Here is a 144,179-nt window from a genome sequence, read left to right as displayed (position 1 = left end):
GTGCGTGATGCTTACGTACATTTTCTTATTTAATCCTCAGAAAATCCCTCCAAGATAGGTGTTGCGATCCCTACTTCACAGATGAAAGAAGAGGAACTAGGAAGTTCAGCCACGTGGTCACAAGGTCACATGCTTGGTAAGTGACGTGGGGGTCCAGAATTCAAATTTACATCTTTCTTTAGTTCCTATTGCATCAGATTTTTATATTTGGAAGATCCAAAAATATTTTTAAATAAAAGATGTATCTAAGACCAATCACCAATAAATAAATGTCTCAAATTAACACTGAGATCAATAAGCACACAAATGGTTGAAATTTATTTCGGGCTGTGGTCTGATTCAAGCAGTATATGGCCTTCAATTCATAGCAAGCTGACTTTGCAGGTGTTTAATAATCAGACAGTAGTGCAGATGTTGTCTTAGAAATGATTATTTACTTACTTATAAATAAACTGTGATTTGCATAAATACAGACAGAATAGGCAACTAAAAATCATACCCATATAAAAAGTTTAGTACATAAACTAAGGAACTTCCAGCTGTGCCAGCTCAAAACCAACAGATGTGGTTCGCTTTGTGTATTTTCCAAGTAATCATGACAGCATCTTATAAATACAAGAACATGAGCGAAAAGCAAGTCAAAAATCATTCTTATTCTCTCTTCAGATTGAGTAACATAAATAATCTGGACAATTACTAATGTCCTGTAAAGATAATATATGCTTTAATGGAGAGATAGAGAGAAGGCATCAGTAGATGTTATAGAAACTCACTAAAATCAGAATGTGCAGGAAGACTGTTTTGGAAAAGTAACAGAGTAAGTAAGAAAACAGAAGGTTTTTTTCTTTTGTTTTTTTGTTTTTTCTTAAGGAAATTCAATATTCTTACTTCCTGTTTCTTCTTTGTTTATCCACACTTATCGTACACTTATTAAAAGGATGTCCTGAAAATACTTGAAGGTAATATAACAGAGTCATCATCATTTGAAAAATTTTCTCATCCTTCTTTCTGGTCTGCTGAAGGAATGAGTAAACAACATGACAAAAGTCCTCTCATCTCCTAACAAAGGGCCTTTCAAATATGATATATTATTTTACCTCTAACATCTTAGCAATTAAGATCCAATTCAGGGGATATGCCTAACTCAGATTTTAGATAATAATGCAAAAAAAAAAAAAAAAAAGATCATAGTCTGTCACTGACCATGATATAGCTAATAAGGGAGTCTGGAGCATTTTTCTACAATGGGCCACATGGAAATAATTTTAGGTTTTGCAGGCTATATTGTTTCTGTGGTAGGCAATACATAAACTAATAAGTACAGTCATGTTCCAATAAAACTTTATTTACAAAAACAGACAATAGCTGGACATTAACTAGACTTACTGTGGTGATAAATCACTTACTGTGGTGATTATTCTGCAATATATACAAAAGTCAAATCACTACGTTGTACACTTAGACCAAATATAATGTTATATGTTAATTACACATGGAAAAAAATGCACTAGGTGGGTTTTGCCAACACGCCATAGTTTGCTGATTTCTGTAATGGAATAAACTTCATAAGGACTTTCCTTTTATAATTAACAGAGTCTCAGCAATGTTAGAATTCAACTTGAAAGCCCTTTTGCCAGCAGGAAAACATAAAATTTGATCTTGATGAATTAGCTGTAAGGATTATTTCCCTGATCAAGTCAATTGTAAGTAAGACCTGAAACAAGCTATGTGCCAAGCCTTCAGTGAGAGATAAGCACTATAGGCATCTGTTCCAAAACTGAATTTCTTGGAAAAATGTGCTAATATCTCATAATTAAATAGAACATTTTTATATTTTTTCTTCAAGCGGGTGTTAACATTACTGGCACCATCGCTAGAAGCTAAAATGGCGATGAATGGTCAAGAAAAATTATCATCAGAATTAGCTTGAGCAAAATCAAGCTATGTGTTGAAAACTCCTTTTTCCCAATAATGAGCATAATTACCAGGCCATTGATTCTCTCTCCTAGCATGGAAAGGAAAGGAAACATACTGTCCTCAATGGCAGGCAACAGAACACCTCTTACCGCTCTCCTGATTCACATTAGTATTTTCTATTCAACTACACTGTGACCTTCTTTGGGGTGGGAACACAGATACCCAAGCCAGGTTGATCATCAATATATATTTGTCTTATGAATAAATAAAATCCTTAATAATAATTTTTGATGCTTTAAAAGGAAAGCATGGCTGATTCATAGAACTATTATCTGGAAGCCCTATAGCCAAGTTGTTCTACCATGGTATTGTTTCAACCCTAGTGTTAAGCACAGAGTAGAATAATGTCAAGGCACTGCAGTTAAATTTAATCGAATGTTTATAAATCACCTACAGTGTATTCATCACAGTGCAAAAGCCATGAATACAAGGAAAGGTGCATTTTCTGGCCCCCACCCCCACCCCCCACCCCACAGCATGTAGCCTACATACCATGAGTGCCCAAATTAGCCTCATAAGCATGCTGGTGAAACCAAGCAAAAAAACTAATTTCTTAAAAAGTTGTGATACTTTTGAGTAAATTATTTAGCTCCATTTGGAAGTATCAGAAGCATAAATAGACAAATAGTTTAGCTCAGACTTCCAAAAGGAAGAAATACCAACTGTAAACTCTCTGACATTTTTCAAAGTACTCCATTTTGTGTTTATTAGTGCTGTTTTATGACATCAAGTTTTGAATTCTATTCATAGCGAATATAGATAATAAACTTGCTAAATGTTAAACCAACTTTTGAGTATTACAGTTTTAACTGTTTTACTTATTCGCATGGACATTTGCTGCGCTTGTCTGCTTTAGGGTGATAATCCATAACAAACACTCCCCAAACTATTTCCATGCCTGCCAACATAAACTAATGTCTCATTTCCAGAACTGTGGTGGCTCCACCATAGACTACAGAACATGTCTAGGTTGGCTTCCATTGTCTCCCGTTCTGGAACTCAGGTCAAAGAGACAGCAACCCCTGGGGCACTACCTTCTCACCTTCTCAGGACAAAGACAGTCGTGAAAGAGGCTGAGCGAGCCAAACAGTGGAGCCTGTGCAAAGCCTTTGATTCAGTATGGATGGGTCACATTCTCTGATACCCCAATGCAAGGCACCTAGTTAAGTCCAATATTAATGGAGCAAAAATGTTTACTCTTTGTGCTGGGCAAGGGGAACAGTGAGTACTTCCTGAACAACAGATGCGAAGTCTAGAGTAGAGTTAGGAATACAGCAGAGAAATTTTATTGGGAACTTTCAAGAATACTTAAATGTGTGATCATAAGCTTCTGGAATCATCAAAGAATAGGGCACCAGAGAAAGAGAAGGTGAGTGTTGATCCACAGAGGGAATCATACAGGCTAATCTCTTCTGGCACAGATTTAGTTTTAATACCTATAGAATGCAATTTGAGTTTATCACCAAAAAAGAAAAAAAAATAGGATATTTTAAAAATATTTCTGCTCCAATGGACAATTGAGGATAGCATTTTCTTAGATTTTTTTATTTTAGATTTTTTTTTTTTTTTTGAGACGCTATGTTGATGTTGGCAATGACTGTAATTGTGCTTAGTGACTGGTAATATGTGAACAGAATAAAGTCTAAAATTGCTACCATAAAAAAAGAAAATATTTTTTCTCTATGAAGTTTTTTTCTGGATTTATTTAGATTACAATAACCAAAATTAAAATAAAGAGCAGAGGCATGATTTCCCAGAATTAAAAGGAAATGCAGAATTCACAATCCCGAAGCAATGGCTGTGCCATGAGGGATAGCAAATGGACTTTCTGACATTAATCTCAGCATATTTGTTCATTGCTGAAGAGCAGCCCAGGACACTGAGAGCTGCTAAATTATATGTTATAAATAATCTATACAACGGAATGAACAAAATCAGAGTTGGGAAAAAATTATTCTACAAATCTCTACTAACAGAATTATGTTGCAGAAACTGCTAGAAACTGCAAAGCATCCTCAAAACCAAGCCATGTGAGAAGTATCAGTCTCCTTCTTTCCTAGATTAAGAAATCCTATTTTCTAGTTCAGCTCAGCAGGTATATATTAAGCACTGTTCACTGATTTGGTGAACATTTACTGCATACTTACTAGGTGCATACGTTCTACTAAATGCAGAGAATATAGCTACAAAATACAATCCCAGCTCTCAAAAGCACTCTAGCAAGATCCAAAGCAACCACATAGTTGTAATACCCTGTGGTGAGTGCTATGAGATACTCTCCTAGCCTTGTTTCCCCAAGAAACAAACCTCATACAAGGATTTGAGTAAAAATGATTTATTTGAGGGGTGAAGGAAACACCAATAGGGGAGTGGGGAAGTGAGAAAGGAAGGACGCGATATAAAGCAAGGTGCCACTGTGAGGTACCACCTCCCAGGGAACTCAGGGAAACAGTGTGGAACACACACCTTGGAGGAATGGGGCTGGATCATTAATTTCCCAGCATTGTCCACCTGCTGTGAGAGCAAGCAGAGGAAGAGAAGGCTTCTGGCTAAGGGGGGTAGATGCTGGCAATTGGAACTTGGGCTGGTATGCACTGGAATGATAAGGTTTGAAGGCACATGGAAATCAGTTACAAACGTGTCAGCTTCACAACTAACCTTGAGAGGGAAAAGGGAAGAAGTGAGGAAAGGCTTCCTGGAGATTACACTTTAGACGAGATTGCAAAATGTACAAAAGCTATCGAGGTTAAAAAAAGAGGAAAATAGTATTTCTGGCAGGACAGTGTGAGGGCATCCCAACCAGAAAGTGCATGGCACTTTAGAGGAAGCACAAGTTCTGTGTGAGTATAGCTAACATATAGAAGCAAGAGAGAGACAAGGGAGAATAGTTGAAAAATGAAGCCAGATGGGTCAGCAGGAGCAAGGTCAGAGTTAGCCTTGAATCTTAGCCTAAAAGAATTTGGATTCAACATCATATAACATTTGTGAAACATATAAAATAGGGATCTGCTATAAAGAACTAAAGAATGATTTCAATAGCAAAGACATGGCAGTCCTTATTTTCATGGCAGTCAAATATTTTCTTTTTTATGGTAGCAATTGTAGAGTTTGTTCTGTTCAGATATTACCAGTCACTAAGCACAAAAATTACAGTTATTGCCAACATCAACGTAGCGTCTCAAAAAAAACCTCTAAAATAAAAAAATCCAAGAAAATGCTATCCTCAATTGTCCATTGGAACAGAAATATTTTTAAAATATCCTATGTGTTCTCTTTTGGTGATAAACTCAACGGATGGTTGACATCCGTTTCTCTTGTTTTCTCAATGAATAGTCTCAGTTGAGTGGCTTGGGCTCCACTCTGATACGGGGGGTATATATATCAGTGAACAAGAGACACAGGGAATCCCTGTATTCATTGAATTCTTAGCAGGGGAGAAAATAAGTAATTAAACAAATAATAAAAATTTCAGACAGAAATGTATTAATGAAAGGGCAGTGAAGTAAAAAGTGACTAGGCTCTTTGGCTAGGAATGTTATGTAAGGCTTGCTTGAAGAGGACATTTAAACTGAGGACTCAATCACGAGGAGGCAAAAAGGCTGATGAAAAAGCATTCTCTGTAGAGGACAGGGCAAATGAGAGTATTCTGAGGTAGAGATCTGAAATGTGATTGCAGACATGGCCAGAGGCAGATCATATCAGAGTGAGGAATTGCAATTTTAGTCTAAGGGTGATGGAAGCCATTAGAGGATTTTAAACAGTTGAGTAATAAGATCTAATATGCATTTTTGAAAAAAAGAATTATTCATCCTCCCCCTTGGAGAATAGGTCATAGAAAGACAAGTGTGGAAATAGGGAGACGAGAGGGGATACTTGCAATAGCCTAGGGGAGAGATGAAGGTGGCTTGGATAGTGATAATGGTTGTAAGAAATGGGAAAAAGTGGTTGGAATCCACTACTTTAAAAATTATCAGGACTTATTAATATATGATGAGAAGGCCGAGAGGATTCAAAGCTACTAAGTGAACAGTGGTCCTATTAATGCTCTAAGTCTTATGTTATCTGAATTGCTTATTATTGTGAAAATAGTGTAAATCCCGGGTTTGGACGATAGAAAGTCTCTAGTAATTATTGGATGTTAGCATGATGATGATGATGATGATGATGATGATGATGATATTGTGGTACAGGAGTAATGCTAAAAATAATTCTAGGTCAAACCCACCCCATTTTCCAGAATTAAGCAGGCTTCCCTGTACCCTGCCTGTTGTAACATTGCGCATTTTACCTGCAACGTCTTATAACTCTTCTTCCACTTTCCCAGGCTATTACCTCTCAACTAGTTTGTCACTTTAACTTCCTTTACTTCTCGCGGCATCTCCTTTTCAGATGTCCTAGGCTCCACCCTATCCTCATGTCTCTTGACCCATTAACTGAATCTGAGCCTCCTTTTGTCATTTCTCAATTGACTGGGTATCATGGCAGTGGCACAGCAACAAATATGTGGAGATGAGAAGGAACACTTGTTTTTTTTTTTTTTTTTTTCAACGTTTATTTATTTTTGGGACAGAGAGAGACAGAGCATGAACGGGGGAGGGGCAGAGAGACAGGGAGACACAGAATTGGAAACAGGCTCCAGGCTCTGAGCCATCAGCCCAGAACCTGACGCGGGGCTCGAACTCCCCGACCGCGAGATCGTGACCTGGCTGAAGTCGGACGCTTAACCGATTGCGCCACCCAGGCGCCCCAGGAACACTTGTTTTATTGGCATATATACTGAAAAAATACAGGCACGAGGTTTCTAGAATTGCTGGCTCCAGGAGATCAAATGATCTATCCACGGTTGTTCTAAAGTATCTCACCCTAGTGGCAAGAGCACTTCAGTGATACACATCCATTCCAGACTTCCGGTGTAGCAATCCCAACAGCAGGAAATAAGAGTTTCACATTTCTTCTTCTTTTTTTTTTTTTTTTTTTTTTGGATCTAGTCAGTTTATTTTTTTGTTGTTGTTTTTAATTATTTTTTAATATGAAATTTATTGTCAAATTGGTTTCCATACAACACCCAGTGCTCACCCCAAAAGGTGCCCTCCTCGATACCCATCACCCACCCTCCCCTCCCTAATTTTTTTTAATTTTATTTTTTATTTTTTTAAATTTACTTCCAAATTAGCATCTAGTGCAACAATGATTTCAGGAGTAGATTCCTTAGTGCCCCTTACCCATTTAGCCCATCCCCCCTCCCACAACCCCTCCAGTAACCCTCAGTTTGTTCTCCATATTTATGAGTCTCTTCTGTTTTGTCCCCCTCCCTGTTTTTATATTATTTTTGTTTCCCTTCCCTTATGTTCATCTGTTTTGTCGCTTAATGGCCTCATATGAGTGAAGTCACATGATTTTTGTCTTTCTCTGACTAATTTCACTTAGCATAATACCCTCCAGTTCCATCCACATAGTTGCAAATGGCAAGATTACATTCTTTTTGATTGCTGAGTAATATTTCATTGCATATGTATACCACATCTTCTTTCTCCATTCATCTATCGATGGACATTTGGGCTCTTTCCATCCTTTGGCTATTGTTGATAGTGCTGCTATAAACATGGGGGTGCATACGTCCTTTCGAAACAGCACACCTGTATCCCTTGGATAAATGCCAGGTAGTGCAATTGCTGGGTCCTAGGGTAGTTCTATTTTAGTTTTTTGAAGAACCTCCATACCGTTTTCCAGAGTGGCTGCACCAGTTTGCATTCCCATGTTTTATGTGTCTTAACCATGAGCTCCCGTTCTGCTGGACTGGTAGGAAATTTAATCACAGCCATAGGTTCACCAATCTGTTTTGGAGTTTTGTTTTCGTTTTCGTTTTTGTTTAGAGGGGGGAAGGGGCAGAGGGAGAGAGAGAGAGGAGAGAGAGACAGAGAGAGAGAATCTTAACCCGTGCCAACACGGGGCTCAATCTCACAACTCTGGGATAACGACCTGAGCTGAGGTCAAGAGTCAGATGCTCAACTGACTGACTGAATCACCCAGGTGCCCTCCGCAGTGTGTATTTTATGTGATGTCAAAGAGTTAAGAAGAGAGTCTCTCTGGTAATTGGTCATCTCTCCACACAGATTACTGCTGAGGTGTTCATGTTGATGCCTACACTGTCCTTTCTCTCCATTCTTTTCCTCCAGCCTTGGGATATTCCCAAAGTAACATTACCAGAAGAAGTTAAACAAGCAAGGACTACTTCATTCACAACTATTGCAATTGGGAAGAGAGACCAAATTCAACTTAGTTGAAACCAAAAAGCCAGAGAGTTTTAAAGTGTGGGGTGAGGTAGTGGAAAAGTACTCCAGCCTGCTTTTATCCTTGGAGTTTGTCAAGGTGCTTAGGATTTCTATGTTTGCTAATTGGTGCTTATCTAAGGCTCCTACACTCTCACAAAGATTAGGAGATAGGTGCCTTATCTTTCTTGATGATTACATTTCAAATGGGTAGCTGGCAGACCTTCAAGAAACCAATTCCTGGAGTGCAAAATTGGGAGGAGGCTGGGAGATGATTTACATCTCAAAGGAGCAGAGAGGATTTTACTTGGTAAGTTTTCTAAAGTAACTGCTCCAAGAAAAGGGAAGTTGGAGGCTTATAGTACAGAAGAAACCTATCTAAAGTTAAGACAAGCTGAGGGGAGTGTTAAGCCCTTCTTCATCAATGTGGAGACGTTTTTTGAGGAGGTATGATTCTTGGCCCTAGCCATGTTCACAAGCCACACTTCTCTGGGATCATTCAACTTTCCAGCTCGAGGCCCTCAGAACTCTCTCCATCCTATGCCAGCTGGGGAAAACCCTCTTTCTTGATGGGTTGGGAAGTGAAGGTTTTGTGGTTTCTATCTACTCTCTTTTTCCAGGTCACTCTGCTTCTTAAGAAAATCTCTCTACTCTTTTCTTGTTGTTTATTTCCTAATTGGTCCTAATTAGAAGGAAAATCATTATAAAAAAAAATGTGCTTTTTCATCTAGGACTGGAAGGACTTAGTCCGTAAACCCTCCCAAGAAGTAGAAGGTGGGTCCTGGATGCGGAGGGAATAGTTGCATTCCATTTTTCAATGTAAAAAAGAAATGAAGGAAAAGCAAAACGGAGCTAAGTTTTCATGCTTAAGCAATTATGTTCACATTCTGCTATAAAGACAATGTGCTTCATAGAATGATTATGGATTTAATGAGAAAATGCATATTCTTGGAACACATCCAGACTTTCAGGTACGCAATAAATAAACTCCTTTCTACCTCCTACACTTCATTAAGAAATGAGACATTATTACCTGTGCATTGAGAAAACATAGAATGTCTCTGCCATTCCAAGACCTTTTGAAATTTTTCTCTTCTGAATTTTCAAACTCCACCTTATATGCTTAATATATTTGTCTGATTCAGCTCAACCGCCATAACAAAATACTGTAGACTGAGTGGCTGAAGCAGAAATTTATTTTCTTACAGTTTTGGGAGACTGGAACCCAAGATCAGAAAGCCAGAATGATCAGGTTCTGGTGGGGGCGCTCTTCCTGGCTTTCAGACATCCTCCTTCTGATTGTGTGCTCACATGGCTTTTCCGGGAGAAGGGGTGTGTGTGCATGTGCATGTGTGCGTGTGAGTGTGTGTGTGCGCGCGCGCGCACGCGCGCTGTCTGGTGTCCCTTCTTATAAGTGCACTAATCCCCATGACCTCATCTAGACCTAATTATCTCCCAAAGACTCCATCTCCAACTACCATCATATTGGGGGTTAGGGCTTCCACTTATGAATTTGGGGATACACAATTCAGTCCATAGCAATATTTTTACTAAATTCAATAAAAATGAAAACAGTTTATCAAATTTCAGGGCAAAAAAAAAACCCACAACAAAGTACTTTTCAGTGGAAAAGTATTTTCAGTGGAAAGTGTTTCTCAGTGGACAGGCCTTGTGGGTCAGTGTTAACGTTAGCAAGTTCATTTGGTTCCTGCCAAGTAAGGCAGTGGAGTTGTAATGCCAACCCTACGAGCGGGCGTGTGTCACTGTTGCCCTGAAAAAAGAACAGTGCCGGGTATTGTCACCTGCTCGTGCTCCACCTGGGCTGATCTTTTCTAGTACATTGAAATCACTCTTTTCCTATTAGGATTAAACTACATAGCAGTTAATGTGAAATAGAAATAGTACATCCGTGTGTGTGTGTGTGTGTGTACACATATGTATATACACACATGAAACTTTACCGTGGAATTAATTTCTTACTTCTAGATAAAACTAAGAGCATCTTGGTACAGAGTATGTAGGCTTTGGGGTTCTACTTAGTGATAGTAAGCTTCCCGTAAAGTGCTTTCCCTATCCTTCCATTGATACAAAGGCGGCATTCCAAAATTGTTCATTTACATCTATCTTTCCTCGTTTGGTTTTCCTGTTTCTCCCTCGCTTGCTGTGTATATGCATAGTTTATGAGGACTGTGACTCCACTGCTCAGGGGCTGCTGTTGCCCAGTAGGATTAAAGGCGGTGGCAGTGACCGCTGGAACTGCATATTCATTCTGTCAACCCCTTTTGTCTCTGCTGCATTGTACACAGCTCTATACCACCGAGTCCTGATCCAGACTGCTTGTTTCCATTGTTTTGGTTCTGGCATCCACTCCCCATGCCCTGGGGATGATGAATAATTGAAAACTGAACAGGAGCTTAATTTGGTATGCCTTGTAAGAAGCTTTTTATGCTGATTTGGTGTAGTATGCTCTGTAACATCAAGGGCCAGGCTCCAATATCAGGAATAATTACAATACCCCATATGTAACACATACCTCAAAAATGAACTGGGATACAGAGGACTTCCCACATCAAGTTGGGAGTAATTTAGATTTCTTACTATTTTCTTAATAAGTCATAATTTTGAAATATATATTTTAACATATAAATATTATAATGAGAGTTTTATCACCCTCTGTTTGGGTAAAAAATCTTTTCTCACTATTCTGAAAATAAGTACTTTCATTTTAAAAGGAAGTATAATTTTTTCCAATAGGACATAGTAGTATTGTGTGTGATACTCCCTACTATTTGTTATCTGAGCATTCATCTGGAGTTACTATCCCTGGATAACCAATCAGAGTAAAGTTTCAATAGCAGGAATATAAGAAATGCTCATACTTTCTTGCTACCATTTAAAAGAATTTACCTGCCGTGGGGTGAATTGTGTCTCTCCCACCAAAAGAATTCAAAGGTTGAAGCTTTATCCTCCAGTATCTCAGAATATGATCGTATTTAGAAACAGAATCTTTACAGAGGTAAATAAAGTCAAATGAGATCATTAGAATGGACTCTAATGTGACTGGTGTCCTTGTAAGAAGAGGAAATTTAGATACAGGCATGCACACACAAAAGGCAGACAATGTGAATCATAGAGAGAAGAGATCCATCCATAAACCAGCGAGAGACACCTGGTATAGCTCCTTCCCTCATGATCCTCGGGAGGAACCAATCCTGATGACACCTTGATCTTAGACTTCTAGGCTTCAGAAATGTGAAAAAATAAATTTCTGTTGTTTAAGCCACCCAATCTGTGGTGCCTTGTGCAGCAGCCCCAGAAAACTAAGAAAACACTCTTCCATCGGCCCAAAGTGGGAAGACCTAGACTGACTTGATTCTACTCTTTCTGCCCACAACCAATTGGCCCAGGGAAGTGCACAAGTCCAAGTACACTAATCCAAGGAAGAAAAACCATTGACTGTGCATTAGCCAATAAAAGTCTCTCATGACTCTGAACTAAAAAGCTAGACTGGGGGCACCTGGGTGGCTCAGTCGGTTAAGCGGCCCACTTCGGCTCAGGTCATGATCTCATGGTCTGTGAGTTCGAGCCCTGCGTCAGGCTCTGTGCTGACCGCTCAGAGCCCGGAGCCTGTTTCACATTCTGTGTCTCCCTCTCTCTCTGCCCCTCCCATGTTCATGCTCTGTCTCTCTCTGTCTCAAAAATAAATAAGTGTTAAAAAGCTAGACTGGAAAAGTAGATAGCTATCTTTAATGGCACACCTTTTGGGTGGACCCTGTGTCTTGAAGGCCCATTTCTGGGTTCTTGGTTGGTTCACCTTTTCTTTTTGGATTCCATGTAGTCTGTGTCCTTGACAGATGCTGGCTTGAAAACTTTTAAATAATTCTTACCTCAGATATCAGAGCTAAGTCAAAAAGGGCCCAGAGGCAGGCTGAGAGAAAGACGAAAAAGGGAAGAAAAGAGTAAAACAAAGAAGAGAGAATATATGTGTGTCCCTGACTTGATCCTAACCCCAAATTCATCCATCCCTTCATTCCATATAATCTAAGTGGTTGTCTGTGGATTGGGTTATGGGGATCCAGTGGTGAGTAAGGCTCAGCCCCTCTGCTCAAGAAACTTAAGGTCTAGGGACACCTGGGTGGCTAAGTCGGTTGAGCTTTGGACTCTTGATTGTGGTTCATATCCTGATCTCATTGTTCATGGGATCAAGCCCACATCAGGCTCTGCGCTGAGAACATGGAGCCTGCTTGGATTCTCTCTCTCTCTCTCTCCCTCTCCCTGCCCCTCCCCCATGTGCACACACGCTCTCTCTTTCTCAAAGTAAATAAACATAAAAAAATTTTTTAAGTTTATTTATTTTAAGAGAGACAGAGATAGTGTGAGTGAGGGAGGGGCAGAGAAAGAGGGAGAGAGAGAGAGAATCCCAAGCAGGCCATTTGCTGCCAGGGCTGAGCCCAATGTGGGGCTTGAACTCACAAAATCAGATCATGACCTGAGCTGAAACCAAGAGCCAGACGCTTAACCTACTGAGCCACCCAGGCACCCTGAAAAAAAATTTTTTTTAATTAAAAAAAGAAGCTTCAGTTCTAGTAATATCCGGTTTATTGGTTATCTTAATTTTGACATCCTTCTGTCTCCTTTGATTAATATAAATAAGTTGACCATAATCATTTAGATTATATGTCTCTTTTTTATTCTATCAAGATGCTTTTAAAAAATTTTTTTTGTAATATTTATTCTTGAGGGAGAGACAGAGTACGAGTGGGGGAGGAACAGAGAGAGAGGGAGACACAGAATCCAAAGCAGGCTGCAGGCTCTGAGCTATCAGCACGAAGCCGGGTGTGGGGCTTGAACTCACAAACGGTGAGATCATGACCTAAGCTGAAGTTGGATGCTTAACCAACTGAGCCATCCAGGCACCCCGATCAAGATGCTTTTTGAAATACATGACCCATTCTTGCCTTTATATCCATATCTATAAATAGTTTCTATGCTATTCCCAACATCTACCATAAACTCTGTAATGTAGTGTCCATGTAGTTATGAGAAAAAAAAAAAAAAAACAAGACAGAAAAAGGAAGTTTTCTTCTTTTTCTTGTGTTTAGCTGTGGCTCTGGGTTAAAAAAAAATTCCAGAGACCAGGAAAACACTATCTTAATATTTCTCTCCTTTTGTATCTCTTTCTCATCTCATGCTATCCTGCTCCCCAGGCTCTAAACTTTTCTGAAACACACTTCTAGGCCTAATCCTTTCCATTAAGGACTCCATGATCCCACGTAATTTATTATTCCTTTCATCTTCTGCAGTCAAAATCTCCATTAAATTCAGTGGAAGTTATCTTACCTGGTATCAGTAAAAATGAAATTGAAATGAGCTATGATGTATGAATCTTTCTTTATTAATAACACTATACCCTCCCTATAGGTATTTCCATTCTTTCAAAGCAGATATTTATGAATCTAAGTTATTGTCCAACTGATAGAATTACAGGCAATGTAAGAAAATTAAATTTTAAAACTCCAGAGATAGTCCACAATAGACCACCACAAAAACAGGGAAATTGCATCTCGCATTGTATCCTGATTGTCAGTAATTCTAACTCCTGCTTTATTCAGAGTCTTTCCCGCTCCATTTCCGAATCAGGAACTCGCTAAAAGATCCAAGGTTTTGTGGGATTTATTTTAGGGTACTCCCTTCAATAGACAAAGTCATAAAAGGAGGTTGGAGCAGAGACATCTGTCTTACAAATAGCTCAATTATTTTATTCATCCTTTCATTCATTTATTCAAGAAGCATGTATTAAGATCCAATCTTACTGCCATTTCCACAGTAAGTAGCTGGGATACAGTAGTCAGTAAGCCGTAGCTTTTGCCTTTGCCATGCTCACATTTTTAGGGACATGCAGCTTCATGAAGCCACAGGAATCTGGGCCAGGGTTTAGTGCTGCTGGACTGTGATGTGCCAGTGAGAGAAGAGTGGTTAGTAGCAAGTGAGATGATCATAAAAACAATAATCATAGCTCACACATGCATGGTGCTTTCTACATGCCAGGCAGTAAGTCGTTTATATAATATACACGTGATTCATTATTTAGTCTCTAAAAGTCCCTCAGAGTTAGGTGCTATTGTTATTGTCATTATCTGTCTTTTACACATGAGCAAACTAAGACGTGGAGAGATTAAAGCCAGAGCGGGCTCTTGATGAATCTAGAACACATGGCAGGCATCTGGTTGCAGGTCTATGTGCTTAGCTACCACTTTATTGCTGGCGTGAAATCCCCTTATGTAAGTTGGATTTTCAAATCAGAAACTTAGATAGATGATAGATAGAAAAATAGGTAGGTAGGTAGGTACGTAGATAGATAGATAGATAATATTGAAATGGAGTAAAATAAAATATAATCAGAAGCTTTAGACTCCATGTGTTATGCTGGACTAATCCTAGTGGGATCCTCTAGGACTTCAAATTGGATATGGTGATATTCATATTTTTGTCAAATTATTGCAGTGATAATTATAATAAAACTTGGAACTAAAAACCATCATATCCTGAGCTGTTGGAAAATCAGATTAATGTAGAAAGAGGTGAAAATATTTTTTTCCATGTGTCCAGTTCTGTCACTAACCTACTGCATGTTGGAGGCTTAGATTAAAGCAATTCTCAAATCCCTCATGTATTGGGTAACCATATAATTAATTCTCTAAATGGAGACACTCTTAACAATGAAGGGGGGCATGAGTAATAATTACTCAGGGACAACATATCCTGTCAAATCATGGTGTATGGTTGCTCTCCTTATGTGTGAAAACAAGGCTGCACTGGCTAATCCACCTCTAGCTATAGTGGGTGTGTTTGTGTTTACTTGGCTTGACTGAGTGTTTATCCAGATGTGGTGGGGTCATTCAGTAAGAGGCAGGAGCAAAACCTAGAGGTCTGACTTTCAACCCTGTGCCTAGATCTCAGGACAAGTTTATTCTAGTAAATGGAGTAATAATAATAATAAGTAAATTGACCATTTCTCCATTAAATTAGAAGCATTGTCCAAGAAAAAAAACATTAATTCCAACTGGGCTTAATGCCCAGAAGAGTCAGCACTAGGCAAAAGACAAGACAAAACCAGTGCCCCCAAAAGATTGCCGATTAGAACAAAGACTTAATTTAGTTTGGAGCAGGAATTAATTTTGAGTCTTCTGAAACTGAAGAGCTAACCTGGGTAGCTCCAAATGCTATTATCAGTGTGATCTGAGCTAAAGGAGTCTGGTTTAGTACAAAGAGTATAGGCAAGACATTTTGGATTCTTCATTCATTTATTCATTCAAAAACCTGGCAAGAGCTTATTATGTGCCAAATAGGATGTTATGGACTGATTATATAAATACAGATTGCTGGGTCTCACCCCTTGAATTGAAGTGTAGTAGGTCTGATATGGGGGACTATCAAATTTTAACACTAAAAATCTTTTATTGGTAAACCCTTCAGTCTCAGGTAAACAGGAGTAATTGATTACCCTAGGTAGGGCATGGGAATCTACATTTCTAACAACTTCCCAGGTGAAACTGATACCTCTCATCCAGGGACTATATTCTGAGACCATGGCTCTAAACGAGTGGTTCTTATCCTTGGCTGCACATTCGAATAACCTGGGGAGTTTATGAATATGCTGATTCTGACCTACTTGATCTCAAATGTGGCATGGATATTAGCCTTGTTAAAAGCTCCTCAGGGGCGCCTGGGTGGCTCAGTCGGTTGGGCGTCCGACTTCAGCTCGGGTCACAATCTCGCGGTCTGTGAGTTCGAGCCCCGTGTCAGGCTCTGGGCTGATGGCTCAGAGCCTGGATCCTGCTTCCGATTCTGTGTCTCCCTCTCTCTCTCTGCCTCTCCCCCATTCATGCTCTGTCTCTCTCTGTCCCCAAAATAAATAAACATTAAAAAAAAAATTAAAAAAAAAAAAAGCTCCTCAGGTGATTCTAGGCTGCAGGCAAGGCTAAGAACCACTTCTCTAGATTCCGATACTAATCCCTGAGTACTGCGATTCTGGCATGTTAATAATATCCTGTAACTGTATCTTCTTGCCATCTTTACTGCCATTGCTGTAAATCAAGACATCTTCATTTCCTGCTTGGGTTATTGCACTAATCATATGACTCGTCTCTCTGCTTCCAAGTTTTCCATGCCATCTCTAGCTTATCCTCTATATACTGCTACGGTAATCTTACTAAAACATAAACTTAATTATTTCACTCCCTTGCTGAGGATCCAATGGACTCTCTTGTATTAGTCGGTGTAATTCATGTTATCTACTCTAAAAAACAGTCACCAAATCCCAGGAGCTTACCTCAACAAAGTTTCCTCCCTGCTCGTGCCATAGTCCAATGGCTGCTCTCCTAGAGTTGTACAAGTGATGACAAAAGGATAGCTCCACTATCTCCTAGGGCTTCCATGGAGTTCTCTACTGGATCACCTACATTAATTACCTGACAGGTGAATTGAGAGAATATGGAACATGATGCAGGACATTTGAAGCTTTACCCTTTAGAGTGATGGTGTATGTTACTTTTTGTACACATTCCATTGATCAGAATAAGTCCTATGGCCCCAGTTAGATGATGGGAGTCTGGAAAATATGCCTAGAAAGAAAATTAAATGGCACAGTGAATAACATTGCCTCTATCACATCTCTTGTCAGAAAAAGACAAATGTATTATGTATTCTCTCTTGGGTTTCATCCTGATTGGATGATGAAATAAAGTCCACTGGATAATGTATAAAGTCCAAAATCTTGTGCTTAACCTATAATGGCCTTAAGAACGTGTTTCTGTCTCATTTCCCAGTATCATCTCTTGCTTATTTTTACAGACACTCTTTCCATTTGACTGTTTCTCAAATGTCTCATGCTGTCATGCCATTTTGGGGCCCTAGAAAATTTTCCATTCCTCATTTAACTCTTTCCTACTAGTTTCTCAGGGCTCAGCTCAAGAAAGCCTTTCAGAAAGAATTTCCTGTCCTTTCATCACCTTCTGCTTCCCAATTTTTAATAGTTTCTTCTACTCTCTGCTCCGGTAGCCCCTGAAATTGTGCACTTGTAGAACTCATCTCACTGTATCTCTTTGACATGGTTCAGAGCATCTTAACTGTGAGCATTTCTCAGGTGACCAGAGTACTTTTATCTCAGCACTCCCAGCACTAACTTGATGCCTGGCACATAGCAGATCTTGAGTAAATGCATGTTTGAATAAATGAATGACAGCTTAAAGACATTAGACAACCTTAACTTTATGCCATGTGTAGTCAAGATGGTTCCCATTGTGATTTGACATGTAAGCAAAGAATCTCCTACTTCAGAAACTTCTGTGTGATGAGCCATTGAAGATCCCTTTCCTATTACAAATGAGGCACTGTATTAAAAATTTATTCACCATTAAGCATATTTCTTCTTGAATTGGTTTCTCAGTTTGTGTATCCAGTTGCTATGCAGGCTTCATCAGAAAGGGATCTAGGAGAAGTAAGTTTTAGTAAGGACCAAGATTTAAAAATACAAAAAATATATCTAGATCATGGACTATTTTATGAGTGTAGACCTAGACGGTGTACACTGTGGGTATCTTAGACAGCCAGGGATAGAATGAGGACATTTGGCAGAGGCCCAAGGGATACACAAGTAAATAGGTAAGGACAGTCACAGAAGATAAATCCCAGCTTTCATTGTCTTTGCCTTTGGACAGCCCTTGGGATCATATATTTGTGAATACAGAGGTCTGAAGGCCTTCATTAGCACTCACCTAGTGCAACAAACTTATCAACTACCTGGCAGCCACACAAGGCAGAGTTATCCTCTTATAGTGAGAATCTCCTTGATTATCTTTAACATGAATTAAAGTGCACCATTGTGTAAATATTAATACATGATTATCTGTCCCTTGGTTGACTTATTAGCATGAGAAATGGTCAGGGACTCAGGGAGAGGATGCCAAAATCTTTTCTCATTTTCCTCCAGTCTTATGGGCTACGATTGGCATAGAAAGATGAAACAAACTTGTGACTACATAAAATATTCATTTCTACAACATTTCCATTTACCCCTACAGATCTATTCTCTACCCCCTCTATCCTGTTCTGTTGCCTGGCAGCTGACCTTCCTTGACTCTACTAAGAAGTTTGCTTGTCCCCTTATGTCCTTGTGGCATAAGCAGTAAATCAGAAGGTGGCAGGGAGGGAGTTCAGTATATTTACCCACTGTCTCCCTCCCTACAGGTTACCATAAGTAAACTGCCTCTCTTTCCACAAGGCCACAGGTCCTGTAAGTTGACCTCAAGAGGTATGGTTACGTTTGCAGGGTTCCATTAATTGCCCCTCCTAGGATTGATGTTGGTTTCCTGCAATTATTAGCCCTATATTTTTTCACCACCTTCTCACCCTTCACCCTTCACCCAGTAAGTAGCGCTTTAACCACTGAAAAATCTTTACTAAAGTTTTTGAAAAGTCTTTACCAAAGCTTCTTTTTGGGGAGTGCCATATCTTTTCTCCAGGACTCTGGTACAGTCACTTTCTAATTAACTAACAACAGATAATTAATATTTAGCAGTCACCGTAAGCCTGAAAATAGAGTTATATACCTAATCCTTTTTCATAAGCTACAAATAGTTGCAAAATTACTCATGATTCATACAAAAAATATCTTCAGTACTTTTTGAAGATCTAAGTGCATATAGCCAATCCATGATTCAATCTCTTCTTGTAAAGAGTGTTTTAGGGGTGCCTGAGTGGCGCAGTTGGTTAAGTGTCCGACTTCAGCCAGGTCACGATCTCGCGCTCCGTGAGTTCAAGCCCCGCGTCAGGCTCTGGGCTGATGGCTCAGAACCTGGAGCCTGTTTCCGATTCTGTGTCTCCCTCTCTCTCTGCCCCTCCTCCGTTCATGCTCTGTCTCTCTCTGTCCCAAAAATAAATAAAAACGTTGAAAAAAAAATTAAAAAAAAAATAAAATAAATAAAGAGTGTTTTAAATAGGCGGGGGGGGGGAGAGAGAGAGAGAGAGAGAGAAAGAGGAAAGAAAGAAACAAACAAACTAACTAACTAACTAACTCTCTAGATTTAGGGCTTAGGGATACTACCACATTGAATTAAAATCTCCAGTCCTACAACCAGTGCCCAATGACCTTTTAATGTAACCAATGGAATTTTGAGGTCTGGAATTTGAACACTTAAATGGCTATCCTAACATGTCCTGTCTGATTGAACTATCACTGCATCTCTGTTTAATTGTCCCTAAGAGTGGATGTACTTATAGCCATACGATATAAGACACCGGATATAGGAGTTATTAAAAATCATTTTGCTTAATACTTGCTAATATGTAATGATTCAGTGCTCATGTTACAAAATAAATAAACTATAGGTAAAATGCCTGATCCCCCACTTACTAGCTGCCTTTATTTTTAGATTTTTTTATATTTATTTATTTTTGAGAGAAAGAAGGAGACAGAGCGGGAGCAGGGGAGGGTCAGAGAGAGAGGGAGACACAGAATCCAACGCAGGCCCCAGGCTCCAAGCTGTCAGCACAGAATCCGATATGGGGCTCAAACCCACCGACCGGGAGATCATGACCTGAGCCTAAGTCAGTTGCCCAACCAACCGAGCCACCCAGGCCCCCTCTACCTGCCTTTAAAAGTTAATCTCTCTAAGCCTTGAGTTTCTGAGAATAAAGAAGGTAGTAATAGTGCCTACCTCACAGGTTGTTGTGACACACAAATGAGTTAATACATCTAAGTATTTAACACAATAACTGATAGAAAACACTAAATGAATGTTAGCTCTTACAATGATCTATCCTACTATCCATTTCTCCCTTCCTCTGTAATAAATTGTTACAAAACTGGAAATCAGCCTCCAGGCTGCAATGTCTCTTCTCACATAACCTTGATATTTATGTATTTATGCTAACAGCATTCCATCTTGGAGAGTCCGAGAAGTTTATAAGAGGAAGGGACTTTGGACTTGTTGTAGGTCAACCTACTCATCTTAATGTTGAGAAACCAAGGACTGAGAAGTGAAGTGACCTACCAGCTTACTAATGTGCACTGGCTGAGCAGGGGCTAGAAGCAATGCTTCCGTATACCCTGCAGTTGTCTTGTCCACCACACTAAATACCTACTGAAGTGGTTTTAAATGGCATAACTTCTGCCCTGAGTCCCTGATCTTTCTGGATCACTGACAGGTTCCTCCATGACCTGGGAAAAACTGCAGCTCTGTTCTCGCCACCACCAGTAATTCAACTGGATTTCATGACATTCTAAGAAAGGTGCTGAGAGCTCTGCTGCCAGCTCTCTAAGGCATGAAGTCAAGTCAGAATCCCTAATTTGGGCTTAAACTCACTGCGTAACATTTAAAAATAAATTATTTTCTGCTGCCCTCGGGGCTAAGGAATATGGGGAAGGTGAAGACCCTGGTCAAAATCATCAGACATAAAGATCATGTATTGATTGTTTCCCTTATATGAAATATCCAGAATAAGTGAATACATAGAAGCAGGAAGCAGATTAGTGGTTGCCAAGGGCTTGAGGGAGGGCAAATGGAGAGTGAGTACATAAAGGATATGGGGTTTCCCTTTGAGATGATGAAAATGTTGAACTAAGAGAGGTGATTGCTGCACATTACGTGAATGCTCTGTTATTGAATTGCACACCTTAAAATTAATTGTATGTTATGTGAATTTTATTACAATAAAAAAACACATGTATTGTAACAGCAATAACCTAAAATGTGAGAGGAAGAAGTAAAACTGTAAAGTATATGAATTCTATTAAAGTTAGGTTTTCAGTTTCAAATAGGGTGTTTGAGATATTTTATGTAAGCCTCATGATAACCACAAGGAAAAATCCTGTAGTGATGAGATAAAAGAACAAGATAAAGAAGTGAAAGCATACGGGTATCAATAGATACCAAAACACATACACAAAAAGAGCAGGATGAAAAATAAAGAAAAATGAATCTACAAAAGAACCAGAAAGCAATTAACAAAATAGCAACAATAGTCCTTACATTTCAATAATTACTTTAAATGTAAACAGATTAAATTCTCTAATTAAAAGATACAAAATTACTGAGTGCATTAAGATTTGAGACACCTGAGTGGCTCAGTCGGTTGAGCATCCAACTCTTGATTTTGGCTCAGATCATGATCCCAGGGCTGTGGGATTGAGTCCTACATTAGGCTTTGCACTGAGTGTGGAGCCTTTTTAATATTTTCTCTCTCTCTCTCTCTCTCTCTCTCTCTCTCTCTCCCTCTCCCTCTCCCCCCCCCTCCCCCCGCCTTCTCCTTTCCCTGGCTTGCACTCTCTTTCTCTGAAAGAAAGAAAGAAAGAAAGAAAGAAAGAAAGAAAGAAAGATCCAATAATATGCTGCCTACAAGAGAACCACATTAGCCTTAAAGACAGCATAGACTGAGAGAGAAGGAATGGTAAAGAACATTTCAAGAAAATAATAAGAACAACAACAAAAAAAAACAGGGGGGGGGGCTATACTTTTATCAGACAAATTAGGCTTTAAACCAAAAATAGTAAAAACAAAACAAAACAAAGGAGATCATTATGTAGTAATAAAAGGGTTAAGTACATCAGGAATATATTACAGTTGTAAATATTTATGCACCCACTGGAGTACCTAAATATATAAAGCAAAAACTATCAGAGCTAAAAGGTGTTAAACAGTAATATAATTATAGTTGGAGCCTTTAATGCCCCATTCTCAGCAATGAATAGATCATCCAGACAGAGAATCACCAAGCAAACATCAGATTTAAACACTATAGACCAAACACAGACATATGTAGCACATTCTATCCAACACCAACAGAACATACATTCTTATCAAGCATACATAAGATGTTTTCTAGGATATACCATATATTAGGCCACAAAACAAGTGTTAGCAAATTCAAGAAAATTGAAATCATGCCAAGTATCTTCTCTGACAACAATGACATGAAACTAGAAATCAGTAACAAGAGGAAAACTGGAAAATTCACATATGGAATATAACATTCTCCTAAACAACCAATAGATCAAAGAAGAAATTAAGGGGAAAATTAAAAGTTTCTTGAGACAAATAAAAATGGAAACAGAACATACCAAAACTTGTAAGATGAAGCAAAGGAAGTTCTAAGGGGGAGGTTTATAGCAATAAATGCCTGCATTAAGAAGCAAGAAAGCTCACAAATATGCAGCTTACCTCTAAACCTTAAGGAACTAGAAAGGGCAAACTAAGCCCAAAGTTAGCAGAATAAAGAAAATAATAAATATTAGACCAGAAATAAATGAAATGGAGATCAGAAAAATAATAGAAAAAATTAACCAAACTAAGAGTTTGCTTTTGAAAAGATAAGCAAAATTGGCAAACCCTTACCTAGACTAACCAAGTAAAAAGAGAAAAGACCTAAATCAACAAAATTATAATTGAAAAAGAGGACGTTACAACATATACCACGAAAGTTCAAAAGATCATAAGAGACTATTTGAAAAACTGTATACTAATAACAATTCTTTAAAAACATATAACTTACTAAGACTGAATCAGGAATAAATAGAAAATCTGAATAGAATAATTACTAATAAGGAGACTGAATCAGTAATCAAAAATCTCCTATCAAAGAAAAGCCCAGGAACAGGTGGCCTCACAGCTGAATTTTCCGAAACACTTAAAGAATAATTAACACCAATTATTCTCAAACTCTTCCCCAAAATCAGAAAGGTGGGAACACACTCCCCAAATTATTTTATAAGGCCAGCATTGTCTTTATACCAAAATCAGAAAAGGATAATACTAGAAAAGAAAACTGCAGGCCAGTATCTCTAATAAATATATGTGCAAAAATTCTCAATAAAATACTAGCAAAACAATTTTGGCAGCACATTAAAATGATCATTCAGCATGATCAAGTGGGATTCATCCTTGAGAAGCAAGGATGGTTCAACATATGCAAATCAATTTGATGTGATAGGTCACATTTATACAGTGAAAGCAAATAATTATATTATCATCTCAATAGATGCAGAAAAAGCAGTTGGTAAAATTTAACATCCATTTATGATAAAAACTCTGAACAACTTAGGCATGGAGAAAACATATCTCAACATAATAAAGGCTATATGTGACAAAGCCACAGCTAACATTATATTCAATGGTGAAATGATGAAAGCTTTTCCTCTAAGATCAGGAAAAAGACAAGGGTGTTCACTCTCACCACTTTTTTTTTCAATATATGAAATTTATTGTCAAATTGGTTTCCATACAACACCCAGTGCTCATCCCAAAAGGTGCCCTCCTCAATACCCATCACTCACCCTCCCCTCCCTCCCACCCCCCATCAACCCTCAGTTTGTTCTCAGTTTTTAAGAGTCTCTTATGCTTTGGCTCTCTCCCACTCTAACCTCTTTTTTTTTTTTTTTTTCCTTCCCCTCCCCCATGGATTTCTGTTAAGTTTCTCAGGATCCACATAAGAGTGAAAACATATGGTATCTGTCTTTCTCTGTATGGCTTATTTCACTTAGCATCACACTCTCCAGTTCCATCCACGTTGCTACAAAGGGCCATATTTCATTCTTTCTCATTGCCACATAGTACTACATTGTGTATATAAACCACAATTCCTTTATCCATTCATCAGGTGATGGACATTTAGGCTCTTTCCATGATTTGGCTATTGTTGAGAGTGCTGCTATAAACATTGGGGTACAAGTGCCCCTATGTATCAGTACGCCTGTATCCCTTGGGTAAATTCCTAGCAGTGCTATTGCTGGGTCCTAGGGTAGGTCTATTTTTAATTTTCTGAAGACCCTCCACACTGTTTTCCAGAGTAGCTGCACCAATTTGCATTCCCACCAACAGTGCAAGAGGGTTCCCGTTTCTCCACATCCTCTCCAGCATCTATAGTCTCCTGATTTGTTCATTTTGGCCACTCTGACTGGCATGAGGTGATATCTGAGTGTGGATTTGATTTGTATTTCCCTGATGAGGAGCAACGTTGAGCATCTTTTCATGTGCCTGTTGGCCATCTGGATGTCTTCTTTAGAGAAGTGTCTATTCATGTTTTCTGCCCATTTCTTCACTGGGTTATTTGTTTTTCAGGTGTGAAGTTTGGTGAGCACTTTTTAGATTTTGAATACTAGCCTTTTGTCCGATATGTCATTTGCAAATATCTTTTCCCATTCCGTTGGTTGCCTTTTATGTTGTTGGTTGTTTCCTTTGCTGTGCAGAAGCTTTTTATCTTCATAAGGTCCCAGTAGTTCAATTTTGCTTTTAATTCCCTTGCCTTTGGGGATGTGTCAAGTAAGAAATTGCTGCGGCTGAGGTCAGAGAGGTCTTTTCCTGCTTTCTCCTCTAGGGTTTTGATGGTTTCCTGTCTCACATTCAGGTCCTTTATCCATTTTGGGTTTATTTTTATGAATGGTGTGAAAAAGTGGTCTAGTTTCAATCTTCTGCATGTTGCTGTCCAGTTCTCCCAGCACCATTTGTTAAAGAGACTGTCTTTTTTCCATTGGATATTCTTTCCTGCTTTGTCAAAGATGAGTTGGCCATATGTTTGTGGGTCTAGTTCTGGGGTTTCTATTCTATTCCATTGGTCTATGTGTCTGTTTTTGTGCCAATACCATGCTGTCTTGATGATGACAGCTTTGTAGTAGAGGCTAAAGTCTGGGATTGTGATGCCTCCTGCTTTGGTCTTCAAAATTCCTTTGGCTATTTGGGGCCTTTTGTGGTTCCATATGAATTTTAGGATTGCTTGTTCTAGCTTCGAGAAGAATGCTGGTGCAATTTTGATTGGGATTGTATTGAATGTGTAGATAGCTTTGGGTAGTATTGACATTTTCACAATATTTATTCTTCCAACCCATGAGCACAGAATGTGTTTCCATTTTTTTATATCTTCTTCAATTTCCTTCATAAGCTTTCTATAATTTTCAGCATACAGATCTTTTACATCTTTGGTTAGATTTATCCCTAGGTATTTTATGCTTCTTGGTGCAATTGTGAATGGGATCAGTTTCTTTATTTGTCTTTCTGTTGCTTCATTGTTAGTGTATAAGAATGCAACTGATTTCTGTACATTGATTTTGTATCCTGCAATTTTGCTGAATTCATGTGTCAGTTCTCGCAGACTTTGGGTGCAGTCTATCGGATTTTCCATGTATAATATCATGTCATCTGCAAAAAGTGAAAGCTTGACTTCATCTTTGCCAATTTTGATGCCTTTGATTTCCTTTTGTTGTCTGATTGCTGATGCTAGAACTTCCAACACTATGTTAAACAACAGTGCACTCTCACCACTTTTATCAACATAATACTAGATGTCCTAACTAAAGCAATCAGTCAAGAAAAAGAAGTAAAAGGTATCAGAACTGAAATGGAAGAAGTAAAATTGTCTCTATTTGCAGATAGCATGATTTTATATCTAGAAAGTCCTAAAGATTCAATCAAAAACTCTTAGATCTAGGGTGCCTGGTTGGCTCAGTTGGTGGAGTGTGACTCTTGATCTTGGGATTGTCGGTTCAAGCCCCACACTGGGTGTGAGAGTACATAAAAATAAAATCTTTAAATATATACTGTTAGATCTAATCAATGAATTGAGTGAACTTGTAGGATACAAGATTAACATTAAAAAATAAGTACCATGTTTATGCACAATGAATTTTCTGAAAAAGAAATCTATCCCATTTGCAATAGCATCAAAAACAATAAAACACTTAGAAATAAATTTAAGGAGGTGAAAGATCTCTGAAAACTATACAACATTGATGAAAGAAATTCAGGAAGATTCAAATAAATAGAAAGTATCCCATGTTAATGGGCCCAGCACGCTTCCGCTGCGCTACTCTGCTACTTATCCCATGTTAATGGATTGGAAGAACTAATACTGCTAAAATGTGAATACCACCAAAAGGCATCTATAGATTCAATGCAATTCCTCTCAAGATTTCAATAGCATTTTTTCTTACAGAAGTAAAACAAAAAACAAAAAATACACTCCTAAAATTTATATGGAGCCACAAATGACCCCAAATAGCCAGATGAATCCTGAGAAAGAAGAGCAAAGCAAGAGGCAACACATTCCCCAGTTTCAAGCTACACTTTAAAGCTACAGTCACCAAAACAGTATGGCATTGGCATAAAAACAGATAAATAAACCAACAGAATAGGATAGAGAGCCCAGAAATAAACCCAAGCATATATGGTCAACTAATATTTGACAAGGGAGCCAAGAATATTCACTGAAGAAAAGACAGAGTCTTCAATAAATAATGCTAATATAATTGCTTATTCACATGTAAAAGAATGAAACTTTATCTTACCCCACTCACAAAAATTAACAGAACATGGGTCAAAGACTGAAACGAGAGACATAAAACCATGCAATTCCTTGAAGAAAACATAGGAATAAATCTCTTTGACATGGGTCTTAGCAATGATTTTTTGGATGTAACACCTGAAGCTCAAGCAACAAAATAAAAAATAAACAAGTGGGACTATATCAAATTAAAAAGCTTTTGCACAACAACAACAAAAAAATCAACAAAGTGAAAAGACAACCTATGGAAAGTGAAAAAGTATTTGCAAACCATATATTTGATAAGGTGTTAATAAACTATGTAAAGAACTCATGCAACTCAATAGCAAAAACAAAGCAAAACAAAACAAAAATTAAAAACAAAAAACAAAACAACCCAATTTTTAAATTGGACAAAGAACCTAAATAGACATTTCTCCAGACAAGATATACAAAGGCCAATAAGATCTAACAGTTTTTGATTGAAGTAAATAGACATTTCCTGTTAGGGAAAAATCATGTTTAGAAGCCAATACTTGGGGCGCCTGGGTGGCTCCGTTGGTTAGGTGACTGACTTCGGCTCAGGTCGTGATCTCACAGTTCGTGAGTTCAAGCCCCACGTTGGGATCTGTGCTGACAGCTCAGAGCCTGAAGCATGCTTCAGATTCTGTGTCTTCCCCTCTCTTTACCCCTCCCCTACTCACACTCTGTGTCTCTCTGTCTCTCAATAATAAATAAACTTTAAAAAAAATTTTTTTTAAATAGAAGCCAATACTTGGGCTCTGCTAATTGAGGTACAACTGCTTTCAAAAATTCTCAGAAGATATGCTAGGAAATACATGTGTGCGTGTGTGTGTGTGTCTGTGTGTGTGTGTATACACATATATATGTATACATATGTATACATATACATCTACATTTATTTCTATACCTTTATTTATTGTAAACGATGAGTTCACATTAGTACCTCAATTCCAATCCAGCACTCCAGAATTCATTCTAGTTATTTCCCTTTGTGAACTCTGATCTCTACCACATCAGTTTCGTGAGATCTCTATGATCTACATGGATTCCATTTCTGGTACTTTGGTCCAAAAAACTTTAAGGCAAAAAGTTAGGGTAATTACAGAGCTCACTTAAGTGTTTCTCCCTTCTCAGGGATCATAGTCCTGTGCTATCTGTTGTTTAATGTCTGAAAACGTTGCTTCATATATTTTGTCTAGTTTTTTTGTTTGTTTGTTTACAGTGGGAGGAGGAGTCTGAGATCAGTCACTCATTGATGGGAAAGCATATCGCATTAACTCTTTATATCACTCATGTTTATTTATCAAAGACCACTCACGTAGACTCTTAAAACAATCCAAATAATCTATAAAACCGTCTGTACTCGATAGAGGGAAAAGTAAGGGATTTGAAGACAGCCAGGCCTATGTCAACTTTGTTTTTTTCTACTGCGTGACCTTATTCAGTAGATACAGTTTATGGCCCTACTTTCTTCATCCCTAAGTGAGGATTTGGGGGAAAGAGGAAAGGATACAATGTGTATGAAGCTCCCACTAGAGATCATTACACAGAAGTCTTCAATAGGTTGAAGTTTATTCCTCAAGTACTTCTATGAAAGTGTATTTTGAGAGGATAAAGTTTGTCCAATAAGATATACCGAAATTCTTGCAGAAACATTTTCTCATAATTTTTATGACTTCAAATTTTCACTGTTTTAAAGAAAAGTTTTTTAAAGCACACTTTAGCATTTATCATGTCAGCCACTGCTGAAAAGGCAGAGTCTCTGAGTAGAATATGTAAATTTTAAACAGATACTGTTCAGCTCAACTTTGAGTAGGAAGTAAAAATATTTCAATCCCTGAATCTGTAAGATACATTCAAACGTCAGGCAGGATGTCACTTGCCAAGTCAGCCCTAAACATTCACTGTCCTTGTTATCTTTTGTACTTGGTTTGTTACAACTGGTTACTCGTCATTATTCATCATGGATAAATTTTGAAAAGATACTGAATGTATAGCATTTTCAATTTTGAAAATTGTTTTCCCATCTCCCTGGAAATAGAGGGAGATTTTTACATAACACTAGGCTTATATACAGAGTAATCAGGTTTATTATGCAACACCTGGTGTGTGTGTGAACACAAACACATGCACACACACAACATCTTTTCAAGGAGTTCTTTAGTATTTAGGGCTGAACAATTTCTCTCTCTCTCTCTCTCTCTCTCTCTCTCTCTCTTCCCTCTCTCTCTCTCTCTCTCTCTCCTACCCTGCCTCCATTGCCTTCTCTCCTTTCTTCCTTACCTTCTTTCTTCTTTGCCTCCTCCACAAATGTTCATCAAGTACGTATTATGTGCCAAGAATAGTAGGCACTAGATATACATGATTAATAAGACATCATTCCTGAGCCCAAAGGGTATATACACAGTGTATTAGGGGCAATGAAAAACGTACATAAAATTAGAGCACAGATCAAGGACAGCCAAACCACTCTGTGGAATCAGGGAAGTAAGTAAGCCTTAAGGTGAATCCTTTCCTCTACCCCATCTTTTTTTCTTCAATTCTGGAATAGTTTTAGTCATTATCACTTTGATTATTGCATGTGTCCCATTTTCTTTGGAAATCCTAGCGCTTATGGTGAAGCTTTTAATTATTTCCTCTGTGTCTTACAACTTTCATATTTTCCATTTCTTTTTACCACTATGTTTTATTCTGAGTGATTTCCTGAGATCTAATTTCTAATTCACAAATTCTTCCTTCAATGGAGTCTGTTTATTATTTTAAATTTTAGCTGTCAGGGGTGCCTGGGTGGCGCAGTCGGTTAAGCGTCCGACTTCAGCCAGGTCACGATCTCGCTGTCCGTGAGTTCGAGCCCCGCGTCAGGCTCTGGGCTGATGGCTCAGAGCCTGGAGCCTGTTTCCGATTCTGTGTCTTCTTCTCTCTCTGCCCCTCCCCTGTTCATGCTCTGTCTCTCTCTGTCCCAAAAATAAATAAACGTTGAAAAAAAAAATTTAAATTTTAGCTGTCATATTTTCTATTTCTAGAATTACTATTTTGCTCTTAATATATCCAGTTTCCTTTTCTCCAATGTCCTGAATTCATCTTGATAGATTTTATTCATTTTAACCTCCTTGATTATTTTAAATATTTACTTGAAAATCCCCTTTTATATAGTTCTTCAGTCTGTAGAGGCTGGCTGTCAAGGGTCACAGGTGTTTTGTGCTGTGAACCTCTGTTTATAGTGAGATTTCTTGCACATTTTTCACTTGAGGTCATTTCTGGTGGATGTTGTGGAAATGCTTCCTATGCTGGATTGGAGCAGTGGAGGGGGTTTCTGCCTCTTGAAGTTCAGCATTTGCCTCTACTAATTTTATGAGTCTCATTGGTTTCACACCACTTTAAACATTGGTGTTTCATCAAGGTGTCTACCATATGAAGGTAGTATATATTCACATACCAACCATAGGGTTGATGTTCATATTTTTGTGGATGCTTATCTGTTAGAGCCCAGTAAAGTCATCTGGCATCCAACTGTGCCCAAGTACGGCCACTGATGGACAGAGTTAATCTGCTCATAATTCACAGCCTGGACAATTCCTTCATGGCTCCACCACTGAAGGAGTCCATCACCAACTTCCCATCACCCTGTAGGTGTTGGGAAAATATCCCATAGCACATACCAGCAAAAACCACATGACTTCAACTCTGTTTATCTTAATGGTTTTGAGCTTCCACTTTGTATCAGACTCCGAACTAGTTCTGGTTCTTTCTTTTCAACTTATCTAAGATATAATATTTTAGTACATATTTTATCTAGTATCTCTTTATGTTTAACCTGGGAAGGGCAGAGGAGTAGGCTGGTGATATCCACATCTTCTCAGTCTACCATGTCACCTCCAATAATAATCAAGCAGTCTTAAAGATTGAGGATGTGTAGTTGCAATGCTAGCTCACGTCCACCCCAACTATAGGGATTTTACTCCTTGTCTGAATTGCTTTTTTCCCCTGAACCAGAAAATTGCTTGAATCCATGTATTTTTACTTATCCATATCCCACATTCTCCCAACCTTGGGTTTTTACCTCAGGAGATGATAACTGGATACAAGGGAACTAGGGTCCTAGACATTAATCAAAGTGTGTTCTGAGTATGAAGGGACAGACTTAAGAATCCAGTGACTGGCAACCTGCGACACCTCCACTGTGTGGGTCTGGCAGCAGAATAATGTGGCCGTGAGGGTTGTATGAGTCACAAGGGGATTCTTGGCAATGGTGCCCAACAGCTCTCTTACCCTCTCCTCCAGCTTCCTCTCATTTATTCATTTAGTAATCATTTATCAAATACTTACTATGTGCACCTAATACATGCATGTGTATGTAACTCTCTATTATTTATCAGTAGACTCTCTTACGGGGCAAATATATAATAATGTATAACACAGGGATGTTATAGGTTGTAGGGTGCAGATGACATAGCAGAAGCTCTGGGGCCACATATACCTAAGTACAACTTTGGATCCTAAATTACGTGTCAAGAGCTTATGAAAAGCTGGCCCTTGCATGTGTAATTCCACATTACCCAGAATACAGTCCACTTTCAACACAGGCAACATCCTAATAACAGGCTAATAGATATTGTCTAACTTGATTCTTACCACAACCCCATTAGATAGGAATTATTATTCCTGTTGGAGGAGTCTTTCATTCATTCATTCATTCACAAATACTAATTGCATTCCTTGGGTGTGCCAGGCCCTGTTGTAAGGTTTGGAGTTAAAGCATACAGATGAGATTAAGAAAATTGGCCAAGGGCCACACTGCCATCAGAGCTCCAAGGTCAGAATTTAAATCTAAGCTACAAACATGTTAGCCACCACTTAGTGTTTCCTCTCAGATTTTGCAAACAAACCTTTGTAACTATAGTAGCGTGATCTTTTTTTCTTTTTTTTTTTTATTGCCTCTGTTTTCTATTTGTCTTCCTTCTCCTCTCCTAGGGCCCCTTTCTCTTCATAAAGACGGTTTTAATCAGGTACTGGCTTGAATTTTCAACAGAAATTTAAAATGATGTGATAAGTCCAGTCTGGTCTCAGTATGACCTCATATGTTGAAAAAAATAAATTTTAGGCAAAATAAAAACTCTGAATATTCATAACTTACTTTTATTTTGACCCTTTTTTCCCCTAAAGACTTTTCTGACTTCCTTTTCTTTCTGTTCTTCCTTTCACTTCGTTTCACAATGTCCACATTTGCACTTTGTTTCAACTCTACAAAAGAAGCACCTTAATGTTCAACTTCTTTATCTTATATTTTCTAGTTGTTCACATCTATTTTTTGCTTTGCTTTCCAAGTTAAATTTTCACCTTTCTTCCACTGTTAGTCTCTTCTCATCCCTCAAGTATGGTTTCTTTACAGTTCTTTAGTTTTTAAAATTCTTTCTTCACAGGCAACTCACCTTTTTTCTAAAATGTTTTGAAGATTTTTTTCTGTAGTAAGGGAACCAAGACATAAGGGAAAGCTTTAAAACTTATGTTTCAGTAGTTTACAAAAGTTTCCTGCTGGACTGCAAAGGAAAATAAAAAAACATTAAAGAGATTTTGTTTCTGCTTCCAGCTTATGTTGACATGTCGTTCTAAGAAAAAAAAAAAAAAAAAAAGAACATTTTGCTCATCAATATTTTGCTGTAAGAACTTGTGATCCTGAACCATCAGCAGAAACTATGGAAAGGGCTGGTTTTATGCATCAACAGAAGCCTTGCAGCACACCTTCAACCCGAATACCCCTCTTTCCATCACTTGGCATTTGGGCTGGGCGCTGACTCCTGGTTTACCCGTTAGAATGAAGGAATAACACTTTTAGTTGTTTTCAGTTACTAATGCCTTGGAGTGTAAATGATTGTCAGATGTCTCTTTTTTGTGGGTAGTTCAAAAAGAGGGCACTGACAAGAATGGGAACAGATTGGGCTGGGCACGTTGAGGGAGCAAGGTGGGGGGTGATGGGTGCAAGGAATATTTAGCACCTTGAGCTAGCCATCAGAGGTCTGGGACCTGGAGTGTGGAGTCAGGAAGTGAAGGGGCAATGCCAAAAGGAGAGTGGGGGCCTGAACAGAAACTTCCAGAGCAGGACTGTTTTAGAGAAGGCTCCATATGGGGACCTTCACAGCCCTGAGTTTGCAAAGCAAGAGGATGGGGGATCACTGCTGGTGCTGAAGGCTCTAACCTCCGTCGCCCGGTTAGTGCATCATAGCTTTCAGAGCATACACTCCCGGCAATTACCACCAAATAGTGGGTGTCCCTGGTGTGCCCAAAGAAAAACACATTCATTGCCTCACTCAGCTACAAAATCCCCTCTCGCACCCAGGATGTTTTTACAGGGTTTCATGACTATGACCTTTTCAAGTCAAAGGGAAAAAGCAAGCACGTTGTCTTTGCTGAGATTTTAGGATTTAATACACAATGAGCAGCAAGATCTTTGAGGAAAAAAATAACACATCCCCCCACCAAAAACAAAAAAACAAACTTTGCAAATTGGGTTTCAAATTCCTTCATGACAACAGAGCTCCACCAAGTTTGGCAAATGCATCAACCCTCTCTCTCTCCTCCTTGCAGGCAGACATTACAAGGGGTCCACACTCTTTCCCTCCCACGTGGCTAACATCTTGATTTCTCCTGTATTGTGCTCCATGAAGCCATGAGAAATTAAGGAAGCCTGTGTGAACCTGATGACTTAATCCCTGTTATATACCAGCGGGATCCAATGTGGTGACGTCACGAAATTGTGTTTAATTTTGTCTTTTCTTTTCTGGTCACTGGGAATTTTACTTTCTTCCCTATACCTCATGCACACCTGGATGATCGGATCTTTCCTTTGCCCTCTAGGTAATGCTCCTCAACCAAAGGAGAAAGTTTCTGTTGATTACTGTTTCTGTGGATTACAAACTATAGGTAATTACAGGTAGCTTTTAGAAGGGCCGGTTGGTGATGATGCTGCCTCCTTTTCCTTCCTCCCAAATACCCCCTTTGATTTCCCTGGGCCTGACCTAGCTGTGATGCTTCCTATCTTAACAAGAAACATTGGGGCGCCTGGGTGGCGCAGTCGGTTAAGCGTCCGACTTCAGCCAGGTCACGATCTCACGGTCGGTGAGTTCGAGCCCCGCGTCAGGCTCTGGGCTGATGGCTCAGAGCCTGGAGCCTGTTTCCGATTCTATGTCTCCCTCTCTCTCTGCCCCTCCCCCGTTCATGCTCTGTCTCTCTCTGTCCCAAAAATAAATAAACGTCGAAAAAAAAATAAAAAAATAAAAAAAACAAGAAACATAGAAGTGTTTCTCTTTGAGATAAATCTTCCAATGACTGGCGTCATGGCATCATGTGCTCACTGTTCGTCACAGTCCATATGTGATCCTGTTAGAGGGGGGCAGCAAAGTCATTTTAGGCCTGGGTCAATTCCATGATTATTTATTTAGCCTTCTCACTTTGATTTCCTGTCTGAATCATTTTTACCTATAGTATTTGGTTGGCAAGTGGGTTCCTTTCTTGAGATTCCAAGTCAAGCTAATTTGGAGAAAAACTTGAACCTGAACATTCTGAAAGAGTCAGAAATTCTCCAGGATCAGATCTTGATATCTTCTGTGTTTCTTTAAGGACCAGCATGCTGATTTGATGGCATGTGTCCCAGTTGAGGCTTCTCCTGATTCCCAAATGAGAATCCTGAGGGTTCTACACAACTTATGGTGATACTGGGAGCCCTTGCAAAACTAGGACAGGAACCCTTTTCTCAAGGGTTACTTGACAACAAATTTGTGCTCTCTACCCTTCAAAATGCTGTCCACTTTTCTGACTCAGCCTGTGACTCACACTATTCACTCCCAACGCACACATTAATGAGAACTCTCTTTTCCTGTTCTCTGCTAACAAAATTGTCCCATTCTCTTGGAGCTAATGTTCCCATACACCAGAAATGCTGTCTCTCCTCTGGTCCCCAATGTGTATGCTCATTCTGTCTTATGTTGTTTACTTTTCATTTGGTATAAAGCACATGACTTCCCAATCTGCCTTCTGAAATCCTGGTGCAAATTCCCAGATTCCTGCTGATGTCCCCACCTTCTTGACCTACAGCACGCAACCCCACAGAGCTTTAGGAGGACAGGAGCTGCCCTCCTGGAGACAAGGGGAGGGTAAAGCTCATGCAGCAGGCATCTTTCTTTTGGCCTTCAAAACACTGACCAGAGTGGAAACTAAAGTCTCCCTATGAAGGTTGCTGCAGAGTCAGTGATACATGAAGCTTTACCAAAGGATTGAATTTGTCCTTCAGTGAGTAATCTATTCAACACTGTTTACTGAGTACCTAAATGTGTCATGTACTCTAATAGTGGGGACATAGCAGTGACAAAGGCAAACAAATTCTCTTACCCCAGGGACCTAGGCAAGCACCTGTCGTACTTGGTTGGTGAGTGGACTCACTTGTTGAGATTTCAGGACAGATAGTGAACAAAATATAAGCCATCAGATGGTATTATATGCTTTAGGGAGAAATTAAACATGGGAAGGAGATATGGACTGCTGGGAGTGGAGGGGGACGAAGGGTAATGATTTTAAGTATAGTGCTCAGGAAAGCTCTCACTGGAGCTTAATATTTGGGCAAGGAGTTTAAAGAGGTAAGGGAATGAGGATATCTTGGGAGAAAAGTATTCCTGGCAGAAAGTCTGGTTGTGCAAAGGCCCCGGGAGACAAGAGTGAGTCTTGTGGATTCAGGAATGGCTGGAAGGCCTGGGTGGCTGAAGCGAATTATCTGAGGAGAAGAACCATAGACCATGAGGACAGAGAAATACAGGAGACCCGATCTTACAGGCAGTTGTTGTAAGGATTTTGGCATTTCATGTAAGATGGGAAGCCAGTGGAAGTTTTTGAGCAGGGAACTGACATGATATGTTTGGGGTTTTCAAATGTCACTCTGACCAGTGTGTTGAGAATTGAGTGCAAAGACCGATGGCAGAATCAGGAGGACCAATCAAGAGGTTATTATGGTAATTTAAGTGAGAGACAACGGTGTCTCCAACCGGGATTATAGCCATGGAGGTGCCTGCAGAATGTGCAGATGGATTGAATGTGGAATGTGAAACAAAGAGAGGGGTCAAGGGTACGCCCATGGTCAGGCATTCACAGGGGCAGAATGAGCAGAGTCCACTGAGAAGGGAAATAGAATGGACGAGGTGAAAGCAGAAGCATACACCTCCTCCTTGTTTCTCCTTCCTCTTTTCTCATATGCCTTAAGCCTCCTCCAGGGAAAAGTGTCCCCAGCAGGCTGATCACCTCAAGATATTATCAAACAGTGGGCACTGAGTTAGACTGATCAAGTGATTTTCATTTCCTCCATAATACTTGTTGGCCCAGTGAAAACACCAATTCCCACCTTAATCTTCTAATGGAGGGATGTACCTGGGAGAGAGTTTTGAATGGAGTTAGTGAAGTAGTGAATAGATAGTGAGGACTGCCTGTATCTCTAGGTCCTGATATGTTATATCAATTTCATGCAGTAGTAACTAGTCGCAAACCATTTATTCAACAAATATTTGCAGGGCATTTATTAAGTTCCAGGTACTATTCTAGACACTGAGGATACAATAGTGGACAAAACAGATATAGTCTTGGCCTCGTGGAGCTCACAACTAAGCAAGAAGACAGATCACACAGACCAATATATTAGTACAGAGTATGGAGTGACTGAAGAAACAATTGTAGGGTAGCTGAGGGTGTATGACAGGTAGATACATACACCCCTTCCCACTTTTATGAAGTGGTCTGTACCCTAGGACAGACACAGAAAATATGCAAAATTAAAGAGGAAGAATCAGGAAATCTAAAACGCCTTTCATATTTTCAAATCGTTATAAATCATATATAATGCCAGTCATGTGATAAGGATAAGAAAATGAAACTTACTCCATAGTTCAAAAATTGCTAACAGTTATTATAAGGAAGAGCATTTCATTTTTAAAGAGCAATGTCTTTAAAATGCTACAGAAACATTTCCAGAAGTCAATTTTTCCCTTTAGACACTTTCTTTTTAAGATGAATAGATGAGTACAATATTATGTTATCTTTGTTATATGAAAAGACATAACCAGAAAATTTCAGATTCACTATATACGACAAATTTCCAATACTCAACACATATATTATAACACATATATGACTCTACTAAATCATATATTTACTCTGTATAATTACACAAATATAAATGTACACTAAGTATAAAAATACACACCTGTTAACTAATTTTTGCAAGATTTAATTCATTCACCTGAGTTTAATCAACTGTTCCTTTTCTTTTCTTTCTTTTTTTTTTTTTTTTTTTTTTTTTTTTTTGTCTCTGGTAGCTTTGGGAATATTTTTGGGAAGACTTATAAAAGAAATAATATACTTTAATTGCCCTGACTTAAAAGCCTACAAATAAAGAAGTTAGATTCATGGTAGTTAGTTAATGTGTATATGTGTCTTTCAGAGAGGAAACAAATTATTTAATAGTTAAAAGTTGACATTTATATATGTAAAGGAAGACCACTAAATGGAGCAATTAAATTCAAAATAAAACTTCAAAGCTTGCTTTAGGAAAATTCAGTGACCAAAAAAAAGTCTTACAATGTTACCATGTCCACATACTTTAGGTTCTTATACTCTATTTCAATCCAATTGTTTTCTAAACTAAGCTTTCTTTTTTCAAATACTTAATAATAATTAGTGATTATTAAATTATTTAATTATCAGTAAGTATAAAAACTAAGAAAAATACAAAAACTCTAACTCGATGTGAAAGAGATGGTTTGAAAGACTGATCCCTACTTAATGCTAGTTTTACCCAGTATATTCTAATATTCTATTTAAATTTAAGTTTATGTAGGCTTTTTTATCCTGAACTCTGGAAAACTCAATTGAGATACTTATTTCTGAAATCCAAATAGTGATTCTAAATCAATTCAGTAGCATAGAATCAGTCGTATTTTTTCTGTACACCTCTTGGAAACGAAAGTAGTGCAAATTCTGTTTTCCTTAGGGAAGCACTAAAATTGAAGATCCAGAAATAGGTTTATTGTTTCTTCTAGCTTACCTGAGAAATGGAATTATATCCTTCACTAATTAACTGACACACAAATGATTTGCAATAAGCCAGTAGTTAGGGTTTTATGATGTGCGTTTATTTGGTCCGGAAATGCGTAACTATTTTATGAAATACAAATATTTTATATATATTTATTGTCTGTGTTGGCCCCTGCACATGAAATATTTGATTGGAATCACACTTACCCACTTATCACACACAGATATGAAATTAAGTAAAATCACACACACACACACACACACACACACACACACAGAACACACTAGTCTTTCAAACACTGTTCTACCCCATTCTCCAAAAATATCGTGAAGGGAACTTCCAGACGTAGCAAGGTTTAATGAAATACTGAGTCAAAAGTGTTAGCATCCTGCCATCCTGTGGTTATGTTCAGTACTACAGTGTTATCTTATTTGGACTACTTGTATGAAGTTTCCCCAAAGTATCCAAGATAGAGTTAGCATCTAGAATGAAGTAACTTTAAAAAGAGTTAAGAACATAGGGAATCCTCCTAAAGGATCTACAGATTCATTTCATCCTAAAACAAAAACTTCCAATTGAGGTAGGCCTCTGAAAACACACACAACGTTGTCCCTCTACATACACTGTTTTGATTAACATTTTTTGACATAAATTTCTGCAGTCATTAGATTCTAAGAGTGATACCTTAATAGGCTAATTATTTTTCATTTTAATAAACAGAAATGTCTAGGGACACCTGGGTAGGTCAGTTGGTTAAGTGTCCAACTTTGACTCAGGTCATGATCTCGCGGTTCACAGGTTCAAGCCCCGCGTCGGACCCTGTGGCTGACAGCTTGGAGCCTGGAGCCTGCTTCGGATTCTGTGTCTCCTTCTCTCTCTCTGCCCCTCCCCTGCTCACACTCTGTCTGTCTCTCTCTCAAAAATAAATTTAAAAAGAAAACATTTAAAAAAAAGAAATGTCTTGTCAGACAAGAGATAAAACAATTATAGTTTTCATATTCTAAGCATAGCACTGACCTTTAACTAAAAAGATGAGGTTGATACTTTAGCTGAATGTGGAAGGACTCCAGGAGCAGCTCCTGGGTTTCAAGGGAAGGAAAGCTACTTATTACTGTAGTCCTCTGCTCTCTGTGTCTGCCTAACTTCGTCTAGATACACATAGCAGATTTTTCTTTTTGTTATACAAATTTCATGCCAGGATCCCACATTTTGTTAGACCTATTCAACAAAGCATCTAGAAAAGACTGAAGGACCAGAGTGGTTATTCTAAATTGTAACTGATGCGATTTCATTCCCCACCCCTTCTCCAAATATAGTAACAAGCTGCCTTCAGTGCCAAGCAACTAGAATGGCCCATTGCAATTACTGCCGGTAAATTATGCAAGAACCAGAGCAGGCATCTACAATAATCTTTGTATTCCACCTGCACTGTTACAGAAGCAACAACTCAGTGAAAAATCCTGGCACTTTGTTCCAACAGCTGTCCAACCTTGGATGTTTGGAACTATCTCAAGCGTTTACTGCAGTTTGCTCTCACCTAGCTTGAAGCAAGGCATCATTCGCCAATGTGCACATATGGAAGACTTAAAAAAGATTGCTTTTGTGATTCCATTATGTGCCTGTTGACTCTTATCCTGGTTTGTGTGTCCGTTTTACGCCTCTCTCAGTCTTCTTCCCTCTTCTCTAGTCTTGCTTCCTGCTTTTGGTTGCAGCTCTTCTCAGTTGCCCCTTAGGGCACAGTTCACTTCAACTCCATCCCAATCTGACTTAGGTCGTCCATGACATAACAGAAATGAAAGATCCCGATATGAGACAGAGGTGAATTCACCACAGGTTTGCAGAAATCAGCTCAGATCTTCAATCTGTTCTGTCAATGTTTGCTCTAGGTTCGGAAAGAGCTAGTTGTGTTGATCTGAATTTTTGAAGCTTAATAGTCAAACTGGTTTATTGAGGGCAAGGGCCTTGGGAAGAATCATGTCCAGAGATTAGAATTATTGCCGGTAAAGCCAGATTTTAAAAGTATTCAACTGAAAAAGGCTACGTACATTGATTTATGGTTGAAAAAAGAAAGCTTTTAAAAGCAAGAAAAAAGAGAGTAGAGGAGGAAGGGAAGAAAGAAATAAAGGAGAAAAAGAAGGAAGAAAGGCAGGCAGGCAGGGAGGAGGGAAGGAAGGAAGAGAGGAAGGTTGGAAAGGAAGGATGGAGGAAGGATGAGAGGCAGGGAAGAAGGAGAAAGGAAAGAAAAGATTAAATTTTGGCAAGAAAGGACAATAGTTGATTGAGTGCTTACTTTATACTTAATATCTGATCCTCCTTGTGATGATCATTCTTAACGAGGCTCCGATTTTTCATACAACAATGTGAGTATTCATTGAGCCCACACCACACGTATTCTGGGCATCATACTTGTGGCCTTTTAATCTTAACAGTGACCTTGTAAGCTGAGCACTGATTTTGTCCCCATTTTACAAATGAGAAACTGCAACACTGCAGAAGGTGAAGTAACTTGCTAAAAGCTGGGGGGTGTGGCCACCAGAGCCACACTCAGCTCATACATTAGGCCCCTCTCCCTGCCCAGGAGGCAACAAGCTCAGGCACTTGTAAGAGAGGGGTGAGGATCTGAACTCAGACCTCCCTGTTGTTCCAGCAGCAGCCCCACATAGACACACTCTGCCTCAGTTTCCCATTCTGCCAGTACACCCCTCCTCTCGTTCTTCTGTGATCTCCTTGTTTTTTCCTCAGTCCATCTTTCTTCCTGTGGTATCCTGACTTTCTCTTCTCTTTTCCTGTTTCTAGCTACCTTTTCTATATTTATCACAACAATACCCCTACTTCCCTTTTCCATTAGCCTGAGAAGAATGAAAGGCAGGAACAAACAGTGAAATCTACAGTGCACATGGGCTTGAGTCTGACCCTTTCTGCCCGACTTTGCACAAGGATTTAATCGTAAAGTCTGTTTCCCCACCTAGAAGTTAAGACAATAGGGCAAGCCTCACGAGGTTAGTTTGAAGATGAAAAAATCATCCCCCCTGAAAGTAGTCCTCTGTAGCAGCTGGCTCAAAGCGAGTAGGCAGGCTCAGAACATCCCCCTCCTCCTCCTCCTCCCCCTCCTCCTCCTCCTCCTCCTCCCCCTCCCCCTCCTCCTCCTCCTCCTCCTCCTCCTGGTCATCGTCAGTGTCATCACTATCACAATTCAATGTTACTCACTTAAAAATATTTTTTTAGTATAGAAGTTGAAATGCCCTTCCCATTTCAGTTTCCCCATTTAAATTTCCCCTCTTCTTTCAGATGGCAAGTTGCTCTAGGGAGGTGACCTCTCTTTTTGAATGGCCAGAGATTAACACCAGTTAAATAGTTGCTATTATAACACAATCTCTGGTCTCCAGGGTAAAGATGGCAGAAGTCTAAATTTAGAGTAAATTGTTACATTAAAGGTCAATTCCTCAGTGAGGACAAGGGATACATTGCTTTTTGCTTTAAAGTGGGGCAGGAGCTGGAGAGGAATTGATTTAAGAGGCACCCTGTGGCCACCATTCTTGGTGTCTTGTGTTGACAGCAGGCTGCGGAGGCAGTCAGGGTGGGTCTGATAGGGCTCAGTGATACTTCCTTACCCCTGACTTTCAGTTACCCATTGCCTTTCAATCAACTGTTGCTTTCCCAAAATAGACAACCATGTGGTCCTCTCCAAAAGGAATAGAGGAAATCCAAAACCATGTGAATTCACTTTCCAAAAAAAAAAAAAAAAAAAGAATTTTTGTTTTGTTTTGTTTTGTTTTTTGTTACACAGCCACAGTTAAAACAGTTCGGGAATAAAGGAAAGTAATTGTTCAAACAAGGCTCCCTCAACTGGTGAAGATCACGATGTTCTTGATTTTGCTTAGTTAAAAATATGAACACAAGTTCCAATATTAAATTCCACTTATATCTGTGTTAAAAGACTTAAAAGCAAACTCTGGTCTCTAATTTCCAGTCCACGTTATACTCGTGATTTCTAAACTGCCTCTCCTAAACATACTTACATTTGCCCGGGCGTTAGGAAACTCTTTTGATTTTCTAGTATGTTCTCAGCATGTCCCTCTTAGTGCTACTTTCACCCTGCCTCTCTCCCCACACCCCTTCTTTCCATTTAATGGTTAAAAAGTAGCATAAGTAGATTTTCCAGAGTTGGCCTAGTGCTTGGAACACAGTTCCCACTCAGAAATGTTTAATGAGTGTTGCATACCTCTATGGAAGACACTTAATCTCCATAATTGCCCTAATGCCATGCACTGGTACCTGTCCCATTCCTTAGAATCCATGAAGAAGAACGTCATTCTGATAAAACCACCAAATTCCCTGTTAAGACATCCCCACACTTGTCATATATATGTCTCATGGAAAGACCAGGAAGACCCTTCAGGTTTTATTAATGCTTTTGTTGTTGAAATCACGCTGCTACGCTTCCCCTGAAATGTCTGTCAGATGGTACTTTATGAATTCGACATTTATGTTTTTCATGACATTTCTGCATTATTGTTTTTGAATAACTAGATAATGTTCAGATTTTTACCGACTTGACATTCAAAATACAATCATGGATTATTCATGTGTCTTACTTAGCCTTATTTATGCCTGCAGTGTTTTCCATTACTAGTCCGTTTGCCTTTAACAAACTGGTATGATCTCAAATATTCTTTTGATTTAGAAACCGATTTGTAGGGGCGCCTGGGTGGCGCAGTCGGTTAAGCGTCCGACTTCAGCCAGGTCACGATCTCGCGGTCAGTGAGTTCGAGCCCCGCGTCAGGCTCTGGGCTGATGGCTCAGAGCCTGGAGCCTGTTTCTGATTCTGTGTCTCCCTCTCTCTCTGCCCCTCCCCCGTTCATACTCTGTCTCTCTCTGTCCCAAAAATAAATAAACGTTGAAAAAAAAATCTTTAAAAAAGAAACCGATTTGTATGGGGTGAGGTTCCTCCCGTCAACTCAGATGTACATTAGTTAAGTCAGTCTTTATTAGGTTAACAATTAACTTGCCTAATCTGACAATCAGTAATATTCCTGCAATCAGCCTCCACTGTTTGAACAAAATATACCAAAAGAATCTGGAAATATTTGTTCCCAGACAAGGCAGCAAGATTGCACTTTGTTCTTAATAAAGAAATCTAGTGACCTCATTTATGAAAGATAAGTCTACTAATTCGCATTTGCTTCTTCCATTACCAGGCTTACATCATGGCAGGGGGACATTGTTGACAAAATCATCCAACATATAGACACAGTGGCCTCTCTGGCCTGGAGGATGTGTGCAGGATTAGCAGACTCAGAGCTATTATGGCTGTTTTCAATCGACAGCTGCTCCTGCTGGCGGGTTGGACTGAGGAAGGGAACCTGGGTAGGGGTGGAGACGCGCTGGCTCATCTCCACCAGCCTGGCATGCAGCTGATGAATGTACTTTACAGCCCACCAATCATAACGTCGACCTCCCTAATTTGTGAGAGTTTTACTGTGACCTTCCAGCTCTGCTGATGATTTCACCTTGCAGCTAGTGCCCCAAATCCCCTGCCTGACTCCTACACTCTCCTGGATCATGCTTCTCTCAAAACACCAGGTTCCAATCTCTACCAACCAGGCTTACTGCAAACTCCTCCTATATTTGACCTTAGTAATTTAGAATTTTCATGGGTTCAGGAATGATTCATAGGTAAAGTAGGTAGCTGCTAAAGATGATTCCTGGGTTATAAATAAGTCTCTCAGTGCCTTTCCCCCCAAAAATAAATAAATAAAAGCACAACGTTGAAAATGTAGTTGGAGTTCAAGAAAAACATATCAAGTGAACAAAATTATTAATAATTTTAAATCCCCAAGAGATTGAAAAAGTTCTTCTTAATGTTTACTTGGAATAAATCTCTTAAAGTAGCAAAGGAGGGCTGCCCGCGGGGCTCAGTCAGTTAAGCGTCCAAGTCTTAATTTCAGCTCAGGTCATGATCTCAAGGTTTGTGAGTTTGAGCCCCACATTGGGCTCTCTGCTGACAGTGTGGAGTGTGCTTGGGATTCTCTCTCTCCCCCTCTCTCTCTGCCCCTCCCCTGCTCACCCTCTCTGTCTCTCTCTCAAAATAAATAAATAAATAAATGTAAAACAAAATTTAAGTAGCAGAGACGCCTGAGCATAGACCACAGAGAAGGCTCAATGATGTGTAACTAGGAGGCACAAAAGTTCTTTTAGGTCCCACGATCTTTAGTACACTATGTATGTTATTGAGGAGAAGCAGGATGATGCAATGTACTCGTTTGTTCCTTTCTCCAAACAGATAGTGTAGAAACTGAGCTACTTAGAACTAATCCAACATAGATTCCTCCAGTTTCTTGAGGTCTGTAGAATTTGTGATCCACGTGCAACAGAGGAAGGGAATCTCAGCCCCGTTATGGATTCTTTAACTGGGAGAGGGGAGTGGAGAAGCAGAGGAACAACCATCCGGAACAGCTGGCTGGAGGTTGACTGCCGATTTGACATTTTTGATTGGTGCTTACAAAATTTTGATAAATCTAAGCCATGACTTTGGATCAAACAACCAACGAGTAACCGTGTCTCCCTTTTGTTGTATTTCCGTTGCCTAAGCCCCGCCCCCTGCGGCTCTTGCCTTTGCCTTCATCAAGGCCTGCAATCCCCTCCATGTCTGGTTTCCTAAACCATCAGAGCCCTTCCAAACTCATTCATTTCCCCTGTTCCTGATCAACTGTGTGTCTTAGGCAAATTACTTAGCACTCTGAGGTTCGGTTTCTAAAGCTCTAAAACAGACATAATAGAACATCTAGGGCAGAGGGTGGTGAGAATCACCTTATCTTATGGAGCGAAAGGCCACCAATGGCACCTTGCACAAATGCCTTGGAATCTCTCACCTCGTCAGCCGACAGCCCTTGCCAATCCCGGGGAGGAAGCCATCCTCTGCTTTCCTTGCTCCTGCTCACGCTGTCTACGCTGGCAGGCACATCAGCACCCTAGCACCCCAGACTTGTCCACAGACATTGCTCTCATGGCGGAAGGAAATGAACAGACACCTGTAGAGTCCTGGGAGTGTTGGGAGTTGTAATCAAGAGCTGCTGACCACAAACATTTAATTTACTTGAAATTTCTCATTTGCCTTAAAAGATTTACCCTGATTTTCATTTTATCTATATTAAAATTATTTTAAAATTATTAATTGAATTTAGAAAGCGTAGCCTAGCTGATCGTTCTCTTCTAGACTTGTGATGTGCATCCTGGCCCCAGCCCTCCTTCCAGTCAACATTTTTTTTTTCAGTCACTGAATTGACTTTCTCTCACATTATTCACAAATATTATCCTGAACATTTCTGCCTTCAAACTTTTGTCTCACTTGTACCTTAGTCACTGAAATAATCGTGACCTCAAAATTCCATCCCCACATTTACCCAACCAGTACTTATCCTCACTTCTCCTTTCCTCTTCTAAGTCCACGACTGCACCTCTTCTGTCACAAGGGTAGCCTCTCTCTCGAGCCCTGGTGCCTCTTCTGACCTTGCGATGCTGTCTCCTTTCTTTTGTTGTTTTTGGTCTCTTCCCCTGAGTTGCACTTTTCCCTCTAAACCACAAGCATTTGCCCCTGCAACCCAAGTTTTCCCAAACACTCTGCCTGCTATGCAAGCCTCTTATCTTCCTTTTACCCTGTAGTGTTTCGAATATTTTCCACTGAGATCTGAAGTGTGTACAATGAATTATGAAAAGGTGGCACCGCCCACCCAGGGCATGCAACTTCCTTTCCAAAGCCAGTAATTGTTTTCAGTTTGCAAAATAAAAACAGCATCCAAGTCTTAAGAACTCTAAAGCAGCAGTCTTCAGTTTTAAATATGACCAAACTCCCATTTAACTCCAATGTTCCTGTGAGGAAGTTTTCAGATGCCAGCAAATCTTCACCTAATCATTACTGAGGAAAAAGCTTTAAAGGATTTTCAATCGTTGATTTCTGAATTACAATAAACAGCTCCCGGTCAAAACTGGAAGACCGCCAGTTTTTAAACCAGGAACATTTGCCCCGGACAACAAAGTGGCATCTTGTTCTAAGTCATTTTCAATAAAGCCAGAAAGCATCCTCCATTCCCTTTTTCTGAGTATATTCTTTAGGAAGTTACTAGCCTTGCTGAGATGAGACAGGGCCGTGGGGCCCTGAAATCACCACAGCTAAGTGGAAAGTGGCTTCAAGGTGCTTTGGCTGAGCTCCAAGCAGCATCCAGAAATCCGAGCAGCCCCAGAACTGGGTCATGAGCCTAAGAACCTCTCTAAAATATTCACCACACCAATCCACTATCATTAGCTGCGCTCTCCTGAGAGTGAAATTTGGAAAGGAAAGTAGCTGAATCCAAAGGTCTTTTGTGAAGTCTAATTGAAATAAGAGGTTTTGAATATAAATTCCTATGAGGAAGGTGCTGGGAAAAGAGAAGTAATATTCTGTCTTACCAGGTAAACACAAAAATGACTATGGTAAGTTTGCACGCTTATTTGGCATTCTTTGATAACCTTTCATCTGTTTCACCTTTGTGTAGGCCAAAGTGGCGTTTTTCCAGAAATCAGCAGCTAGTCCAGACCTGGTGTACAGAAGAGAATAAGATGAAATCTACAAAGGGAAGGCATTTGCATTCTGCGGCCTGACCCTCAGTGCTAAAAGGTCAGTGGGGGGATATTGTCAAAGACACTAAAGAACTCTCCCTACTATTTTTTGTAAACAAAGGACACCAAGCTATATTATGCCAAATGAGCAAAGAATATTAAAAAGCAAAGTTCGTGACCCACATTAACTCACAAATTTCCTGGAAAGAGGCAATGCATAATTTTTTTTAAGTCCCATTACTGGGCTTCCAGCCTTTTATTAGCAAAACCCAATGGAATGTTCTAAAGAAGTTATTGTTTTCTGAAAGGTTCTTGATAAAAACGATGGTTGCATTTCAAATACGTGGGGCCCATTCTATTTAAAATTCAAAATAAGAGTGAATTCGTCTCCTACAGCTGCTGTAAACGACCTGGCACTTAAAACAGCACGCATTGATTTTCTTAAATTCTGGAGGTCAAAAGTCTGAAATTGGGCTAAAGTTAAGGTGTTGCCAGGGTGGCACCCCTCTTGGAGGCTCTGAGGGAGGGTACCTGGCCTTGCCTTCTCCAGTCTGGAGCTTCATGCTCTGCCTTCCTTGGCTGATAGCCCCTTCCTCCACTTTCAAAGCCAACAGTTTGGTATCCTCAAATCTCTCTGCTTCTGTCACCTTCACCTTTCTTCTGCAGTCAGTTCTCCCTATTACTCCTCTTATACAGACACTTGTAATTACATTTAGGGCCCATCCAGATAATCCAGGATAATCTTTCTCCACCTCAAAATCCTTAATTTAATCACAACTGTAAAGTCCCTTTTGCCATAGAAGGTAACATTCATAGTTTGCAGGGATTAGGACATGGACATAAGTGGTCATTATTCAAGCTGCTAGAATGAGCATCAATATAGTTGGTGGACTGAAATATCATAATATAAAGTAAAAGAAAGAAGGAACAGTATAGTGGTAGATCCATATGCCCTGTGATGCTAAGACCCGTTTGTCATTGTCCTTTGTGTGAGCCTAGAGTTGTCGAAGTTCCTGAATAAAGCAAATTCAGACTAGACAACTGTGACCCCAGATCCTCAACTTTGCAAAAGGTCAAGACAACCAGGTCACTCTGAGACAAGACCGATCATCCTGAGATGCTGAGTCCAACTCAGAAATCATACTTAATGCTGATTCCAAGTGGACACAATTCTCTGTCCTTTCCTGAAAGTCCCTGTACCCAGAGCTAACCTACTGTCAACAGCATTACAGACAAAGAATAGGAGACATTAATGAAGTGACAAGGATGGCTGGAAAGGGGGACAGGAAATTCTCTGGAAGGCTGTAAATATTTTATTCCTAAAGAATCAAAATGTATCAGGCAGTATTGAATCTCGACATGTCCAAATTGAGCGGTGGCAACGATTGAGTTAGCACTGTGAATAGCAGTGATTCTTCCCTGAAACATCTGGGTGGTAATACTTCAAATTCTTACAGACCTTAAAGTTTGAGTTCTAGGTCTGCCACCCACCAGCCAAGGAGTTACCTTTAATTAATTAAATCAAGACGAGGCAAGTAAGGGTACAACAGAACACACCTAACAGAAGCAAATAAAGTACATTTTTTTAGGTACACAGTTCAGCTTTTGGACTATATACTCTTGGATTATAGTTTTGGGGCAATGCACTCAGTCGAAAGCTTTCTGGGTGCCAGAGTGAAAGCGCTTAACTTTTCTGAGCCTCAGTTTCCTTACCTTACAGCAAGGTTAAATAAAATCTATTTTTGTAGAGTTATTGTGAGGGTTACACAAGATTATAAATGAGCCTAGAACTCATGGCTGTTCAAATAGCACGAAATGCAGGTGCAGAGGGAGAGGGGGTATAACAAGGAGCTAGGTATGGCCCAGTTTATGGACATTTAGCTGTAGGCAGTGGCAATAAAGTTCCACTTCCATTGACAGATACAGAGGTGTGTTGTCCCTGTGCCCTGTTCATCGCCATGTTTGGTCATCTGGAGAGTGGCTAATGTTCACATAAACTTTTGAATCCCATGCCATCCTCCCTGGTCACATGCTCTGTGACATCACTATCAAAGCTCTTAATTTCTGGAATTCTTTTGTCTCTGGTTTCGTGGGCTTTGGTGCAAGGGTGAAAGCTATCGTTTGTATCACCAGACTGAAGACCTCACTGATATTCAGTATTGACTCATTGACTAGCTTCATCTTGACGTCAAGGTGTCTGCTTACAGACAGCGCTGCCACCATAAACCTCACTGAGCGTCCCTGTGTAGGCTTTATCCAACATTAGCCCTCCTCTTCTGACCGCTTGTTTCTCGTTTCTTCCTAGAGACCTCAGTCTTACACTATTTCTACTCACTTCAACATTTACACAAAAAAAGATAAACCTTACGTAGTTACCATGAACCAATCGTATATGGTAATACTATTGGTAAACTGGCCAAACACCACATGGGAAAATTTGGGGTCTTTGATGCTTTTTGCTAGTGCTTGCACAAGAGTTTTCCTGTATCCCAAAGGAATGGGCATGATCCCCTCCTCCGTACTTTTTTGTCTTTCTGAGTTAATAGCTATTCAGCACTCAAGACTCTCCAGCTAAGGATTCCAATTTCTCTGGAAATATCACAAATCGTAACTAATTTCTAGAGGGCATATACTACTGTTTATTTGCTTAAAAACTGAAATTGCTTTTTCTTCCACTTCTGAAAGGCTTTAAAACGACTTATTAATTAAAGAAAGATGAAGCAAGTAAGGATATAACAAGAGAAAACATCTAAAAGAAGCAAAGAGAGTAGATGTTTTTAGGTTACACAAGTTCAGCTTTTGGACTATATGCTTTGATTACAGTTTTGGGACAATGCACTTGGTTGTAAGCTCTCTGCATGCCAGAGTAAAAAGAGAAGAATCTTGAGATACACTTTTAAGAAGGAAAGCATAAATATTAGCATACTAAGACAAAACTTTTTTCCCAGCTAAACTCACATGGGAGTTTATTACAATCGTCTTTATCATAGCATACTGGTATCTTTAACAATAGCTTTACACCATATAAAGGATTATTTAAACAGAACATTTTTTCATTTCAACAATCTGAAGGCAGAAAGAAATGTATTTAATCCTAAACCAATGAAGATCTTTCTGTGAAACTCCAGGTATTAGTTTGCTCGGGCTCGGGCCATAACACAGTATCAGGAACGAGGTCATTCAAACAACAGACAGTTACTGTCAGAAGTCTAAGATCAAGTCTTCGGCAGGATTGCTTGCTTCTGAAGACCGTGAGGGATGATCTGCCTCAGGCGTCTCTTCTTGCTTCTGGTGGTTTACTGGCAATCTGGCATTTCTTGGTTTATAGACGCATTGCCTTCATCTCTGTCTTTATGTTCGCATGGCCTGTGTACATATCTCTGTGCCCAGGTTCCCCTTTTTATAAAAGCAGCTGTCATGTTGGACTAAGAGCCCACCTTACTGCAGCATGACCTCGTCTTAACAGACTACATTTGTAGTGACTTTATTTCCAAATGAGGTCACGTTCTAAGGTCACTGTGGATTAAAGTTTCAACATTTGAATTTGTTGGAGACGCAATTAAACCCATAACAGACCAAGATTTGCAAATGAGCTCTCCCAACACAAATTTAGACCTGGGACATATCACTGAAAAGATGGCAGCTTTGCCCAATGTCTTACTGAAGCTTTTGCCAAGGTCTGGGTTGTCTGTAATTCCTGACCACGCACCATCATCTACTTGTTTGCAGAAAATCTTTGCTGTTGATAACCGAATGAATAAGATTCTAACTATGAGGAACACTCTGAAGTCTTTTTCCAATAGTGATGATTATGTGGCTACATCCATACTCTTTTCATTAAAGCGGTAGCCCAAAACCGCAAGATCATTTGCGAGCATCTCTACCCTGCTGAATCTTACCAAGTGTCCTAAAAATACTTGACAATAGGGCACGTTAAAGGGTAGGGCTACATCTAGGGGCAGTCACCACCACTAGCAGGAAAAGTAACTCCATGTTACGACCTCCTGACATCCTCATAAGAAGGCAGGATTATTATTGTGGGGGGCGGGGAAGATAGAATTCAGGTATTCTACAAAGACCACATATTCCCTCTCTGAATATGAGAAGTTTTTTTTTTTTAATTGATGTCTGACTTCTAGGACACTTCTAAATCTAGAAAACAGGTAACCGGATAATAAATAATCAATAACAAGGTAATAAACAAATCACCAGGTAATGGGTAGGGAGATAAGGCAGGCAAACAGAAGGTATTCATGATGACGTGCACAGTATCCTGCGAAGCCAAAGCATGACAGTGTGGTGATTAAAACCAGGGTTGTTGCCGGGTTCAGACTCTATTATGTTCATACTGCCGCTGCTTTCATAGTCCTAACAACCGGCATATCAACATAGTGTTCTAATGTTCTTGTTAAAAAGATACATCTTTTGTAGGATATGTTCAGGGGAAGCCAAATACTCCCTCTGCTCCTCTGTAGCTATATGCCTGACTAAACATCAAGGTCTAAATTAAAATAGACCTGGACTGAATCCTGTCCCTGCTGTTCGCTAGTTTTGTGACCTTGCACAACCATAGGTTTCTTAGCTCATAAATGGGTATAAATAACCATTTTCTAGCCCATTAGATTTTGAGTGTGGTTCCTGCTACATACTAAATGCCGATATATTTCAGGGATAATTATTTGGAGCAACCTCTTTTCTAAAATGAAGAAAAATCTTGTAATTCAATGCTAATTGTTACAGACTGCTTGCCGTATTTTATTGGTGGAGAACTAAACAGGGTATATGATCATGTCAAAGTAATGTTTAATTAAAACCTTTAATGGTACATTTCTAACATCACTCCCCCTCAAGCACTCCGAAGCATTCTTGTTAATGTTAATTACCAGGCAAAAAGTGATGCTAAGAAACCAAACCTTTAGAGATTTCTCTATTGGTAACAGGGGAATATGCCATTCTGACTCATTATGGTAATATCTTGCTCTTTAGCCAAGTAAACAGTAAACAACTCATAGAAATAAGAGAAAATTACACAGCTGCTAGGGTATTACATCAGAAGACTTGTGAATATTTCATGCATTCCTACATAGACAGGTTAGTACATGAAGACAATATCTCCCCTGAGGTGCTAGAGATAGAATACCCTGAAAACGTATCCCCATTTCATAAGAAGTTCAGACATAAGCTTGAAACACAGATGGCTTTGGTTAGGAGACTCTATGCTTGGGGTTCCTGTGGCATTTATCCTCTGTCTTCACTGCAGTTACTGGTCTAGACAGAGGTTTTTCATCCACCATCATTTGGATTGACAGTTGTCTGTTTTAAACCCTGGCATGTAGTCTGAAAAAGTGATGAACAGAGTATATCATATTTGGATTTTTCTTTCTTTAAGTAGAACTATATGAGAGTTTCACAGAAGGGTATTTTTTTATGACACCTTGATTACTAAATTTTAGGTCATATGCTATCTTTATTCACCATCCAAATTATTGAAGCTTGACAGGAGTCCGCACAAAACAGAAGCCTACAGGTAATTCTTATAAAGTCTTCTGTCATCATCTATGCTATTCCTCAACTTGAAATATTTGATACACTCTTTTTAATTATACATATTATCTGGCACTTTTGCTGTGTAGAGATGGCATAGAAGAAATGAGTTAGCTCTGTGGATCTGGTGAAGAATTGGGAGGAAATAGTGATAAGACAAGAGTGAGTCAGGATAAGAGTGGAAAAGAAGAGGAAATGAGTGCTTTAGAAGTAAGGATCATACTAAGATCTCAGGAATTTTTTGAAAGGTTCAACATATAGTTAACTAAATAAATGCATACAGGAAAAGACAGTACTGTTTTACTAAGAAGATTTTGATTTTAAGAATTTGGAACAAAAGATTGATTGACCCAATTTTTTTAAAAAGTATGTTCCCTGCCATCAATAGGACATCCATAGAAAATTCTTGGGGGGAAAAAAGTACTGACTATTTTAGATACAATTAATGCATTATTATCTACCCTCTTTTATCCTAGACCCTCTTCACCAGGGAAGAGAGCACTTGGGACAGGAAAGAGATCTACAGGCTCACAATTTTTTTAAAAAATGATTGTTATGGAAAGTTCAGAGATGCTTTTAAAGATATTCTAGATTTTAAAATTCACAAAAATGTCAAATCTTTATGAACATCAAATAGTCATAAAAATGGCAGGGTAGAGACCTCATTGAACATAGGATTGTAAAAACTGAACATTCTCTTTTGGAGTTATGTTGCAATTGATTCTAATATAGGACACAATTGTTTAGCATAATGTCAATGGATATAAAAAATAAACCAAATACCTTGGAGGAATTTAATGAAATCTTTCATTGGCCGTGGTAGAAAGGTAATATTTAGACTCGTAGGGTGAAGCATTTGGGTGTACCCAAGCAACGTTAAGGTCAGATAAGTGGTGCACAACCATGAAATCCAGGGTCAAAAACAAGGTGGTTGAGATAGTTCATCTCATTTTCCAATATACTGGCTCTTTGGGGAGGCGGCAGAGAGGACTGAAGTGCACTTTGGCAGAAGCCTCAGGGGACCTGCATCTAAACCCTGACCTTATCACTTAAGAGTTATATGAATTTGGACAGCTCATTTAACCTCATTAAATCTCAGTCTCTTCATTGGGAAAGCAAGGATAACATGAGAGCCTCATTTTCCATCTCACGGGACTTTATGGGGATTAAATGACTTCTAATATATAAAAGAATAATGTAAACTATAAAACTCTGTAAAATTTTAATGGGTACTACTGCTACAGGAAATATTTGTTAGAATTCACTTACAAAAGGACTTGATGTTTCTCACCCTTTAATGTGATCCCATTGCTACGCATAAAACATATGTTTATTGATTCCAATTGGTGTAATTAATTAGTTCAATTAATTTTTAAAAATTCTACCTCAACAAAGTGCCAAATCATCACAAACACTCCAGACCAATGCCTCCTAATACCATCATTCACAACAGTTTCCTCAGACCTTTAAATTGAGCGCGGCCGTCCCTTTGAGAATGCATGCCAACATCCTAATTTATTTTCAATTAGTAGGTAATTTGCTTTAAAAGGTAAGTTATCAACACTACCTGGTCCTGAGAGTTTTCAGAGTATTGGGAACCCACCTCATTTCCCTTTTGTGAAGCGTTAATAGGTCACAGAAAACCACAGCCTACTCTGAGCAAACTTCTAGAGAGACACATGAGGCTGCCCAAACCTCAACATCCTTCTGTGGCAGCTCAACTCACGGCTTGCTTCCTCCTCAATGGGGAACTGAAATTATCCGCTTAAAAATAATTGTTAGATGAGATAGTCCCCCTAAAAGATGGTATAAATAGTAGTAGCTTTCCTATATAGGAAAGATGACACTTCAAAACCGTGATCCAAATAAATGCCATTTGAACACCTGGACCATCTGAGGAAAAAACAAGCAGATGCTTACTCTAATAATTTAGAATAAATAAATTTCATATGGATTCAATATTTATATAGATATGTATACAATACCCTACCAAAAAATATGTAAGTCACTACTTTTATAATCTTGAAGAGAAAATGGCTTTTCCAAGTGTGACACAGAACCCAGAAGCCACATAGGAAATATTTGGTGATTTGCAGGTTTGATTACATAAAAGATCAAAATTTCCATACAGTGAAAAGACAGCACAAAGGTAAACTACGTGAACTATAGCCCAAAGGTAACAGGACGGGAAAAATATTAAGCTCCTACAAATCGATAACAAAACAAGGTAATAGGCAAATGAGCAAAAACCATGAGCAAGCAATTTATTGATGAATACAGGGGCCAATTAACATAGGGAAAGATGCTCAACCTCACCCCCTTAAAAAGTAGTCAAATACCTTTCTAATCAGACTGAGAAAAGGTTTAAGATTATATCTGGTCTTTTAAAAAGATAAGAGAGCTAGCATTCTCTAACGTTCTAGGTAGATTTTTGGAGCACTGTTTGGAAAAACCTATTAAAATTTCAAATGGCATGCCTTTTGACCCACCCAGAACTATCAGAGTATTGGGAATCTGTGTTGGCACAAGAGAACAAAGATATATCTGTTAGGGTATCCATTTGTTGGCAATTATAATGGGTAAAAAGGGGAAATAATATAAATTTATCTGAAGAGGAGGTGAATAGGTAATTTCATTATGTAATCCTAACAATGAAAAACTCTGAGCCCGAAGGAGAGGAAGAGACAGATGCCGAAGAACATCTACCTATACTAGAGTGTGCAAACGCTCAACTATGGTCAACTTCAAAAAGCAATTTACAGAATAGTAGGTGTAACATGTTTCTGGAGACACACATCATCTCGTTAGCCATGCATATCTATAGGAAATGAGGTTAGAGGGAAGAAGGATTTTTTTTTTACTTCATATCAGAGACTACAAACTAGTGACCTATCAGCCTAGATTTAACCAGCAGATTTATTTTGTACACGCAAACATATAGACAGAGAGAGGGAGAGAAAGAGAGAGAGAAACTGAGAATCAAGGTTTTAAAAATCAAAAGAATTCCTGAGAAAGTCTGGATTTCCTGATCTCTTTTTTAAACAGTAAGATTCAGAAACCCAGGCCCTGTATTGGCCGGAGCCGAGAAACACTACTCTTTTAAAAGAGGTGTGCCCTCTCTCAGTGTCAAACTTGACTCACGATGTTACCGACCAGCTTTCCAGGGGCATCAGAATTTGTTTTCCTTATTCCATATGCTCTTGTATTCTGTGAATTTGTTACAAGTAAGCATTACTTCTGTAAATAAAAAATAAGGATTAAAAGTAACGATGGCATACTCTGCAAATTAGGAAACAATTACAGAAGAATCACAATGATAACATTTTGATAATATTGTGGTACAGTTCAATTTCCAGGGGTTATAAATCCAGCATTTTCAATTAGCGGCAACGAAGTCAAGTCTAGCTAACCCAGAAACATCCTACATGGTGAAATCGGATATTAATAGGTACAAGCACTAAGGGCTCATGCGCTTTCTGCTATGCACAGCTCGTGGCCTATCATTTGGAGCCTCTTGATTCCATATTTATCAAATACCTATTATGCGCAAAACAAAATGATAGAGGCTGCACAGGATGCAAAAAAAAGGGGTAAGACACTATTTCCTTTCTCTCTAAGTCACTATCAAGTATCTCAACACCTTGCTGGCTGCCAGACATTGAAATATTTTTTTCAGTGTTCCTCACATAACTTATTTTATGCTCCTTTATTATTATGCTCACTCATTTTACATCCCAACATATAACACCATAACAGAGGTTTACTGCTATTTCAGTAATCTTTTTATTATTTTCCCATCTTTGCTGACCAATCAAGTCTGCATTCTACTATCACATTAATCTCTGAAACTCTAATCCTGACATGTCCCCCTTATAACTTCCGTTAATACTTTAATTGTAATTTTATTACTTTTTAAAAAGCAGTTTTACTTAAATTACTTTAATTGATTTTATTCAACTCCTTAATTTAGAAAATCAAAGCATGCCTCAGTTTGACCCTAAAATGTCTTTTCAGACTTAAGTTGCATGTACTAGTTGTCAGTACTCTCTTTTTCGGTCAAAACTTAATTGCCGACTGTTTTCTGAACAATATAACTTCAGACCTTCTTGCACTCGCTTGAATAGTTCTTCTGCCTGGATTGCCAACCCCCTCTTCTACTTATGGTTCAAAACCCTAGCCAGTCTTCAAATCTGCACTCAGAATGCCACCTCCTCCATGAAGCTTTCTTCCACTCCAGTCAGAGACCTTTTCCTCCGAATGGCGGTCGCGGTTTGCTAGGATTCCTAATACAGCACACTATCAACTGATTTGCATCATGGTAACTTAGGCATATGTCTTTTCTCTCCTAAATGTAAGTTCCTGAAGGAACTTACAAGGATTGTCATTTACAAGCATGGAGCTTTGCATAGTGTTAAAGTTCAAAAAGTCCATTGGAAAAGTCATGAGATGTGCACAGTAGTGTTGAGTAGAAACAGAGCAGGTGGAACTGTCATGGGGAAGATAAGAAGGTAGACCTGGTAAGGACGTGTCCTAGGAATTCAGGCTGCATCGGGGTGCTTGTGTGGTGATGGGAGGCGCGTGTCATTGCACATGCGTAACACATGAGCCTGGTACCTCCTTGACATGATGGCAATAATGAACCTCTTCTCAGTAAAAACATGTTCCAGCTGACATCGACAAAGGATGTGGGACGAGTGGCTGCTTCAAAATTCTGAAGGGGAGAATTGCTTATGGGACAGTTTCTGAGGAAGGTCAGATAAAGCTTGTAGGACAGTGTCAGGTGGGCTATAGGAGGACTTGCCACAGCCCTCTGTCATTCAGAGAGCTGTTGATGGTTTGGAAATGAATTACGTTGAAGTCATTAGCCTTGACTGTCATGAATCCTCATGAGGAAGTGACACCAAGCCTTGGTAAAACTAAATAGTCATCAGATCTTCTCATGACTGTGACAGATATACAGATCAGTTAGTGAAATTTCCAACATGAAACTAGGTCAAACTCATCTACTGAGGCCACCAACCATGCAGTTTATTTCAGTTAGAACTAGATTTCCATAATAGGCCAATACATACGGCATATGGCGAAGAGCAGATGCCTGATTACCAAAGCTCACGAGGGTAATTAAAAGCAAAAGGAAAAAGTTCAAATAGGCATCGGTGGAAAAGTCTGGAGGATGAATGGTTGGCAATAATGGAGTAAACAGGATGAAAGTTAGCCAGGAGTCATATTATTCATTACTCTTTTCCCACATGGGAATGGAAGCCTGACTTCTTTGAAGTAAGTCAGAGCAATTAGAACACATGCTTCCAAAAACCTGCAGATAAACAAGGACTACAAGGACTCTGAGAATTTCCATCATTCTGTCCCTGCATAGTAGGATCTTGTCCCTCCATAGCTGGACCTGGACAAAGCCAGGACTGGGGTTATATAGGGCACTTCCAAAAATCATTGAACAGGAAGGAAGTTCAGTCTTTACTCCTTGAGGCAGGGTTTCGTGTGGCAGCTCAAATAGTATCTGGGAGGTCATTAAGAAAGGCCTGGAGCGACAGGGCTCCTGGGTGGCCCAGTCTGTTAAGCGTCTGACTTCAGCTCAGGTCCTGATCTCACACTCTGTGAGGTCGAGCCCCGCGTCGAGCTCTGTGCTGGCAGCTCAGAGCCTGGAGCCTGTTTCAGATTCTGTGTCCCCCTCTCTCTCTGCCCCTCCCCTGCTCATGCTCTGTCTCTCTCTGTCTTAAAAATAAATAAAAACATTTAAAAAAAAAGAAAAAAAAGAAAGGCCTGGAGCTGATGAGAAGAGGTAACAAAGGTTGTACTTGAGAGCAATGGATTATGAATCAGAAATAGCCAGAAAAAAAGAAGCATAAGTATGGGAAGTGCTCAGGACAATTTTCTGTTCTCTCTGTCTCTCTTTGCCTCTCTCTCTCTCTCTTTCTCTTCCTTCCCCCCTCTCCTCCTCCCCCTCCTCCTTCTCCTCTCTTTCTCTCTCTGTCTCTGTCCCTCTGTCTTCGTCTCTTTCTCCGTCTGCCTCTCTCTGTCTCTTCTCCCCATAAGGTCCTCCCTAATGAGACACCCCAGAACATGCCATCTTCTGTCCAATGGCTCCTTAAAGGGACCACTGGACACCTGATTGGGACTCCAGAACCACCAGTCTGACTCTGCTATAGAAGTGAACAGGTCCTTATGTCTCAGTATCCTCTGAGTACATCATTACACAATTAATACTGAGGGAGACCTTGAATCACTAAGTTAAATCATGTTTTCTTTTCCTGTAAATAGAGAAAACTAGTCATATTTAAAGGCATACAAGTGTATTTTTCACATGAGATTCGATTGTGTTTTTATAATTCCATTTTTGATAGCTAACATATGCACTTGGTTCAAAATTGGCAATCCTGTCCCCGGCCACAGAGCAACCAATGATAATAGTTTCTGTATATTCTTCCAGAAATTATTGATGTACTCACAATTACATATGTAGGCGTCTCACATGCCTGAATAATTAATGTTAATACCTATAATGCATTATTAACGTTAATAATACAGTACTGAAAATATGCAGGACAATGTCTAACATTTTCATTATTCTATTTTCATCACTCTAATGTATGTTATATTGTGTCATGGCAACCCCCAACCTCCAGTTTCCCAAACCACATATCAACCACGGTAGAATGTTTACATAGGTAGCAAAGTATCACATAAAAATATAAATTGCTTAAAACATTGCTTCCTAATCATCAATTAAGAGAATGATCAACAAACTTTTGCTGTGTGTAGATGAATAGGGCATCTTCAGGCACCAACCTCAGGGAAGTAGATGACCTTTGTTGACACTTGTGAGCCTCCCCAAAGTGTACATTTGATTCTTAACCTACCAGTTGTGGCTGTACTATTATTTGAGGTTTTCCCAAGCATCATTTTGTTCAAAATGTTGTAGTAAGTTTAGTGGACATAAATAATCTTTTTCTCTGTTCAAAATTAGCCAAGAAGTTTTGAATTGAGACATATATTTTTTTCTATAAGATGTCTAAAATCAGGATGTGTTCTATCAAAGAATAAAAACAAAACTAACAACCATGAACTAAGGAGATTTTGCCTGCCTTTTTCTATCATTTTTCACAAATAGGTGTTCCATATATATACTATTTTGCACTATTATTTTCACTTATTTTTATACACACAAAGTTTTAGATTAAACTTTAATAATGATATAAGTATTAATATTAAAATATTAACAATAATTGTCTCTGGATGGTTGGATTATGGGTGATTATGTTCTTTTTTATGAATTTTCTACATTCTCCACATCTTGCATCAAGAAAAGATTTTTAAGAGTATATTTTTAAAAAGGAACCGTTCAATTATTTTTTTTTAAATCACTGTGTGACCTCACTTCTCAAACCAGATAACTAAATCATGATAGTTTTGGAAAGATAGATTCATTAATATGTAAATCCAGCTCATAAGCTATTCACAGTTTATGATTTTTAACAGAAGATGTTTGTACATATACATGGTCTCCCAATCAATCATTTGTACTTTTAGTTGAAGTATGTTATTGACAATTACTATGATAACTATAATAATATGAGCCTTAGGATGCTTACTTCATCATGTATTCAACCATTAAAAGACAAATAATATCCTTAAGTAAGAATTTCACACTTTAACTTCCAGCTACTTAAAATAATTTTCTGTATTTATTAAAGATCTAAAAGAAAGCTCCATACACTAAAAAATTGACAAATCAATTTGCTGTGCTTTGTAAGGCACAATCTTACAAGAAGATATTAAAGTAAACAAATCACCAGAGGCAACAAAAAATTATTGTAGAAATCCATCTTGAGAATAGCGCCTATTTGAGGACCATCTGTCTATTTTGTTTAAGTTAGCCTTGGGGAGAAGGCGGTTGAGCATATCTTCAATTCAGATCCACAAAAGAAATGTTCAACACAATGAAAACTTACGTAAAACACTTTTCAAATCAGCTAACAGGTATATAACATAAACCTAAATTCATGATCCAGAAAAACAGCTGAGGAATGGTTACAAGACACCATCTATTACAATTAAACAAAGTCAAAGTCATATTTGAATTAGGACGTAAACAAAACAGAATTTCAAATAATTCAGCAGTGTTTTTGCCTTCATAATCGTATACAGTTTTGCTGACAGCATAATTTCTAACATCTTTGCCCTAGAGTCAACGGGATGTAAAGATAAAGAAAATGCATTTCTTGATTTAAAAAAAAAGGATTAGGAACTGAGAAAGAAAAAGATACTTCTTTTTCCGTATTAGGGAAAATTTACATTAAAAGACTATAGATCAAGGGTCAAATGGCAGACTAAATTTGGTCTCATACAAAATCAGCTTGATCTTCACCATGCTGCTTAAGTGCCTTCTCTTGCCCCCTGCTCAGCAGCATTTCCCAGCTGGCCACTCTCTGGATCATCACATAAGTTTTTGCTGACACTACCTAGAGGACCAAGGTTAATTTCTTATAGACTGTAAGTATATGAACAAAACCCAGAAATACTAGCAGGATTAACCTGTCTGTCTAACAAGCTAAAGAAAGAAGAGAGGACGGAAAGAAAAGAAAGAAAAGAAAAGAAAAGGAAAGGAAAGGAAAGGAAAGGAAAGGAAAGGAAAGGAAAGGAAAGGAAAGGAAAGGAAAAGAAAAGAGAAAAGAAAAGAAAAGTAAAGAAAAGAAAGAATGGGAAATAATTGAGTTAAGTGAAGATATCAAAGCATCTAATAAACCATCCACAAAGTGCAAACCGGCTGATGAGGGAGTGTGTGCCATGCCACTTAAGGGTTGGAGAAACTTCTGTATCCCGCAAGTACGAAGGCTTCAGTCATGCCCCATTATTTCCCAACCTAGACTTGGGTCCAGGGAAATGAGACCAGACCATCCAATCTGCCAGCAATGTGAGGTGAGTCTCACAAGTTTAGGGCTGGAAGATAGACATGAAACTTGTATTGTGACTAATGTTAGAGCAAGGAGAGAACAGAATGCCATGGAACACGCAGGAGAGGCGATGAATATTCCAGCTGAGAATGAGGATGGGAAGAGGTTAGTCAGCCAGGCAAAGAACTGGGAAGAGTGTTTCTCTCACAGAGAGGGGATGGATTCTGCAAATACCCAAAGGCAAGACAACTGTTAGAACGCAACACAGACTTGGAGGAGACTAGTGAAGAGCAGTGAGGTAGGACTGGGCACCATCGGAAAGAATACTAGAAGATCTTATCGGGGACAAAGGTGGCCAATGAAAGTATAAGCAAATCACTTGAAAAAAATCATTTATCAATGACTGGCACTATGTATAGTTTTACTTTCAGACTAGAGGAATTTTAGCCTAGAGGAATTAAGACCGTTAGGCTAGAGAAGAACTAAGAATTTTGCAGAGCCCCAACAATTTCGTTATGGCTTTTAATCATCATTAAACTTTAATGTAGATGAGCCCAGCATATCCTACAAGTGGCCTTTTAGCTTCATCACCTAGTATATTTATTTATGATTTAGCTCTTTCTTGTGAACATAATGTTATCTTATTTTTTTAATGGCATTGGAGTTTCTCCTACTTAAAAATTTTTTTTAATGTTTTATTTATTTTTGAGACAGAAAGAGACAGAGCATGAGCAGGGGAGGGGCAGAGAGAGAGAGGGAGACACAGAATCCGAAGCAGGCTCCAGGCTCTGAGCGGTCAGCACAGAGCCCGATGCAGGGCTCGAACTCACAAACTGCAAGATCATGACCTGATCCGAAGTCGAATGCTCAACCGACTGAGCCACCCAGGCGCCCCAATGTTATCTTTTAAAAATGTCCTGGTCCTTTGGATTACAAAAAAAATAAATGCTTATTATATTTTAGAAGTGCTGGAAGTTCAACTCAAAGTCATGAGAATTCCTAATATTTTATAGTTTTGAAAGTTCTTTAAAACATGCTCTCCAAAAAAAAAATTAAAAAAAAAAAGGGGGAGCCTGGGTGGCTCAGTCGGTTAAGCGTCCGACTTCGGCTCAGGTCAGGATCTCGCGGTCCGTGAGTTCAAGCCCCGCATCGGGCTCTGTGCTGACAGCTCAGAGCCTGGAGCCTGTTTCAGATTCTGTGTCTCCCTCTCTCTGACCCTCCCCCTTTCATGCTCTGTCTCTCTCTGTCTCAAAAATAAATAAACGTTAAAAAAAATTAAAAAAAAAAAAACAAACATGCTCTCCAGACTATTTTTTGGTCACTTATTTCATCTATAAAGCTTTTGAGTATGTCCTTTATATATATATATAAACATTTATATGTATTTATATATATTTATATATATATATACATTTATATATATTTATATATAGAAATATATATAAACATATAAATATAAATATATTTAAATATAAAATATAAATATATAAAACAAAATAAAATATATGGATATATGTGAATATATTCTGTAAGTTATACTGTATATCATAATGCGTAATTTCAAATATAAATTATATATTATGTATATTATAAAATATATACATTATAAAGTATATAAAAAATAGAAACTAAAAAATAAGCAAAAAGGAAAGAATAGAAATAGAAATTCTAATAACAGAAATAGAATCTTCCAAAGGGGCTATCTTCTGGACCCTGTCTGGAGACAACTGTTATAACCTACCCACATAAAATCTCCTAAGTGATTCTTGATTTTTTTTTTCATAGAGACAATAAATTCTACCAATGGGACTATATATTTCTTATTTGAATAGAAAGCATTCCTAATTCTTAATTTATAGGCACACCATCACAGAAAATTGTCCAAATGTTCTTCCTATTTTGCTTACAAAAGAAAAATTCCAACCACAAGAATCACTGAGGTCACCAGTTACTCTTGAATGGATTCAGCATATTAGGTTGACAAGGAATTTCAAACATGTATGGTTGTTTGGCCCTCTTGAATCCTTGTTTCCTACTGCAAGGGAACAGAGAACAGATGGATTTTAGTATTAAAAAAAATTACACCTAAGGACCTCAATGAAAGAAAAATAAAGAAGATAAAGGGGTGTAAGTGTAATAAATAATTTATGTGCACTAATGCATCATTTAAAGCCCTCTAGAGGTTGGGGCGCCTGGGTGGCTCAGTCGGTTAAGCGGCCAACTTCAGCTCAGGTCACGATCTCGCGGTCCGTGAGTTCGAGCCCCGCGTCGGGCTCTGTGCTGACAGCTCAGAGCCTGGAGCCTGTTTCAGATTCTGTGTCTCCCTCTCTCTGACCCTGCCCTGTTCATGCTCTGTCTCTCTCTGCCTCAAAAATAAATAAAACGTTAAAAAAAGAAAATTAAAAAAAAAAATAAAGCCCTCTAGAGGCTTCCCAATTTGAAGGAGTCACTCAGTGACTCCTATTGAGATCCTGCATTTGAACATGCCACTGAATGTTCTGGCACGTTGGCCAGACCACTGGTTCTTGGGTCAGCTGGCTTCATCCAGTTCTGCCACTGACTGTGTGAAGTTAGGCAAGTTACTTACCCTTTCTAAGCCTTTGTGTGTTTTTATCTATACAATGGGTATGAGTGGCATCTACCTTCTAGGATTACTGGGGTGGATTAAATGAAATAATGTATGCAAGGTGCTTAGCACAGTGCCTAGGCTGTAGCAAGACTCAATAAACACCAGGATAGTTGTTCAAAGAAATAGAAGTATATAACCAAACACAGCATCACCTTTTCTGACAAAGAGCCCAGAGTTAACATAAAATGTAAACACTTTTTTTCCCCTTTTGTTCTTGCAGAATTTTTGTCTCTCTCTCTCTTCATTATCACAGTGTCCTTTCAAATGTCTGTCTGAATCATTGGCGTTTTGTGCAGATTAAAAGCTAGAGATAGGAGGCTATCCAACTTGCTCTGCAAAGCAGCAGAGTCCTGAGGGCCAAGGGTATGGATGAGATAAAGGTAATTAAATCACAAGGGCAGTGATTTCCAGCCTACAGTCTTAGCTTACGCCAGGCAGACGGGGCCTCGCTAGCAGAAGGGCAAATGAGGTGGAAGTTTCAGTTCCCAAATACTGGAGGGAGGAGCTGCGAGGTGGCTGTTGGCAGAGACGCGAGGAACGGTCTCAAGGAGAAAGCGTGCTGGAAAAGTACAACGCAGACTCACATGCATCTTTCCTAAATCTAATATTTACCTGCATTCCTGACTACCTGCCACACGCAGCACTAGGGATTTTCACAGGCTGTCTTTATCCACCTATTTCACAGGTGAAACAGCCAAGGTTCAGAGATAATTGCTTGCCCAAGATCACACAAAGAAATTGCATTCAGAGGGTGGCATCTGTTGTTTGCAGTAACAGTTGTAGTAATGTGGGTCACGGGCATCGGAAAGACCAGGCGTGAAGGCGCTGAGCTAAGGAGAAACAGTCTGCTCCCAGACACAGCAGTTTTAGGGCGTTCTACTTGGTAGAACCACATTTGCACTGAAAAGTCACTGGAGTAAAGAGGTAAAAGCCCCAAGAGATTTCCTGTGGGTAATTCATCGGGAAGGAAACGACTTGCTTGGGACTTGATGGCTACAGGCTTAGCGGTTGTTACTTTTTGTCGGGGAATTCAAAATTGGCATCGTTGTACAGAAAGGAAAGCGGACTTGCCAGGCAGGGAAACACTCCACGAACTCATATGCATGATAAAAAGAAACAGGTTGTGTAATTGCTACACATCTGTGAGAGAAACGTTTAAAACAGAGCTTTTTCTGAATAATTAATCCTATCTCTTGATTTAGTCCCTCATTTTTTAGTAATGAATATTTATGTCTTGTTGCCGTTTTGCTTACTGACTGCAAATTTGCAGTCACTTCGGGAGAGGAGCCGTGAGGCTGATGGCTAAAAAGCTGCACTACTCAGGCTGAAAACTTTGAAACTCAGCCACAATAAAAGCGCCGAAGCATTTGAGCTCCCTGTCAGAAGTATTTTCAGATTTTATAGTCTCTGGGAAAAAAAAACAAAACAAAACACAACAGAACTCAGCTTCTGTGATACTTGTGGAAGTGGATTGGGCATTAAGAGGCACTGAAGAGACTTTCCTACTGAGATTGTGCCTTAATTAGCAAATACTACCAGGAGGGTGGCAGAAGTTAGGCCTTTTGAATGTGGCCCATGTAGTACAGAAACACCAGGAATCAATGGCTAAAAAGCATGGATTTAGCTTTTACTGTTAATTTTTAAAAAATTTTTAATAAGCCAGACACCAAAGGACAAATGCTGTTTCCACTTCCACGAAGTATGGAGAATAGGCAAACTCAAGACAGAGAGAAAGTAGGATGGCATTATCAAAGTCTGGAGGGGAGAGAGAAATGGGAAGTTAACTGGTTAATGGGTACAGTTTCAGTTTGGGAAGATTACGTTTTCAAGATGGACGGTGGTAATGGTTACACAGCAACGTGAATATATTTCCTGCCCCTTAACTGTATGCAGTAGAAAATGGTTACAAGTGGCAAATTTCATGGTATGAATGTTTCACCACAATAAAAAAATCCTTAAGCCACAAAAATAATGCCAATAATACCTACTGGTATTATTTCAGAAATACAATACAAGCTAAATGCTTTTCCAGTGCATTCTCCTGTTTAACCCCTAAGGTAAATACCAAAGAGAATGAGATAAAAAGTTTAAGTCATCTGTCTCAGCCTCACACAAATAGCAAATGATAGAGCGGGGTTTGAACCTGCGTCTATTTACAAAGCCCATGCTATAGGGATTCCTGGGTGGCTCAGTCAGTTAAGCGTCCAACTTAGTTCCGGTCATGATCTTGCAGTTCATGAGTTGGAACCCTGCATTGGGCTCTGTGTTGACAGCTCAGAGCCCGGAGCCTGCTTCAGATTCTGTCTCCCTCTCTCTCTACCCCTCCCCACTCATGCTCTGCCTCTCTCTCTCTCTCAAAAATAAACATTTAAAAAATTAAAAAAAAAAGAAACAGGCTATACTTATATCATTATACAGATGTTAATATTTATATATAATATTAAAAATATATATTAGAACTTTAGAGAACTTTTTAAAGTTTATAATATTTTCACATTTAATAAATATTGTCACATCAAACCTAAAGCAAGTTTTAAATAAAAACAAATACTGAGGCTCAATGTTCTAACGCTACAAAGTAGCTTTATTCTCAGCTGATGCTTTTGTGACTCTCCTCCATCTACAGAATCTCAAACACACTGCAAAGACAATGTTGGGGCTCAGCATCTTTCTGACAGTAATTTTGTAATTTTGACAGTAAGAGGAGGGGGGAAAATTAATTTATTCCCTTTCCCTTCTGCCCCCTACTGTTGTTTCACTCGATGGCCTCTGTATGCTTGCTGAATGGACTTACTTTTGTATTTTTTTTTGCCCCCATATCTTCTTCTATTTTCAAAATTGTCCCCACCACTCCCCTGGGTGGTCCATCAGGGGCTCCACATGCTCTAGACTCACAGAGGTAGGAAAGCAACCCCAGCAGAGACAGCGTCATTTTGGAGAAGTGAATGTTAACTTGGTGTTACTTAGGGAAAGCCTGCCTTCATGAAGATGAGGCCAGTACCTAGAAAACCAGAGCCAAGAAATGAAGAGTCTTATTGACATTGTTTAAAAATTTCTGGCCTTTTCCAGGAATGGCTGACACACAATGGACATTCAGTTATTTTTCCTTGAGATAACATGCCATCTGACCAATTTATGAGAACGCCAAGATCTTGATTTCTGACATGTGGCCTGAGCACAGTCTCTTCTCATTCCACTCATCTAGTTCATTCAGTCAATGAAGATCTACTGCGTAGCAGGTGAGAAAGAAACCTGAACAGGTAATTGTCATCTGTGGTGAATGTAGCATTAGAAACAGATACAGAGTATTAATGGGAGCACAAAGGAAGCCCTCCAACTCTGTGGGGAGAGCATTCCAGGTTGAGGATGAAGAGGGGCTATGCTTGGTGGGTTCAGGAACATCAAGGTGGCCCGTGTCGCCCTTGTCAGCCTTTGTCACCAGCCTTTCTCCTCCTGTGAAGTTGGTTATCCCAGTAATGTGATGAGGCTCTTCAGTTTATCCTTGTCATTTCTTTCTTAGAGAGAATGTCTCTTTCAACCCTAATGCTACGTGTAGATATCTCCTACTGAAAACTTCTAGTGCTAATCTTTTCACATGATCCCCGCAAACATTTTCGATTGCCTTCATGAAATTGTCCCTTGAATCTCCTCCTGGTTCCTTCAGATCTCCATGTTCTCCAAAGAATTCATCGTCTTGACCCCAAACACACCCCACCAGCTCCTCTGCCTGGTAATACTTTCCTGGACAATGGCCTGTTACCACTGAATTAGTGAGGCTTCCAGCTCCAAAACCACCTTTGCTTCCTCTTCGCTGCTATTTCACATGGAATCAGTTACCCAGACCAGATGACAAATAGTCAAAGCTCCAAAGATGGCCCCCGCCAAGTTACTAAACAAGATTGGACATGTGTAAGTGGGCAATCATTTGCTGGCTATTGCAATCAAGAGGAAATGGATTTTTTTGCCTCGTTGAGTCCTCTGCAACATGTTTATCTTTACCCAAAAACTTCTTGAGGTAAAATATGGAAAACCACAAACCACACTTCCAGATGAGGTTCCATGATTAATGAATTGTGAACACATCATTTTAAACACAATGAAAACATTTGAGTGCATGTGTCTATATTTTAAGCCAGTTGGGATTGATTATCAGTTGGGTTCATTCTGAGCTGTTTCTAAGGTTCCCAGGGATTCCAAACTATTTTGTCTTTATTTCACTCTGGTACTGAAGTGATGTGAAATCTCCAAAGTCACTTTAGTTGCTACACAAGAGCTCTTGTGCAAGAACATACTTATTTTCGTCCTCCTATTTTTTTAAACCTGCACATCCTTTCTTCAAAAAGCATTCCCTTATTAACCTTATGCAGCCTTATGCACCCTTATGGTTTGTGTTTTGTCATATCTCAACATTCAAGGTGAAATATCTGTCAATTCAATTAATTGGGAAGCAGGCAGCCCAAATAAACAGTCAAAAATGAATTATCAATAATAATTAAATAACGTCAGTTTTAATGATGTTAGGACTTCATGGGAACTCTAGCCAGGGTTAATGTTGCCTAATGTGCAGGGAAGAACAATTAATACAAATTATAACAAAATATCAATGGAAGAAATGATTAGCCTTTGCTCTCAAACCTTTTTGCATTTATAATAGTTGGACAGGAAGCAACATAAAGTAGAATTATGTAAGGTGGACATGTGATCTCTGGTCAAAAAACAGTTGAATCTGAAACTTTATCTTAAAGTCAGTTACAAATTAGGAAACACAGTTATTATGTTTATCTCTAAGTATTTACTTTGCTCTAGGGTGATGTGCTTGTCAAATACTTTCACACTATGGCACACATAGAAAACAGTCATCTTTGTGTAGCACTGGTATAAGTGGGTGAAGCTGTTCATGACCATGAGAACAGACTGGGGTGTTGGGCTACCAGTCCTTCCAGCAAACCCAGGGGCTGAGGAGACCCATACCTTAGCACAAGCTCTAGTCTAGAAAATGGGAAGGCAATATAGCACAGTGGTCTTAATTTCAGCTCTGGACTCAAACTGTGTTCTCAAGCACCTCCTAAGCCATGAGAGCTCCCTGCTCCTCAGTTTCCTCATTTGCAAAGGAGGCTAATAAATTCTATCTCACAGGTTTCAATTATCCCTGTAAAGTGCTTAGAATTGTGCCTGGTGCTCAGTAGGAGCTCGAAAACTGTTAGCTGTTACCTTGGGACTATCCAAAGAGGAGGAAGCCAGATCATATGGAATAAAGAAGTACAGGACCTTCCCAGGAGATGGGTGGGTCACTGGAGAAAATGCTACATTGTTACCATGGAAATGTCCCTACTCTGCTCCTAAGAGCAGTTATCATAGCTAAAATAGATTGTGGCGTACATTTTTCCAAAGAATAATTCCAAATACATAATAGAATTCAATGGGCAAACAGGATCGAACTTACAGGATTTACAGCACAGATCCCTATTTCAGAAATGAATCTATTCTCTACATTAAAATAAACATGATTTGAATTATTTATTTTGACCATAACAGTATTTTCTTGTTAAAAATCTAAGATAATTTGGGCTTTGCAATATAGCAACTTAATGTGAAAATTTTATAAGTCTGAACGTGAATTTAATGAAGTTAAGAAATAAATTTACTTATCTTGAACAAGGCCATAATATATGAACTAAACAGATACTTGTTAATATAAAGGAGGGATAATACTTAAATAGGATTTAATTCTCAGACTATCTCTATTTTATTAATATAATTAGCATCTCATTTAGCCAATTCATACGTTCTGTGGGTGAAGGGCAAATTTAGTTAGTACTTTATTTCCCAATGGATAAAATTAGAACATATAATCTATATCTGAAATCTGCTGAGAATTATTTTGAGTTCTTTATATTTTCCCTATGGAGAATTTTCTAGAAAGAAATCTTTTTATAAAATAACCTAATAATTCTGCTCTGGGATAATACAAATCACAAGAAGCACAAAAAAGAAAATCCAAGATGAACAAATTTCAATATTAATTTATAATGGCACTAGGGTCAAAATACTAGAATACATTTATTGTCGTTATTTTGAGTGACAGTAATAAGTACACGAATCTGAAGCAAGAGCTATCGTGTGACATGTTAAATAGGAATTGTTTAGATGTGCTCTGAGTCACAGACATTTTAGTGACTTTTTTTTTTAACGTGTTCATATTGGCTACATTGCCAATACACCTGCCCAGTTATGTGGATAATGATGACAATAATATTCAGCTCATATAGGCAACACTTTTACCTGGAAACATAAATGCTGTGTCAAAATTTTAATCACAACCTACAGATAAGCCATAGTAATCATGAAACAGTATTTTTAAATTTAGGAAAATAAAGAATTTATTTTGAGTAATGTTAAGCCATTCATGTAACTTTCTTCCTCCTCTGATTAACATTCTTATCAAAAAGTTTTAAAACTAGAAAGAAAATAACACTTTTAGGGGCACCTGGGTGGCTCAGTTGGTTAACCGTCCAACTCCTGGTTTTGGCTCAGGTCATGATCTCATGGCTTCGTGGGGTCGAGCCCCATATCGGCCTCTGTGCTGGCAGTGCAGAGCCTGCTTGGGATCCTCTCTCTCCCTCTCTAGCTGCCCTTCCCCCACTCGTGCTGTCTCTGTCTCTCTCAAAATAAATAAGTAAACTTAAAAAAATTTTAAAAACAGAACACTTTTAGAATGAAGCAAATCAACCATAGTGACAGAAGTGCAATGAAGAACATTGTTTGCCTTTCACTAATTTCTATTATCAGTGGGAAAATGGTAAATTTAATAGCTTATTTTATTATAAATGTAGACAGATATTAAATCATTAACATAATCTATATAAACTCCCGTGTGCCGTTGACCATACTCAGAAATCAGTTACGTAATTGCAATACTTTTGATTATTCAGAACCCATTTAGTTAGCATGGATTCTGGTTCCACAAAGAACACATACAGTTTTAAAACATTTTGAGAGAATGATACCTGCAGGACAGTTGACTTCTTTTCTCGTTTCTAGAAATCTGACTCTATAGATCTAAAATAAATTCTCTTTTTTTTTTAAAAAAATAAGCCTTATAAACTTGTTTTTACTGTAGATGCCTCAGATATCCTGGAACTTAAGAAATACACCAAGTAAGATGTTCATACATTTTATTTTATAATACACTTATTAGCTATTGACAGCCATGACTTCAGATCTTTGGAAACAATCAAGAGGAAAATATATTTAAAATTATCGGTTACATAGAAATAACTTACATATAATTTTCAGTAGAGATAGTCCCAATTTGGGTTGGTTGGTGTGGCACTGTAGGAAGCACGAGATGAAGTGGAGTATTGAGCTAATTATGAAGCCAGAACATTTGGTTGCTACCTTAGGGGAGCATCATTTTAATTGTAAACAAATGAATTTTTGATGTTACAAATAATGCAGATCTATTATTAAAAAAAAAAAAACAACTAGGAAATAAGTGTTTGAGTCTTAGCCCTGCCATTTACACATGCCATGACTTTGGGCAAATTAGTTTAACCTCTCAGTGCTAGGTTTGCTAATCTATAAGATGGAGATAATGATAGCACTTACCTCTTAGAGTTGTTGTGATTAGATAGATTAATACAGGTAAAACGCTTAGAACCTTGTCTAGCATATAATAGGTGCTCAATCAAGATTAGCTCTTACTGCTTTTACTACAGTGTACATTTTCCTCCAACGCTGCACACGTTTGATGTTATCATGTGTGTGTGAGCGTTTGCGTTGTATTTTACTTTATAGAAAGAGAGAGAAAGCATAAGCAGGGGAGAGGAGCAGGGGGAGAGAGAGAGAATCTTAAGCAGGCTCCACACTCAGCACAGAGCCCGACTTGGGGCTCCATCCCATGAGCCTGGAATCATGACCTGAGCCAAAATCGAATCGGACGCTCAGCCAACTGAGCCACCCAGGCACCCTTTTTTGTGTGTGTGTGTTTTTTAAGCTTTGATGGTTTAACAAAATAGCACCATCATCGTCTTCATTTACATTTCCTTAATTATTAGTGAGGCTGAATTCTTTTCCAATTATTCACAATCTGGATGAATCTCCAGAAAATTATGCTGAGTTAAAAAAAAAAAAAAACACAAAAGCCAGTTCCAAAAGATTCCATACTGTATGATTCCGTTTACATTGGCAATTTTGAAATGACAAAGTTGTAGTAATGGAGACCAGATTAATGCTTGCCAGGGTTAGGTGTGGGGTAGGGACAAGAGGCAAGTGTTGCTATAAAAGGGCAAAATGAGGGACCTTGGGATAGAACTCATTTATATCTTGACTGCATCAATATGAATACCCTGGTTGTGATACTATACTGATCGTTCTGCAAGATGCTACCACTGGAAGGGACTGAGTGAAGGGAACACGGGATCTCCATTATTTCCTACAACTAGATAAGGATCTCTAATTAAATGTTCAGGTATGTGTAAGTCATCAGTAAAATGAAAACATATTGGGAAAAATACTTCTACAAATATCAAAGGGTAAACATTTTGCAATTGCCTATCAATGGCAGAGAAGCGCTGTATTAGAAACCTCAGCAAAGGACACAAATAGGCAATTCACTCACATTTCTCTCCCCCCCCCCACCTGCTTCTTTCACAACATAAATACATTAATCATGAAATTGCTCCATTTTTAAGAAATATGAAAATTTCTCACATAAAAGTAGATTTTAAATATATGAACACTTGAATTACTGAAGGTAAAGTAAGAAAATGAATTTCTAGACCGAATGACTATTTATTTCCATTATACTGAGCTCTATAATATCCCTTGATGAATTTTTAAAAATATTCAGAAAGTCGTTATTGAATTCACAAGAAGTTAAATGTTGTTTTCAGTAGTCCAGCAAAAGAAATATCCTCTGGTATAGCATAATTTTGAGTATTATATTGTATTCTCTGGCTTTTATATAACATATAAAAAGCGAAAAACGACTTAGAGCCAACATTTTTGGAATATTTATTAAATCCAGTGATGTAATCAAGTCATAACCTTGCTACACAATCTACACAAGGTTATGCTGCTTTGACTACTCAGTAAGTCAACAAATATTTATAATGCATCTACCGGGTGCAGGGCACTCTTGCAGGTGCTGGCAATGCAGTGATGAACAAGGCAGACAACAAGACAAATAGATGCCTCTGAGGAGTGAGAGTGAAACAAGAGAACGGTGTGCCTTAGTAAGGATCTCTAAGACCTCATGGAAGATGTTATCTCCATGTATCTGCTTCAGCTGAACCCTATTCAGGGCCCTTGGTCAACTCTGGGAAAAAGGAGAAAAGCAATCACGTATAGACTGGTGACGTGGAAGAAAGACTGTCCAGTTGGCCCCTTCTTTTGCTCTGTGCAATGGCAAATACCATTCGAGTAACTCAGTCCACTACTACTCCTGATTCCACTATTAACGCTTTAGAGGGTCGGGAGCAAAGAACTCTAGCTAGGCTCGTTTATAAATGTGAGAAGGACAAAGAATAGGAACCTGGGGAAAAGTCAGAACCAAAGTCCATTTAGTGAAGCTTCTCCCTAGCGAATGGCAGAGCTGAGATAGAACTCTGTTAAACTGACAGATTAAGTGAAACGCTTTAAGTCTTTCAACGTCAGCTCTCTCGAGAGCTCTCAAGGCAATCTTGAGTAGGGGTTATACAAAGTACACACCTTACAGGGCCCTGGAAGGGATTTCTTGATCACTATGAGTATTTGTGACATTTTCCTAGAAATGCTCTCACTAGGGCATCTGGGTGGCTCGGCTGGTTAAGCATCTGGGATGGAGCCCTGCATCAGGCTCTGCGCGGACAGCACGGAGCCTGTTTGGGATTCTCACTCTCCCTCTCTCTCTCTCTGCCCCGTCTCCACTTGTGCACATGCTCTCTCAAAATAAATAATGATTTCTTAAAAAACCCCTCATCGAAATGTCATCAAGATCACCCCCCCCTTTTTTTTCACTCCTAAGGAACTGTTTTCCTGCCTACTTAGTTTTTGCTTTCCTACTCATCTATTACTGGGGTACCCAAAAAAGAACTACCACCTATCTTTATCTAGAGAATGTTGGCTATTTTTATTGAATTTGTGTAACAGCAAACATATAAAAATACATAAAATCAATCTACATATGTTTATATCTTTCAGACACAAATCAGAGTTAATTATTATTATTATTATTTATTTTTTTTTTTTTGAGAGCACCAGCGGGGAAGGGGCAGAGGGAGAGGGAGAAAAAATTTTAAGCAGGCTCCGCTCCAAGCCCAGGGCAAAGCCCAACACAGGGCTTCATATCAAGACCATGAGATCATGAATTGAACCAACATCAAGAGTTGAAACGCTTAACTGACTGAGCCACCTAGGGTTCCTGGCCCAGAGTTAAAAATTTTTAAATGAGAATGTTTTCTGAAAGAATACTTAAGTAGCCTTAAGCTAACTGTATTTAAGAAAACTGTCATTACAATTCCCTTTGATCGTAACAATTATAGTGAATTGAAAATGAGAATAGTCTTCTCCCTTATATATGTAATAAGTCAACTAGGTATCTGTTTGTTAAACCTAGGAAGCTTCTAATGAGACCCAGGAGAAACAGTAATTCCCAAAGTTCTTATAAAGAGTGAGCCTAATACAAGTGCAAATTTAACCACCTTTAGAGCTCAGCTTGTTTTCAGCCACTATTATTACAAAGAAGGATGGTGCTGGAAGGCAGGAATGGTCAGCCCATGTAGCCTAAGGGAAAACTCTAGTAGAGAACATTTTCTGAGGTAGGAGCCAACAAATCCAGCACTCTGGCATGCCTTCCTTTTGAATAAACATGCAGAATCCTACCTATATCCCATCTTAAAAGTCTGGGACAGATGAGTAATTATTTAAATTTGTTTCATCATAATTGGTCTCCCTAGCTGCAGTTCCTCTTCTAACTCACCTGTAAATTTTGGAGGTCATCAGGGTTTAATTTAGGGACTTTCTTTAATGTCTTCTCCGCAGGTGATCCCATCCATCTCAATGGCTCTATATGCCGTTAACTACTAAATTTACATCTCTGCCCCAGACTTCTGAGTTCCCGACCCATATAACCAACTGCCTGCTAACAGCAGGATTCTTTTTTTTTTTTTTTTTTTTTAATTTTTTTTTTTTTAATTTTTTTTTTTTTTTTTCATCGTTTATTTATTTTTGGGACAGAGAGAGACAGAGCATGAACGGGGAGGGGCAGAGAGAGAGGGAGACACAGAATCGGAAACAGGCTCCAGGCTCTGAGCCATCAGCCCAGAGCCCGACGCGGGGCTCGAACTCACCGACCGCGAGACCGTGACCTGGCTGAAGTCGGACGCTTAACCGACTGCGCCACCCAGGCGCCCCTAACAGCAGGATTCTTAATTATCACATATCTAAAAGAGAACTCCTGAATTTCTTCCCAAACCTATTATTCCCTTCATCTTCCTTGCTACCTACACCGAGTGGCTAGCCTCCATTCAGTTGCTAAAGCCAGAAACAAAAAATTACCTTTACTACCTCTTTTCCTTATCCCCCATGTCCAATTCATTAATGAGTCCAGTGACTTCTATCACTTAAGTCTGCCTTGAATCTCTCTTTGCTTACCAACCCTGCCGGCCCACTCGTTCTTAGCTGGACATCTGCAATAGACTTCCGACTTGTTCCAGACTTTCCTTCTTTGGTCCCTCTCAGTCCATTCTCCATATCCCACATTTACTTTTTGAAAGATGAGAATTTCAAATTTACAGGCAAGTTTCAGGAATAGTGCGAAGATCTTTATCTTTCTGAACCCGGTTTCAGACATGATGACCAATTGATTAGCCCTGAATTCTCCAGTGAACATTTTCTCCCATGCCATCAAGATGGTTACCACCATCGAACAAAAAGAACCAGTTCAAGTTTTCCAATTATCTTAATAATATCCTCTGTAACAAGTTCAATACTGGATCACACATTGCATTAAGTTATCTCGTCTCTTATTCCTTCAACCTGGAACAGTTTTTCAGTCATTTTATATCACAATCTTGACAGCTTTCGAGACTACAGGCCAGTTGCTTTCACAAGGTACCTCAGTTTGGGTTTGTCTGGTGTTTCCTCATAAAGAGAGTCACATCAGGCATTTTAGGCAGAAATATCACAGAAGAGATTTTTGTCTCCTCACTGCATCATAGATTGGATGAGTTCCAGTCTGCCAAGAAACAGATGCATGTTGAACTAAACACAAGAGACTTACTGGGAGAAAAGGCCTGTGAGGAATAGAGGGGAAGAAGCAGGAGTTGGCAGTGAGGGTCTTTTGACCAAGACCCGAGACCAACACCTGTGAAAGGAAAGAAGGCTGGACCTCAGACTGCAGTTCAGTCCCGAGAAAGCCTCAGCCAGACTGATGGGGTGTCCCTAAGAAAATGTTTCCTGTCAGAGGAATCCCACATCAGCCAGGAATGTACAGGCCCAAGCATCCCCACCTTGCCCAGTGACTGGCTGGGAGAAGTGGGCCTCAGCATTCATTGGCATGCATCTAAGTTCTTTCTTTCTATGAAGTGGCTGGTTCAATCTCCACGGTGTGTGTATGCTACAATCTGAGCCGCCGATCCCCTAAAGCGGTGTGCACTTTGTTTCCAGTTGTTTGACACTAAGAACAATGCTGCAATTACTATGAGACCTCAGAAATGCCAGGGATGGAATGTGAAGCAGGCGAGTTGTGAATTCCTTGGAGGAAGTTTGCAGGAAGCTTCTCCGGATATGGTCTTCCTGAATTCTCTCCTTCTCACGCAGTAGGAAATATTCAGGCTGCTTAGCTGCTCTCAGCCTACTGGAGGCCAGGGAGAGCTGACACACTTTGGTGGGGCCCATATCAAACTTCCATTCAGAAAGTCCACGAATTTCAAAGTGAAAGTCTCCCCAAGGTCTGCAGCTCTCCTGTCTTTGTTCCCAGTGGAGAAAGCCCTATTCTGGTTTTTTCTGCCAACACTCCCACCAGAAAGCAAGCCTCATCTGTGCCCAGAAGTCTGTAGATCCTAGCAGCCAAGTGGGGGGAAGGAAAGACAACCTCAGGCTCAATGTTTCCCGAATCTGTTCCAAGTCCATCTAATAATTTAATGCAGTGCTATGAAAATTACCTAGAATGTGAATTCCAAGCAAAGCTGTTCTTTTGTAAGTTTGAAGTAGAAATGCGATGACACAAAACCAGTTAATTAACTGCAAGTCAGAGTAATGAACTGAAAAAACTTAATGGAAAACCATTCAGCTCCCTGCCCTCCTTGCTGAGGTCAACTTAGCACAGGGCTGTAAGAGATCAGGAGTATGGAACAGGTCATGCTTCAAAACATTTCTCCTGAAAATAGCTTTATAACTAATAAAGACAGAATCAAAGAATTCCCTCCTGGCTTCTAGATGGTGGTCATGGATCTTATGCATCCTAGGATAATACACTTACATTACCACATACTACTCTAATTGTATACCTACGATAAGAATTTTGTAACTTTCAAATTATTCCTTTTTGGTTCAATGCATACTCTACTCTTTTCTATTTAACTTCTCTGCATATTTTATGATTTTTAAGCCTTTCACCCAGCAGATTACCCTACAGAATATTAGTCAAAGACAGTAGTTATCAGTAATTACTCAGTTTGGATAATCAGTTTTGTTGAAACATGGCAGAATGATCAAATTTACCATATACACATATGCTGTTTTAACACTACGATGCATTTAATGCTATCTCTAAACATGTTCAATATTGAACTCCGAATACAGTATACTGCTTATACATGTTTTCCCTGCAATGAGTGCTGATAGGTGGCCTCAACCAAGGAGGGCAAGCATGGCAGAAAGTACTATACAACTTTGGGTAATGAGCACACACACTGCCAAATACGCTTATCCAATGGGCGCTCCACTGCACCTCTCTACTTGAAAGCAGTCTGTAATGGGTGGTATCCCCTCTTTGGCCTATTTTGTGTTCTAGCAAGCAATTTTGACCAAAAATGGCCCCACACGGTGTACACGTGATAGTATGGGACCTGCTACAAAGAAACAAGGGCAAGTGGTACTCTAGGTGCTGAGATGAAAGTGTTATGACAGCAGGAACATGCCCCCAAGGAAACAGTCACGGAAGCAGGGTAGAGATCAACTGGAAATTATATTCGTCAAAGTCTTTTGACGTTATGAAGGCATTGTAAACATTACTGCAGCCTGGGACAAATGACTAACAATTTTCTGAAGGGCAGGTAGCATTTCATGACTTAGGGGCATCAGAAAAAAATAAAATGAAATGAAAGAGCAAATGCCAAGTTAGACATCACAGTCCTTTCTCCACAGGACCTCTGCTGTAACAGTAACCATAACCGCCCCCACCTAGGGTCAATTAGCACCACTCCCCCTTAGAAACATGTCCTCCCTTCCTCCTGACTTGCTCCCTCTCATGGCATACGTCTCTATATCCGTCAAATTATACGAAGAAAGAAAGAGAAGGAAGAAGGAAAATAAAACATTACCTTTTATTTTCTCAGGCACACAAGTGATCTAGGGTATCAATTGTCAAGAGATTTTACTGATTCACCTTTAGAATGATCTATTTTAAATCTTTAGCTACCATAGAAAATAGTCTGCAGCAATTACTTTGCAATTCAGAAGTACCATGTTATAATTTAGCTGTGAAATAAATGAATAGTTTATGTTCAATATGCAAGGTTATTAGAACTCCTGAGTTTCAAATATCCTGTGGATCAGACTCCTCTCCCTTCTTTAAAGGCTTTTAAAATTAAAGAGATGACCATTAAAAAAATTATTTCTAAATAGCTAATTATAACAGAAATCAGCAACATCTAATCTGAAAACCAGATAGTGTTATTTTGACCATCATTCTGATACCCTGAGTGGCCTCTGATTCCATCACCAAAGTCATCAACCTAGGTGAGTATCACTATTCCTGAGGTCCTCATATACTTTTCTTCTTCTCTGCAAATGCCACTTGCTTTTGAATAGCACAGATTTAGTTTACCATGCATCTAAGGATTTACCTGTATCACCCGGCACATACCTAGCTGCTTTCTCAAGCATTCTAAAGCTAGTCCCACAAATACATAAATAAGCCAGAGCACCTTCCCCAAGAACAGTCCAAATCAGCATTGCACATTAACACACACAGAAACGCCGGGAAATGCTTGTAGCTATACCACTTAGCTCAGTTACAGCCAGAACAAGGAAGAGTAACTAGTGAACTTAGCCTCTCAAGGAGGGAAATGTGTCATAGTCATATATCTGACCCTAACAAAGCAAAATCATCTTAGCAAGGTTTGCAGTTGGTTACAAAGTACATCAAACAAGAGTATGGGGAACAAACCCACACAGTCACTCTTGAACACAAACTCAAAACACACATTCTAATGACAGAGATTGGGTTCTGGTATTTTCATAAACCAGAGTACAGATTTCAACGTATTTCACAAATCATATGATCAAACGAAAATGGACATGAAAGCACGTTTAATTATGTACATGTTTTTAAAAAGAGGTGCTGTTTTAAAATAGTCCACATGACAAAATTTGGCAGAGTACATAAAATCATTAACAATAAACCAAAAAGTATGGAAAACTAGGGGGAAAGTCCAAAGAACCAAAAATAGAGCATATCTTTCATCAGATTTAGAAATTATGTATATTGTATGCTTTTTTTTTTTAATGTGCATAAAGCAACTCTATGCTGCAGTTTGAGAAATCAAAAAGATTTTATTTTACAAACACACACACTGTATGACTGGAGGCATTATTTGGGCAACATAAAAAGATCCGGGAGAAACTTGTTGCTGCCATAAATCGGGGATGCGGGGTTAAAGATGGAGTGAATAAGGCATGGCAATACTTCGTACAACTTTTAGAGAGCACATCTAAAACCCAGTAACCAAAAATCAGCTGGCAAATGGCATGAATATAACGGATTATTGTTTACTTGGAGACCAGAAATAATGAAGAAAAGGAAAACTGCAGCTTTAGATTAGTATTTTAGAAACAGTAAAACCATACTATTTTAAGTAAAAATGGATGATTTTATTATATAAAATTATGATGGGCAGAATACAGAAAATTTATTTCTCTTCTACCTTTACATATTTAAGTATGAAACAAAATGCAACAACTGGGAGAACTCATTACAAACTACCAAAAGGGATTCATTTGGTGAAATTATTCAAGTTACAAAATGCTAAGTAAATAAATGCACTTCAAAATACATGAAGTGTAACACAAGTATGAAAGTAGTGATCTTAAATGATTCCTTTAACAGAAACTAACCAACAAACAAGAAGCACAAGAAAAATATTGTCAAGTTAGAAAAGAATAAATCAAACATATTGTTCACTGGGATTATTAAACAAATTCTTTTAAAAAATAAAAACACCTAAACAAGTAATTAGGATTTAAAAAAAGGATAAGAATATTCCAGTATTATATATATATTTTTTCTATCAATGAAAGAAAGACTGGAGGCCAATTAAGTACTATAGACCCAGGTGCCTCTAAGATCACTTGCACTGAGGTCTTCTTGGCATCGACATGTAAGTGAACTTCACCATTACCCAAAGGTGAGAAAATTTATGCATTACAGAGTAAAGGAAAACAATTATGACTGCAATAGGGCAAAAAACTTATGCATTAAAATGATTAAATGCAATGCATTCTCTAGCATAAGACTAGAATAACCTGCTCCCAAAAGAACTCTTTTGCACTTTAGTAAATCAGGGCAAAGGTTTTACCCTGAGGAAAAGGCAAATGGGAGGTCTCTGATAAGGTAGACTCTTCATAGCCAAAAAAGACACCAACCAGAAAATGTGCATTCATGTCTATAATCTGGGTTGTAAAAACCTAATCATTAAGTTCACAAACCATTTTAAAAACATAAGATGATAAATGAATACTACATATGTCATATGGATCATATGCCAAATTACTGTATGCTATACTCCTAAGTGCTATTAATAAATACACTCAATTCATGCTACAAGAGAAAGAATTGAGACTTAATTTCACATTTCAGAATTCCTGAGTCTTATCAGAGAAAAACAAGTACCAAAAAACAAACAAAATAAACCTACATTATAGTAGGGCAAATAATACAAATTTGGGTATTAAGTCAATATTACATTTATAGTTTTAAAGCTGAAGACTATGGGGACAAATATATATGTAATTCGGTGGTATTATAAACATGATTTTAAAGCTTGGTTTTTTAAAAAGGCGATTTGATCAAACAAGGCCACCTGAGTGACATCTTTAATGATGGAAAGCCCATCATTTTAAAAGAGTAGATCTTTATCTCAAAGCCTAATGATGAATATAAAAAGAAAAAGAAATTTACTAAAATTTTTTAGTAAGACTGCAATGGGACAGCCCTTTGATGAAAGATCTAATGAGCGTAAAGCCAATGTAATGGAATTAGAACTTGAGTTCTAATTTGAGCCACCATCCATTAAATAATTTCCCTTTTGCCTTGCATATTACACAGTGAAAATAAAAAGGTATCTTAAGAGCACTTCAGTCCCACAATGTAGGATTTAAGCTTGTGTGAATAGGTGTAAATGGCCCTGCAATGATGCTTGCAAAAATACATTCAACCCAAAGTTAATGTCTATATTCTAACTAGTAAAGAAAAGGGAAGCAAAGTGGTCCCTCTTAAAACAACAAAACAAAACAAAACTAAACATTATCTTTTCTGGAAAGGACAAAGAACACCTAAATAATGTCATACATTTAAAATTACATACTTCTACTCATCATTGTAAGTAGGGAAGATGCAAACAACTACTCAGGGACTTTATAAATAAAGACACTAAGCAGAAAAATATTTGGGTTATTTCTTTGTTCGTAAGTACCCAGAAAGAAAACAATTAAAAAACACTAAAGTGCAGACCTATAGGCCATTGCGGGCATAATAAACGATAAAGAGGTGCAGCCCAAATTTGCATCTACGTTTACACTTACATATCCAGAAAATGATTCTTCCTTTAAAAAAATTGTGCAATTTAAAAACGAGTCAGTTTTGTTTGTGCCGTAATACAATTAGAACTTGTCTCTGCCCCACTAGTAAGGTGACCACTAGACCTCAGACAGCACACTAGCTCTCGACAATCATACATTTTGTTAGAGTCATACAATATTGATTCCACCTCCAGAAAATGTTAGGGTCCTCTTGTTGTAGAATGAAGAGCCACTGGTATTTGGTTGATTGCCTTGAACCAGAGAGGTTTTCAGTTCCATTTCACAAGCTACAATAGCTGCATTCAGTTCCACTTGAGCTCGGTGAACTACGTAAAACATGAGGCCTATACTTATAATAATCTGTGGACAAAAATAAAACATGACAGTTAATCATATTTTACACAGAAAAACATGGAGAAATAAATCCCATAAATATTTGGCTTAGAAATGTTTCAAACGGGATGCCTCTCCAATATGGTCAGGTAAGATTTTTAAATGGGTTACACACAGTTTCCATTCATTCTTTCCTTGGCTGCTTCCACTGGGAAGAGAGGGCTGAAATCTAGAAGTAACCATCAGAGGATATCAGGCTAGCACGCATACATCCTTTTTAGTCCATATAAATGATGTTTGCTTGATACAAGTCAAACTCGTCTCCTGGTACCAAAGAGCTTCCTTCAAGGAATAAAAAAATAAAATAAACAAAACAAAACAAAACAAAAAAGTCTAAAATAGAGGCAACAGCCGGCTAAACTTTATTAATGTAATTAATGATATATCTTTGCAGGACTATAAATGTCCACAGGTATTCCCAAGCCCACTTAGAGAGAAGCACTACCATTTACAAATGAACTATCTGGTGCAGCCAAACTTTAAAATACTATGAACCGCTTTAAAAAAGTGAAATGTCGGGGCGCCTGGGTGGCGCAGTCGGTTAAGCGTCCGACTTCAGCCAGGTCGCGATCTCGCGGTCCGTGAGTTCGAGCCCCACGTCGGGCTCTGGGCTGATGGCTCAGAGCCTGGAGCCTGTTTCTGGTTCTGTGTCTCCCTCTCTCTCTGCCACTCCCCCGTTCATGCTCTGTCTCTCTCTGTCCCAAAAATAAATAAACGTTGAAAAAAAAAATTAAAAAAAAAAAAAAAAAAAAAAAAAAGTGAAATGTCAATAAACTTCAAAACAAATTAGCAAGAGATCATGAACATGAAACTGTCTGTACTTAAGGAAAAGCAAAAACAAAGGAAAACATGATGATCAAGAAAAAAAAATGCCCAAGGGCTATGAAAAAACGCATTGAAATCAAAATCCGGTGCTAGTCTTGACTTAACCGCTCAACTAGTGATGTGATTTCACATCACTAGGGAGGCTTCTCCCACTGTCCTATAGGAACCTGTGGTCCCTCTTTATATGTTAATGTGCTTTAACATTCTATATACAGTTCATCAGAATGTCTAGGCAGTACATATCTTCTAAACTTAAGTTTTTATTCCAAACTTCATTTGTAAGTCAGTTCTTTCGAGTTTGGAGCAAATATTCTCAGGCAACAAGGTTAGGACAGGTAATTTTTAATGTCCCAGTAAGTTTCAAAAAAGATCAAAGGCTACTCTAACCATAGTGACCCTAAAATATAACATGATATAAAATAAAAGCCTATCCATAATTTTAACAGTTTTGTGGGAAAAGTATTCTAAATAGAAGCATTGAGGGTAGTGAGGGAAGTGCCGAGGCAGAGCATAGTGGGGGTGGGTTGGCGAGGGGAACTTGGAACTTGTGCAAGGGGGGGGCATTAATAAATGGGTATCCAGTACTCCATAAAATTCTTATTTAAGCTTATTTATTTATTTTGAGAGAGAGAGAGAGAGCAAGAGCAGGGGAGGGGCAGAGAGAGGGAAGGAGACAGAGAGGGAGAGGGGGAGAGACAGAGAGACAGAGACAAAGAGAGAGACACAGAGAAAGAGAGAGACACAGAGAAAGAGAGAGAGAGAGAGAGAGAGAGAGAGAGAGAAACTTACAAGCAGGCTCTGCATTGTGAGCATGGAGCCCAACGCGGGCTTGAACTAACGAACCACAAGATCATGACCTGAGCCCAAGTCAGATGCTTAACCAACTGAGCCACCCAGGTGCCCCACAATTCTGAGCAAATTAGGTATTTTAAAGGTGGGCCTTCAAATGCTGTATTTGCTCTCCTAAAAAACAAGATATACTAACTGATATGTAAGTTTGATACCTATCAGTGTTATGGTGACACCATGGAAAGATGTGGAAAACTGACTTGGGGAGGGTGCAGGAGAGCTGCTGAGCTCTGCCTCAGACATGCTGGATTTGAGGTGCCTGTTGGATATCCAAGGCAGTGCAGTGAATGGGTCCAGAGCTTAGAAAGAAGGCTGAGCTGAAGATGTGTATTTGGGAGTCTTTACGCAAATAAACCTAATAGCAGCCACCATAATAACTGCATTTCCAGGAAGAAGAGTTTTCAGAGTAAGAACACAAAGCTTAGGCTAGAATCTTGAGGAATATCAATTGTGGGGTGCAAAGAAGAAGAGATGGTGACAAATGAACCAAGCACGTGGGAAAAAAAAAATCAAAACAGCTAAGGGAAGAAAGCGTTTTAAAAAGAATCTTAGGTTGCTGAGAGTTCAAGTCAGATGACAACTGGAAAGTATATCTGATTTTGACAAAATTAATGATGACAGCCACAGAAAATAGGCTTAAATCTAGTGAAAAACTTTTTCAGGTTTCCAGTGAGGGTAAAATCTTTACATGGGATTTTCCCCAGATGCGCTTGTAGACCCAGGGCCTGGCAATATGTGCTGATTCTTTCCCCAACATACTACCTTATTAAAGAGTAAAAAAAAAAAAAAAAAGGAACAAAAACCTGTTTTATAAAGTTTCCTTATGAACACAAAAGAATCAAACACAAACAAATGGACCAGCCTTCCACAGAAAGCCATCTCCTCCACCGTCAACTAGAGAGCAGGCTGAGAGCATGAGCAGAATACCAGACAGTTAGTAGATTTCTTAGATGGAAATTGAGGGGTTTCCCACTTGAAGCGTTCTGATTTTTCTGTTAATCAAGAAAGGCAATCTGTTGAGAATGAAGTGGAAAGTGGGGACAGGAGCCAAAATTAGGAGGAGTGAAGATAGGTTTGCCATAGTCATTGAGGAAATGGGGGGTGGGAAGACAAAGGAAACAGTTAAGCTATGGGGAAATACTGAGAAACCAGAAGTTTTGCAATCATGAATTAAATATTACCAATGTGGTTGTATGACTTCCCCCAAAACAACAGGTGCGAAACATACCAAAACTTGGATTCATCCAGGGTTTTGGTCAGTGGGTACACCAAAAAATACAGGGCATGGACAAGAGTAACTGAATTGCAAGACCACAGCATCTTAAGTTGGATTTTTGTACAAGAAATAGTTGTTCCTTCCTCTGAACATCTATTTTGTATTGCTTTAATTTTACAGATGCTGTGGATTCTATTTAGGTGGCTATAAAGCTCAGAGGCAGACGAGTGACTTATTTCTAGCAAATATGAGAAACCTCACGAATACACTTACTCTACTAACTTTAACCTAAGCTTCATCCTTTGTTCCCATGTTAGTTTCCCTCTTCACGCGGACTTCTTTTCCCTCTTGTTTTATTCTGTGTTCTTTTGTAAGCTGAATGAAATCCTTTCTGAAATATACTAAGTTAGAAGGAACATCAACAAATAAGTCCGAGGTATAAACATGCCTTTATTTTTTTTGTTGTGGCAGTTATTGTTGTTTTTATAAACGTCTGGGCTAAAAAATATTTGCCTTTCCCCCCTGTCTTGTAGCCTAAGCTGAAATTTGTCAACTCAAAGGGGTAAGAAGTTGTTGGAAAAAAACAAGACCCTATATTTTTAGAAGCACTACTGACAAATGCATGAACTACTTTGTTCTATTATAACTCCACTAATTATAGTTGAGTGATTTACTAAGATACATAGAAACAAAGTATCAAATAATGAAAAACTTATGAAAACTACTGATAATGACCAATTCTAATTACTCAAACATAATGTAATGGGAAAAAAGGTATTTCGAATGGGTTACTCATTTTCAGAAAACTAAAAAAAATATAAAATGTGCTTAAATATATGCTAAAAAAAAAATCTGTCATTCAGGGGCAGCTGGGTTGCCCACTTGGTTAGGCTCTGACTCTTAATTTCAGCTCAAGTCATGATCTCACGGTTTGTGAGTTTGAGCCCCACATTGGGCTCTGTGCTGACAGCGTGGAGCCTGCTTGAGATATTCTCTCTCTCTCTCTCTCTCTCTCTGCCTCTCCCTTGTTTGCAGCCACTCTCTTTTTCTCAAAATAAATAATAAACTTAAAAAAATCTATCATTCATGGGGTGCCTGGGTGGCTCAGTTGGTTAAGTGTCCGACTTCAACTCAGGTTATGATCTCACGGCTCATTAGTTTGAGCCCCATGTCAGGCTCTGTGCTGAAAGCTGAGAGCCTGGATGGAGCCTGCTTCAGATTCTGTGTCTCCCTCTCTCTCTGCCCCTCTCTGACTCACACTCTGTGTGTCTCTCTCTCAAAGTGAAATAAACATTTAAAAAAATTTTTTAAAAATCTATCATTCAGGTTCTTTAAAATACATACACATACACGCATGATATATATCATGCGTGTGTGTGTGTGTGTGTATGTACATATGTATCACGTTGTATAAACAAGTAAAAACAAAATGGATTCCCGAATAGGAAAAATATTACAAATTTTTTCTTAAAGTAAGCCATTCACTTGATAAGCTTTATTTATAGCTCAATGTAAATATTCCTGGACTTACTAAACTTCTACTACATAAGCACAAAGAAAATCAACTCTGGCTTTATTTATCATAGTATTTTTACTATAGTAACTTAAAAAGAATAATGCTAAAAGCAAATTTGTAATATGATTAGCATATATTTAATAACTATAAATTAAACCTAGCAAGTGAGGAGACCAGGAAGATAAGCTGGCTATCTCAGTGTTATCTGCTCTGTAAACTATCGTCCTGGCTATGAGCATGGTTCCCACGGCCAACTACCTTGGTTCATGTCCTGGTCCAACCCCTTGCAGCTGAGACTTTAGACAAATCACTATCTACTGGTGTGCTGATAAACTAGCTCTTGGAGATCAGAGGTAGGAGTCTTGATTTGGAGCACCTGCCATTTTCCATAGTATAAATATTCCTGCCACTGCTGATGTCGCCGAAGAGTTGGGGAGAGATGTATGCAATTAGTTGGACATAAGAAAAGGAAATACCTTCTAGTGTTTTGGTAGGGATTAAATGAGCTTAAATATATGGCATATAAAGCTCTCAAAAGTTATTATCATCGTCTTACTAAACCATCAAAAATGTTGGTGATTTTATATTTTCAAAAATCTCAGGAAGCAAATATAGCACAACTTACGAAATGAATTTTGAACTCTTCCCGTTGCAACTTAAAGGCACTGAATAAATGTGCCTACATAACAGGATTTTTTTTCTTTTATCAACCTTTTATATGGAATTGTATTACCCTAAACTATATTACAATTTGCATGGTAATAATAATCCATTATGCAAATCTTACTTGAATTTGTAATGGAATACTTCAGACACTTTTATAAAGCAATCCTTTCTAAAAAAAAAACCATTTTTTTCTATATCAAATTGTACTAGAAAAAAAATTACATTGCCAGTATAATATTTTTTAAAAATACCAATTAGAGTTCAATAATTTGAAGATAAAGTCAGATAAAAACCCAACCCTACCAAATCTCACTAAAATTATCTTCAGAAACATAGTATTAATGACACTTCACAAAAACTTGAAATAGAGTGATGACTGAAAATCACTGCAAAAAGAACCCTATTTTTGTCATTCCCTTTGTTTTAAGAGAATTTTTAAGAAGCATCAGTTCAGTTCTATGCACTTCCATATATCCACAATTAAAATGTAAATGTTGTAAAAATATGAAGTATGATTGAAAGAACAAGAAAAGAAATAAAAAGAAAAATTCTCTTAAATCATTCTCAATGAAATCTGTTAGGTTTAAAATAAACAATGCCATACAAAAAGAAAAAAAAAAAAAAGAGAGAGAGAGAGAGAGAACCCTTAGCCTTAAACTCACCTGTAAACAAAACACAAAATATCCACTAACACTCTGTTCTGCAATGACATCTTCCATTGTCCGCAGGGTGGTACCCAAGTAAGAATTCAGAAGCTGGGTAGGAAGCAGTCCAACCGAAGATGCCATCAGATAGTTGGGTAAGGAGAGATCAGTAATCTAGAAGAGCAGATTAAAGGGAATGATTCGTTATCAAGTAAAATTTCAATTTTACATAAAACTGTGTGTACAAGTCTTGCTAATGGTTTTTCCTTGGGAGTAGAAGGAGCTGAAATATTTTACAAAGCATTCTCATTTTTTTTTTTTTTTCAACGTTTATTTATTTTTGGGACAGAGAGAGACAGAGCATGAACGGGGGAGGGGCAGAGAGAGAGGGAGACACAGAATCGGAAACAGGCTCCAGGTTCTGAGCCATCAGCCCAGAGCCCGACGCGGGGCTCGAACTCACGGGCCGCGAGATCGTGACCTGGCTGAAGTCGGCCGCTTAACCGACTGCGCCACCCAGGCGCCCCACATTCTCATTTTTTAAAATGATTATAAAGGGTATACATGTAGAATGTAGATTGAGAATGAACTAAGAGTTTAAAGAAAAATTTTAATATTCCATGATTCTACCACTAAAAGATAACATTTGTGATAATATTTTTCTTCGATGTAAATAAAATGTGCACACACGCGGATCACTCTGTAAAAACAGATTTGTAAGTTTTCCTCATGTCATTAGAAATCTTCATAAGCGTGTTTCAACGCCAGTGTGGTTACTGGGCTCTGAAGCCAGATAACCCTATAATGGCATGCCGGTGCTGAGAATTCAATGAACTCTTTTGTCTCTGAGAATCAGCATTTTCAGCTGTGACCTGAAGGTAATAACATGGTTGTTGTCAGGATCAGAAATATTAGCACAGTCAGGAGCAAATGCCTAGCATGGGACTGACTCTCGAAAAGGTAGACATGATCATTACTACACAATTATACTACCACTGTGTGGATATGGTACAATTTAAGCATTCTTCTGCTATGGAATATTTCAATTGCTTCCTTATTTGTTTCTTTGTGTATATGTGATTATGTATTTATATTTTTGCTATTATAAGTTAAAAAAAAAAAAACACTCCGATGCAAACCTTTGTATGTTAACCTGTGTGGCAGTGTCTAAAATATTCCAACAAAACTCGTCCTCTGGTATTCATGCCCTTATGTGATATTTTCCCCTAGAATGTGAGTTGGACCTAGTACTTACTCCTGGCAAACAGACTATGGCAGAAGTGAGGAGATGTTTCTCTCAAGATTAGGTTACAAAAAGAATGGACCTTCAGCTGTCCCTCTAGCAGGTAAGTAGCTCCATGGAGAGCGCCATGTGCAAGGAACTAGGGTCCTCAAGCCCACAGCTAGCAAAGACCTGAGGCCAGCCAACAGACACATGAGTGAGCCTGGAAGCACATTCTCCCCCAGCCAAGCCTTATGATAACTAGAGTCCTGGCCAACGCCTTGATTGCAGGGTTGTGAAAGAAACCTGAGTCAGAGGCACCCAGCTATGCTGCACAGGAATTCCCAACCTACAGAAACGCTGAGATAATAGATGCTTATTTTTAAGTCACCCCCTTTTTGGAGTGTTACACAGGAAGAAATGACTAATACAATATGTATCTCCACTATTTAGGATGCATCACTAGGAGTAGAATTACTGGATCTAACAATAAAACCTGTTTTCCAAAAAAGTTCACACTGATTTACATATCTATCAATGAATAATGCATAAGTATGTCTATTTCCTCATACTCTTACCAACTTTAAGTATTAAACTTCAATCTTTCCTAATTGATGGGGTAAAAGTGATATTTTATGATTGTTCAATCTATACATTTTAATATATATTAATATTAGTTTTAAACATACATTTTTCTGTTTGCATTTTTTATGGCTTTCCTTGTTCATATTTGCCCAATTTTACTGGAATGTTAATTTTTTTCTTATTTATTCATAAGAGCTCTTCAAATATATGGGCAACCTTTGTCCATTATATTTGGCAAACATTTTCCTCTAAAGTATTCCTTATCTTTTATGTTTTGACATACAAATGTTTCATAATTTTTGTATAATCAAATATTACCTATCTTTTCCTCTGACTTTTCCTTTTTTTTTTTTTTTTAGCTTTAAAAGGTCTTTTTAGATTTATTTTTTTTTACCTGCATTTCTCTTCTGATTCTATTTTCCTTTTTAACATTTACCACTTATTCCTTCTGGAATTTAATTAAAGGTGAAGATACAGCCTTATTCCTCCCCTTCTCCAGTAGCCAGTTTTCCTAGCATTACTTATTGAATAATTAATAACTTCTCCTATGATTTGTGATGTTTACTTTATAACAAATAAAGAAATTATATGTAAAAGGGTCTACTGGGAGCTCTAACACTATCCACTGACATCTTTTTTTTTTTTTTAATTTTTTTTTTTCAACATTTATTTATTTTGGGGACAGAGAGAGACAGAGCATGAATGGGGGAAGGTCAGAGAGAGAGGGAGACACAGAATCGGAAACAGGCTCCAGGCTCGGAGCCATCAGCCCAGAGCCCGACGCGGGGCTCAAACTCACGGACCGCGAGATCGTGACCTGAGCTGAAGTCGGACGCTTAACCGACTGCGCCACCCAGGCGCCCCTCCACTGACATCTTAAATCTTATATTGAAACCAGATTGTTGTAAAGACTATTAGTTAATATCTGGATACAGAATTCCCTATCCTGCAAACCCCTTTATTAGTCTTCTTTTTAAAAATGCCATAACTATTCATACCTATTCATTTTTACAGATATATTTTAGGACCATTCTATCATTCAAAAAGAAAAAAATCAGCAAATTTTCTACTGGGATTAAGGTAAATTTCTAAATTAATCTGAATAGAACTGAAATCCCCAGAATATTCAATTATTCTTATCCAGAAATGTGTCTATAATTATTCAAAACCTTTCACATCTCTTACTAAAGTTTGATGGTTTTATTCACATATTATACATTTCTTATTCATTTATCTCTAAGCATTTGTGTTGTGGTTGCTCCTGCTTTTAATTTTGAGAGTAACTTTTCTATAGCCCCATCTAGGTTTACTTGTATGTAAGAAAGTTTTTGGCCACTTTACTAAACTTCTATTTGCTAATGTGAAGATCTGATATGTTAAAAGAGTAACCTACAGCTAGTCTAACTACAATCTAATCTAATAACCCTGTAAATCCTATTTTCAGTAAAGCTACATTCATCTCTATGCACAGATCATTAACTGGAGACGTGCCAATGCTGGTCTGGAAAGAATACTATAGTGACTGGCTAACAATTCAACTAAACAATCACTGACTCTATTTTGCCCAGGCCAAGATGTTCCGGTAGGTGCCTGCAAGGGACAGAAAGTAGGGTACAACTTCTACCTCAAAGGATTTACAAACTGACAAGGACACATCAACTACCCCAGGAAGGGGGGCTTGAGAAGGACTGTGTGGAGCCTTAAAGAGTAAACAGGGATTAGTATGAGCTGCAGGAACAGGGGCCAAAGGGCAACCATGTAAAAAAAAAAAGCAGCATTCGAAATGGACTCTGAAACCTAAATATGCGTTTGGCAAGCAGAGATAGGTGGGATGAGGAAGCTAAGGCGTTCTAAGAAGAGAACGAACAAGGAAATGTGATACAGAAAGTACAGGATGTATCAGTGAAGTTGGCAGCGAGGTTTGGATTGTTTACAGAGCACACGCAAGGGAAGCCTGTACAGGACAAATACTTGGGTGATACTTGTTAGGGGCCCGGAGGGAAAAGAGAAGTAAGTCTGTACCCAGTAGAAAAGTACTGGGGAATGTATAGTCAAGGAATGATGTGAATCGGGTGAAGAAAGGTTCCTCTGTCAGTTTGGAGTACTTATAGGAACAGAGACCTTTCTTTAGAATAAACATGTCAAATATATAAAATGAGTAAATATGACAAAAAAATGAGTCACAAAAACTATGATACTGCAGTTAATAAGATCACATTGCATATTTTGGAAGCTATCTTACTTTTTTTAAAGTTTATTTATTTATTTTGAGAGAGAGAGAGAGAAAGGCAGAGAGAGAATCCCAAGCAGGCTCTGCACTGTCAGTGCAGTCTGATGTGGGTCTTGAACTCACAGAACCATGAGATCATGACCTGAGCTGAAACTAAGAGTCAGATGCTTACCCAACTGAGCCACCCAGGTGTCCCGAAATTTGCCTTTAAAATAAATATTTCAATTCCCAAAATGTCAGAATGCAAAGCTTTAGTCCATAGTCTTTAAATGAAGACTTAATGAAGTAATGAAGTTTCTCTAAAATGCAAAACTGACATTCAGATAGGACATCAGTAATATCCAAATGGTGATATTAAGAACAGATCTCATAAATGTGAAACAACTCTGCAACTCAACTCTTTAGTCCTTTGTCCAAAGCAGAAATCAAAGTTCATCAAACCCTTTTTTGACAAAACCTCATCCTAGGGAAAAAGCAAGTGTTATTGTTCAAATACATGCCCTTTCTGAAAAGATGTATATCCAAAGAAAGCATGCTACATGCTAAGATCTTACTCAGAATCTGCATCTAGCGCCATTCTTTGAAAATCATAATAAAGTGAGAATACTTGTTCCCAAAGAGACCTATCCAAACTTCTCTCAATAAGTTCTTATCCACCAACTTCTTAAAAATCTGTCTGCTTGTCCTACTTGCCAGAAAGACATTAAATGTGAGCCCAGAATATTTCCATTGGAATTCCTGCCTATAATATCCTGGGATCTTGGCTCAAGATTATTTTCCTACTCCAAAGAACTCCTAGAAATCTCAACCTAGGATGTCATTGTTGTCCTATTAGTCGGTTTCTATGATCATAAATACTCCAGTAAGAGTTTTAGGGATGCTGAGTGTTACTTGACTGCCATCCTCCCATGCTTTTAATACTCTAGAAGCACCATAAAACTATATGCATTCCTGCGGGGCTTGAACTCAGGAACCCCAAGCTCACGACCTGAGCTGAGGTCAAGGTCAGACACTTAACCAACTGAACCACCCAGGTGATCCTATGCATTCTTATTCCCAAAGGTACTGGGCTTTTTGGGGCACCTGGGTGGCTCAGTCGATTGAGCATCTGACTTCGGCTCACATCATGATCTCACAGTCTTGAGTTCAAGCCCCGCGTCGGGCTCTATGCTGACAGCTCAGAGGCTGGAGCCTGCTTCGGATTCTGTGTCTCCCTCTCTCTGACCCTCCCCTGTTCATGCTGTGTCTCTCTCTGTCTCAAAAATAAATAAACATTAAAAAAAAATTTTTTTTAAGGTACTGGGCTTTTACTTGGGGATGTAATTCACTTCTCTGGGCCAGTGGGGGTTAATGTAGAACATTCCCTTATACCAAATAGATCCTGAAAACAAACAGCCCACCTGAGAAGGAAAAAACAAAACAACAACAACCAAAAAAAACAGAAAAAGAAAAAAGAAATGCTTAACTCTGAAGAGCAAGAGCCGACTTACGTTTGGGGCTGACAGTAAGAGAACCTCTATTTTCAGATGCATCACTCGACTGCTTGTGGAACCTGGGGACTGCTGTCCTCTTAGGCACTGTACTAAGTACCCTCGCCAGGCAGCCCTGCCTCAAGCCCCTCCACTTTTTCAGTTTATAGCTATTTATACAACGGTTTTACCGGCTTTAATTTAATCCACTAAGAAACTTTATCTAATTTTTACATACAGTATCTTGACATAGATCTAATTAAGAATATAGGGGCACCTGGGTGGCGCAGTCGGTTAAGCGTCCGACTTCAGCCAGGTCACGATCTCGCGGTCCGGGAGTTCGAGCCCCGCGTCGGGCTCTGGGCTGATGGCTCAGAGCCTGGAGCCTGTTTCCGATTCTGTGTCTCCCTCTCTCTCTGACCCTCCCCCATTCATGCTCTGTCTCTCTCTGTCCCAAAAATAAATAAACTTTAAAAAAAAAAGAATATAAACGTGATCTACTGTATTCAGAGGAACTCAAATTTTATCCACAGTTCTATGAATCTAATATTAGTTTTAGTGAATTATGCTTTCCTGAATTTTCTTGGTTTATACAACATGGATGCTGTTTTATTGACAAGGTTGCTTAATTAAGGTAAATTACAATTAAACACGTATTTAATAATATTATACAGAAAAAAATCATGAATCCCCAAAATATTTATTTTTATTTATTTTCTTATATAATTTATTGTCAAATTGGTTTCCATACAACACCCAGTGATCATCCCAACAGGTGCCCTCCTCAATGCCCATCACCCACTTTCCCCTCTCCCCACCCCCATCTACCCTTAGTTTGTTCTCAGTATTTAAGAGTCTCTTATGGTTTGCCTCCTTCCCTCTCTGTAACTTTTTTTTTCCCCCTTCCACTCCCCCATGGTCTTCTGTTAAAGTTTCTCAAGATCCATATATGAGTGAAAACATATGGTATCTGTCTTTCTCTGCCTGACTTATTCCACTTAGCATAATACTCTCCAGTTTCATCCACGTTGCTACAAATGGCCATATCTCATTCTTTCTCATTGCCAAGTAGTATTCCATTGTGTTTATAAACTATAATTTCTTTATCCATTCATCATTTGATGGACATTTAGGCTCTTTCCATAATTTGGCTATTGTTTAAAGTGCTGCTATAAACATTGGGGTACAAGCGCCCCTATGCATCAGCACTCCTATATCCCTTGGGTAAATTCCTAGCAGTGCTATTGCTGGGTCATAGGGTAGATCTATTTTTAATTTTCTGAGGACCCTCCACACTGTTTTCCAGAGCAGCTGCACCAGTTTGCATTCCCATCAAGAGTGTAAGAGGGTTCCCGTTTCTCCACATCCTCGCCAGCATCTATAGTCTCCTGATTTGTTCATTTTAGGCACTCTGACCAGCGTGAGGTGGTATCTCAGTGTGGTTTTGATTTGTATTTCCCTGATGAAGAGTGACATTGAGCATCTTTTCATGTGCCTGTTGGCCATCTGGCCCAAAATAATTTTTAAGAAAGGAATGATCAAAGGAAACGAAAGTGAGTACAGTTTGATCTTTTCATCTAATTACTATTTATTGATAAACTGTGTGTTTTATCATATATATATCCTCAAAATACTTTATCAGTATTTCAGAAATAGTTTGAAATGGCAACTATTTGACCCTTGACCCTTGAACAAGGGTGTGAACTGTGCAGGTCTACCTGTACATGGACTTTTTCCAGTAAATACAATACAATACTGTAAATGCATTTCTCTTTCTTATGATTTTCTTAATAATATTTTCTTTTCTCTACCTTACTTTATTGTAAGAACATAGTGGATAAAACATTATTTGTATATAATAACATACAAAATATTTGTGAATTGGCTCCTTATGCTTCTGGTCAACAGTAGGCTATTAATAGTTATGTTTTCTGGGGAGTCAAAAGTTATTTATAGATTTTTGAGCGGAGGGCGGGGTTCAGTGCATTGAGAGTCAACTGTAGTATTCACTTCCAGAAATATAAAAACTTCAAAACCAGTTTAAGAAAAAATATTAACTGCCCCTTCTCCCTTCCTTTTCCCTCCCTCCCAAAATACCTCTCCCTGTGTCCCCTAGCTAGACACATCACAAGTCAGTCACACAGCTCATTCCTCCCTCATTCCCAAATCCAATCATTTGCCCTGTCTTGTCAATTCCACTTTCTAAATACCTACGAAATCTACCTACTGTCTGTTCTATTCCTATTCAATCTCTCCTCTCTAGTCTTCATACCCAGACTTAACCTGCACTCACCACCTGTGCTAATTCCTGCTGAAATCTTTTAAAAATGCAAATGCAGGGGTGCCTGGGTGGCTCAGTCTGTTGAGTACCCAACTCTCAATTTTGGCTCAGGTCATAATCCCAGGGTCATGGGAGCAAGCCTTGCATCAGACTCTGCGTTGAGGTGAAGCCTGCCTGAGTTTCTCTCTCTCTCCCTCTACCCCCCTCTCCAGCTGCTCTTTCTCTAAAACAAGAAAATAAAATAATTTTTTAAAAAACTTTAAAAATGCAAATCTAATCCTGCTTTAACTCTGACTGCCATCAGAATAAGGGTCACATTTTTCAACAGGCAAAGTGCTTCACGCCCTAGCCTCTGATTATCTCATGCTTCAAATCACATTATGTTCCAGGCACATCAAAATTCTCTTGTTCTTAGAACACTTCTTGCTCTTTTTTCCTTTTGGGCCATTGTACATTGTTCCTCCTGGAGAGGAAATTCACACCTCCTCCCACTCCTCTACTCGGGCAAAAGTCCTACACTGTCTTTCACTACTCAGTCATCAGTGTCTCTAGCAAACCTTCCCTAAGCTTCCAGGTCTGCATTAGGAACAGCATTCAAGTTCTCTGACAGGACACTAGGCACTGTCACTCCCCAGTCCCCTTCACACTAGTGAGTAACCGAAGACTTCACCATCTGTTTGCCCTTCACCCCTTCCCCAGACTATAAATTTTGTAAAGAAAGGGACCCATCTGTCTTATTCTTCACTGTGTCTCTAGTCTTCAGCAAGATGCCCATTATATACTATTAGGTGCTAAATATATGTTCATTGGATGCTGACTGTATCAACATCAGAAGTGTTTTATAAATGTGGAGACTTACAATAATTGCCAGTTTTTAAACAGGTTAGGATGCAAGTCTACTTGTAATCATCTGTTCTGAAATTGAGAATACCTTCCTCTGTCCCCCAAAAGGAAATCATGTTATAAATGGAAATTATCAGCAAAATGTATGCCATAGTATACCCAGAATGCGATTTCTCCACTAGACTGTAAGCACCTTAAGGGATTTGGGATGAACTTTACGTTATGTACTGCGATAACTCTAGCATCTAGAACAGCCGTGGGCACAGATTAGACACTTACTAGTTACTTATTAAGTGAACACTGAATAAATACTAAAAGCATTTCCAGTAATCTCTGAGGTCAAACTAATGTCAAGGCTGAGACCTTCTGGTTAAGTGGCAACTGGGAAAGTACTGAGAAAGTCTTGGTACCGGAAAGAAAAAAACAAGGCAGGGGCTCTGAGAGACCCTACTCTAACAGCTGAAGAGGCTTTCAATGTACAGGCTTCTACTGACAAAGATGGTTAGGTCAGTAGGTCTATTTACAATGCAGAGGCCATCTTCACATACACAGACTTTTTCCTTAGTTTGATGTCCCTAAATGAGGAATTGTTTTTAATGGTTCCTAAATATTTTAAGAGTCACAGATCCATTTGAGAATCTGATTAATACACACACACACACACACACACACACACACACACACACACACTAAACCCTTTCCCCAGAAAAGAAATACACTCATACTTTACTGCATATAATTTCTGGAACATAGTCAAAAAGATCTTATTATAGAGTTGAAAAACTATATAGACTAATTATTTTTACTCACCCAACAAAAATTTATCAAATGCCTTCTATACATAAGACCCAGCTCTCAGCAGGGATAAAAATACAAAGATAGAAAACCATAGTTGACTGTGTGGTCACTGTCTGTCATTCTGTGCCAAATTTAATAACCACAATGTTCATTACATCCAGTAAGAGGCCACAAAAATCGTTTACAACATTTACTCACAATGTTATATAAGGAAAGCACATGCAGCCATCAAGGCAAAGACTAGAAAAATCAACACTAAAATGTTAATGACTATTTTCTTCTTTGTACCTACTATACTTTGCAAATTTTACAATGAACACTGCTAAAGAAATATTGTTGAAGTAAGTTTTAATAAGACTTGTCTGCTTTTAAAGAATTTTTTTTTTTTTTTTTTTTTTTTTTTTTTTTTTTTTACCTAGGAAGGGGTAATAAGACATTCAGTATGTGTTAAAAGATGCAGTAGGCTAGAGATACTGATTTGTGAATTGTAAGCCCAAAGATGAAGCATAAAAACCACAGAAACTGATGAGATAACTGAAGAAAAGCACAAAGAGGGGCAGTTTCAAGGAAGTAATGGCCAGTTGTACTCCGTGTACTGTGGGGCCTAAGGGTGTGAGTTGAGGTGGCATCACATTTGTCAACTTGGCCGTATGTGACCCTTCAGAGACAGACCCCAAGCTCCTTCAAAATACAGCCTGATCTCCATCTTTCTATTCCCTCCAAACTATACCACTGGCAGTGAATCAGTGTATTTTAACAGGGAGAAGAAAGGATCATTAGATACATTGGTACAGTGACAAGTATCACAACCCATCAACTATACTTGAATCTGTGGTTATATCCATGATACAGACAAAGAATTTAAGACGAGAAAACATTTTTTTTAACATTTATTCATTTTTGAGAGTGAGAGAGACAGAGCACGAGCGGGGGAGGGGCAGAGAGAGAGAGACACAGAATCTGAAGCAGGCTGCAGGCTCTGAGCTGTCAGCACAGGGCCCGACGCGGGGCTCGAACTCACGAACCGCGAGATCATGACCTGAGCTGGAGTCGGACGCTTAACCGACTGAGCCACCCAGGCACCCCAGCTAACGCATACTTCTTTAAAATGGTTCCAATGAGAAGTGAGCCAGGGTGAGGGGTCAGGCCGTGCACTTTTAAATTTACTAAGTTATTCATTTCTATTTTGTTTGCATTTTACTCACAGTGCACATATATTTATTGCTTTTGTTTTCTAAAACATAATTTTTCAGGGGCACCTGGTGGCTCAGTCCGGTAAGCAGCCGACTTTGGCTCAGATTGTGATCTCACGGTTCATGAGTCTAAGCCCCAGATCTGACTCTGAGCTGGCAGTGAAGCCGGCTTGATATTCTCCCTCCCTCTCTCTCTCTTTCAAAATAAATAAACCAAAAAACCCCCCCAAAAAACAAAAAAAAACCCACACTATTAAAAAATATATTTAATTTTGTTAAATACAAAGGTAAATATGACACATAGCAGAGCATAAGGGCCTCTTCCTACAGTTGCAGGGCTCAGCTTAATGGTTGCTTTATTACAGTGACTGATGAAGCTCTAATACAAACTTTTTCTATAAAATGCCAGGCAAGAAATATTTTAGGCTTTGTAGGCCACAGGGTCTCTACTGCAACTGGGCCATTTTAGCTTAAAAGTGAGCCACAACTAATATAAATATGAATGACCATGGCTGTAGTCCAATAACACTATTTAGACACTGAAATTTGAACTTCATGTAACTCTGACATGCACAAAATAGTCTTTTGACATTTCTTCTGATCATTTAAAAATGAAAAAACCTGGGGTGCCTGGGTGGTTTAGTTAGTTAAGCGTCTGATTTCAGTTTAGGTCATGATCTCATGGTTCCTGAGTTCAAGCCCTGTGTCAGGCTCCACACTAACAGGGCAGAGCCTGCTTGGGATTCTTTCTCTCCCTCAATCTCTCTGCCCCTCCCGACCCCACCCCAACCCCCCTCCCCTGCGTGCAAGTTCTCTCTCTCTGTCTCTCTCTCTCTCCAAATAAATAAATAAACTTTTAGAAGATGAAAAAAACATTTTTGGTTTGTATACCATATAATATCAGACAGTGGACCTAGTCAGGGACCACAGTTTGCTGACCCCTGTTGTAGAGTCCTGGGATGATGTCTAATTCAACTATGTAGGACTGTGCCCAGAGCCTGACACGTGGGAAGTCCTCCATAATATTTATGTGACGCGCTATAGGGCAAGTGCTCTGAAACTAGAACCAAGAAATCTCTGAGAAATTCAGCTCTTCTTGGAACAACAATGGAATATTGGGTAAGTTCATGACTACCGTTTACTAACTGTATGCTCTTGGGTTACTTTGCCACTTTGTATCTCAGTTGCCTTAGTGGTAAGATGAGGTTTAGGGTTGATATGAGCATCAAACAAGTCACTATGTGCCTGTGAGAACAGTGCCTGGCAGTTAGTAAGTGCAATACAAATATTTCTGTTAAATTACAAAAGAAAAAAAACTCTGAGTTTCAATGCCCTCCTTTTGGAATGCAGAGGATAGAGAGAAGGAAATGGTAAATAATGAGTAAACTATATATTTAGTCACATCACATAACAAGTATTATTAAACACACTTTACAACAGAAAGTATGGCTCAAAAGAGTAACTATAAGTATCTCAAGATGTCACACTGAATGTCAGGACCAAATCTGATTTCAAGGGTGTGATATCTGTCCTCTATATCACTCCACCTTTTAGGCAAGGATAGCCCCTCAAAGGACTGCTGTAATGATTAAGGAGGATCATGTATGTTAATTTGTTCTGCAAACTGCAAAGTGGTATATAACATATGAATAAGAGAATCTTTCACGCTTTGCTTCATGTTTTTATTTTAGGTTTCAAAAATTAAATGATGATGGAAACAAAATTTCCCATGGGGAACTATGCAAGAAAAGGAACCTACCACACCTTTGACTTTTTAAGTTTTTCTATGACCAAAGTAAAAAAAGAGAATGACTTTTAGGATCTCCCTTCTGGCAGCTGCAAGTATCATTATGAATTCTGTTACTCATAACAACCAATTATCACATAATATTTTGGGGATTAAAATTGACATTTCACAGAAGGTAACTGCAAACTGTAGAAAAGTCCAGATGTCTCCAAGGGAGCATCTTAGAACAGAACTTACAAGACCATTCTAATGCGCATTAAATATAGGATGGGATGTTCTTCTTGTGAATGTTTTCAGTTTTCAACTTTACAGACAAGTTTCTGCTAGACGGCTTTACTCTTTTAGGATTCCAGCTCCTTCTACACCTCCACCAACCGTCCTTCTGTATTAAGAACTAGTGTGTTTTCCAGCAACTGATAAAAAGGAAAACTTGGAAGTTGCAAAGCTACAGGCAAGACTTGCTGTTTGAATCTGAAATATCATGTGTACCTCTTAGAATGCTTGGGGTTCAAGAAGTTAACACATCAAAAGGCACTTAGTAACCAAGGAATGGCAGGAGACAGGCTGCAGAGGTATGTATGCTGTGAGGGTTTGGAATTTATCCTGAGGGGAAAAGAAAACCCACTTGAGAGTTTCCTGCAGGGGAGTAACAAAATCAGATTTTTCTGGATAGAGAAAAAACTGGAAATCCTTAGCCCAAAGGCAAGGAAACCAGGTAGGAGGCTTAGACGCCTGAACCAGACTGATGGCAGTGGGCCAAACCGAAGTGTTCAGGAGGCAGAATCCACAGGGTTTAGCCAAGATTAGTTGTGGGGGAGAGAGGAGGTAATCAAGTGACAGAGTCATGAAGACTGCTACCCAAGCACCCCAGTTTTATCTCCTTCCTGGCAAACGCATCGCTCTTTTGAAATCAGCGCTGGCCATGTAACTTGTTCAGGCAGTGAATAGTGGGATTATATCCAGATGAAAGCTTTAAAACCCTGTAGGCAATCCACTGTGTCCCAGTAACCAAGTGAAAGAGGGTGGCTCTGTCAGCCTGGATCCCAGGGTAAAAGTGACATAAAGCAAAGATTCCCTGCCCCTCCCCCAAACCAAGCTGAATCTGGATCTGTCAACAGGTAAGCAAACCTTTAATTCTGAACCTACTGAGATGGAGGGGTTTTCACTACCGCACAATGTAGCCTGTCCTGACCGAAGCTGTAAGAAATGCTCATCCTAGGGGTGCCTGAGTGGCTCAGTCAGTTAAGCGGCTATTTCTTGATTTTGGCTCAGGTCAAGATCTCATGGTTCGGCTCCAGAGTTCGAGACTTGCATGGGGCTCTGCACTGACAGCGTGGAGCTTGCTTGGGATTCTCTATTACTCCCCCATGCTTGTGCTCTCTCCCTCCCTCCCTCTCTCAAAATAAACAAAGGAAGGAAGGAAGGAAGGAAGGAAGGAAGGAAGGAAGGAAGGCAGGCAGGCAGGCTCACCCTAGAGGTATGTCCATAAACAACAGTAGTTAGAAGCACACATAAACTATAAGTCTATATATCTGTCTTAATAGGCAGTAATAACTACAGATACAACATTAAAAATGGGGAGGGAGGAGCTTTAACTATTTCCCAGCAAAAACAATAGCTACATTTTTTAAAAAGGAAAAAATTTAAATATGTACTTGGGAAATTGTATTTCTTATGATCTAAGAATTGATACTATAGAGTGTTATGTACTTTTTTCCTATTTCAACAGTTTCAAAAGTGGAGGGTCAGCTTGCACATCCCTTTTTAGCACAGACGGGAAGAGCAAAGAAATATGGTTAATAACAGACACAAAGCAAGGGAAAACCCCTTTTGTTCTATATGTTAACCATTACAATCAACTTCTGCCTCTAAAATGTAAATTCCACTTACCTCCACCACTAATAATAATAATAATTGCTAACAAAGACTGAGAATTGACTGTGTCAGGCAAAGACCACCTTCACTGCACTAGCTTATTTAACCTTCATAACTCATCATGGGCTAATCAAGGACTATTTCCAAAGCCTATGCCGCTCATGATCACTCTATCTCACTTAAAGTAAGCTCAGATAAATTTCTTTAATCACGGACATTAAGAAAATGAGTTTTAAGTGGAATAGAGGAGAAAGAGGAGGGAGGAAGATCTTTAAAAAGACAGGAAGGGAAAAAGAAAACAAGAGAAATATGCCTGGGAAGCAGGCAGCTGTGGGCAGTCAGAGGTTTATGGGGATACAGAGGGTGGAAGTAGAATGATGTTATACAAAGCAGAAGAGAAAGTCAAACTATAGCAAAAATCAGTCTAACCTAAGCTTTCTTTTCATCTACATACCCTGGGTGAATTCAGTAAGCTTTTTGGTTGAAAGAACTACTAAAGCAGATAGTTAAGAATAACAGAAATGACCAAAGAGAAAGTAACAGACTGTATCCACTGGCTCGACAACCCACCCTGCTTAGGGCTAGAAGTAAGAATTTTACAGTATAACGCACCTTATCAGCCCATCTTGGTTCCCAACCTCGGCTCCCCACCTGGTAGGTGAGTGACCCTGAACAAGTCACTGGAGGGCTGAGCCTCTGTCTCTTCCCCAGTAAAACTGTGCCAATAATACCTATTTCAAGAGAACATTTTTCTTTTTTTCCTTCTTTTCTCTTGAACCCACAGCACCAACTTGAGACTTGCCCCTTGTCAAGTGTGGTTTCAACTACATAATTACGTTCAATTATTTCCAAGCACAAACTATAACTTTTTATTCACAGATTTAAAAAGACATTATAAAAAAAACAACAACTGTCCTACCTTTAATTAATAAATATATAATGAATCCTCATTATATAACCAGGACTACACTACGTACTAAATATGCGATGCAGAAATAGAGTAATGGGTTGAGACCCTATCATCAAACCATAGTGCAAGAGTTTTACTTCACCATCTATTCAGTACTTAGGTGCCCTTGGGTAACCAAATAGTAATGGTGACAAAAACCAACATGTGTTTGTTAAGCCAGGCTCTACTGCATGTATTTACCTTATGTAACAGTCTCAATAATCCTATGAAGTAGGTACCACTACTTCCCCCATTTTTCAAATAAGGAACTGACCACACAGTGGATAAGCAACTTGACCAAGGTCACCAGACTGTATGCAGACGACAGGCCTCTAGAGCACCAGTCCTGTGCTCCAAACTATTAAACAAGAGTCTACACTATATGCATAAGCACATTCTCCAGGGCTGTTTTAAAGATTACAAATAATATTTGTGAAGAGCTTAGGATAGTAAGCACACAGTAGGTGAACAAGAAAACACACAAGGATGCAAGCCATACTGGAGAACAAAGCAAACGTTAGAAGGAAATTATTCGGGTTCCTTAGTCCCAACCCTCTTCCAAAGTCTTAGGACACTTGATCTATTATTATCCAACGTAAGGTCAAAGTTCCATGTTTATACTTCATACTACAGATTGTTGTAAAAGGGAAAAATTTAAGTCAAAAAACATATCAAACCACCATAAACACCAAACTTTCTCTTCACAGAAAACCCCTTAGCTATCTCCATGCCTCCATGAGCTTCATTCTACAACCATTAATGATGTTGGTCAGAATGAACATGAGATTTGCAAAAGACGTTTAAAAAAAGAAAAGAAAAAAAAATTCTTAATTTCATCACAAAAATGGGGTAGGTTGGTTAGAATTATTCTTTTTTTTTTTCTTTAGATAAACTGCGAGTTTATTCATGTTGTTTAACCTGATGGTTACAGCTTGTTAAAGTTATATATTGCTTTAAGAGCGATTGGTGGTGATAAAAAACTATTCACAAAAATGAATCAGAAGTCATTTGGGCTTTAAAAGGATACCACACTCCTAAAAATACCAATTTTTATCTTTTAGGAATGGGTCGTTGGAATTATTCTTAATACAAAGCAAAATGAGAAAGTTTCCAGAGAATTTGTTTTTGAAGCAATACAATGTATCAGAATCACTAACAGAATATAAAATACATCTATCCCTATGGTTTTGAATGCTGTATCTCTTAACTTCCATACAGTTTTATTTAAGTCAAGCTGAAGGGCTGAGTTCCTAGAAATCTCTGTATGAACTCTTTGTAGTTTTGAATCATTGAATTTGGGGAACTCAGTAATCTAGTTCAACCCCTTCACTTTAGAAAAGAGGAAAGCAAGGGAAGAGAGAGTTAATCATTCGTTCCAAAGTCATGAAGTTTGTAAAGACTGGCTTCCTTTCTTCCAGTCGGATGATCTCCTCTCTAGGAGTATTCCTATTCCTCAGTTGCACTGAGCTAGAGAAAGCTAAATTGGATAAGCAGAACATACGAGTATTGGGCAAAAAAAAAAAAAAAAAAAAAATGTAGGTGTGTATAAAGAAAAATATATGCTCACTAGGCAAAAGGTCATACGTCCTATTTTGTTTTATCCTCTACCTAGTGATTTCAAAATGAAGTTCCTCCAAAGAAAAATGAACTAGAGGATTTCTCCCTTTGCATTGTACCAAAGCAAACTACTTTATACTTTATGGAGAAAAGGCCTACTACAAATTTTAGGAAACTCTGTAATATGGAGTCTGAAGCTACGCCCTCCACTGTTTACCCAAACACTTCCTTTAGCCCCCGTGTCCTTAAAAACTTGAGTCAAAACCCGGGATGCATTTATGCAGGCAAGAGGGAAAGCTAGGAATGTGAAGCCGTCACTCCCTGACTGTTGCCAACCACAGAAATAAGATGGCAAATGTATAACATGGACATTTTCATTCATTTCTCCTTAAAGTTAAAAGGACTCTTCCTTTTTAATCAAACTTATACGCCAAAAAGGAGTAGTTCTTTCTCTACCAGATGTCCCTTTGAGGCCCCGACTTAAAATCGGTTTTATTTGTGTAAGATTCCTCAGCGTGCGACGCAAAGTGATCGGAACTCCTGTTTGTCAATGTCACTTCTCTGTTGGCATTTGTCTGATGGAGCGCCCTCCCAGGGCCGTCACAAGACCGCTGGAAAACAGCCCCTGGAAACGGATGGGGGCAGCGGGATACCACTTACCGAGAACACTGCATTCTGAAGCCCAAAAGGTATGGGGGTCAGTCTGGCCAGCGCCACCACTTTCAGGCCGCTTCCTCCCTCCACCACGCGAATAACGGCGCTCAGCTTCTCGCTGCTCTGGATCCTGGCGGCCACCCAGGAGGTGAGGAGCCGCTTGCAGACCACATGGGCGATGAAGGTGCCGATGAGGACGCCCACCACCATAAGTCCCATGCCCAGCACGAAGCCGTACAGGTAGCCCGCGGCCACGTTGAGCACGATGTAGCCCCAGCCGCAGGGGAACGACACCACGATGAAGCCCACGACGAAGAGCAAGACCCCCAGCAGCGAGTCGAGGCTTTCCACCCAGAGCAGGAGGTGCTGCAGGTAGCGGCGGACCAGGGCCAGGGAAGCGAAGCACAGCGCGGCCAGCACGCACACCAGCACGAGGCTCCGGCACCAACAGGTGCTGCCGAGGCAGCAGCAGCGCCAGTTTCTCACCTCCGCCACGCCGACCACCACGCCGCCGCCGCTGCCGCTCCCGGGGCCGCCCGCCAAGGCCCCGCCCGGCGCCGGCAGCTCCGAGGCCGCAGGCGGACCGTGGCGCTCCAGATAGGCGCCGAGCAGGGCGCCGGAGGCAGCCGCCGCCGCCGCTGCCGCGCTCGCCCCGCCCCCGCGAGGGAGGCGATCCGCCGCGTCGTCCCCGCCCGCCGCCCGCGGCGTGGCCCAGCGGGCTGGCAGCCCGGCGCGGCCCTGGAGGGCGGCGTGCTGCAGGAGCCGGGGGAGTGCCTGGAGCAGGCTCCCGCCGGGGCTCCACATGCCTCGGCCGGCGCGGGCCCTCAGCCGGCCAGCCCCCCCGCCGCGGCGCCTGTCAGGCGGCGGCCCTTCATGGCGCCCCTCACGCCCTGCCTCGACTCCCTGCGTCCGCTCAGGGGGCAGGAGACGGCCCGGGGTGAGGGTAAGGACTCAGCGGCGGAGGGACGGGTCCGGCGGAGAGTGTGAAAACTCTGGACCCAGCACCGGCCGGGCCCGCCCCTTTTCGGCCAGAGGAGGCGGGGCCTCGGCGCAGGGGCGTGGCCTAGCGCGAGCGGCGTTCTGGCACCGCCCCCCGTGACGCACAGTCCAGCCCACTACAAGGACGGGTTGGAGGGGGTCTGCGGCCGGGTGGTCCGGCCGGGGCTGGGGCTGCTGGGGGAGCCGTTTGGAGGAGAGAAGGCTCGGAGGGGACGCGGGCACCTGAGAGGGGAGGAGGGGGCCGTCAAGTGGAGGGTGTGGTGACGGGCTGGGGGCCCAGCGCGCTCCCGGCCTCCGCTGGCGGGCGCGCGCGTGCCTCGTATCCGGGCGCGCGCTCTTTGCCCCCGGACCCAGTCCCAGTCCGCAAGCTGCTTGGATCCTTGCCCATTGCTTATTGTGCGTTTCTGCAGTAACCTCTGATACGAGGGAGCGACTCTTGGGACGCTCACATCCACAGCTCCTTTGGCAACACTGGAGGGAGAAGAGTTCTTGATGTGCTCTGAGGAGAATTTGCTAATTGTTTACCTCCCCAGGTAGTGAAATCCCCGTGTGAGTTTCACGTCATCGCTTGGTCCTTCAGGGGATGAAGAAATTAGGTAGAAAGGCCCACCCTTGACGGAATGCCCCTTCTGACCCCAAACGTCCATTACGGAATGCCAGGCACTTGGACTAGGGACTTCTCAAAAAGGTTCACAGAAAGACATTTGTTAAGGATTCGCACTATCCAGTGGCTCCTCAAACTTTTTTTTTGCTGGTTTCCGCCCTTTAACTTTAATGTTCCCCAGGTCCTCTTTCCTTCTTTCCTTCTCCCTTTTTAGAGTTGGTTGAGCCCTCTCATTCATGCCCATAACTTTGACCCCACCGTGTTTCCCATGTGTTGATGACCACCAAGCCCGTCCTTCCCTTGTGCCCCAGTCTGTGGACACATTCAGGTGGAGTTCATCATGGCTTCGCAGACAGACAGCAACTTGGGCTCCAATGCAAAACAGATAGATTTACTAAGTGTGTGTGTAGTCAAGTCATTAACCTCTGAATCCCAGTGTTTGCTTTTAAATTGTAAAATGAACATCATAGTACAACTTTACTATGTAAAATTGTTGTGAGGATTAAATAAAATACAGCTGACCCTTGAACAACAAACACAGGTCTGAACTGCATGGGTCCACTTAGATTTTTTTCAATAAACACAGTAGAGTACTGTAAATGTATTTTCCTTATGATTTTCATAATAACATCTTTTTTCTAGCTTACTTTATTATAAGAATATATATATGTACATATATATATTACATATACAAAATGTGTGTTAACCAACTAATTATTGCTAAGGTTGCAATCAACAGTAGGCTATTAGGAGTTAATTTGGGGGGGAAGTCAGAATTTACACAGGGATTTTTGACTGTGTAGGGGTCAGATCCCCACATTTTTCCAGGGTCAGCTGTAATAAAGTAAGATGCTTGGCACTATGCCTGGAATCAGTGTTCAACTATGTGAAGTATCCATAATTAAAAGACCCACAGACCTGCTCTTCCTTTAGAGTTTCTTATCTCGATGAATGACTTTCCACCACTTGCCTGCTCGATAACTGACCAGGACGCTTTGGGTCCTTATTGATCAGGTTCCTGGTTGCTCCTTCATGGCGTTCTCAATCCACGTTGATTTTGCTGAATCAGGAAAAGTACCTCAGTGATATCAGACACATGCTACTTCCTTCACTGCTTCCTTCACGTTTTCCAACTGCTGTGGTTCACATGGTAGAGCAGTTAGCTGATGTTTTTCTTCTGCTCTAAAAGCTTCCAAAACTACCTTCCTATCACCACCACACTCAACTTGATGTTTCCTTTCCATTTCTACACTATTTGCTACATAATTATCATCACATTTGTCCACTGTGTTGAAACTTTTGTTTGCATCACTGTCTTTGTCTTTAGACTGAATTTCAAGGTGGGCCTATTACTTACCTGAGCACTAAAAATCAGTAAGCACTCTATAAATACTTGTTGAATGAATAAATGATCACAGTTTATAGGAAAACCTATTAAGGCAGGAAAAACCAGACAGGAGGCTAACAGAATTTTCTGGACAAGAACCCATGGAGAGCTGAACTAATGGTCATGGAGTTAGTAGGATGAGAATAAACTAGAGGAAAACATCTTGGATGTTGGAAGAGAGGGAGGAGTCAAAGATAACATCAGGGTTTCTTATTTGATATAGTGGCTTGATAATGGGACCATTAACCAAGAGAAAGAACACAGAAAGTTTCTGGGAAAGATAAAGGGTACAGTCTTGGTACTTGATATTTGAAATGTCTATGATATAATCCAATGGTGGCATTCCAGTAGGTAGTTGAAAATATGGATAAGGAGTGAAAATGGGGCATCTCCTAGAAATGTTAACATTGGTATATAGGCAGCAATTAAAGCCGTGGTTATAGACGAGTGAATGGTGGTGAGTGTATCAAATATTTTCTGTTCTCTTTCAGGTACAAGTAGGATTGCATTTCCTGGCTTCCTTGTAGCTGGGATGAGCCACGTGACACATTCTGCCATGAATTGTGAGCCTAGCATCTAATTGCTGATGCAAGACCTTCCGGAACTCTTTTTCCCTTTGCCATGGCAATCAACAATGTTCCAGAGAGTATATGCTCTGTAAGTCTTGGTCTTGGAGAGAGGATGATGCAAAAAGAGTCCCATTCACCTCATGATGGGTATTTAAAGTGAGTGAGAAGTAAACACTGGTTGTTTTAGGCAACTGAGATTTCAGGGGTTTGTTACCAGAGCAGATCTTTGTCACTTCTGACTAACGTGAAGAAGAAGAATGAATGAATCTTGAGGACATTAGTGCACTCATTAGACTGTTGTGCATGCAAGAAGGAGAGACCCAGTGACCACCTTAACTGAAAGGATGAAAACAGGAATGTTTACATGGATATATGAGTAGTTATTAGGAACCAAGTCACCTCTAGAGAGAAGCTGTTCTCATTTATTTCCCATTGGATCTCCATTTTTCTCTGCCTCTTTGACCTGTCCTTACACTACCGACTACTAATTATCTTCTTATCCTCCAATCCACATCTCAGCGGAGCACAGCCTAGTTGCAAGAGCCCTTATCTCTAAACCACATCGTGGGCTGCCAACCAGTCTATAGTTGGGCTACTCATGTGTCAGGCACATCACCTGACCCAAACAGTGCCACCCCTACACAAAACACCACCCAGCAATCCTGAATGTGGAAACTTGAGTCAGGGCAATGCAAACTGTACCAGGATTCTTGTCCTGCCATAACTTATTTTTCACAGAATTGTGGAAGCATATTTTACGAATGGAAAGTAGGTATATCTTAACTTACAAACACTCTGACCTCCCACCCCAGCCTAAAACCTTTCTGTTGCATTAGTGAACCTCCCCCCCACCAACTCCTTGCCTGGTCTACCAAACCCTTTGTGATCTAGCCTCTGCCAACCACTCCTACCTCATCCCCTGCCACCCTCCCTCCAGCCACACTGATCTCCTGTCTCTCCCTGGGATAAGCCAAACTGGTTTCCACTTCAGCATGTTTGCACTCTTCCCCTGCTAATCTCTCTTGTTTAAACACTCATCCCCTAGTGTCTAGAAAGATTATTATTCCTTCCTTCTTATTTATTTTAAGTTCTGTCATCTCAGAGATAGAGTCTACGTTAGAGTCATGGTAGTCCTTTTCTTCATTTGTATCTATGATCTCAAGTTTGTATGGTTATTGCTTACTGCCTTCCCCAAGGAGAATGAAAGCACAATGATAGTGGCCATCTTTTCTGTCTTGCAATCCTCTGTATTCCCTAGAATAGTTGCTGGAACATTAAATATCTTTAAGTGAATAAGGGAGTGGTAGGGAGTGTGCTCATGCCCTGGCTGTTCCCTGTTGGTTCTCCATCTGGATTCATCCTCTCCCCTTCTCTACCTTGCTATGTGTCTCAGGAGGCTGAGCTCTAGAGTTTACATCACCAAGCCTCTATGCTCTGGGTTTCCAGCTAGGTTTGACCAATGAAAGGCACCAGAAGAAGACTGGAGGTTAGTAGGAGTAGGAGATGGTCAGGGCATTTACCTCTTCCCAAACCAGCTTTACTGTGTTTTGGACAGTGACTGAATTCTTCCATGACCATAGTTCCTTTATCAAGTTTCTAGCTCCATCCTGGCTCTAGTAATGGTTTCCTGTCGCATCACCATCCTCGTAATACTCCCTTGATTAGATTCTCTTTAGTATGGCTTCTGTTGCCCACTGGGACCCAGACTGACAGCTGGAAAGGTCAAAGGCTGATTTGTTCAGTACAACTAACACCTGAGTTCACACAACTCACCCAAGGCTACAGAGAGAGTGACGGAACCAGGTTTTAAATTCAAAGTTCAGGGATTATTAAAGATAAGAAGAAATTGTTATACCAGAAACCCAAGGAAGAGAGAATGTTAAGGAAGGAAAGGTCAGCAGTGCTCAATGTTACAAAGGGTTCAATGTGAAAGAAGGACCCATAAGTGTTCCTTTGATAATCTGTTTTAAAAGTAGCCACTGGGGCATTAGGGAAAGTACTTTCAATGAAAGGCAAATTGCAGAGGTGTGAGAGTGAATGAAAGGGGAGTAGAGCAGAGTTTAAACAGCTTTTTTGATGATCCTGAACAGAAAGGAAGGAAAAAAGGTAAAAAGGGGTGACAGCTAGAAGGTAATGCCGGTGAGGAAGATAGGGAGATTGGGTGATGTTGTAGTGTGTTTATAAGTTGAGATAAAGAAGCCTGGGGAGAGAAAAGGTCTGAGAAACAAAAGAAGTGATGAAACTAGGTTCTGAACAAGATGAGGGAGGGATGGAATTAAGATCTGGGGAAAGGATTAGATGGAGGAAGGCAGTGCTGTCTCTGAGGTTTAAAGGAATGATGTAGAAATGAATGCAAAGTTGCCAGTGCTGATTTAGAATTGTAATAGAGTCTGTCATTGGGGGTTTATTTGGAGAGATGCAGATAGTTTTTCTCCCCCCTTTGATAGGTAACGGCATGATTGCCATGAATTTCCCTTATCACAAATAATTTCCCTGATTTATCTTCTCAGCTCTTCAGGTGTCAGTCATACAGTGGGTAGAATTTTCCAGCCTCCTTATTATGAACTTTCCATTGTGTTTTTCGTTTGGATTCCTTATTTTATTAGTATCGGTGAGGAGAGGGAAGAAGGTAGAAGAGGGAATCCATTGTTAATTAATCATATTTGAATGCAAAATGGTAATATGCTATTAAAAACTAATTCAGTGATAAATTACTCTGCAAACACTAAATTATTTTATAATTATGGGTGTCATAATATTTCACAATATTATCTTCACTTAAATTTAAGTACATCCTTAATGATAAATGCATTGCGATATGTGGGTATTGAAATTAATAGTTAAAATTAATTTGCTGAGATTTATTGTTATTCATGCAAAATGTTTCTCATGCACAATTAGGAGTCTGCACAATTGTGATGACTTTACCTTTCTGTGTCTCATAGTTACATCTTGGATTGGTATGTTTTGGGGAAGAGTATAAGGTTCTGGGATTGAAATTAGAATCTGGCTTATTTGTGTGTTTTTTAACTGTTTGTTTATTTATTGTGAGAGAGACAGAGACAGCATGAGCAGGGGAGGGGTAGTGTGAGAGGGAGAGAGAGCATCCCAAGCAGGCTCCACACCACCAGCCCAGAGCCCAACGTGGGACCTGAACCCATCAACCGTAAGATCATGACCTGAGCTGAAACTGAGAGTTGGACGCGTAACCGACTGAGCCACCCAGGTATCCGAATCTGGCTTATTTTGGAATACACTTCCAGAAGCCTTGAATTCTTCATGAAGCTCTGTGCCAAATGAACACACATGCCAAGCATCCTTCAGTGATTCCTCCTGAAGTCAAAGGAAATCCAAGTGTCAGTAATGCATCAAATGGTAGTATCAGAACAGTGCTGTGCTTAAGCTCTCCAGCTAGCAAGGCAAATACTTTGAACACCATTTGGAGCACATCACAGAAGACAGGTGCCTTCTCTTTTCAGTCTTGCTTAAGATACATAATTTAAATGAGTATCTGGACCCTGGCTATTTCAGTGTTGGCAACTAATTCTTTCTGAATGATGTGCATTGAACTTATTTCTTCAACAAGAGGATATTGGGGATGTATACTTTGCTACCTGCCTTGAGAATAAAAAGATGAACTAAAGACATTTCTTGCCTTTAGGAAGTACAGTCTAATTGTGAAGAAGAGGACATTAACTCAATTACAGAGCATGGGTAATGGGTGCATCAAAGTGATGTCAAGAAGTTTGGATGGCAGGGCAAGGTAGATGATTCCTGATAGCTGGCCACATTTAACATGTGTTCTTCATTCTGGTCCTGGCTTGTATTTAACTAGACACTTGAAAGTGACGGTTTCCTTAATTCCATGAGCAAATTATGAACATAACCATTTTTTTTAATATGAAGTTTATTGTCAAATTGGTTTCCATACAACACTCAGTGCTCATCCCAACAGGTGCCCTCCTCAATACCCATTACCCACCCACCTCTCCCTCCCACCCCGCATAAACCCTCAGTTTGTTCTCAGTTTTTAGGAGTCTCTTATGTTTTGGCTCCCTCCCTCTCTAACCATTTTTTTTTCCTTCCCCTTCCCCATGGTCTTCCGCTAAGTTTCTCAGGATCCACATAGGAGTGAAAACATATGGAATCTGTCCTTCTCTGTATGACTTATTTCACTTAGCATCACACTCTCCAGTTCCATCCACGTTGCTACAAAGGGCCATATTTCATTCTTTCTCATTGCCATGTAGTATTCCATTGTGTATATAAACCACAACTTCTTTATCCATTCATCATTTGATGGACATTTAACCTCTTTCCATAATTTGGCTATTGTTGAGAGTGCTGCTATAAACATTGGGGTCCAAGTGCCCCTATGCATCAGCACTCCTGTATCCCTTGGGTAAATTCCTAGCAGTGCTATTGCTGGGTCATAGGGTAGGTCTATTTTTAATTTTTTTAAGGAACCTCCACACTGTTTCCCAGAGTGGCTGCACCAGTTTGCATTCCCACCAACAGTGCAAGAGGGTTCCCGTTTCTCCACATCCTCGCCAGCATCTATAGTCTCCTGATTTGTTCATTGTAGACACTGACTGGCACGAAGTGATATCTGAGTGTGGTTTTGATTTGTATTTCCCTGATGAGGAGCGACATTGAGCATCTTTTCATGTGCCTGTTGGCCATCTGGATGTCTTCTTTAGAGAAGTGTCTATTCATGTCTTCTGCCCAATTCTTCACTGGATTATTTATTTTTTGGGTATGGAGTTTGGTGAGCTCTTCATAGATTTTGGATACTAGCCCGTTGTCCAATATGTCAATTGCAAATATCTTTTCCCATTCTGTTGGTTGCCTTTTAGTTTTGTTGATTGTTTCCTTTGCAGTGCAGAAGCTTTTTATCTTCATGAGGTCCCAATAGTTCATTTTTGCTTTTAATTCCTTTGCCTTTGGGGATATGTCAAGTAAGAAATTGCTGTAGCTGAGGTCAGAGAGGTTTTTCCCTGCTTTCTCCTCTAGGGTTTTGATGGTTTCCTGTCTCACATTCAGGTCCTTTATCCATTTTGAGTTTGTTTTTGTGAATGGTGTAAGAAAGTGGTCTAGTTTCATCCATCTGCAGGTTGCTGTCCAGTTTTCCCAGCACAGTTTGTTAAAGAGATTGTCTTTTTTCCATTGGATATTCTTTCCTGCTTTGTCAAAGATTAGTTGACCATACTTTTGTGGGTCTGGTTCTGGGGTTTCTATTCTATTCCATTGGCCTATGTGTCTGTTTTTGTGCCTATATCATGCTGTCTTGATGATTACAGCTTTGTAGTAGAGGCTAAAGTCTGGGATTGTGATGCCTCCCACTTTGGTCGTCTTCTTCAATATTACTTTGGCTATTCGGGGCCTTTTGTGGTTCCATGCAAATTTTAGGATTGCTTGTTCTAGCTTTGAGAAGAATGCTGGTGCAATTTTGATTGGGATTGCATTGAATGTGTAGATTGCTTTGGGTAGTATTGACATTTTAACAATATTTATTCTTCCAATCCATGAGCACGGAATGTTTTTCCATTTCTTTGTATCTTCTTCAATTTCCTTCATAAGGTTTCTATAGTTTTCAGCATACGGATCTTTTACATCTTTGGTTGGGTTGATTCCTAGGTGTTTTATGCTTCTTGGTGCAATTGTGAATGGGATCAGTTTCTTTATTTGTCTTTCTGTTGCTTCATTATTAGTGTATAAGAATGCAACTGATTTCTGTACATTGATTTTGTATCCTGCGACTTTGCTGAATTTATGTATCAGTTTTAGCAGACTCTGGGTGGAATCTATCGGGTTTTCCATGTATAATATCATGTCATCTGCAAAAACTGAAAGCTTAACTTCATCTTTGCCAATTTCGATGCCTTTGATTTCCTTTTGTTGTCTGATTGCTGATGCTAGAACTTCCATCACTATGTTAAACAACAGCGGTGAGAGTGGACATCCCTGTCATTTTCCTGATCTCAGGGAGAAAGCTCTCAGTTTTTCCCCATTGAGGATGACATTAGCTGTGGCTTTTCATAAATGGCTTTTATGAAGTGTAAGTATGTTCCTTCTATGCTGACTTTCTCAAGGGTTTTTATTAAGAAAGAATGTTGAATTTTGTCAAATGCTTTTTCTGCATCCATTGACAGGATCATATGGTTCTTTTCTTTTATTAATGTGATATATCACATTGATTGATTTGTGATTGTTGAACCAGCCCTGCATCCCAGGAATGAATCCCACTTGATCATGGTGAATAATTGTTTTTTTATGCTGTTGAATTCAATTTGCTAGTATGTTATTTAGAATTTTTGCATCCATATTCATCAGGGATATTGGCCTGTAGTTCTCTTTTTTTACTGGGTCTCTGTCTGGTTTAGGAATCAAAGTAATGCTGGCTTCATGGAATGAGTCTGGAAGTTTTCCTTCCCTTTCTATTTTTTGGAACAGCTTGAGAAGGATAGGTATTATCTCTGCTTTAAACGTCTGGTAGAACTCCCCTGGGAAGCCATCTGGTCCTGGACTCTTATTTGTTGGGAGATTTTTGATAACTCACTCAATTTATTTGCCGGTTATGGGTCTGTTCAAGCTTTCTATTTCTTCCTGTTTGAGTTTTGGAAGTGTGTGGGTGTTTAGGAATTTGTCCATTTTTTCCAGGTTGTCCAATTTGTTGGCATATAATTTTTCATAGTATTCCCTGATAATTGCTTGTATCTCTGAGGGATTGGTTATAAGAATTCCATTTTCATTCATGATTTTATCTATTTGTGTCATCTCCCTTTTCTTTTTGAGAAGCATGGCTAGAGGTTTATCAATTTTGTTTATTTTTTCAAAAAACCAACTCTTGGTTTCATTGATCTGCTCTACAGTGTTTTTAGATTCTACATTGTTTTTTTTCTGCTCTGATCTTTATTATTTCTCTTCTTCTACTGGGTTTGGGGTGTCTTTGCTATTCTGCTTCTAGTTCCTTTAGGTGTGCTGTTAGATTTTGTATTTGGGATTTTTCTTGTTTCTTGAGATAGGCCTGTATTGCAATGTATTTTCCTCTCAGGACTGCCTTCTCTGCATCCCAAAGCATTTGGATTGTTGTATTTTCATTTTCATTTGTTTCCATATATTTTTTAATTTCTTCTCTAATTGCCTGGTTGACCCATTCATTCTTTAGTAGGGTGTTCTTTAAACTCCATGCTTTTGGAGATTTTCCAGACTTTTTCTTGTGGTTGATTTCAAGCTTCATCGCATTGTGGTCTGAAAGTGTGCATGGTATGATCTCAATTCTTGTATACTTATGAAGGGCTGTTTTGTGACCCAGTATGTGATCTATCTTGGAGAAGGTTCCATGTGCACTAGACAAGAAAGTATATTCTGTTGCTTTGGGATGCAGAGTTCTAAATATATCTGTCAAGTCCATCTGATCCAGTGTATCATTCAGGGCCCTTGTTTCTTTATTGATCCTGTGTCTAGATGATCTATCCAATGTTGTAAGTGGAGAATTAAAGTCCCCTGCAATTACCACATTCTTATCAATAAGGTTGCTTATGTTTATGAGTAATTGTTTTATATATTTGGGGGCTCCTATATTTGGCACATAGACATTTATAATTGTTAGCTCTTCCTGATGGATAGACCCTGTAATTATTATGTAATGGCCTTCTTCATCTCTTGTTACAGCCTTTAACTTCAAGTCTAGTTTGTCTGATAAAAGTATGGCTACTCCAGCTTTCTTTTGACTTCCAGTAGCATGATAGATAGTTCTCCATCCCCTCACTTTCAATCTGAAGGTGTCCTCAGGTCTAAAATGAGTCTCTTGTAGACAGCAAATAGATGGGTCTTGTTTTTTAATGCATTCTGATACCCTATGTCTTTTAGTTGGAACATTATTCCATTTACATTCAGTGTTATTATAAAAAGATATGGGTTTAGAATCATTGTGATGTCTGTAGGTTTCATGCTTGTAGTGATGTCTCTGGTATTTTGTCTCACAGGATCCCCCTTAGGATTTATTGTAGGGCTGATTTAGTGGTGATGAATTCCTTCAGTTTTTGTTTGTTTGGGAAGACCTTTACCTCTCCTTCTCTTCTAAATGACAGACTTGCTGCATAAAGGATTCTTGGCTGCATTATTTTTTCTGTTCATCACATTGAAGATATCTTGCCATTCCTTTCTGGCCTGCCAGGTTTCATTAGACAGATCCGTCATGAGTCTTATCGGTCTCCCTTTATATGTTAGAGCATGTTTATCCCTAGCTGCTTTCAGAATTCTCTCTGTATCCTTGCATTTTGCCAGTTTCACTATGATATGTCGTGCAGAAGATCGATTCAAGTTATGTCTGAAGGGAGTTCTCTGTGCCTATTGGATTTCAATGCATGTTTCCTTCCCCAGATCAGGGAAGTTTTCAGCTGTTATTTCTTCTAGTACACCTTCAGCACCTTTCCCTCTCTCTTCCTCCTCTGGAATCCCAATTATGCATATATTATTTCATTTAAATTATGTCACTTAGTTCTCTAATTTTCCCCCTCATACTCCTGGATTTTTTTATCTCTCTTTTTCTCAGCTTCTTTTTCCATAATTTTGTCTTCTAATTCACCTATTCTCTCCTCTGCCTCTTCAATCCGAGCTGTGGTCACCTACATTTTATTTTGCAGTTCATTTATAGCAGTTTTTAGCTCCTCCTGTCTGTTTCTTAGTCCCATGATCTTTGTAGTGATAGATTCTCTGCTGTCCTCTATACTTTTTTCAAGCCCAGCAATTAATTTTATGACTATTATTTTAAATTCATTTTCTGTTACATTGCTTAAATCGTTTTTTGATCAGTTCGTTAGCTGTTGCTACTTCCTGGAGTTTCTTTTGAGGAGAATTCCTCCATTTCATCATTTTGGGTAGTCCCGGGGGTGGCACGGAACTGCAAGGTTTTTCCCCTGTGCTGTCTGAGTAACTTGCATTGGGGCTGCAGTCAGACCTGATGTCTGTCCCCAGCCCACTGCTGGGGCCACAGTCAGACTGGTGTGTACCTTCTCTTCCCCTCTCCTGGGGACAGGACTCACTGTGGAGTGGTGTGGCTTCTGTCTGGGCTGCTTGCACACTGCCAGGCTTGTGGTGCTGCTTTGATGGGATCTGACGTATTAGCCGGGGTGGATCCGCAAGGTGCACAAGGGCGGGAGGGGCAGGCTCAGCTTGCTTTGTCTTTGGTGGTCTGCTTCAGGAGGGGCCCTGTGGAACCGGGAGGAAGGCAGACCCGTTGGAGGGATGGATCCGCGGAAGCACAGCATTCGGTGTTTGTGTGGTGCAAGCAAGTTCATGATGGGAACTGGTTCCCTTTGGGATTTTGGCTGGGGGGATGGGCGAGGGAGATGGCGCTTCCCAGCACCTTTGTTCCCTGTCAAGCTGAGCTCTATCCTCGGGGGCTCAACAACTCTCCCTCCTGTTGTCCTTTAGCCCTCCCGCTCTCTGAGCAGAGCTGTTGACTTATAACATTCCAGATGTTAAGTCCTGCTGGCTGTCAGAACACACTCCGGCCGGCCCCTCTGCTTTTGCAAGCCAGACCCGGGGACTCTGCTTTGCCTGGTGGGCTGGCTGCCCCTCCACCTACCTGGCTCCCTCCCGCCAGTCCGTGTATCACGCACTGCCTCTCCGCCCTTCCTACCGTCTTCCATGGGTCTCTCGACTACGCTTGGCTCTGGAGAGTCCATTTGGCTAGTCTTCTGGCGGTTTTCTGGGTAAATTAAGCAGATGTGGGTGGAATCTAAGCGATCAGCAGGACGCGGTGAGCCCAGTGTCCTCCTACGCCGCCATCTTCCTCCGACTCCCTCCTAACCAGTCTTCTTCTATAACTCCCTCTGTCCATCACTACAGTTGTGATGGGAAATGCTATTTCTTACCCAAACTTGACCTGCCATCATTTTGTTCACGTACCTGTCCATCCTTTACAAAGTACATATCCTCCCAAAGAGTGTATCTCCAACCTCCCTCTCCTCTTATACTGCTCTTCAGTGTATATTTGACCCAGAAGAAGTGAGTCTTGATGGAGGTGACAGGTAAAAATTGGTGGAAAAGGGGGGAAGTACCCACTCATATCAGCTGAGTAATTACCACTCACAGTAAGAAAATGGAAAATTATAGGCTGATGCTACAGATTTAACTTCTAGTCCAGAATAGTCAGAAGATTTGTTGTTTCTCATTTCAAGTATTTTCAATTCTGTGAAAACAGTATATCAAGGTTCAATTAGAAAACTGTGGTTCATTCACGATAGTGGATGAAAATGCCAACCTTTGCAGTTGTTATAAATCTGTTACTATATAAGTAGATGTGCACCCCAAGGATTGCTCAGTCTAGCCGGTACGTTAATTAGCACCATATAATATATCAGGGAGAAAATGAGTATAAAATATTATGTTTAAAGTTTTGTTTTCAAAGGAAGAAAAAAACAAAATGAGAATATCTTACTGACAATGAGCCTTGTTTCCCGGTGTAGAAAATATGATCAAAGACTGGTATTGAGTATTTATATGGGCTAAATCTATTATTTTTAGACACACCATACACATAATTATATTTTCTAACATTTATCAAATATTTATGGCTTTTCAACTGTTGTATTAAATCAAGCTGTATGGAGAAAATTTGATTAGAGAATATTTTTAAAATTTGGATTTGTATCAGGACTATTTGTTTCATTTCTCAAGTATGAGTTCAGGAGGAAAGGCATACTCTGCTCACCTCCAGGCATAAAGTGAACCATCAGGCTGGTATTCTTTTGCCTCATCTCTTCATGTCATCCCCTCTCAAATCTATGCTCCCATTTGAAGTGGAAGAAGAGAGCAATCTTCCTTGGAAGAGGAGGATTCATTTTCAGTTAAAAGAAAGGAATTGAAAAAAAAAAAAAAAACGGAGTAGACAGGCTTGCTTGTTAAACCACCAAATAAGGTCTTATTTTAGTAATTACTTATTGAGAATGTCTATGATTTCAGCGTTTTAAAGGACACATGAGGGTGAGACTCCACCCTCATAGATCCCTCTTGCAGTGAGAGGCATAAACACCTACAGTGTGGAGTGTTAGGTACAAGGCAGCACAAAGCAAGGATTGGCTAAATCTGGGAATCAGAGAACGTTTTGCAGCAAAGGTGATATTTGAGCTGGGTGTTGAAGGATGAGTATACACTTATTTATATTCTGCTCATTCCAAAAGGATTTAAGGTGCCTTGGAGGAGTTGACCAGATAGTGGAGGAGTAAAATAGCATTTCAGACACAGGCAGTGCCAAAGCATAGAAGTGCAAAAGGGCACGATATGCTTGGGAAGCCGTGGGAAGATCCGAGGGAAGATGCACAGAGTACACATGTGAGCCTGGGGGAAGTGAGGCAGATAGTAGAACCATTGTGCCAACCTCTGGCAGTGGTTTGCAAACTTGAGCATGCCTCAGAAGCCCCTGGAGGCTTTTAAAGGCACAGATCACTGGGTCTCATCCCCAAAGATTTTGATTCTGCAGATTTAGGGTGGGAGAGGGCAAGAATTTGCATTTTCTTAAAAAAATTTTTTTAATGTTTATTTGCTTTTGAGAGAGAGAGAGAAACAGAGTGCGAGTGGGGGAGGGGCAGAGACAGAGGGAGACACAGAATCCAAAGCAGGCTCCAGGCTCTGCGCTGTCAGCACAGAGCCTCACACGGGGCTCGAACTCACAAACCATGAGATGATGAGCTGAGCCAAAGCCGGATGCTTAACTGACTGAGCCACCCAGCACCCCTGCATTTTTTTTTTTTTTTTTTTTTACAAATTCCCTGGTGATGTTGATGCAGCTCGTCTTGGGATCACACTTTCAGAACCACTTCTTCAGAGTCTGGATTTTGTCCAGTAGTCAGTTGGGAGTACCTGGAATGTGTGTAGCTTGAGAAAGAAAGAATCAGTTTTGGATTTAGAAAATTTCCTGGCAGCTGTGAGGAGAATTAGAGAGGGAAAACTCTTGATAGATTATTTCACATGTCCAAGAGTCAAAGTAAATGGGCCTCATCGCATTTATAGAAAGATGAGATACTCTTGAGAAGATCTAGAAACGTAGTCAAGATTCCTTGGAATGATGGGGCACCCGGGTGGCTTAGTCAGTTAAGCATCCAACTTCAGCTCAGTTCATGATCTCATGGTACATAGTTCAAGTCCCATGTCGGGCTCCGCACTGACAACGCAGACTCTGCTTGGGATTCTCTCTCTGTCCCTCCTCCTCTCTCTCTGTCTTCCTCTCTCTCTCTCTTTCTCTCTCTCTCTAAATAAACTTAAAAAAATTACTTGGGTGATTGAATATGTGGAATGAGAGAAAAGGAAGAATCTCAGAATGTTAAAATCATATTCCATAGTGTAAATCAAATGCTATAATATTTACGTATTCAAAAAATCCTATGCTACCAAAATCTTTAAAACGAGGCTGAAGAAATCGCACAAAACTTCAGATGACTTTCTTGCCAGTGAGATGTGTGATGCCTTTATAGTTAAGGAGAGAGATGGCTTGGCCATGGTCATTCAGCAGCCCCTCAAAATGTGTGACGTGAAGCCCACTCTGATACAGTCAGGCCTTTCTAAGGCAGCACTCTCTAGGGGTGCTGTTTATTCACTGTGCCCACCTTGAACATCAGAACTTTGGCTGCAGGTGTCAGGTGTCGTCTTTCCCGCCTCAATATACTCTTAATAACTGTAGGAGTTTCCCCCACTACATAGGACTTTGTAGATAAAATATGAAGGATAAATTGCAAGCGGCTGAAACCACAAAATAGAACAAGAAATATATATGAGAAACTTGATCCTAAATTGAACCCATAATAACATTCAGTGAAGTTTTGATCTTAGCTTCAAGTTTCTCTTAGCCAAGTGTGCCTACAGAACCTCCTCTGTTCTGTTCTCTCTTTGTTGTTCTTAAGATGCCAGGTTCTGTTGACCCTTTTCTTGTGTTTTGTGCCATTCTTTCCTTTTGCAGGGCTGTTGATATGGTCGCTTCATTGTACATGCCCTTTTTTTTAATCTTTTTGCAATCTTTGAATTTTTCCATCAGTATAGTCTCTGCCAATGGGATTTCTAAAGGAGGCTGCTGTGTTCAGTTCTCATTGCTAAATACTTACAACCCATTAGCTGCTCTTTGTTTTTGTAGCCCATGAACCCTCTGTGTGCTGCGCCTTGGTAGTAATGAGGTGGAGGGAAGTGGGAGGTAGGTATGGAGTGGGGTGCCAGTCAGGTGTTATATTTTGCCCCTTTTGACTAGCTTCACTTTCAGATCGGGTATAAACTGAAAACACATCTCTCCTTCGGACGGAAATGTTACCCTTTCTTTAACAACATTAAACATAATCTTTGGCTGTAGCCTCTCAGGAACTTTTCTGAGTCACTATTTTATGCTCACAAATTATGTGGGACACAAAAAAGCTTCATAATACATTTGGCCATTGTTGAGGTTAGAAGAGTTTGTATGTTACTCTTTCTCCTCCCCACCTAAATTCTGATCTGATTGAGAGAGACACATGAGTCAGGAAAAGGAAGGTCAACACTTTAACTCTATTACTGGTAGGGTTGATGAGGAATATGTCTTTGGAGGAAAGACAAGTAACGACAACCTACTGACACCTAGTCCTTTGAACAGCTCGACAGAGAGGAAGTCTGAATCCTTAGTGCAGACACATTAACCCAAGCCATTGGCTGTCCCCCTCCTCCCAGGTAATTCCTTCCACCACCATGTTGAAGAATAAAGGGGTGGTGGGTGAAAAGTCCAGATAAACACTCTTTCGTGGAGACCAGGCAATGAATTATTCAAGACAGATATGTTTTCTAATGATGTTTTAACAGTAGTTCTAAGAAAATAACAATGACCATAACAGTGTCTAACAACTGACTTCTGAACGATGGAAAATTAATTTCTTCCTTTAAGGTAATGTCAAACACAGTAGGAATTTTTAAAAATCAGGAAAGTTAAAGTTTATTCCCCACTCTATGAACGAACATGATGAACGTTGTAATTAGATGCAAACTTGTGATAATTCCACTAATGATCTATTCAATTTAGAAATATATGATTCAGAGAGTTGAATTTTTTTTTTTAAGTTGTCACATGCTGTTAGTTATCCCCGCCTTTCCTCCACCGCAGTCCTCCACCTTCCAATAGTGGTAAAGTTATATCTGGCTACACAGCCACCCCATGAAAGAAATCCTTACCTAGCCTTTCTTACAGTGACAGGTAACCATGTAAATATGTTCTCAGCAATAGAATGGCAGAGTATAAGTGATACCTGCAATTCCAACCTCATTTGCTTAAAGGAAATGCCTTGCTCTCCACTTTCTTTCCTCTTCTTGGGCTGAGATACTGAGATGATAGAGACCAGTGGCATCAGGGCCCCTTAATAAACTAATGGACCAGAGCCTTTCTACCACCTTAGACTGGCTGGACTTTAAGATGAGAGAGAAACACACTTCTGTCTTTTTTAGGCCACTGTGTTTTTTGAGTCTCTTTTTAATGTCAGCTTAACATTTGTAGCAACTAGACAAATATTTACGCCTATTTTTAAAAGTGTTAAAATATTCAATAGGAAGAAATCTGTACAATGAACTATTGTAGTGGGTTGAACGTGAGCTTACTTGGAAAAAGAAGAATTATGTTAAGGATCTCGAGGTGAGATCATCCTGCATTAATTGAGTGAACCCTAAAGCAAGTGACACATGTCCTTATAAGGGACAGAAGAAGAACATAGAGGATAGGGAGGCCATATGAAGATAGGGAGGGATTCAAGGAATGCATCTACAAGCCAAAGAAATCCTAGAGCTGCCACAAACTGGAAAAGGCAAAGGAGGATTCTCCACCTTCAGAGGGATCACGACCCAGCCTGTAACTTGAATTCAGACTTCTGGTATCCCAAACTGTGAAAGAGTAAATTTATGTTGTTTTTAAGCCACCCAGTTTGTGGTGATTTGTTGCAGCAGCCCTAGCTATCTAATAAAATTTGATAATGATTTTTTTAAAAATCACTCATAAATCCAACACCCAAAGGAGAGCATTTTGGTGTATTTCCTACCACAGCTATCTAATAAAATTTGATAATGAAGTTGGAGAAATTCAAAAATCCTTTTTTGTTTTGTTATGCAATACCGAAAGGAACATAGAGCACTAATATGAAAGTGGTTCATTCATTCCTTTGTGAGACACCTTCTGATTGCCTGAGGTATATCAGCCACTGAAAGGTACAGAGTATGTAAAGATCAGAGAGACATGGTCCCAACCTTTAAGATGTTCATAGTCCTTGGAAAGGAGATATGTACATGGACAACACAGTTTGATTCGTTTAAAAAAAAAAAAAAAAAAAAAGGAAAAAAAACCTCTTTGTCACAATTATAGGCTACTCGGCAATGAGAAAACCAACCACAGAGTTTTGGGGCAAATATGTTTGACCAACTAAGAAAGTCAGATATTCAGTTTGTTTCACAGCAATCATTCTGTCTGGGGAATATGACAAGACTGTATTAATAATGGTCCTTGTATTTGTAAAGCTTTCACTTTATAAATTGGGATTATTATGGATCTGGATTCCTGTTTTTTGTATCTTTATTAACTTAAAAGTAAGTTTATGAAATACCATTCTGTTCTAACTAGTGAACATCTCCAATTTAGAGTAAGTTTTAAAAATCTATTTCAGGGTGCCTGGGTGGGTCAGTCAGTTATGCATCTGACTCTTGATATCACCTCAGGATACAATCTCACGGTCATGAGATTGAGCCCCATCGTTGGACTCCAGCTCCGTGCTGGAGCATGGAGTCTGCTTGGGATTCCCTCTCTCCCTCTCTCAGACCGTCACTCAACCAGTAAATAAATAAATAAATAGATACATAAATAAATGAACTTTAAAAAAATCTACTTAATGAAGAGAATTTTTCTAGAGTAAAGAGAATTGTTCATAATTCCTTCTCCTGTCCCCAGTTTATGAAATTCACTTTTTATATCTGGCAACCCCATAAATCGGGATCTATTTCAAAATTATGTTCAAAACAACAAAAATTGTTCTTATGATCACATAGAAAGAATGCATTGAGTATTATTTCTTGGACTGCATTTAGACTTTGGTATGAACAATGCAAGATTCTCCCCTATGTAAGTAAACTAGTAAACAATATGGAATCTATTGTCTAAGTTACCTCTAAATTTTTTTATGGAACCAAAGATCCTTACTAGATTCTTTTTTTTATTATTGTTTATTACTTTTGAGAGAGAGAGAGAGAGACAGAGACAGAGACAGAGAGCAAGCAGGGAAGGGGCAGAGAGAGAGGGAGGCACAGAATCCGAAGCAGGCTCCAGGCTCTGAGCTCTCAGGACAGAGCCCGACGTGGGGCTCAAATTCACTGTGAGATCATGACCTGAGCTGTAGTCAGCCGCCCAACCGACTAAGCCACCCAGGCGTCCCCCTTATTAGATTCTTTTATTGGGAAGGACATCTTCCTTAATAACTCCCACTGTCTTCAATGTGATGTAGGTAATGTGAAAATCTGATTCTACCCTCTCTCCTAGTACTTTAATGTTTCATATCATTTTTTTTTATTTTTTATTTTTATAAGTTTATTTTTGAGAGAGAGAGAGAGGGCACAGGTTGGGGAGAGGCAGAGATCAAGGGAGAGAGAGAGAGAGAGAGAGCGAGAGAGAAAATCCCAAGCAGGCTCTTCACTGTCAGTGCAGAACCAGACATGGGACTCAAACTCATGAACTATGAGACCATGACCTGAGCAGAAACCAAGAGATGGAGGCTTAATCGACTGAACCACTCAGGCGCCCCTCATTTTTTATTTTGACTCACTTCCTATTTTTCACTCAGTGCCTAACTTGTGTGATATCTCCTTTTATACTAGGCAGACTTATCTTGGACACACAAAATGTATATTTACTGTGTAGCAAGCATATACTGAGAATAAGTATGCATAAAAGTACTGGAAGGAAATACACCAAAATGCTCTCCTTCGGGTGTTGGATTTACAAATAATTTTTTAAAAAAATCTCCTCTGTGATTTCTGTCCTAACCTTCTATAATAAAAATTTAATTGATTTTGATGTTTGTTTATTTGCAATTTAAGGTATCAACTTCCGTTCTCCAAATGGTATCCATTCTACAAATGGAAATAGGAGAGTGCAGTGTGGTCTCTGTCGCTCATGCTCAGTGAACACAGCTGGGTCCAAAGTTGTCTTTCCAGGATTAGATGGCGAAGCTGGAGTATCACTTGTGAGGAATTCCTACTAAGGAATCTCTGCCTAGGCGGCTTGCGGGGCAAGAGTAGGTGCTGAGTTGCTCTCCTCACCAGTGCACGAGGCATGCAGGTAAAAATAAACAACATTCTCAACAGTTTACTCAGTCCAAATTCATTTTAAGTAAAATATTTACGACATTGAGAAACTATAGTCCCAACAGAAAACAAAAAACAAAAACAAACGGCATCACTGACGTACTCAAATTTAGCTTAAGTTCTGAAAAAGGTAACGAAATGACATTTTCATTTAAATACCTAGGTATTTGCTATAATCTTAGAATGCCATATGGTGGTTACTAGTTTATTAGGTAGAAACATCGAGCGTATTTGTATATATTTGTAGGTGCATAGCATTTAAAATTTTTTTTTAACGTTTATTTATTTTTGAGACAGAGAGAGACAGAGCATGAACGGGGGAGGGGCAGAGAGAGAGAGGAAGACACAGAACCAGAAGCAGGCTCCAGGCTCTGAGCCATCAGCTCAGAGCTCGACATGGGGCTCGAACTCCCGGACCGTGAGATCGTGACCTGAACTGAAGTTGGGCGCTTAACCGACTGAGCCACCCAGGCACCCCTATGCATAGCATTTTAATGAATTGCCTTTTTTTTTTTTTACTACTAAAATTCTGTATACAGCTCATCTCAGTACTATTGGTATTGATAATATAATGTTTGATAAACTGATATAACCTTTGGGAAAGGGTAACATGAGATGCCTTGTTCTTTTAAAGAAATTTTTTTTAATGTTTATTTTTGAGAGAGAGAGAGACAAAGCATGAGAGAGAGACACACACAGAATCCGAAGTAGGCTTTAGGCCCTGAGATGTCAGCACAGAGCCCAGTGTGGGGCTTGAACCGACGAACCGTGAGACCATGACCTGAGCCAAAGTTGAACGCTTAACTGACTGAACCACCCAGGCACCCCAGGAGATCCCTTGTTCTATGAAATTAAAGCAGCCAGGAGCACCTTGGTATTTTAAACACCTACTCAGGTACCAGCCAACAACAGAATCAGTTTTGTGCTGATGTTGCTGTTTCTTCACTCTGAGTAAGATTGTTGTTTGACTCAAAACCATTTTGCTTCTTGGAGTGAATCTTCTTTCATATTTTTCATCCAGGTTTTCATATGGATGTTTTCAAATAAAATATATAAGTAGAAAAATATGAAACCAGCCAGGGGTTCAGTTTCAACCTCAAAACACAAAAGAGAAAAAATCAAACGTGGCAAAGAATAAAGTTGTCCTGTGTTTTTAAGACTTAAAACATTCACTTATAAAAACACTCATATTCTCAGACAAACAGAAAAATATTGCCCCTAGTGAAACAGTGTTTGCTATTATATGAAATATAGTCAAGTGAAACGGGAAATAAGGGCAAGCATAGACAGATACTAAAGAGAAACTTCATTGTGTAAATGTCCTCAGAAATGAACTTGGAAAAACATACCTCCCTGGGTATAAATATTTCAGCTGAGTTTATGCAAAGGTGTAATCTATTGAAGTCAGCAGAAATCATGCCTTCATACAGTTCTGGCTAGAATATGGTTTTTTAATGATCACTAACATCTCATAGAAAGGTCTATATAAATTTTTTGTCTTAATTACTTGAAGTAGGAGCTCCTGTTTCCATGGTGAGCTTTTCCATGAGTTAATATTTTGAAATACCCATTTCCTAAAAATGAGGGGATGATCATTATTTCAGTTGTAAACAATTAGTTGCATTATTTTCTTTTGCAAACCTGCCTTGCAAATATTGTTTGAGCATGTTAGCATAACACCAGGTAACCTCATGTTATGTTTTAGTAATGTCTGTGTAGATATTTCATTTATGGGAGATATTTCATCTGTCCATCATGGGTCAACCTATTGGTAAACTGTGCTTATTTGAAATTTTCTGTTTAGGGGCGCCTGGGTGGCGCAGTTGGTTAAGCGTCTGACTTCAGCCAGGTCACGATCTTGCGGTCCGTGAGTTCGAGCCCCGCATCAGGCTCTGGGCTGATGGCTCAGAGCCTGGAGCCTGTTTCCGATTCTGTGTCTCCCTCTCTCTCTGCCCCTCCCCCGTTCATGCTCTGTCTCAAAAATAAATAAACGTTGAAAAAAAAATGAAATTTTCTATTTAAAAAAAATTGTTTTTAAATTTTAATTTAGAGAGAGAGAGAGTGCATGCAGGGGAGAGGGGCATGGGGTGGGGAGGGGGTGAGAGAGAGAGAGAGAGAGAGAGAGAGAGAGAGAGAGTCAAGCAGGCTCCATGCTCAGTGATGAGCCTGACAGGAAGCTAGATCATGACCCTGGGATCATGACCTGAGCCAAAATCGAGAGTAGGCCACTCAACCAATGGAGCCACGCAGGTGCCTCTGAAGTCTTCTGTTTTTAGCCTAATGATTTATCTAACTGACTTTTGGAGTCTGTAAAAGAACAAAAATGGTTTGGGATTAAACACAGTCCATATCATCATAAAGAGAGAAAATGCGTTATAAAGAATAAACTAAAGCAGTTTTAGCACATCAGCTTGATGAAGGCCATCTGCTTTTGTTGCCTGCATAAATTGCCTTCTTTAACTTACTTATCTGCAGATGCTGCCACGGAGTCTCAGCTCTATGCAAGACCAGCCCTGATCATGCCTTAAAACAGTTTGAATCAAGCTGGCATTTTCCCCCACAAAAGTTCAGCAAGCATTAGAATATACCAGTCAGAACACAGAAGAGAAATACAACCTGGAGACGCAAAATTCAGAAGGCACCAACATTTTAATGGTTAGTAAAGCCATGGCAATGGGTGGGATCATCTAGCAAAGGGAGTAGAAAAATCTTTATCAGCTGTCTACAATTCATGTGCTTTCTGAATAAACACAACGCCTTTACATCATAACTGAGAATCCTAGCAATATCCACATTATTCCAGCTTTCGTTTTTGTGGTCTGTATTATGAAACTAATATTTTTGCTTCTTTTTCAAAACACTGTAAAATTTGGGGCACCTGGGTGGCTCAGTCGGTTAAGTGTCCGACTTCAGCTCAGGTCACGATGTCGCAATCTGTGAGTTCGAGCCCCGCGTCGGGCTCTGTGCTGACAGATCATAGCCTGGAGCCTGCTTCGGATTCTGTGTCTCCCTCTCTCTCTCTGCCCCTCCCGTGCTCATGCTCTGTCTCTCTCTGTCTCAAAAATAAATAAAAACATTACAAAAAATTAAAAAAAAAAACACTGAAATTTAATACGCATTTCCAGATTATACGTGCAAACTCCCTGATGAATAAGGAGAGCAGCTAGGAACTCAACTAAGGGAATAGCCATGGCTCCTGTCCACCTCCCAGGCTTTCTAGACAGCAGATGAAACCATCTGGGCAGATATCTTTGAGACTCAGTATACAAAAGTCAGAATTTACAGGATGCTCTTGGAAGCAGCAGGTAATATCCGTTTCTAAACATACGTGCAATGAGAAGTCTTGAGCATTGGTTTTTGGAAACCGGTGTGGCGATTGGTAGTTCCGTTCATCACCCAATTTCAATGTGGCCGCAGTGTGACTCACAGTAGACCTGATTTTATTACCGGTATTCAAATAATTTGTGTTTCTCTTAACATTTGATAGCTCTCGAATTCGAAACCCCAGAAAACAGATGAACAGGTGTGTGTACTAGCATGGGCACCCTTTGTTCAGTGTGGGCGGTCTTGGGTTCACCGTCAAGATTTGTTGAACTCCATGGTCTGGTTTGTAAATGTTTTATTGGTCTGTATACCCTCTTATCAGGGCCTTTACTGACACCAACACCAGTAAAGTGTTGTATTCTGCAAACAAAAATAGCATTTTTACTTCTAATCAGTTTTTCCTGCTTACGTTGTTTAGAAATTCGAGTGAGTCAGGGTACTATTTAATGATGTTTTGCGGGACAGTACCAAGGATGTCCCTGAAATTGCCTCAAGTAATTATATCCTCCCCAATACTTCTGAGAGGTATATTCTCATAAAGCAAAATCAAGGGCAAAAATAACCAAACAACAACAGTGAAAATTTTATTAGTTGGGAATTTGGCTTCAAGCCACAGTACAAAGCTCTAGTAAACTGGGCCGAACACATGAAAGGCTTCTTTTTCTTAAGCTTGTTTGGCCTAAATAGCCTCAGGCGAAAGCAGGCTCCTAGGATTGCTCTCTCTTCCTTTCAAGCTTCAAAGGCAGCCAGCCCTAAGACTTCAGTGAGCACTAATGGAAATGGAGCGAAAGCCAAAGAGGACCCTGTTAGCTTTCCTGTGTGTTGCTGAAGTAAACTTTGTTGGGCCTCAAACTTAGGGAGAGGATAACCTTCCCCCCCCCCCCCCGCCAGCAACAGAGAGGCTTGCAGTGACCTATAGCCTCTTGGAAAACTGTGCCCTTGATAAAAGCAGCTTAATTAGTATTCTATGATCTGCCAGTGCAATCAACCCTCCTCCCTCCTCTATCCTTAAAGTGGGATAAAGTATGTGAATGTGGAATGGTGTTTTATGCCTAAGGAACAACAAAACTATTTCAAGTAATTGAGTACATTTCTTAAAAGAAAGCAATGTATTGTTGCCTTCTTGTCTTCTGTTAGAGCTTTGATAAAAAGAGGCTCTTTGGGGACCCCCAGGTCTGTGAAAAATAAATCAGCCATCTTCTGATTCCTTGGGGACCAGTGGAAAAGTGTAAGCATACACACACGCACATTCTTTACAATAAGTCTCTGGCGTTAACCCAGAGCCCTAGTGAGCAAGGCTGAGTCATAGATTTCTACAAGGACTCCTTTTGTGCTGTTGGCCTAAAGCCTAGATAAAAAGAAAGCAAAGAGGTCTCTTTGACTTCTCTGGCCTAGGCCTACACTCAAATTTTTGCTTTAAGAGTCTTGCTACTTTGTTAATAGTAAGAAGGGAGGAAAGAAAAATTTAATAAAAAGAGCACCAAGGGTAAAAGAATCTTTTTCTCTTACACTTAGAGATGATCTTACCTGAGTTACCAAGTCCTAGGCCATTCAACACCGGGGTGGGTATATGTGTTGGGGGGCATTTTAAGAAAAAATCAGGTGAAAGGACACACTGTTTGAGGCAGAGCAGTGAAATTGCAATTCTCACAGAACCCTGAAGATGCCAAAGTCAGAGCTATTTACTTATCTTCAAATCTCTCTGAAGTCTTCTGCTACTGGCTGACTGGCTTTACTTCATTATAACTTCCCTCAGCTTCTCCTCTTGAGACGCTCGTCAAGTTTTGTTGTTCTTCCACAGCCATCTTTTCTTAGATTGGAAGCTTTCTAAGGGCTGAGACATGTTTGTCTTATTCTCTAGCACTTAGTAGGCACTGAGTAGACTTTTTTTTCCCTATTGAATAACATTTACATTGTGCCCTTGACTATAACTTTTATTCAGAGCAGCATTGAGAAGGGTATTTCAGGTGAGTGTTTCTTCACCTCCTCCAAAGAGTAGTGTTTAGCCAACATTAACTCAAGAGATATTATCATGTGCATAAATGATGAGGGTGGGGAAATTAAATCTCATACGTTTATGTTTTGTTCATTGCTGTCCCCTCAGACTGGGATTTATGTGTCCTTAACCCCATGGTCATCCTTTCGTAGACCTCTAATAATTTCTTCATAAAAATTTGCATTTCAACTGGACTGTAAACTCCAGGAGTTGCAAGAGACTACTCTGCTTTGCTCACTACTGAATTCCTAGCACCCATCACCTGGCCTAGCCTGTATTTAATAAGCATCTGTTAAATGAATGGATAAAACATTCAGGAATTTTTTTCCAGACACTGATCATTAACTGTAAAGCTACTTTACCCACTGGATCGCCTCCATGTTTTTAGTCACAGACCATTAGAAGACTAACGTGTATGCTATCTATTGGAGTGACTATAGCCATTGATGTTCAAGATGATTTTAGGCTTATGCTTCAGCGGTTCTTATATTTCATTAGAAAGACAAAGGAAAAAGAAATATCACTATAGCTGAAATACATTGTAAAAGATATCTGAAACTCAGCTCTAAAACACACACCTCTAACTTGTGACATAAAGTAGCACACAGATCTGTACCCAATCTGGCAGTATAATAGCTTTTATTGCATAAAAGTTTGTGTATATGTTAATGATGGTAGAACCCATGTTTGAATTTACATGTGGTCCACAAGTAACTCTTGGTTCAAAGTGGTGTTTCTATTTCAGATAATTTTCATGAAGTCCACTTACTTAAGGTACCTTATATAAAGCACTTTTTAGTGTTTAAGTATAGATACCAAAATGACTATTAATTTCTTGAGTTACTGAATTTCCAGCAAATTATACCTTATGTATAATCAAGAAGTAGAACTTAAAAAGTCCATTTCTGTTTCTGCCTCATACATATTATTCTATTTCTTTAAGGAGAAAAATGAAGAGAGTAGGAGACAGTGATAATATCTTATTAATACACTATGTGCTTTTAAAAAATATACTTACCGTATTTCATATTAAGTACCTCTTAATGAACATTGTCAAAATAATAAAGACCTAAGAAGTCAAAGCAATCTAGACAGACTCGTTCTGAGAAAAAGTTGTTAATGAAACATAATATTGAGTCCAGGAAAACTCAAGTTTATTCAATAAACATCTAAATGTAATTTATTTCCATAAGGAACAGCTGTATGGAGGAGGGATTAAAAACAGGAGAGAGGAAAAAGGAAAATACACACCAAAAAATAATAAATTTCACACAGAAATGAAGGAACAGAGGGTGAACACCTGAGAGGAGTAAAGTACTGTTGTGACACCTTGCCAGTCACTTGGGCTGTAAAATTCAGCATGTGACACAATTTCCCATGCCTTTTGAAGTACTAATTACATGATTAAGTACTCTTAACCTTGACCCTGGAAGCTCCAGGAGCTTTCATTCATTATTCATTAATGGGGTTTAAGACTGTTCTACTCTGGAGATACAAAGACTGTGCCTTCCAGGAATATGCAGTTGATTAGAGGAGACAGAAAGGTAATGAGGGGGTGCTAATCTGGTTTAATATGTACTATAATACTGGAAATGCTATTTTCTTGTGTGTGGCAAAAGCATACTAGGAAAATGCTCCAAAAACTCTTTGTCAGGTTTTTTATATGTCAGATCCTAAAATGGCATTTCAGGACTTTTTTTTTTTTTTTAGCTGGTGTTGGTTGCACTTAAAATATGTATCCTATAGCAATGGTACTTAAAATTATTTTATAGCCTCCTATATAATAAAATTAATACAGTTTTAGTCAGATTTTGTTTCAAGTCACTGTAAAATTTTTATCTTCTCCCAGAACTAACATAGGACCAGCCTTCTTCACACTTCACATCACAGAGTAAGTGGAGAAGAAAACTGAGAAACAATGAATTTAGCATTTATTATCTTGCTTTAGAATAGAATTATGGTGGGGCGCTTGGCTGGCTCAGTCGGTGGAGTATGCGACTCTTGGTCTCAGAGTCATGAGTTTAAGCCCTGAATAGAGCTTACGTACAAAGTAAAAATAGGGGAGCTTGTATGGCCCAGTTGGTTAAGTGTCTGACTCTTGGTTTTTGGCTTCAGTCATGACCTCGAGGCTCAGGTCATGATCTCACAGTCGTGAGATGGAGCCCCAAGTCAGGCTCAGCATAGAGTGTGGAACCTGCTTGGGAATCTTTCTCTCTGCCCCTCCCCTCCTCATGGTCATGTGCTCTCTCTCTAAAAATAAATAAACTTAAAAAAAATAGAATAGAGTTATGGTTAAAATATGTTTAAATGATAACTCCTTTGAAGCTGCCCCAGCTTTTTCTGAGTCTAGGGTGTTGGGTATGTATGTGGTTCTGTGGCGGTTGGGCAGTGTTGCTATAGGGAATTCTATGTAGCACTGAACAGCATTTTGTTACTTTTGTTTATGTGATAGATCATGGTGATCACTTTGATCTAAAATTAGGTAAAGTTCTGGAAGCTTCAAAAGTGTCATTCCATTATCTAATCTGGGCTGAGCAAATAGTCTATGCAAAGGCTATTCCAAGTAGTTTCTTGTAGAGGATGTGGTTTGGTAGGTTGCAGGTGGGGAATACCCAGGGATAGCCAGAGACAAGCAGGAGCAGAGTCATGAAGGACCTTATATATTATGTGAGGAAACTTAGACTTTATTGTGAAGTTAAGTTATTTTCCATCCTGATGGTATTTCACAATCTAGTAGAGATTTAGACAGGGTCCTGCTACCTAATTTATCTTAAGTGTATGTTAGCATTAACTACTCTAAAACAAAAATCTCAATTGGGTTGATGTTCTCTCCCCTCCTCTGATGGAGGCCATGTTACCTGTCAGAGGTGAGGTAAGTGGTGATTATGTCAGGATTCTGAGGAAAGTATTAACGATTCCCTGTGGATGTTATGGGGAAACAGTGAGGAGGGAACAAAAAACAATTGCTGAACAGAGGCCATAAATTTGTAAGGAAGTCAATTTGTTCATTGCATTATTTTTCTCTAGGAGTCTTCAGCCTCATAGAAGCATAGAAGGCAAATTTTTGGAAGATTGGGAGTTTGGTGCAAGGGTGCAGCTGGACCTACATGAGGTAATGATAACAAAGGAAGAAGGGGTTGGTTTGAGTGTAATTTTTATATAGAATTAAATGAGATTTTTAAAGAAGTGGGTGAAATGGGAGATGATTTGCAGGTTCCTGACCCGGGTGACTGGGGAATGTTAATGTCCAGGTCAAGGTAGAAGCTAATGAATTTAGCTTGGACATGCTGAATTGAGGGGCATTCCTGGAAAGATATCTAGTAATTGGGTATTTGGTATGATGCTTAGGAGACAGAGCTAGGCTAGTGGTGTAATTTGGGAATCAATGTGTATTGGTGATTAGTATATTGGTGATTTAGACGCTTACCCAAGGAGTGTGTGTGTAATGAGGGAAGAGAAGATCAAAGACGAATTCCAGGGGAATACCAACATTTACAGAGTGGAAAGAATGAAGACACTTCTTAAGAAAATAAAAAGAAACAGAAATGATTGTCATGGAAACCTTGGAGGGGCGAAGACTTTCAAAAAATAGAGTGGTCAAGGATATTAATCTGTGAGGGGTCAAGTGAGAGAAAGACTGGCTAACATCCATTTAATTTGGAAATTAGTAAGAACAATTTCAGTTAGTGGTGGTAGCAGAAATCAGATTCCTGTGGGTTGAGGAATGAACAGAAAATGAAGAATTGAATTCAGAGTACTCTTTCAAGAGGCTTATTTATGAAGGTAAGAGCAGACATTAAACTACAGCTAGAAGAGAATCCAAGGTTGAAAGAAGTTTTTCTTTAAGATGGGAAAGATATGGGTTCATTTGCTTGTGGAGGGGAAGTCAGTGGGAAAAAAATCTTAAGAGAAAAGCAAGAGGGAAAAATCTATGCCACAGAAATTAGTACGAGCAGAGATATAGCATGGAGCTTTGGAGGGGGGATTGGCTTTAGACACAAGACTTTAGACTGGTGGGTGGTAGAGAACTGGGGATTTTAGAAATGCATTGATATCTAGTTTAGTTTAATTGCACTCAGATGCGTGATTTCCTCCTTGGAGAGAATGCATGCCAGGCTGTCTCCACTCCTTCACTCACACCACCTCAGGAGAGGTGGAACTAATAACATACTTAGTAAATTTGATTAGAACAACTGAACATTAGAATACTTGGCTGAGGCTCGCCTGGATGGCTCAGTCGGTTAAGTGTCCAACTTCGGCTCAGGTCATGATCTTGCGGTCCATGAGATCCAGCCCCGCGTCGGGCTCTGTGCTGACAGCTCAGAGCCTGGAGCCTGTTTCGCATTCTGTGTCTCCCTCTCTCTCTCTCTGACCCTCCCCCGTTCATGCTCTGTCTCTCTCTGTCTCAAAAATAAATAAACATTTAAAAAAATTAAGAATACTTGGCTGAATTCCAGCCACCCTCCCTTTTGGGAGCAATCTGCCTACAGAGAGAATATGTTCTCCTGCTCCTTCAAGGGCACACTCTTCCCCACCACAAGGAAGAGTTGCCTTGGTTCAGTGCTGCCTTAAACTTGATGATGTGTGTCTCCTCCTGCAATTCAGCATTGTAAAGCTCCTGTGGTTAACATACACAAAGCCATATCCTCCACCCTGGACTTTGTAAGTAATAAAGATAATATTTTGGTCTCTGTTATTCCTTTCTTGCATTTATCTAGTAGTAGATCAGTGCTGGATGAGAGAGAAGAGTATAATCTTTGTGTCAATTAATCGTTTACTCATCAAAGGTAGCACTGCCTACATGAGTATGGAAGACAGCTAGTTGCCCCCCACGGTCTGTTCTTCCATTGTTATTTGGATTTGGCTGCCCAGGTAGAGTCTATGTTTCCCAGCCCCCTTGCATCTAGGTGTGGCCAGAGGACTTAGTGCTTCTGTGGAAAGTGATCAGCAGTAATGAGTATAATTTCCACACCACTTGATTAAAAGGAAATTACTTTCCCTCTTTTTTTGTCTGGGACCTTAGATATGGCTAAGGTCTTACACCTTAGATATGGCTATGAGCCAATTTGACTTCGTAGGGGAGGAATGAGCCCTAAGGATCAGCAGAACATTTAATATGGAGGGAATCTGCATTGTTGAATACCCTTATAGAGAAGAATTGACCCACTAGGCTACATTGGACTATTACAGGACAGAGAAATAAACATTTACCTCATTTAAGTCATTGTATATTTGGGGCTTTTTCTGATAGCAGCTTAGCCTTTACCTTAAAAGCCAGGATTGAGTTGTTAGAGCCTTAACCAACTGAGCCATCCAGGCACCCCTCCATCTACCTCTCTGGATCTTAAAATATTTAAGTGTCCCACTTCAGCTGAGGTCATGATCTCGTGGTTCACAAGTTTGAGCCCCACGTCAGGCTCTGTGCTGACAGCTCAGAGCCTGGAGTCTGCTTCGGATTCCGTGTCTCCCCTTCTCTCTGCCCCTCCCCCACTTAACGCTGTATTTCTCTCTCTTTCAAAAAGAAAAAAAATTTTAAAGATCCCGAGTGGTAGTTGGAATTTAACCTACTAAAGTCTTTAGCTATGAACTAGACCACTGGCATATAGATACTATATGCCAGTTTCTTACATAAATGAATAGCATAATTTCTTTTGTTTTATTTATTTACTTTTAGAGAGAGGGGGAGAGAGAAAGAATCCCAGGCGGACTCCACACTGTCGACACAGAGCCCAATGCAGGGCTCGAATTCACACACCATGCAATCATGACCTGAGCCGAAGTCAGACACTTAACTGACTGAGACACACAGGTGCCCCAGAAGAGCATAATTTCTAGTATAAAAAAAATGTGACAACTATGGATATAATGTTAATATGTTCCAAGAATGGTAGGTGAGACAGAAAGCTCTGTTTGTGCTTGTAAGTCCCACAAAGCAGGCTAAATAAACTTACACTCATTCAAATTCTGTTTATTTGTACCAATTCGTTTTCAATGACATTAGGAAAGTTTAACTGAGAAAATTACTCTGAGCATTCCAGACAGAGGGTATAAATAGCAAGCATAAAGTTCCGAAGCCACCCGTGAACTCAGCATGCTCAGGGTTAGGAAGAACAGTGTGCCTGGTACACTGGTGAGGAAGAATCATGGGAAGTGAGCTTAGGCAGATTGGCTGGTCCTTGTAAGTCAGGATAAGAAACACGGGTTTTATTTGAGGCATGATGGAAACCATGAGAAAAGTTTAGGCAGTCCAATGGCATGAACAGATCTGCCTTTTAAAAATACCACTCCAGAAAATGGGTGCAAGGGAGGAAGCAGGAAAACTGATTAGAAGATACCGCAGTAATCCCGGCAAGTATCTGTCGGAGAGTGGTTCAGATCTTTTGGACAGTTTGGGGACTTTGAGCACAGCAAGCCCCTTCTTCGGCAGCAAAAGAATAAATGTATTTAGTTGAACTGAAGAACTCAATACATATCAAAGATGTTTGTCTGGCACTCATTAGCCAGAACATTCCTTCACTCCCAAGCTCTGATAGGCTGCTCCCAGCGTGCCTTTGTTGTCAAGGAGTGAATGTCTTGGCTCAGCTCAGAAACCCTGAACAGGGGCCCTTGACCACAGCTGCTTGCTTCTGGGAACATGGTCAGTAAAATGAATGTCTAGATTTTCAGTTAATCAAATGAAACACCAGCTAGCCTTTTGGTTCAGTACTTCCCAAGTAAGTTCCTGCCAAATCCAGTCAATGTTGTGAGCTGTTAAATAGGCTTCGACAGCTGCCTGGCCTGGGAGACACTTGTGATGGTAAAGCTATTGACGGCTCACAGATGGGAGAGCTTTCAATATTAGCTGATCAAATGTGCCAGAAGAAAGAAAACAGCAAAATTGTCAAGAAATGGGTGCCTTCTGATTGGCACGGAAGTGAGGCACCAGGGAATTGGAGCAGATGAATCTCACCCAAAGGCACATCCTAAAATGGATTGCAGATTGTTTCATTTTCCTTGCAGAACTAGTTCTCTTGATCTAATCTTAACCTATGATGCAGGCTTGACTGACTCCTTTAGATGCAGGAGCTCTTCCTACTGTGGGTGTTCCAGGAGCACCAGCCGTAGACAGGGAGCAACCTAGAGACCTTTCCACCATGATTCTGAAACAGATCCTGCCCACCACCAATAAACTGACTTGGAGAATCTCGATTTGTGGAAAAACGGCCTTATATCTGTGTTCAGGCATGCATTCTCTCAAATGACAGATTTCTACTTTAACTAGAAATGTCAACTTGTTGGTCCAGTGTGTGGTGAGAACAAGGTTGGCAGAGGAATGTCAGGGACATTGAAAAGAAGAGTAGATGAGATGAAATGCTGCTGTGAAGAATTGGAGAGGAAACTCACTGAGGTGTGTAGAAGGATTGTTTACTGGGTAAGGTGGGAGAACACACACACACAGAAGCACAGTCTGCAGTATTGTTGGTTTCTCCAGCAGCACGCTGCAGCTTTGCAGTAGAGGGAGTGAAGGCAGATGTCGTACAGAGCATGAGTACAAGTTTGGCAGGATAGCAGGGGAGAAAGACCCAAGTTCACGGTATTGACGGGCGGCCATGTGCTTGGAGCAGTGAAGAAAGCAGCATAGGCTGGGATAGGAATGGATGTGAGATCAGGAAACAGCACATAGAATGTGATTTCTTTCACAGAATTCATGGAAGCAGAGAGTGAGCGGAGTGAGAATAAGAGGGAGGGAACCCAAAAGAGAAACAGTAGTCTTTTGACAAAGATGCATTCTCATTCAATCGGACACCATTACCTAAACTCTAACCTCTGAAAGGGTGATTCTCCTCCTTTTAGTCATTGGACAATCAGAAAGTTGAAATCCTGCCCCCACCAGAGGGGTGATGCTATGTGTCTTATAGTCAGTTTGGGCGAGATAACAAATCAATGGAATAGATTGAGTGGCTTATAAACAACAGAAACCTATTTCTCACAATTCTGAAAGGCTGGGTAGTCTGAGATCATGGTGCTGGCAGATGTGTTGTCAGTGAGATCCCATTTGCTGTGCCCTCACATGGCAGAAGAAGGGCTAGGACACTCTCTGGGGTCTCTTTCATAAGGGTACTAATCTCATTCATAGGTTCTTCCAAAGATCCCAAAGATCCTACCTCCTAATACCATTATATTGGAGCTTACAGTCTTAACATATGAGTTTTGGGAGGACACAAACATTCAGCCCATGCCACCATGCCAACATTTATTGAAAGCTTACTCTTTGGCAGTCGCCATGCTAAGAGGCTTTCACAAGCGTTCACAACTCAGTGGTGTGGGTTTTTTTAAGGGGGACTCTACATACCTTGCACAGTCACACATTACTGAGTGACAGAGCTGGGATTCACACTTGGGCAGAACACTGGCCAACCTCTTGTCCCCATGCTTAGCCATTATGCAGTACCATCATCTTCTCACTGGATGGAACAACTGGACATTGTTAACAAAAATTGTGATTTGAAAATTACTGTTGAACATGGAATGATTCATAGATAATTTATAAGCTTGGGAATATGGAAATCACATTAGTTGATTTATTCTTTTTCTTAACAACCTTTTGTTAAGCACCTACAATACAAAGCCCAGACCCTAACACAGTATAAAGTATGAATTAATGTTACCATCATCATGTGAAATACTGTATATTCAGCAGTTAGGAAAGAAATGTATTAGAATGTTACATATAAATATTTCAGAGTATTCTGTGTAACTCTGGACCTTGCAACTGAGTTGGGATATAAAAGTTTGAGTAATTATTCAGAAAGAGCCAAGGATATATACAACTTATTGACATACAGAGATTGAAATAAAATTAAAATTTGTGTCCTAAGTTTAATAAAAGAAGAAACCAAGTAGTAATATCCATGCAATCTAAAGGATCTTTTTTTTTTTTTCTTTTTTGATGATTAGTGAGCAACCTGCTACACAACAAATTCCTGAAGGAGGAAATGAGCAATTATCTATATCCATGAAAGTCACGTTGAGAGAACATATTCATGGGGACAAATTTAGGATAAATGCAAAGTATTTCTTGCCTTTGGAAATTATCAGAGATTAGAATGCCAGGGGATTGTGTGGGATCATCCCTTTGAGTAATAAAGAGGAGACAGAAAACAGGCAGTTACCTCCTGAGTATCTTTCATTCTTAAGGTGTGGGTCATCTGTGTCAGATGGATTCTAAATGCCATCATCACCTGGACAATTTGGGTGATGAGCAGGTTTTGCCATTACCCAAATAATCACTGTCTGATGGAAGTAGGAGCTCCATGGTTGTCCCTAAGTAGAAGAGGTAAAATACAGAGGGAGGAAAGTAGCTTTAAATAGAAAGCAAGAATGAGAAAGTTCTTGCCATCCTCAAGATGGACACTCATTTAAAGAAGTCTTCTGTACTTGTATCTCAGTATCTATCTTTTAAATACAGATTTCCTTGGATTTATCATGGAGTTACATTCCTATAAACCGATAAATTGAAAATATCATAAGTCAAAAACACATTTAATACATCTAACCTACTGGACATCATAGCTTAACCTAGCCTACCTTAAATGTGCTCAGAACACTTACATTAGCCTACCGTTGGGCAAAATAGTCTAACACAAAGTCTATTTTATTATAAAGTGTTACATATCTCATGTAATTTATTGCATACTGAACTGAAACTGAAAAAAGTTCAGTATGGGTACAGAATCATTGTAGGTGTTATTGGTTGTTTACCCTCGTGACCACCTGGCTGACTGAAAACTGCAGCCTGACTTGCTGATTCAAAATTCGAAGCGCAGTTTCTACTGAACGCATATTGCTTTTCCACCATGATAACGTCAAAAAATCATTAAGCCGAAAGGTTGTGAGTTGGGGACTGTCTGTAATAATATGCTTAAGTAAGAATGGCACGGTAGTGAAAACATCAGGTAAAGTATACTTTAGTCTGAAGCTTAAAGAACAGCTCACATTTTTTTATATAAGTTTTATATGTCGTGTGATAGGAACACAGTTGAGAGTTGGGTAATTATCATTATTTAGAAGCTCTTCTGCTTGACACATCTCATTAACTCTGCTAGTAAAGTATCACTTCAAATGAGAACATGTTTATGTTGAGTATTTTTAAATGGACAGTGTAGGGTGGGGGTTGCATTTGGTGAAGTGGAAAAATTAAAAGTTAAAGGTCATACTTTGAGGATGAAAATAATTTTTGTTTCTGATGTTGTTAAAAAGGAAGAAAAGGGTTTTGATCAAATTGAAATAAAATTTTAGAACTCTGAATGTTTGGAGACAGTAATCTCAACATATAATATTTGTACTTTCAGTGGACTGTCTTATTATAAGATTGCATAAGTCACATATATAGCAAAATGAATAAACCAGAAGTCATTTTATTCTAAATAGTTGTAACAATACTTTTCTGATAGGGATGCCTGGGTGGCTGGGTTGGCTAAGTGTCCTACTCTTGATTTCATCTCAGGTCATGATCTCATGGTTCATAAGTTCGAGCCCCTCATTGGGCTCTGTGCTGACAGCATGGAGCCTGCTTAGGACTCTCTCTCTCTCTCTCTCTCTCTCTCGCTCTCGCTCTCGCTCTCTCTACCCCTACCCAACTTGTGTGAGCATGCATGCACTCTCTCTTTCTCAAAACAAATAAATAAACTTAAACAAAAAAATAAGGAATACTTTCCTGGTAGATACCTAGCCATTGTTATCTAAGAAATGAACACTTATGAATTCTTCCAAAATGTACTCAACAGTTTTGAATCTATGCCATACCTCTAGTCACACTCCATGCCTTCCTTTTATGTAATATTTCTTGATGTTTCCCCTAGTTGTTATTTCCATACCTTTCTGTTATTGTTCTTTGCTACACTCTTAGTAAAGAACATTCTGGAATATTACAACCATTTAGGAAAAATAGACTCCTAATGGAGAACATAAAAACAAACCAAACAAAAAGAAATCCCACATAATTCCAGATGACAAACCAGGGAAGTTTTCTGATAATAAAAGATAGAGACTTGACTTTACCTCACAGACCTTCATTTTATGCTTGGAACCCACTCCTCACCCTGACACCTTTAGTTACATGAATATGTGGTGAAAACACCTTTCTAAATTAGAAAAATTCAAGATTTGAGGACTTCACAGGATAAATTACTCTGGAAAAGTTAAAACTTGTTTCTTTAATGGAAGATGAAATTGAAATTTTGCAAATTATATTTTCTTGAAGAAAATAGTTGCTTTCCCCCCCACCAAATCTACCTTCTTATACACCTGGAGTCTTATGAAAAAATACAAATTATGGGGGGACCTTTCTTTCTCTCAAAAATAAATAAAACATTTAAAAAAATACAAATTATGAAATCATTTAAGCCCTACTGGATCAGAATTGGAATAGGGGGAGAAGGAATGTTGTCGCCAATCAGTATTTTTTAATTCAAGTATAATTGACATATAGGGTTATATTTGTTTCACTTGTATAATATGATTCAACAGTTCCGTACATGACTCACTGTTCATCATGATAAGTGTACTATGAATCCCCCTGGGAACCACTAGCATGTCCTCTATATTTAAAAGTCCTATTCTGTTGGTCTCTTTTTTTCTTTTCTTTACTTTTTTTTTAATTCTACGTATGAGTAAAATCACATGGTATTTGTCTTTCTTTGACTAACTTATTTCATCACCATTATACACTCTAAATACATCCATGTTGTTGTAAATGGCAAGGTTTCATTCTTTTCTTGCGGCTGAAAAATATTCCATCATACACACACACACACACACACACACACACACACACACACCACCATCTTCTTTACCCATTCATCTATGCACGGACACTTGGGCTACTTCCGTATCTTGGCTATTGTAAACATAGGGATATATATATACGTATACGTGTGTATATATATATATATATATATATATATATATATATGTACGTGTATATATATATACGTACACATATATATACATATACATATGTATACATATATATGCTAATTCAAATATATATATATATATACATTTTCTTTGGGTAAATGCCCCACAGTGGTGTTACTAGAGCCTATGATCATTCTATTTTTAATTTTTTGAGGAACCTCTATACTGTGTTCCACAGTAGCTACACTAGTTTGCATTCTCACCAACAGTGCATGAGGCTTCCTTTTTTTCCCACACCCTTGCCAACACACTTATTTCTTGTGTTGTTGACTTTAGCCATTCTGATGGGTGCGAGGTGATATCTCATTGTTTTAATTTGCATTTCCATAATGATGACTGGTGTTGGCCAGAGTGTCTTTTGGCCATCTGTATGTCTTCACTGGAAAAATATCTGTTGATGTCCTCTGCCCATTTTGAATTGGACGGTGATGAGGAGGATGAAGATGATGATGATGATTTTGGTGTTGAGTTGATTAAGTTGTATATTTTGGATATTCATTCCTTATCCAATATGTCATTTGAAAATATCTTCTCCCATTCAGTAGGTTGCCTTTTTATTTTGCTGATGGTTTCCTTCACTGTGCAAAAGCTTTTTATTTGGGTGTCATCTTGATAGTTCAATTTTGCTTTTATTTCCCTTGCCAGAGGAGACATATTTAGAAAAATGTTTCTCTGGCCCATGTCAAAGAAACTATTATGTTTTCTTCTAGTAATTTGATGGTTTCAGATCTCATATTTAGGTCTTTAATCCACTTTGAGTTTATTTGTTTTTTTATTTTTTTATTTTATTTTTTTTTATTTTTGAGACAAAGAGAGACAGAGCATGAGCAGGGGAGGGGCAGAGAGAGAGGGAGACACAGAATCCAAAGCAGGCTCCAGGCTCTGAGCTGTCAGCACAGAGCCTGACATGGGGCTCGAACTCAGACTGTGAGATCATGACCTGAGCTGAAGTCAGACGCTTAATCGACTGAGCCACCCAGGTGCCCCATTTTGAGTTTGTTTTTGTGTATGGTGTAAGACAGTGGTCCAGTTTCATTCTTCTGCATGCAGTTGTCCAGTTTTCCTAACATCGTTTGTTGAGGAGAAGGTCTTTTTCTCATTATATATTTTTGCCTGCTTTGTTAAAGAATAATTGACCATATAATCATGGGTTT

General features: G+C 39.4%; 1 protein-coding gene and 1 long non-coding RNA gene across 3 annotated transcripts; one reads left to right on the top strand and one right to left on the bottom strand.

Moving 5' to 3' along the window:
- Positions 1 to 77,833: 77,833 nt before the first annotated feature.
- Positions 77,834 to 105,806, bottom strand: TMEM64 (transmembrane protein 64). Of its 2 annotated transcripts, XM_045454287.1 has the most exons (3): positions 104,846 to 105,797; positions 87,455 to 87,610; positions 77,834 to 81,687 (listed from the first exon to the last, which is right to left on the bottom strand). In XM_045454287.1, exons 1-3 carry the CDS (start codon positions 105,641 to 105,643, stop codon positions 81,496 to 81,498), a joined length of 1,146 nt encoding a protein of 381 aa, XP_045310243.1. In that variant the 5' UTR covers positions 105,644 to 105,797; the 3' UTR covers positions 77,834 to 81,495. The 2 variants fall into 2 exon arrangements, with proteins under 2 accessions (XP_045310243.1, XP_045310244.1); XM_045454288.1 differs by lacking the exon at positions 87,455 to 87,610 and having other exon boundaries at positions 104,846 to 105,806.
- A 35-nt stretch (positions 105,807 to 105,841) lies between these two features.
- On the top strand, positions 105,842 to 133,126 carry LOC123585814. The gene is made up of 5 exons (XR_006706435.1): positions 105,842 to 106,371; positions 108,321 to 108,554; positions 125,481 to 125,721; positions 128,223 to 128,402; positions 132,917 to 133,126. It is a non-coding gene; the product is annotated as an uncharacterized LOC123585814 (long non-coding RNA).
- The last annotated feature ends 11,053 nt before the right edge of the window (positions 133,127 to 144,179 follow it).

This window comes from Leopardus geoffroyi, chromosome C3 (assembly GCF_018350155.1).
Source record: "Leopardus geoffroyi isolate Oge1 chromosome C3, O.geoffroyi_Oge1_pat1.0, whole genome shotgun sequence".
Classification (NCBI taxonomy): domain Eukaryota; kingdom Metazoa; phylum Chordata; class Mammalia; order Carnivora; family Felidae; genus Leopardus; species Leopardus geoffroyi.
This window is presented reverse-complemented; position numbering and strand designations above follow the sequence as displayed.

Bases quoted from the DNA above. Each gene is read 5' to 3' on its own strand.
- TMEM64 (XM_045454287.1), bottom strand. From the start codon at position 105,643: ATGTGGAGCCCCGGCGGGAGCCTGCTCCAGGCACTCCCCCGGCTCCTG. The intron at 87,611-104,845 runs GTAAGTGGTATC...CTGCTCTTCTAG, and splicing joins TTCAGAATGCAGTGTTCTCG to ATTACTGATCTCTCCTTACC. The intron at 81,688-87,454 runs GTGAGTTTAAGG...TTTTGTCCACAG, and splicing joins ATTTTGTGTTTTGTTTACAG to ATTATTATAAGTATAGGCCT.